Source organism: Pempheris klunzingeri, chromosome 9, assembly GCF_042242105.1.
Source record: "Pempheris klunzingeri isolate RE-2024b chromosome 9, fPemKlu1.hap1, whole genome shotgun sequence".
Classification (NCBI taxonomy): domain Eukaryota; kingdom Metazoa; phylum Chordata; class Actinopteri; order Acropomatiformes; family Pempheridae; genus Pempheris; species Pempheris klunzingeri.
The window spans coordinates 7,026,341-7,148,236 of NC_092020.1; the positions used below are offsets into that span (position 1 = coordinate 7,026,341).

The 121,896-nt window shown below is 42.2% G+C and overlaps 6 protein-coding genes across 9 annotated transcripts; all 6 read right to left on the reverse strand.

Moving 5' to 3' along the window:
- Positions 1 to 59,492: 59,492 nt before the first annotated feature.
- LOC139207085 (centrosome and spindle pole-associated protein 1-like) lies at positions 59,493 to 75,933 on the reverse strand. 3 transcript variants are annotated; one of them, XM_070836719.1, is made up of 28 exons: positions 75,863 to 75,933; positions 74,923 to 75,068; positions 74,578 to 74,650; positions 74,286 to 74,389; positions 73,473 to 73,538; positions 72,807 to 73,135; positions 72,593 to 72,693; positions 72,290 to 72,386; positions 71,899 to 71,956; positions 71,294 to 71,559; positions 70,458 to 70,573; positions 70,200 to 70,341; positions 69,775 to 69,886; positions 68,360 to 68,507; positions 68,132 to 68,260; positions 67,649 to 67,761; positions 67,287 to 67,436; positions 66,929 to 67,072; positions 63,853 to 63,966; positions 63,627 to 63,693; positions 63,252 to 63,378; positions 61,725 to 61,864; positions 61,304 to 61,432; positions 61,096 to 61,136; positions 60,915 to 60,975; positions 60,554 to 60,663; positions 60,257 to 60,386; positions 59,493 to 59,917 (listed from the first exon to the last, which is right to left on the reverse strand). In XM_070836719.1, exons 2-28 carry the CDS (start codon positions 75,019 to 75,021, stop codon positions 59,748 to 59,750), a joined length of 3,336 nt encoding a protein of 1,111 aa, XP_070692820.1. In that variant the 5' UTR covers positions 75,022 to 75,068; positions 75,863 to 75,933; the 3' UTR covers positions 59,493 to 59,747. The 3 variants fall into 3 exon arrangements, with proteins under 3 accessions (XP_070692820.1, XP_070692818.1, XP_070692819.1); XM_070836717.1 differs by having other exon boundaries at positions 68,084 to 68,260; XM_070836718.1 differs by having other exon boundaries at positions 68,084 to 68,260; positions 74,923 to 75,065; positions 75,863 to 75,923.
- Positions 75,934 to 76,641: 708 nt separating this feature from the next.
- snx25 (sorting nexin 25) lies at positions 76,642 to 90,123 on the reverse strand. Its single transcript, XM_070837108.1, has 21 exons — positions 89,394 to 90,123; positions 88,623 to 88,707; positions 86,236 to 86,452; positions 85,428 to 85,600; positions 83,974 to 84,160; positions 83,398 to 83,468; positions 82,278 to 82,468; positions 81,892 to 82,023; positions 81,486 to 81,635; positions 81,211 to 81,336; positions 80,929 to 81,093; positions 80,637 to 80,768; positions 80,155 to 80,295; positions 79,568 to 79,681; positions 79,280 to 79,357; positions 78,863 to 78,946; positions 78,658 to 78,775; positions 78,414 to 78,480; positions 77,903 to 78,084; positions 77,689 to 77,789; positions 76,642 to 77,565 (listed from the first exon to the last, which is right to left on the reverse strand). Exons 1-21 carry the CDS (start codon positions 89,742 to 89,744, stop codon positions 77,500 to 77,502), a joined length of 2,931 nt encoding a protein of 976 aa, XP_070693209.1. The 5' UTR covers positions 89,745 to 90,123; the 3' UTR covers positions 76,642 to 77,499.
- Positions 90,124 to 91,875: 1,752 nt separating this feature from the next.
- fgl1 (fibrinogen-like 1) lies at positions 91,876 to 94,988 on the reverse strand. The gene is made up of 7 exons (XM_070837076.1): positions 94,917 to 94,988; positions 93,742 to 93,910; positions 93,438 to 93,597; positions 93,171 to 93,268; positions 92,596 to 92,684; positions 92,257 to 92,444; positions 91,876 to 92,131 (listed from the first exon to the last, which is right to left on the reverse strand). Exons 1-7 carry the CDS (start codon positions 94,977 to 94,979, stop codon positions 91,936 to 91,938), a joined length of 963 nt encoding a protein of 320 aa, XP_070693177.1. The 5' UTR covers positions 94,980 to 94,988; the 3' UTR covers positions 91,876 to 91,935.
- A 972-nt stretch (positions 94,989 to 95,960) lies between these two features.
- On the reverse strand, positions 95,961 to 98,857 carry LOC139207492 (calnexin-like). Its single transcript, XM_070837226.1, has 6 exons — positions 98,809 to 98,857; positions 98,437 to 98,523; positions 97,396 to 97,515; positions 97,162 to 97,264; positions 97,012 to 97,085; positions 95,961 to 96,419 (listed from the first exon to the last, which is right to left on the reverse strand). Exons 2-6 carry the CDS (start codon positions 98,506 to 98,508, stop codon positions 96,411 to 96,413), a joined length of 378 nt encoding a protein of 125 aa, XP_070693327.1. The 5' UTR covers positions 98,509 to 98,523; positions 98,809 to 98,857; the 3' UTR covers positions 95,961 to 96,410.
- A 1,033-nt stretch (positions 98,858 to 99,890) lies between these two features.
- Positions 99,891 to 104,928, reverse strand: LOC139207207 (cyclic nucleotide-gated cation channel-like). The gene is made up of 10 exons (XM_070836859.1): positions 104,840 to 104,928; positions 103,697 to 103,807; positions 103,365 to 103,550; positions 103,158 to 103,268; positions 102,145 to 102,251; positions 101,532 to 102,019; positions 101,147 to 101,425; positions 100,918 to 101,016; positions 100,172 to 100,549; positions 99,891 to 100,076 (listed from the first exon to the last, which is right to left on the reverse strand). Exons 1-10 carry the CDS (start codon positions 104,926 to 104,928, stop codon positions 99,891 to 99,893), a joined length of 2,034 nt encoding a protein of 677 aa, XP_070692960.1.
- Positions 104,929 to 110,440: 5,512 nt separating this feature from the next.
- Positions 110,441 to 121,682, reverse strand: LOC139206768 (plastin-3-like). 2 transcript variants are annotated; one of them, XM_070836354.1, is made up of 16 exons: positions 121,612 to 121,682; positions 118,101 to 118,169; positions 116,814 to 116,965; positions 115,925 to 116,054; positions 115,690 to 115,822; positions 115,465 to 115,546; positions 115,007 to 115,172; positions 114,673 to 114,812; positions 114,004 to 114,099; positions 113,112 to 113,298; positions 112,896 to 112,974; positions 112,663 to 112,783; positions 112,351 to 112,484; positions 111,572 to 111,695; positions 111,297 to 111,421; positions 110,441 to 110,794 (listed from the first exon to the last, which is right to left on the reverse strand). In XM_070836354.1, the coding sequence occupies exons 2-16, from the start codon at positions 118,159 to 118,161 to the stop codon at positions 110,662 to 110,664; spliced, it is 1,863 nt and encodes a 620-aa protein (XP_070692455.1). In that variant the 5' UTR covers positions 118,162 to 118,169; positions 121,612 to 121,682; the 3' UTR covers positions 110,441 to 110,661. The 2 variants fall into 2 exon arrangements, with proteins under 2 accessions (XP_070692455.1, XP_070692456.1); XM_070836355.1 differs by lacking the exons at positions 118,101 to 118,169; positions 121,612 to 121,682 and having other exon boundaries at positions 116,810 to 116,879.
- Positions 121,683 to 121,896: the final 214 nt, after the last annotated feature.

Genomic DNA, 121,896 nt, shown 5'->3' on the forward strand with positions numbered 1-121,896 from the left:
TTGTCTTTTCCTCCCCAACCTAACTCACTCAATGATAGGATCTTACTCTCATAGGTCTTATCCTCCTTAATCCGGTCAGTGATGTTATAACTTTAAGCTATCTTGATCTTTCTCTCTAACTCATATCTTGAGTTCCTGATTAATTAAATTGCCCTATTTTCATTTCAGTAGCTTCTAAAATCTCACTGGCTATCGTGGGGAACACTGAGGCGCATGAAGTGCATTAACAAGCCTGTTCATTCCAAGTCCAGTTTCCTCAGTCCTCCAGCACCACTGCAACCCCCGACCGCTCACCCCCACCCCTCTCCACCCTAATCAAAGAGAAAATTATAAATAGGCACAACTTCGAGGTTTTTAACACCTGTGACATTCATTCACAGCCTGGGTTATTTTTATTTTTTTATAGTTGTGAAGGTAGTTATGATTTCTGGCGTGTTCACTTATTGCTTTACCTGATATATATTTTGTGCCTTTTCATGCCTGCTGAGTCACTTCATCTGTTGTATCTGGGTTTGTAATGACCCTCCACCACTGTCTACCGAAGTAAACTGAAAGTCAACTGAAAGTCAACAAAGCGACACACTGGATTTATTTGTTTTGGCAAAATTTAATTGACTAATTAGCAAATAGTTTATTTTCAGATGACACAGAAAATGGCTTGTGCAGAGAGATCAAAACAAGCTTCAACAGAGCCGGAGAACTCCCCTAATGATGATTGACAGGTGGAAGAAAATCACTGCGAGACTATACAAGGTGCCTGTGTGAGTATCTGATGGAGTGGAGGCAAACAGCGACACAGTTTGAGGGGAACACTCCAGTTCTTTTTAGTAAAGACTGTAGAACAACGTGAGACAATGCTTTTCAAACGCTCAAATCCTGTCAATGAGTCATAATAGTGTTAGTATTTGAGAAAATAGAGCTGAATTAAAATTACTGTGCACTGAAAAATCTTACAAAAGCATTTCGCCCAGAGAAGTCCCAATAATCCATGACTGAATGAATGAAATTAATTACAACTTCCAGTCTTCTAGACTTAGAATAAGATGTGATCTAGCTGTTGTCTTTAACGGATGCATCTCATGCCGTCATATTGTGTCATTGTGTGTCCACAGATGTGATGCTGAAACTTGACCAAGAATATGCATCTTTCCACTTTTGGATGACTATGACTACATTTGGTACGCACATGGCCCCCCCCCACCCTCCCTCCCCAGTTAAATGAAAATAAAAAGCTTTGAAAGTATTTAGACCAATGCTCCTGTGTGCTGTCCCACCCCTGTATTAAATGTATTATAGGATCAGACATGATTTTTCAGGGTTGAAGGAGAAATAAATTAAGCGGAAACTTCAGGCCGCGACTAGAAGCCACAAACTTCTGTGAGACTGGGTTGCATAAGCAGTGAAGTCTCTCTCTGTTCTCAGGCTGTGAGTTATTCTAGAGACCCCCACAAAGCTCAGGTTATAATTCAAACCCTGTGCAGATGCATATTCCTGTTGCTCACGCATCAGGCATTTAAAGAAAAACTTTGTTCTGAGCAGATGCAAATACAGATAATCTATTGACAATACTGAGAGCATGTTTGCCTCTGCAATTTGCATTTATGAGTGAATAAACAAGGTGCTAAAGTGTGTTCATCATTATATAGACACATCGCAGGTGCTGAAGGAGTTTCTGACTCTGTCTATAGAGGCAATGGAGGATCACACAGCTCAGTAAACACAAAGAAGTCCAATAATTAGACCTAATATCACCTATTTACTGTAAGTCATCTCTGTCCCTCACACACACACGTGCACTAGCATCAGTAAAAGTCATGGAAACAGAATGGTGACATGGCCCGAGGACATTAGGATAGCTGATAGCTTGGAAAACCAGATACCTAAAGAACTTTTACTTAGTTAATAATTTAATACATCAGTTCTTTTACTTGAGTAAGACTTTGAATGCAGTGCAAATGGAGCAGGTAATGGAGTATTGTGAAAGTGTGGTATTGCTTTATTTATTCAAGTAACAGATCTGACACACCGACCACCCCACACAACATACATTTACATAAGCTACATCACTGCATTTTTACTGTGAACTTGCCAATTGCCAATTTGCACCCTGTAATTTAATGTTTATTCTCATTTGCACTATGTTCTTACTTTGTCAACATTTTAGTATTTAGAGCGTTAACCACAATTTAGTATGTTAACCTTTACTTTATTTAAGTTTGCCTTATTTCTATTTTATTTATTTATTTATTTAACCTTTATTTTATTCATTACCTTTATCTTTCATTTATATTCTTTTGTACTGCCTGTCTGCTGCTATAGTTTTTTTTGTTTCTATAGTTTTTGTGTCATTGTTGCACTGCCTGCTCTGTGTACCTTTTAATTGCCCTCTGGGGACAAATCAAGTTTTTCTAATTGAATTGAATAATTCTGCCACTATTGTAATCGAGTTTGATTTTCGGGCTAATATCTCAGTTATTTACACAGTTTGTTGTAACCCAGGGTGTGATGGAGACAGTGACGTCTTCTTAGAAACACACAGTTCACTCCAACCTGACAAGGTGCATCAGGCACGTGTCCGTTTTTTTGCACAGATGGTGGGAGACTTTCTGTTTGACTCTAGATATTCTCTTTTTTCCCCTCTCAGGCAGCTACGCTCCTCCCTTCCCTTCTCCTTACACTCCTCTTCACTCTCCTTGTGCTTTTCCTTACACTCCTTTTTCTCCGCCTTACCCCCCTCGTTTCACTCAGCATTTTGTTTCTTCTTACGGGTCTCCATATGCTTTTCCTTACGCTCCTCATTTAGTTTATCGCCCTGCTTTTCCTCCTGCTGCTCCTCATGCTCCACTCCCCTCTGATGACCAGGCAATGATACCTGTTGGTGTTGGTATGGATGATGAGGAAATGCTTGAGGTGGCTCAGCAGCACCTCACAGCAATAACGGAGGCAGTTATGGTCATGGTCGGTTTTGATGGGGCCAACGGCACGAGAGAGGAGGAAGAACTGAATCACAGTAATGATGAAAACCCTCAATTTCCCTCAACTTCTGGCCTCGGTAAGGAGAAGAGCGACGAAGAGCGGGCTGCCGCTGAGAGGCCGAGGTTGTCTGATGACAGCGACTCTGACTGAGACTGACAGATGGTTTCATGACGCTCTACATGGCTGACCACTAGCCTCTGCATCTGGTGGGACCAGGGATTTTGGGAATAACCCTTGCGACTGGTAGGACTGAAGACACCGCAGATAGCATCTCACACTGGGGCCTGATTGTGTACAATCTCTACGTTTTAGCAGGGTGGCGGGACCGACCTTTCTTTCATCCTGAGCGCTGGTCCTTGCGTCTGGCAGGGCTGTCAACACCACGTGCTTGTAGACTTTGTGTCTGGCAGTACAGGCGCCTCCCCCTCACAGTCTTCCTCATCACAGCACTAGTGACTCTTGCTGGTTTTGTCTGGGGTCTGCACAGTTGCTCCATGGTGGTAAACGGCTGTCTGCAGTCCTCCCCCAGGTCAACAGTAGGGTCAGCAGTGACTGGACGGCACCACACAGGTAGAGAGAGAAGAAAACAGAGGACGAGCTGCAAAAACAAGGAGAAAGCAAACATAAATCAGCACAATCTCTGCTTGTGTACTAACAGTTTGGACTTAAGTGTCATTTATGTCACCATGTACCATGTCCTAATAGCATGCAAGCATGCGACAGTCGCATCACATCACATAACATCGGACGCTCTCTGTCAAACACACGTTACATCATGTAAACAAACCAGATGGCGAGTACTTCCTCTCCTCCCATGTTTGAACTTTTTAAACTTAAAGCACAAGTTTTATATCATATTTAGGCATTTCTATACTGGAAATGACACAATCCAGCCAACAACAGCAGGTTGTTATTATCGATATCAGCTCTCTGGAAACCGCCCTTCAGCAAGCTGCCTCCTTATTCAGCTTTTTGTGGTGAATTGAAGCAGTATCATCGAGGTAACTCCTCATTTCAGCTTTGCAGCTGTTCCTCGTTCAGTACGGCTCTTTGAATACGACAGAAATAGAAACCGGGCATCCGACACAAAGTTCAGCTCAAAATGGCGCACTGCAACATGCCAGTTAGGTTAGGTCAAACTGATTTTGTCGGTGACGCTCACTCACATTGCTTGACAGTGTCATACATGCATTTAGGGTTAGGGTTAGAGTTAATGAAGCCTCATACTTGCAAGTTGTAAGGGTTAGAGTTAGGGTTGGCTTGAATGGTAAGAGGTTAACAGAGAACCATTAACGCTCATTTGCATCATATGGATAAAAAAGGTAAGTACAAATATCTGTTTATCCATTCAATATAAAGCAGCCAAAGATGACTTGTCTCACTTCTCGTTTTCTGTCTTACTTTACTCTCATCTTAATCCACCACCTGAGCTGCTGCTGTTCACTGTGGATTAAAACACGAGCATCAGCTGCTGACTAAGGAAGTAAGTAACCAAGGACAGACTTCAATAAAAAACAAAGAAAATAATATAATATATAATAATATCTCATTGTGTTGTTCTGTTTATCCATATGATATTACCAAGTTCCATAACTTCAATCATTTGTCTTTTCTCCATCTTTCTTTGATCCTCTGACAGATGTATGCCTTTTCTATTTTTAGATATAAAATAACTCATTAAATCATACAGAGATTATATGTATGTCTTCCCATTATTTGTTGTTTTCACAGAGTCAACATTCCTGAAGTACATCCAGAGTTTCCTTGACGACAAAGAACGATCAATCCTGACATGACGAGAACGAAGACCAAGCACAAGATGGGGTGAAATAGATCCCTGTCTTTCAGTCCACTTAGTAAGTAAACTGCACGTTAAAGACATAGTTAAATAACCTCTACTTGTGACAACATTGGTTCATGTAGATTTATTTAGACATGAATTAGCCTGCAGGCCAACACTTCATCGTCCATTATTATAAGTGAAGTTTGGAGGACACTGACAGCAGACCGAGAAAAGGATCCATATTCATGACTTTTTTTTTTTTTTAATGTATATAGATCGCAGGAAAGGACTCTTCCTGTGTCTTTGGTCCTCCAGGGGATCCTGAGAGTGGATGTCAACGAATTCTCACAAAGCCTGTATCACAACCAGCTGGATGTGAGGGGGCACCACAGCAGTCGACTGAACACAGCGAACCACCTTCAGCCACTGCTTTCTACACTTGACTGCTCTGACGTCCAAATCATTCAAATAAATGAGTCAGACAGGTCAAATGATCCTGTGTTCTGTGAGATTACAAGTAATCAAGCATCACGCTAGAGATCATGCTTCCTCCATCACACACACATACACTACTCACAAAAAGTTAGGGATATTCGACTTTCAGGTGAAATATATGGAAAATGTAAAAAGTGAATGCTACAGTGATATTATATCATGAAAGTAGGGCATTTAAGTAGAAGCATGCAATGGTCATTTTATTCATCTTAAACAATTTATTGAAGGAAAATCTAACAACAGTGGTAGGTATACCACAACAAAACATTTTCAGTGTCTCAATAAAATGGGATGTGGCCAAAGGACGTCCACTCCTCTCCTTTCTGTGACTCTTCCAGTCTCTGTATCACTGTTACAACCTCCTGATGACACTCTGTGACCCTCTAAGCTCAGTGAACACCTCCGTCTGAGGACTTCCTGTTTGAAGCCTCGCAATGGCGAGGTGCTGCTGATCAACTGTTAGGTGTCGTCTTGGTCTCATGATGTCAGAATGTGAACAGCAGGATGAGGAGGACTGTTTAAATACCAATTCTAACTGAAGCAGGAAATGTCTTGGTGGATTCATGGATCAAACCTGTTGTGAATGTTGCTGTTAAGCTTCTTGTTAGAGAACAGCAACTTGTGCAAAAAGTACTGAAACACTGAACAGTTGGACATGTGCATTCAGAGGTTTAGAGAAGGTCACATTAAGTTCACCTGGAAAGGTTAGAATGCATTTTAGGTTCATCCTGAAATTTCACCTGAAAGCTGAATATCCCTAACTTTTTGTGAGTAGTGTATAATAAAACAATGAATCTATAGCCCGTGTTTGTCAGTACACACCAGAAAAGATGTTGGATAGATGAAAAACAGAGAAAAACTTTGCTATTTTAAAAAACATGATCTGGCAAAGAAGGGGAAGTTTACCCTGAAGGTGGCACAGGAAGAACTTGTTACCAGCACCAGGCCTGGGGGAAACCTGGACCGGTAGTAAGGAGCGACACAGGCTGGGAAGCACCGTGTAGCCAGTATACTAACACTGTGGATCCATAGAGAGAGGAACAAAGTTAGCATGCTGCTATTTCTATTTCTGTGTACAACTGCATCCCACTCTCAGTCACAGTTATTGCTAACATTTCATTTAAGTGAATGTGAAATTAATACCAAAACATTTCACACATGAACAGATAATGTTACCCACTAACATCCTGACAAAAAGGCAAATAAGAGCACACACATTTCAGCATCATTAGGCTACCAACAGTAAGGCCAACTCTCGTTCAACACTAATATAATATGAGACACACTAAACCTTTTGACAGCTTTCTTTACTTTACACTCACTTGTGCACTCAACAGCAGCAATTTGGCGCGAGCTGAGATGTGAAGCTAGTTTGAACATGGCGTCTTTCCCGGCACAGCTGACTCACTGCTGGCTAGCTGGCTGGCTGGCTAACAAGCTTTACAGTCTTCGGAGCACATTTTCTTATGCTACAGAAAACTAAAGTCAATAATAAAAACTAATGTTTAAGACTGACGCTCGTGGAAAGAACGACTCAACACGGTGACGCGACTGTTAGCTACCAAAAATGAAGCTTGCTAGCTTAAAGTCCACCTCTCAAAACCTCTGTAGTTGGATACACACCTCTTCAAATCATCTTAAAACATTTCAAACAACTAAAACTACGTTAAATCAGACCCTGAGCCCAGCTAGACAGAGAAAAACAAGTGTTGCAGTACCTGTGGATCGATAGAGAGAGGAGCAGAATTAGCATGTTGCTCAAACCAGAGCCTGTTTATTTCTGAGCTTGTTTATTACGGCCGCCATATCCACAGTGGCACCACAGCGCCACCTACTGACCTACAAGGGTATTACCTTGATGTTAAGACTGGAGACTAGGTTAGAATAGTTCAGTGATTTACAAAAAATGAGGGGTCTGTTTTAGATAAAAACTGTAGCATTTCCAACTCACTACACCATGAAGGCATTTGCACACCTAGAGTGTACCTCTATCACCTGCCTAGCATCCCTCTCCATCAATAAATGTAATAACAATAGTTATTTATAGGACTAAAGACACTGGACACACCCCAATATCAATGTCATGTTTGATCGCATTAGCTGGAATCTTATTTTCACTGAACACGATATTATGACGCTCATAGATCTCCTGCTTTCCCTGCAGGACGCAGGACGAGCTTCTCGCACCGCTGTGTATGATCACACTGGAGCCCATTGCAGAAGCTATATGAATAAATGAATCAATCAATGAATCAATGAAGTTAGAGGGTGGTCTGGGAAACAAAATGTTAAAATGTTTTGCGGATCACATTCTGGCTCTGATGTTAAACCCACAAAACTTCAAATCAAAATGTAAAAAAATCCTAATTATTTGGGGATACTTCTGATCCCAGGAACTGAAAACATGATATCTGATAATATTGGCCCAGCCTTGAAGAAGATACAAGTCCTTCTCAAGGGCTGGGACAAACTGCAGATCTCATTATGGGGAAGAATCCAAGCTATAAAAACCATTCTAACTTTGAATTGAATTGAATCACCCTCTAAGCATGTGCATCAGTGAGCGTACCAGCGACCACATCCCAGACTATAGATGAAATGCCTGAGCCACTATGTTCGGGATGGGAAAAGGACTAGGATGAAGTCAAAAGAAAGACCACAGATTCAAACCTGGATTTGAACCTGGAACCTTGTTGCTATGAGGGAACAGTGCTAACCATGAAATGATTAGTACATGAAATATTTTAACAAAAAAAGGGAAACAATCCATTGCTTAATAAAATAACTGGAAAGCTGACCTGCGTGCCTGCTTATGTACCTGCCGACCTGCACACATGCTGCAAGTGCACTCATTGCTCATGAGTCTTCCACAAGTCTAAAGCTAGCGAGCTTGTCGCACAAGAAAGGCAGAGAAAGTGCGGCCTAAATTGAAATTACAGCTCAGTGACAGGCCGCTGTGGATTAACAGCGCTAAGCGCACACACCCACTGAGCCGTAGAACGACAGAGAACCTCTGCAGAACGCCACAGACCGTCGTTCAGTGAGCTAACAGCACAGAGCTCAGCCTCTGAGCCCACTGAGCAGTTTGCTATGAGCTAAAGGTACATGTATTTATAAGATTGTGGCATTTAACAGACTCAGTATGCTAAACAAAAAATTACTGTACTTCATCGCAGTGCACTTTGATTACAGTCATTTTTGAGTAAACAGATAGAATACATTAGGGTCCTCGCCGAGTGTTGCACACTCGGTGCTCAGGCCCTAATTATACTGTGATATAGCGTACTGTAAAGTCACTGTAAGAGCCACCTCTTACAGGTAAGCTGTGTTTTTTAAACACTGGCTTTTGTTGCATTTTTCCAGATTTCCAGACTTGGCCTTTTAAATAAAGCAACACAACAGAGCGCTAAGCTGTCAGATTTTATTAAGAACTACATGATGCCTAACAAAGACAGGTGGCACTGCTCTCTGGACCTCATCCAAAAAGCCAATGAAGCATTTATGACGACATGTCGATAAGCCTGCTCACCCTGCGGCCTTTCAGCCACGATCAAACTCCACCTCTGTTTTTGGAGAAACACAGGGGGGGCTGAGAATGATTTGATACCTTACCTTTATTTTCGAGGGCAAATTAACCCATAATCATTTATATGTTGACTCCACTTAACGCACACATCAATAACCACTGGATTTGTAATGCAGTGAAACTGTGATTATTCTGACAAACTGTCTTTATAATAGATTTTTAAATTCATACCCACAGTCCTTTATGTATTGTAATATGAGCTTGGTGGAAACAGTTACTCAACTGCTTTATTCATTCTGAATGAAGACATTCATCTGCTCTCAGTTTCACAGGCAGAGGTTTACAATGTGCGCTAACAGCATCTGACAGTTAAACATGAATTTTACATGTCTTTTGAGCCTATGCTAGTAATCCTTAAAGCACTGGAGAAAAACAGACCTACTTTTAGTATTTTGAGTTATGTGGGTTAAGAGTGGACCGCATAATTAGTCTTTTTTTGGGGGGGGGGGCGCGGTGCAGTAGTTTGGGACATGATTTCCTAAATTGTTCTAAATTAAATGTTATTTTTGTGATAGCGATTCTGAACAGGAAACTGGCTTTGTGCCAACTCAACAGAAGGGTGAGAAGTCAGTGTCCCAGAGATTCAGTGATTGTAATCATTCACCTGGTGACCCTTTGCAATAAGGCCCCAGAAATCCCTAGTGCTTTGTTAAGTTAATTAACCAGGAACTAACTGCTGATGATTTCTAGTAAAGTAACCAGCTATGTTTTATTTGTACAGCCTTTGTACTGTAAAAACTTTGAAAGTTATCCATCTGAACATTAGGAGCCTTCTCCTATGAACTGACCATCTGAAAGCCTGGTTTCCTCACTGTAGACCCAATGTTATCACCATATCCACTGCTTTGTTAAACAGTTGCATTTGAGATAAGGAAATCTAAACTGGGAGGATAGTTTGCTTAGAACAGATGAGGCGGCAGATGTGGAGGTGTGGCGACATGTGCATCTTCTGCACCGATGTCACGATGCTTTACAATGCTTTTCTCATTCGCTCACAATGGCAGTCAGCTAACATGCTAGGTCTGACCATCAGGAGCAATTCAGAGCTCAAATCCTTGGCTAAGGACACTTGGACATGCAGACAGGAGGAGCTGGGGATCTATCTGACCCTGCAATCAGTGGATGACCCACTCTGACTGCCCAGCAGTCGTATGTGCACAAATCATGTGGGAAGTCTGTCAGGCCTGTCGTGCCTAGTTACGGTTGCCAAGCTGTAATTGGACAATCGATGTTTGGGTTGATGTTTAGGGTTTAGGAGTTTTTTTCACAGAAAAAAGAAAGGTTTGAAAAGACAAGTTAATGATTACTTATTATTCTGAGATTTGAGTGGGAATCCACCATTCGATCAATCAGGATTCTACAAAAGATTTTAAGCACAGTGACATTAATATTAACATCCTCACACAGCAGCATTGTCCTGTTTGCAAACTTGTTCTTACCTGCTACATGATAGTTAAATCAGGATTACACCACTGGTTATCATTAGCTGGTCATTGATTCATTGATTATAATGACCTGTTTCTGAAATGTTCCTCACTCATTCCTCCGTGACTACGAAGGCTTTTAAATATTTTATTACTAATTATTATTAATTATTACCCGTTTCCTAAATATGATTTCATGCTGCCAGTACTGTTGTGTGTCCCAACACAATTTTACACCTAGAATCTCCCCAGTACACCCACTGTCTTATACACGTTGGCCACGGAGCACTTTTTCTCAGCCGGGGAAGAGCCTGCTCCTCTGGCCATTAAGAAGCCGTCGCTGCTGCAGTATGTTAGATGGCAAAAGATATTTTTGTAGACTGGGGGGTCATAGAGGGCTGAACTCTTAACCTTCCTGTTACAGGGCTGACACTCTAATCACTACAGGCCACCATGCTGCCTGTGGGCTTTCAGATGTAGGCCCACAGTATCGAGGCCATCCACAACCGTCTGAGAACTCAGCCTCTGAGAATATTTGAATAACAAGATTTCTACCGACTCTGTATGTGTATCTGAGTGAGTGGAGTGTGTGCGCATTTGTGTAAATAAAAGATTGCTACATAAAACCTATTTCTCCATCTGCTGTTTTTTAAAAGATGCCGTACGGAGAGGGGAACGCAGCAGGAGTAATAACTTGTTTGTTTCTGCCACAGTGGGACTCCAAATAGAAAACGACATGCACATGCATACATATCAAGAAGATTGCATAAAGCCGCATGCTACGAACAAACAAATACTTATGCTGTCATTCTATATTGAAATGGCATCATGATTAATTTGCAAATCAGGTTTGTAAATGGAAATCGACTATTCTCTCTATAACCATAGTGTATGATGTACAGATGTAAATGCATGATGTGTGCATGATCCCAACGCGATACATGTGCATGGTGCTTTCAAAGGATGAATGCAGACTCCTACATATAAATAAAAAACCTACTGCAAAAGCTGAAGTAAATTGGGCTGGGGCTGTTGGACACATGCTGCAGCACGCAGGCCTGCTCCCTTCTACAGTAAGTCATCAGAGGGCACTTTTCTTTTTGCTTTATTTGACTGTATTTTTTTTTACACTTTTCTCGTGTTTATCTAAAACACATTTTCTTCAAGTGATGATGACCCTCTATGACCTCCTGCGCCAAGGCAGAATCATCACCAATTATCCACGTGAGGGCCGGTTGTGTGTTATTGTGTGCCTGGCACAGTTGAAGCCGGAGAATAATGGTGGAAGCGTAAGGAGAAAAAAGTGACTCACTTTAAAGCAGTTTCATCCCCAGGAAGCTGCCATACCTTATAAACAAGTTAGTTAGTTTGTTTTTGAATAAAATAAAAAACTAGAAAACTAATTTTTGTTGTATTGCCTTAAAATGAATCATCTGTGCTCACCAAGTCTTACCCAGTTAAATAATTATCAATATTAATGATGTTATATATGTTTATATACAAGTAGGCCTGTGTAGCGTGTGTGTCTGTCACAGTGTCACCGCAGCGCATCATGTTTTGGCCTACAAAATCTAGCTAAGCTTACATCAAGAAATAAAGAGAACAAAAGATGAGATGAAGACAAATGTCAAATGATGGCTTTTTGACAAACCATAAGGAAGTATCTACACCTGAAGTGTCAGACAGGTGGGGTGGTGTTGTGTTGGTAAGCAGCAACTCCCAGTGTCCCCTCTTCAGTCTAAAACCAACCACCAACCAGCCAGTACCCCCCTGGAGAGAGGATTTTCCAAAATGATATATTATTCATTGTGTCAAATCTTCATCTAAAAAGTAACTGCCTAAAGCTGTCAGATACATGTAGTGGAGTAGAAAGCACAGTATTTCCCTCTGAAATGTAGTGGAGCGAAATTATAAAGTGTTTAAAATGGAAATGAAAGTTAAGCGCAGTACTTGATGTTGCTGATGACAGCGTTATGAACGTGAGAGGGAACTACGGTACATGTCCACCTACATAGCACAGCACGCCCCTCCGGCTGGTCAAACACTGAGTTGCCTTTTAAATTAAGTTTAAGGTAAGTTCACTTCAGATACAGTCATGAGTGATTATTTCTGTGATGTCACATCACTCTGCCACGCCTTAGCTTTTTGCTGAAATGCCCCCCTGCCAGTAGAGGAGAATGCTACTCAACAGTGATTAAAGCCTCCGTTACCATGTGCCGGTGTGAGAGCCTGGTCGTGTGCTCCTGTCACAGTGAAGATGGAAAAATGTCAAGTGTGTGTGTGTGTGTGTGTGTGTGTGTGTACACCCTCCCCCCTCCAACTATGTAGCAAATCCCAATTTAACTCCGGCTAACCAATACATTAAAGTACCATCAGCGGGCCGCAGGCCTCCCACCAACCTCAGTGGAACACCTTAACAGCACACGTTGCCATCGAAAATGCATTACAACTAGTACACATGAGCAGAGAAGTGGAAATAGATAGCTAATGGAGAAATGGAGAAATGTAATAGAGAGGTAATGGCGGAATGGTTGGAAATATTAAACTAAAAGCAATGGATAAATGGTTGAAACAGACAGTAGTTAGCAGCAGAAAATACTGAAAACAAGACAGGGATCAAGTCTACGTCTAGTATGTAGAAAACACAACAGCACGTGGACATTTAGAACACGAATGGGGGCTTCAGCTCGTCTGACAGGACTGTGGGGGTTACATCTGAGAAGACGGGTTGGGAGCCACTGCTCCAGATCATGATCCGCTGCTTGGCTCGGCCGTGGTGGAATGACATTTCAATGAGTCTGAGCTATTTCTATTTTTGATGTACTTTTTCAAAGAGGTGCAGTGCCTACATCACCTTCTCCTCTCTGAATAACACTCCCTCTGCTGCTCTCCGTCCAATTACCATGATCATACAGTCGCAGCAGTGCTGTCTGGGCACTGAGGTCCACACGACTGCACCCTTTATATCTGGTTACCTGTAATTTTGGTGATGTTGAACTTTGACGTTATACTGTGAGTTACTCTCCACAAAAAATGACTTAAGTATGTTTTACTTCTTCCTCACCTCTCCTGTTCTCACAATCTTTTTCTCTCCTCTGTGATTAATTATTGCTGCTCAGTGTCTCTTTTTATAACATTAGCAGTATCTTTTACCGCTCTCGTCGCTCTCTTTCCCTAACCTCTTGCCCTTCTTTCCTTTCCTCCTCTCGTGTCATTTCAACTTTTCCTCTCCTCATTTCCTCTCCTCTCTTGCCTTTTTCCATATCTCCCCCTCTGCAATCTCTTTTTTCTCTCCTTCCATCCCTCCATTCAAGGTGATTAATTATTTCTGAGCTATGTGCCGTCCCCTCTTCCTTCTTTAAAAATCATTATCCAATCTTTTATTAACACCGTTTGGGCTTATCTGTGCTAAGCCATTAATAGCTTGGCTTTTTCTTCACTGAGAGAAATTAGGGCAATTGCTCTCTAGGCTACACTTAAGAATCACTTAACTTGAATTTAAAAGTTGGAGAGTTGAATTTGTATTTCTTGTGACCATCTAATCTCACGACCATCTAATGTTCTAGGCGAATTTTAGCAGTAAATGCATGTGGATATAGATCAAAGTACTTTTGCTCAGGCCTCTGGGGCAATACCGTCCATATTAAAGAATAAATGAAGCAGACAAGAGTATTTATCCATCGCACCAACTCATTTTGTCTGTATGAACTCACCGTTATTTGTTTCTACGTGAAGAAATCTTCAAAGAGGTGACAATATTTCACTTGTTTCTCATGAAAATCAGTGTTATTTCTAAGGAGCCAGGTGTGGGTGTCATGCATGAAGGATATGTCAGACCCCACTGATTAGATTATGATGAAACCTGGAGAAATGATGCATTGCTACAGGATATTTTACCGTTTCACCGACTGAAACTCCCATTGCCTTGACAAAAGGCGCCATGTTGGGTGACCCTGAGGAAAACTGCGTTGCATGGAACATCATGTTTATTACTCCTTTGTTTTGATGATTTACATGTTATTCTGGTGGCACATTTTATCTGAAACATCTAAAAACTCCAAAGTCTGAGGTTCAGCTCAAGCCGGTTGAGAGAGAACCATTGGCAGTGTTGCTCATCATTACTTACTGGCACAAACAACCATGGTGGTAAGGGCTTCAGCATTGGAGCCGCTGTCTGACAGTCCTTCAGAAATGAAAGTTGTCTCCTTGGGCCAGCGTGTCTCATAGGCTGCAGGACCTGGAAGCAGATTTTTAATAGGATTTTTAAGCTGAGCTCCCACTGTGTCACTTCCCAAAATACACCACTGAGATTTGATTATCAGCTTCATCTCTTGGCAGCTGAATGTTGCAACATAGATGTAAACCACTTGAAAGTTCGTTGGAGAGACAGTTTTGTGTGTTTTTGCTGTCAAGATCTCAGTGTCGCCAACTTCATGACTTTGTCTGACCTTGTAAAACTAAATTTAGAAAAAACAATGATGGACAGAATAGTACACAGCCTGTAATAAAGACTGATCAGATTGGATTCATTAGCCACAGAGGTACAGCAGTGGAGGACAGTCACTCAACCACTTTGGTCCACACTGACATACATCTCAAACACTGGATGGATTGTCACTGACATTCATGGTGCCCAGAGGACTAATCCTACTGACTTTGATGGTCCTCTGTCTGTTCCTCTTCTGCTACGATGGTTTTTTGTTAAATGTCATGACACTATCATGATGGATTGACATTAAATTCAGTACTGATATTCATTGTCCCCATAGAATGAATCACACTGACTTTAGTGATGTCCTGACTTTTCATCTTGCCTCTTATCCAGGGAAAAATTTCCACATCTATGAGATGGCTTGGCACAAATTCTGATACAGATATTCATGTCCCCCAGTAGATGAGTCTTTTTTAGTGATTTTCTTCAAAGCACCACCAGGTGGATAAATTGATTATCTAAACTAATTAGAATTCCCACATTCCCATCAGACCCAGCTCTGCTTTGTGTTTAACGCCGATTAACTAGTGTGCACAGAAACTAACATGGTAAACATCATACCTGTTAAACATTAGCACGTTAGCATTGCCAGCTTGTTGACACTCGCTTTTAGCTCAAAGCACTCGAAACACAGCCTCACAGAGCCGCTGGGATGGCTGTACTCTTAAACCTGGATCATACTCACAATGGAGTTTGCTTGGAGGGACATGTTCCAGACCTGCGCGGTAGACCAACATCTACAGTAGTCTACCAAGTTCATAGATACCAGCACAGAGTCTAGACCCTCTGATGACGACATTCATGGCACACTGACCCTCGTGCACTTGTGGATGCCTAAAGTAAAATCCCAGACTCAGTCCTGTTGGATTATAATCCTGTTTTTTTTTGTATCTCTACCAGCTGTTATGATTCTCTGTGATTGACTTGTGACCAGTCCAGGGTGCACCCCATGTCTCAAACAGTGTCAGGTGGGATTGGCACCACCCCCCATCACCCTGAAGGACAAGTGGTGTAGACAATGGATGGATGGATGTTGTGATTTTCTGTTATAATTTTCTGTTTTTTTTCAAAGCACTTGTTCCATTTTTAGCTGTGCTATTGGTGTGTACTTGAACTGTGACACTCAGTGTTGAATTAAATGCATTATTGAGATGGATCTAGTTTCACATGTACTCATATTGGATCTATTGTTTATTTTGCTTTTACAGCTGGTAGCTTCGTATCACAATAAACTATATAGTCAAGATGGATTTTTATATCACTGAGCGATACATGTGCAAGTGGTGTGGTTTACTACTTTTCCAACTTTCCTTGTTTATTTCATTGATTGTGCACATTGAGTAAAATCATGTGTTGTGCTGTTTATGCTGGAGAAATCCAAGGATATGCTGACAGAAATCTATCTCACTTCAGTCCACTGCGATTTTAAGCTGCAGAACAACAAAGAGTGCAATAAATCAAAGCATTAAAGGCAGTGCGATAGATACAGGCTCATTATCTTCCTGTAATGGTTGGGAATCATTTAACTTGGACTTCCAGGGACTCTCCACTCTACAACAACATTAAGTCCATTTAGTAGAGCTGGAGGCTGTTGAACAGATGGTTTACTGTAACTGAACAGAGTATTCCCATAAAAACTAAATTTCACAACATTAGGACTTCAAGCATGGGTGATGCTATTATTATGCAGCCCACTTAACTTAGATGTAAAGCTTAAACATTTGCATTACAGTGCTTAATGCATTTGAGAACAGCTTTATGCGTGCGTTGGGCAGTGAAGGGGTATGTAATCACCCTCATAAACTCTCATAGTGCAGATGCATTCGATCCGTGCTGTATTAACATGTATATGCATTGACTGTGGGACATTACAGCTATTGATCGCGCTTCATGAAATGTTAAAACGCATTTACGGTGCAGACAGAGCTCGTGACGACATGGAAATGTTTGAACATTTCCAAATTTCAGTGAGTATGGAAAAAGATGAGTCAATAGGAATAGAAGGAGTGTGGTGTGTGTTCAGTGACCTTGATGCACTACATGTGTATAGATCACACTGACATTTCCAACTATTGCAGACAGAAAAAGTATATTTAACAGAAGCACCTCGAGCACTCTCACTCTGCGATTCTTTCTTTCTGTGTGTGTGTGTGTGTCCTAAGCGACCTCTGTGCGGGACTTCCTCCAGTGTCCACGGCATAATTAGATGGAGCTGAGACCATCTGCAATACATCCATCACTGACACACACGCGGATACACACACACATACACACACACACACACACACACACACACACACACACACACACCTCTGCACCTGCAATGAAGACAGAGTGAGCGAGAGAGGCCACAGTCCACCTCTAATCAAGTTAACTCAGACATATCCAGGTTAAAGGAAATTAATATTTGCTGTGTGCCGCATGCACAGATTCTAACTCAGCAGCTCTCGCCTGCCTGGAAACGGCATGCCTGGAGACTTTACTGAAATGTCAAGACATCAATCAATCTATAACTCATACCATGCATTAACACCACGAAAGTAGATGGTTTTTCATAGTTCAGTGGGTAGGGCAAGACACAAACACTGCCAGGGTCATGGCTTCATTTCCCTCGGGGGGCTCTTGTCCTGAAAATGAATGTAGTTACAGTAGGACTGGAAGGAAGCTAAATGGTAAATATCTCCCGAACTGCAATAAAACAAGTCTGATCTGTTATAAATGTAACGTGTGAGCAAGTTGTACCCATTAGTCTGGGGAATGTCCGGTCATTGCTGTCATGTGGTGCAGTATTTGGCCAGACACTGTGCAGGCATTTTTATTGGCTTGTCATAAACAGGACAGAAAGACAGTGACTCTGAGATTTCATGAGGTGTCTCTTAAGGGTTTTGGGTGTTAGACATGCACCTACATGCATGTGGGTGACACAATACACACTCTCACAATGGTTTCACACTACTCAATGGGATAGGGTAATTGGGATATAATAATGTAAGTAATGGGATAGAATCATTTCTTAATACATTCTAGACTTTTCAAATCTTATTGGAAATGGAAATGGATGTTGGCGTCGTTGTAATGGCCAAATTACAAGTGTATTCACAATCTTAGAACTGCTTCTTTTTTAATGATTATGTGTGGGATAGATACTCTGTGCCAGTGTGCATCACACAGTGCTGCCGGACATTGCAGTATCGAATCTGGCCATTACACCAATAGCACATCATACTCAGTACTGCATTTGTTGTAGACAAGGACCAGTAGAGTACATTTAACAAAAGTTGAGGACCTGGGGAGCAAGTTTGACAAGGTTTTTGCTTTACTGTTATATTTAGTGGTTAGACAAAATGAGGACATGCAATATCAAGGGTGCAGCCTCAAACACAGTCAGATGTTTACGAGTCTTAACATTGACCAGACTTGTGGGCTTAGTCCTTTTCAGGGTTCTCTTCATGTATAAGTCCCTAATTCTCACCATTTTACGCCTTGCTCAGAATGACTGCTAACACTGGTTTCCCCATGATGGCACAGAAAAGCATCCTCTGTAATGCAGTTGCACTGGTGTGTGTCATTTTGCCACAGATCAGCATATCAAAGAGTGGATTTCATTACAGCAACAGACCCAGAGAGGGGAGAAGATGGGGAGAGACCTAGACTTTAAGAGAGAGAGAGTAAAAAAGACAAAAAAATGAACAGTAGGGCAAGTTGGACGCTGAATAAAGGGAGCTTCAAATTTCAGCAGCAGACACGTAGTGAGAGAGGATAACGGGACAAACAAAGGCAGACGGACATCAGTGTGAGATAGGCGTGCTCAAAACAGGGTTGAAGAGACTGGATGACGGAGTACAATGAGAGACATGATCTGACATGACTGGCTGGGTACTGAGCTTCAGCAAAACTGGCACACAGACAGATAGCGACAGAAGATTTTTGATCAAGCAATGGAGAGAGATAAAGGTTTGGTGTATGCCAGATTCCCGTCAAAATACATGTCCTCAGTCATTCACTGATCTCACAATGTTACTGTCAAGGATATTTGTTTACGTGGGTGTAAATAAACACAATTTAAATTTATCTCACTGTTTTTTCTTTTTCTTTCTTTTTGGCGTAAAATGTGCTTCACAAATACATTTTGTCTTGCTTTGAAAAGTAACTAACCCTAGCCCTTATATTGTTTATCTTCTAACTCATCATAGACAAGATCAAGATTCCATCATGTTGATTTGACCATATAATATACACTGTTGCTCATAAAGTTGGAATAAAATGTTTTTTACCTCTTCTCATGAAATGATTGTGACAATGTGATTTATTCTTGATAAATAAAGTTTATATCTTCTCAACTTCATTGATCAAACTCTTCCAAACATATCACAGTGAAACTTAAACCACAATGAACCTTTGCAAACTGTGTATTCAGGCTTTAACAAAATTGGGGGTATTACAATTATTCCAACTTTATGGGGAACAGTGTATATAATTTTATATATATATATACATAATATCAAGCATTCCTTCAGTCCTTAGGGGAGGAGGTTTAGTCAAGACTGCTACTATTCTGTAAGTTTATCTGACAAGCATTTTAGCAATGCATTAAATGCTTTCTCAATTGCTTTGCTGTCTTCTAACGCAATTTACTGAAATTTCTGACAGAAGGAAACAGCCATAAAGATAGTAATCGAAAGACAGGGAGCAAAAGAGACATACTGTAAGCCAGGGACATATTTAACCATGTGAGACGGACACGACTACAAAGCAAGAGAGTAAGAGACACGGCTGAAGTGACTAGCCTGCAGATCCTGTATTAGGAAGTTATTTTGCAGCCTTCACTGACTTACACATGATTTTCAACTGACAGGATGGCTGACACAAGCGGACACACACAAATACACCCGCGCACATTCGCTCCAGTGCAGCTGGACACACACCCTGTCTCTTTAATCACACACATGCACACACAGGCCGTGACAGTAAGGCGAGGGGACACGTTTTGTTGGCTGAAGGGACGGTAAAGGACAGGATAGTGACAGGTGTCTAATGAAAGGGGAGAGTGTAAAGGAGAGGAAAGAGGACTGTAAATAGAAGTGCAGAGATCAGGACAACTATGGCACGGAGGAGAGAATGAATGAAAGAAGGAAAAAAAGAACAGAAACTGACAGGTGCCAAAGCAGTCAGGGAATCACCGCTGATTTACACGCCACGTCACATTTCCATCCCAACATCTCTACATTCAGTGTATGTGTCACCTCACATCTCTATCCCTGTGAATGACTGTGACAACACAAAGAAGACAGTTTGTATGTCCTGAACGCAGACAGAGACAGCTCTACTGAAACCGAACCTTTGTGCCGGCTTTTTAGGAAACAGAAAACAAATTGAAGTTGAATTTCCCACGTGGACTGTGCACTTGAGAGAGTTTACAATAAATTGTTGATAAATCCTCATTCCTCAGAGGCAAAATTATGTCAGAAATTATGTTATGCATATTCAAAGGCAACATGAGGTCACAAGATTTCACATATTGTTTTTCAAACTTATTGGAAAAGTTGTTGAAAATGAAACAGTACCGACACTGCTGCTGAAATACACATACTGTCTTTTTTTAGCCTTTACAAAAACACAAGCAAAGGTGTAGTTTAAGTAAGAAACTGTGTGGTTCTGTTATCACATTAGTTGCAAACACTAGCATTCATGAAAAATGTGTTGAGATATCCGGTGTAACACCTCTCACTTGTGGGGCACCTCAGGGGTCAAGTCTTGGACCCATTTTATTCTCATTGTATATGCTCTCCATACAGCACCTGATTCAATCAATCAATCAATCTGATTCTGGCTGTGTGTTTCATTAGTGCTATGCTGATGATGCAGTACATAGCCATTAGACCTCTCAAACTGAACTACTCTGCACAAGTGTCTAGTTGAGAGTAGAAACCGAATGTCTCAAAATTCTGTTCAGTTAAATCACAGTAAAACTGAAGTTCTGGTTTCACCTCAGATTAGGTCTCTACCAGTATTATGCAACACATCTGGCTACTGGCAGCAAATAGAAAATCTTTTTCTGAAAATGTTCTGACTACCAGGTGCTACATGTGAAGTCAGTTATTCAGTCTGGTTACTTCCACCTGAGCAATGAAATGCGCCCACTGTTATCTATCCAACAATTGAAAATGGTTATCCATGTTCTTGTGTCCTCATGCTTAGATTACAGTTATGCCCTTTATTCCTTCCTAAGCCAAGATGCTCTTACCCAATTATAGTTTGTACAAAATGCAGCAGAAAAATCATTCACTAAGACCTCATATTGCTTTCATATCCCCAAGGTTCTTATTACAATACAGTGGTTTTCGATTATATCTAGGATTCAATTTAAGATCCTCCTCCTCACCTATAAGACTTCGAATGGTTATGCTCCCGAGTATATTAGCAGACTAATGCCTTATACCTCTGAGAGGCCCCTCAGGTCCTCTTAGCAGGGCCTGTTAGTTGTAACTTGTTCCAGACTGAGAGCACAATGGGTCTGTGCATTTTCTGACCTGGGTCCCAGGCTGTGGAACAGTGTCCCCCTGGGAGTCAGGTCAGCTAATTCTCTTGAGGGTTTTAAGAAACAGCTGAAGACATTTTGTTTTTCTCTAAGTGCTTTTGTGCTTGAGTTATCTTGCACAGTAATTTGATTTGTGTTAATGCCTAACCAGGTGTCCATTTTCAGGAATTAATTGACGACAGGGAAGTCACGAGTCAGACAGTTGCCTCCATGGAGTCCATTGATTCCTGATTATAGTCGCCTAGGTCATACTTGGAATAATCTTTACCACTCCATAAGGTTCTTGTGCAATGGAAACTTGGTTCCCTATCCCAGTAAATAGGACAAGCCTTAGTTATGACTGCAACAGAAGATATTTCTATTCCGTTCAGCTTATTGAGCTCTTCGGCTCAGCTAAGAGCAAGAAAGCTAATGTCACCCAAGATTCAAAGTCAGTAGCATTATATGGATGACAAGCAGTTAATATAATTTGACAGTATGTTTAACGGCAATATTAGCTCGCTATCCAGCCACATCATCGTTCCCAAATCGATATCAAAATGTTCACGAACTAATGATAGGCCATGTGTACTTTCAGCAGCGAATAGGATGTCAGATGATCACTCACTAAAGTGTCAGTGAGTTCACAGGGGCAGTGTACTTCTTGCAGCTTGTGTGTTACAGCCACCATCCTGTGGTATTCAGAGGATGAGGCACCTCAGGATGACACTCACTGTCATAAATACATTTCAATTTGTTCACATGTTGCAATAAATTGTAAACAGAGGCTCTGACTGTGTCCAACCGGCGCATAATGCTGATTTAGAACAGTGAACAGACAGTTTGACACGAACTCCAACAAGCATGTGTTAGATAGAAAATGTTTGCCAAATTCCTCAGTTATCTGTCAGTCTCAAAGGGAGTCTTTTCTGAAAAGGAAGCTTTCATTTTCTCATTAGCATACGTTAGCTACCCACAGCAGATAAAATTTGTCAGCAACAATCCTCATTTTAGATAAGAAAATGGCGGCTGGAAATAAGAAGACTGCTTTTGTTTGTAAACTGATTCTACCAGCCCTGCACTGAGCTGAAAGACGCAGGTAGAAAGTCAATAGTGAACATAACAGATCTGTTATTATCCAAGCAGCCACTTATTTGGCAGAAATTCAAACCAGAGCTAAAAAAGTATTTGACCTGCATTCATCAGGTGGACATGAACACAACTCAGACACATGTACACATACAGTAATCAATGAGAGCTTGTACAGTGGCGGTTCCAAACACTCAGCTCTGTTTATATGCAGCACTCAAATTATATCTTGGACAAAAGTACTTGTTTCTGATTGGCTGGCATGGGGCCCATTAAAATTGTACACTGGGTCTCAACACAATACCACTCCAACCAAATCATTATCCAAGGTATATTAAAATGCAGGTAGCCATGGAAACAATTCTTGTTTTAGCCTCCCATGTTCTACGTCTGCCTTTGGTAAGTGGTACTAGCACAATACTGCATCCTATGGCCTGACACAGAATGCAGCATTGAAGCAATAAGGATGGCGAGTTTTCAGCACAGGCCCGTCTTTCTCAAAGGATTGGACATTGGATTCACTGTATGTTGAAACCTTAACCAATTATTTTGTGTATTACTGAAATACTGAATGGAAAACGCATTTAAACGGTAAAAATGTATCTGCAGTCGGAGGTTGATGGCTTTTCTTCAGTGCAAAACAGAGAGAAATGTACAAGAACATGGCCGTACTGCATGGCTCCATCATAATGTGTTCCACTGTGAAACACATTTATTATGAGATAGACTTTTATTATAGTTATTCTAATAAAACTGCAGCTCAGTGCATTTCAAAATGTATCCCCCTGTAGCCTACATTACAGTATTTCCCAGTATTTTATCCTCTAATCACCCTGGGGGATCGTTTCAGCCTGTTTCCAAACCACTGAGCTGTCTCCTCCTCACAGCAAGCAGAAATACTGGGACAGAGGAAGGAAACAAGGAAACATGACCGTTGCAAAGACATGAATATCTTAGGTAGCATCTGGAAGAGAGACTGACGCACTCCACGAGTGTATGTACACGAATGAATGTTGCACATTCTTCTGTGTAGTACATGTACCTGTGTGCATATTTAATAACTGTTTGTCATATGTTAGAAAAGCGACGCTAATTTATTTAAGCAAGTAGCTGAAGAATAAAGTACATTTCAGTAAGTCAAATGAGACCCGCATTTAAGGACACACAGTTGTCGCACTCGTACATATAGGCAATAAATCTGGGCCTCGAGTGTAAAATGACACTAAAACACTGCATGAAATCTGAGAAAAGCCAATGAAATCTTTACCTCATGTCACACTAAATGTGATAAATATTTCCCTCTCCATTAGAAGTCTCAGAGGCCAGTTTTTCCCTGATCTGTGAACTTGATAGAGATGCACGGCATTATGCCTTTATAGAGTAATTCCTGTTAACTGCAATTTGAGCTTAATCTGTAATTTTGTTGTTTTGTGAGCCGAACAGCGCTGCACAAATCCTTTGATGGCCTCATGGTCGTGGTTGCAGTAATGCCAACTTGACAATTTTGTTGCAGGAGTTGTTTCTCAACAGCACTTAACAACAAATCCAGCAACTTTTCTAAAATAGGGATCATAGTAGCTTCCTTGGAAGTGTGTTGGCTATCTGGGATCAGGGTGATTAACAGCCTCAAGTGGATGCTAAGGGCCTTTGAAAAACTGCACCACTTGGTTGAGATGAAAATCCTCTTTGAAATGATTAAACTCATATTGTTCCAGTGTGGCTGAAGCACTAAGGTAACAGATATTACTGCTAATTCAAATTGAACACATACCACATCAGTTGTACTGGAACACTGCAGGAAACCTCCGAGGGTCTGTGCACTGACATCAGTTAGGAGCATAATGACTTTCCTAATGACTTTAGGTGCACTTGATTGTTTTGCCCTGCGTGCCCTGTGTGATGTTCTACTGTAACTGCAATTTCCAAAGTGATGCATTCAGTTTCGACACTTTATTTCAGGCTTTATGTCTACATACCAGGGGTTCCATATATGCAAATTGCTAAATACAAACACAATCAAATAAAAATGCTTGTTTGCTATGCAAATAAATCTTATGGGAGTTGTATTAATCCACAGGAAAAGGTAAACTGCTTTATTGTAGTTGAAAAGTAAAGACCACATCAAGGATATTACAGTTCAGTTGTGTTGCAGTATTTGAATTCAAATGAACAAAATTGCAACAACACTTTGCAATAATTTACCTTCTTTTATGATCATTAATGCTCGATCATTTAATACTGCTCCACACATTCAGATTAATAGACTATTCCATCACGAGACAACACACAGCGACAGGACTGGACGTGCTAAGGACACTGCATCTCTAGTGTGTGAGACAATGAGTTATTCAACACATCAAACAGTGAAACAGAGTTATCACAAGGCGTCCCAAAATAAAAACCAAGAGGGAAAGTAAAGACTTCATCGAAAGACCCAGTGAGACGATCATTTTTAGGGGTTTAAGGATCGTGATCCGATTCGTCTGTTTGTCTTTGACTTTCTGGAGTGGAAGACCTTAGCAAAGGTGTTAAGGCCCCTAACAATAAGGTTAGTTTGAATGTTGACATCACCGCCCCCTCTTCCCCCGACTGACCCTCATGAAAACAGACAATGACGGTAACACAAAAGAAAACTGAGGGTAGGAGGGAGAGAGAGACGTGCAACCGCACACTCTTCCAGGTTAAAGTAGGCGAACAATAGTACAATCTCAAAATCTAATACGAGTAAATGTTCTGCATTCATTTTCACTTCAGTGAATTACAGAGATAAATGCACCCAAAAGTACTCTACTAACTGCTGAACAGGAAAACAGCAAGTCTTCAGATCTGAGAAACTGTAATCAGTGCATGAAAAATAACTGATGCTGTAATCAATAGATCAATTCATGAATTGAAAATCACTGTTTTATTTATTAGTGTGTTGTTTATTCAGGATCTTTCCTTACTGAAAGCAGTGGTGGACGTAGTATTCAGATATTTCACTTGAGTGTAAGTGGCAGTATTACACCGTGGACGAGTTTTGCATTTAAAATTAGTTCAAGTCCAAAAGTTTCAGCATCGAAATGTACTTTACGCACCAATAGTAAAAGTTCTCATTTTAAAGAATGGCCCATTTCAGAATAATGAATATTGTGGAACTGAAATATGATTTTTCCAACATTAATGTGTTTAACCCTTTCATGCGTGAATTATGATATGAAGTGTTTTTAGGCATGAATAACAAGATATGAACTTTTCTTTTTTTTCAACCCAAATTTTATATGTCCAGTAGTTGAAATATAGCTACTGATGCATGATGTACAATTCAGTGAACATTCATGGACTCCCAATATAAAATCAATACTCCTTAGATGTTACTTGATGTCCCCATATTTTTCTTACCTGCAAGGGTCTTTATAGAAGGTTTGAATAGAAAAAATTAGCAACTTGGTGTTTCTGGCTGAAAACATCTTTGTTTCACTCTTTTTTTTTTTTTTTTTTTTCACTTGCAATGACTTCCCACTGGGTAGCAGTCAGTGTATGAGATGATGCAGTAGCATCCATTGTAGTGGCTGATGTGCAACTATGCCATCAAAACTCATGCATATACAAGGGATTTATTGCAATTACTTAGTTAATGATCATAATTTCTTAGTTGATTATATTTTGTATTAACAATACAGAGTAAATCTACAGTATGTGGTAAAGTGTGGCTACCTTAAAATTGTATTTAAGTTTGCTACTTGATCAAATGCAAATTTCCTGTAAACTGTAGATTTTCTTCTGAAAGTGCAAGAAGCAGAAAGTTCAAATATAACATTAAAGAACTTCAGTAAAAAGTACTTGAGTAAATGTAGTTACATACAACCAGATTTCTGGATTAGGGTATGAATATAGCATGACAGGCTTTGTGCCTGAATTTGTCCAGGGCACTCAAATCACTGAATCCACCCCTGAAAGTGAATACATGAATTCCTAGTGATGGTGCGAGTCTTTCCAGCTGTGTCCTTTGAACTCCTCATCCTGTACATGTCTGAGGAGGACAAAGGCCCGACTCCTAAAAGGAGAGGAAGAGCTCTCATCACAAAACTTTGACCACTATTGCGCGCCCACATGATCAACGTGTAACATGAACCCGGCGACCTTTGGGGCCAATTAGTATCGCATCACTTCTGAAACCAAAGGTGTCCCTGAACTCAGCACGCACACACACACACACACACACACACACGAATGTAGACAGACATGAATGCACGTAGGTGAAGATAGACTCAAAAACACACACTTTTCATTCTCGTCTCCCGCCCCATCTGTTGCATGGCCTCTGTCAACTAAATGTCACCTGATGACATCATAAGCCTGTCAACCTTTCCCCTCGTCTCACACACACACACACACACACACACACACACACACACACACACACACAGGGCTCACACACAGCCTGACACAAGAAAAACACTGCGTGTGACACCTCCCGCCTTGTCCTTTTTATTTTGTCTCCACCACTCACCTTTCCTCCATCTTTCTTCCCTCCTCTTGTCCTCAATTCCTCTCCTGCCCCCCCCCTCCTCCTCCTCTCTGATTAACCCACTTCCTCCCCAATCCTCTCCTCAACCCGACCCTCTCTCCTCCTTTCACCTCTCAAATCCTCCCGACTGCCCCCTCACTTTACCCCCCCCCCCCCCCCCCCCCCTTCCTGTCCCCCCTCCTCCTCTCCTGTCCAACTTAACTTTGTTAGTCCGTGCAGAGTTTTTTGACTGTTCAGTTGAAGTGACACAGGGGGCTTATTCACACCGTTGCCTGTCCTCTCTCTCTTCCATCAACTCGCCCGCACACAGATGCGCATGCAGACGACCATGAGTGAACACTAGCACACAGACACACTGGCCCATACAAACTGACACCTGTGCGTACACAGACGTGCAAAAAAAAAAAAAAAAAAGGGTACAGGGTGATTGCATGTCGGCCCGCACAAGGGCGCACGCATGCATTCACACATGCAAATACACAAACACAGTTCATTTCATTCACAGAGAAAGAGTTGCTTGAAAGTGCACGTTCCACACAATTTGATTTCAAGGTCTGTGGATAGTTGTGGGTAATTAGGAAGCGAATCCCTGGATGGAAACATTAACGCTGTTATCCAATTTCTCAAGTAAAACTCTCGCAGAAAGGTTTTACTGCACGTCAGGATTTTCCTCATTAAAAACAGGTTGGGAAACGATTTGACACCACGTGTCGACATCCTGCGCCGTCTGCCACACCATCAAAGGAAACGCAGTGCGAGATGCATGAAATATACTCTGCCAGGACGGGGCTCGGACAGAAGAGACCAACAAAATCATAGTGTTCACTAATTACAGCGACAAAATTTATGATTCACGGAGATTATGAAATAAAATTTACGTGAGGAATGTCGATCCAGGAGGGCAGCGAACAACCCCAGGACCGGAGCCACAAGCCCTTCACTTCACCACCATGGAGACCTGAAAAAGGACAGGCCAAAGACAGAAAGAAAGAAAGATTCGCACAGCTTGGACACTTGTAGGAACAGAAACAAAAACAGAGGATTAGAAAAATGGAGCGGTTATCAGAAAGTTTACAGTTTTATTCTTGTCGGCAGGACAGACATGATCTATAAATGTCAGCTATAAGATATTATAAGATCAGACAGGTATGAAGGGGAAAGCCCATTAACAACTGTGTCAGGTTGTATCACGAATAGAGAGTGAAGCTAAAATTCAATCAACTAACATGCATGTAAATGGTTAAAAGGGCCCAATCAGTGAAGGGTTTTCCTACCTGGATCCACAATTCAAAAGGCAATCAATGGAAGTTTGAAGCTATTTTGGTTTGGTTTGTTTTGGATTCCCTTGAAACACAAGCGCCCCGCAGCGTGCAGGAAATAAAGATTGTGACATCTTTGCTATCAAATTGTATTAAATTAGTAATTATTTGTACAAATTGTTTGAGCTGAACAGAGACTCCTCTGTTCAACAAATGTCTGCTGTTAAATGTACGATTGTGAGCCTGTGCACAGTTGGCCAGAATTTATAAGTCCTCTAGTTTGTTCCCAGCTTTTTCAAAACTAGTAGCCTAGCAGCCAAGACTCTCAGGTGACTGTATAAAAGAGACGAATTCTGGAGCTGGCTCATTAATATTGAGTAGAGGACTGATTTACAGACACTGTGGCAGGTCCCAGTGTGATTTCACAGTGATATGAGCACATTTTTGTTGGACTGTCTTTAGAGGCACTGTGACACAAAGCTTGTTTGGGATGTAAAAAAAAAGTCCGTTATAGTGTCAGTGAAGCAAGTCCTTATACCATAGATCACATACAGTATTAATTTTATGAACACCACATCACTGACTTTAAAATACAGAATACAGAGCATAAAATATGAATAGACAAAAGTACAAAAGATGCATTTGTGAATTTTGTAGGTGTAAGTTAAATTAAAGCTGCGGTCATTCATAGTTCTATATCAATAATGGATCAAATTACTTTGTAATTTGAAAAGTATTTCTTCAAAAAGTGCTTTTAAGTGATGAATACACAAAGAATTATGTACTAATTCTGCAGCTTTAGGAAACCTTTTAGTATCTTTCAGCTCACTGTTTCAGTTTTTAAGGCCCTTACCTTTGGGCCAATGTTTTAGTTGTGCCTCATAGCTCTCATCTCTGCAGCAGGCGGCTGTTTTCAGTGAAAAGTCTCTGGTTTGGGCCAGGAAGCTTACAATGAGTTCATCAAACAGCAGACAGCAGCTGGTGAGCTTATTTAGCAGAGAGAATAGTTTTAAGTATAAAGAGTATTTTCCTAAGGAGTTGGTGGAAACTAAACCAGAGCTACAAAATAAAATACTGGACTTACATGAATGTTAATCTAACTATGTGTCTGCTAGGTAACTGTTTGCTAATTTGTGTACCATAACAGTGTGAGAACATGTTCATGCTGCCTTCACAGTTTATTCTGCTGCCCCCAAGTGGGCACAAAATTGAAATTATTGCTGCTTTAAAGTCTTTCCATACTTTCAAAGAATATGATTTAACTATATACTGAGATGTCCAGAATAACATCCTGACTTGTAAAATCATATCAGCCCAGCAGTAGAAAGTCTTGCATTTTTTATCTCTGCTGCCATAGCAACTACTATCCCCCCTCCTGTATCATTATGCTCAGATAAAATAATAGAATATTGATAGAAATGCAATCTTTACTCATCAAAAACCACATGCAACAAGTCCAGACAAGGAGATGAAATCTAAGAAGGAAAGAAGGGAGGTAATAGTATCATTCTCACATCCACCAGCCTACAGGGGAAGATTTCAGACAAAACAAGATTGAGATTTGACTTAAAAAGCTTCCCCCCTCCAGAGACGGCTCACTGAGCGCATAGCTCTTCTTCTTCTTCTTCACCGACGTCTTGCCCGACACTCACATGATTACACACATTCACAGCTGGAGCTGCCTGCTGCAATCACAGTCTGCTACCGTTGGCCCTTAAGCAGCTTTACAATCCCATAACCATCAATATACAAGTGCATTTCAAAATGAGCACCCTGCCTTTATGAAAAAGACATTATTTTTCAGACACTTGTGACATAAAATGTGTTCATCAGATTCCATAAAATGCCTCGTAATCATAGTTAAGCCATGTAGCATACCGCATGGTGTGCATACAGGAACACAGGAGAAGGATGGCACACTGCAGCTAAACTTTAATACTGTATGCTAAGTCTCTGCAGTAAATATACAGTAAAATAATAGCATGTAGCTTCAAGTTTAAATGAATGTCTTTAACGCAATCATTTGTTTTTTGGGCGTCGCCTACTCGCCCACTCAAAAGTTAAAAAACACATCTACCAACATTTCTAAAGCTCACTAATTAATATGCTGTATGTTGCGGCCTGCTGTAAAACCACTACTTTTAGTTTTAAACGTGCTGGTACGTGTTCTTTTGAACTTTAGGGAGGACCAAGCCAGCTGTTCCCCCCTGGTATTTATGCTAAGCTACAGTCAGCTAATCATCTCCAAGCTTATTGCGGACTTGAAACAATAGTATTAATCCGTCCAGCTACAACTCTCGACTGAGAGGGCTGTCAATACCAAGAACAATAGCTACACATTATGTGAGTAATATGTAACAATAGCTATAAATATGTTTTATATAGTTTTAATGACAACAGCGGCAAACAATATCCTTGGGATCCGTCCTAAATTACAGGGTATCATGTTAAACGCACATATAGCATAATATTAGGCAGCAACTTACACATAAAAAACAGGATTTTAGCTGAGGCACACCGCCAGACTCTGTGGCACTGATGCAGTCTCTTTAGTTCATTTGGTCTGAAATGATGTCCTCCTTAACGACGGCCTGGGTGCCATCACACATCAAACTGAGGTCCACTCTTAAAAAATACGAATAAAATCTGTCTTCAAAAGACGAAAACTCTCGTAACTGAGTGTTGGATTCTCCTTGATCCTCTCGTCTTTAAAGAATTTTGTGAACGCACACGTCTTCTGGTTCTCTTTTTCTGTCTCTGCACAACATAACAGGTCATCAGTATTGTCCTGAGCTGAGCTGCCGACACAGCTGGAGCAGCACAAAGAACTTTACTGCATAATAATAAGGTAAATAATAATAAGGTAACTAGTCTTACACCACTGATATTATGTGTAAACGTGTGAGGAGGATGTGGGATCGCAGCAGGGTGGTTCAGAGATGGCATGAGAGGCATTAAAAAGTTTTTTCATAGCTGGTTCAGAGCATATTTCAAAACTACAATATTGCTCTTAAGGTTCCACGTGAATCCACTAAGCCACAGTGACACCAGGAGATCCAGAAGTCTAAGTTCTGGAGAGAGAGGATATTGCAAACAGACTGTTTCATCATTATTGATGAAACTTTAAGCCAAAAGCATAATGAAACTGTCAACATTCTAAATTGCTGTAGTACTCCCACAACCTTCGTTCTTTACACTAGTGTGCCACCAGCATATTGATGTGACACCAACAATTTGGCTTTTATTGTTTACAGCCACTGATTTAATATTTTTAAACTTAAAATTTAATGGAACGAGGGTGAATATAATATTCCTTCTTTGTAACGGCTGTTGCAAGCAGGGCAATAGGAATGCAGGGAAAAGACCCAAGTGCAAGTGACGTCTACAGCAGTTTAATGATTTATCGGCAAAAAGTGGAGGTACCTGGGCTTGCAAAGTCACAAAGCAGGCAAGGGTCAAAACTGGGAGAGTAGTCCAAGCAAGCAAACAAATCCAACAAGGAGCAGGCAGAAAATCCAAAGTCATTGGGCAAAGTTCAAAACAGGAAGTAAATGGTATCAGGTGAACAGAATACTGATGAACAGAGTAGGAATGAAGCACAAGGCAACTTCAACAATACCAGTGGTACAGGCTCCCCAGCACTGAGCGTGTGCACGTGGGCAAGAATTTCCTCAAACCCAGCGCATGATAAATGACAACACGCAGAGAATATGCAAAAACATATACAATGGAATACGTATGTGTCAGCTGGAAATGAAAGAGAAGAATAGTTCCATTTTCATAGAGACTTAGTTAGAGAGTACTGTTAAGAGTAGACTGCCACTGTTGCCTAATATAATATCTGATGCTTGCTCATGTGGGGATTCTTGAATCCTTCATTTTGAATTCCTGAATCGTTGGGTCTCTCTTAAATTACTCTTAAACTAGACCTGCTCTTTATGGAAAGTGTCTCGAGATAACGCTGTTATGAATTGGCGCTATATAAATAAAGATTGATTGATAGATAGAAAAGCCCCCATAAACCACAGCTTTCTCAGAATGATCCCAAGTAGCTAATCACACACGTCTGAGATTTCAGCAAAATCCATTTTTGTATTTGGAGATGCTGTACTCAAAAACCAAACCTGCAATATCTGCTTGGATCCTGTTTTCAGTGGCTGACATAGTTTTGCCACAAGTACTGCTGGACAAGCACAAGCATTTCTGCACATCTAGTTCTAGTGCTATATAAATAACCAAACCTGCAATTTCTCCATGCAGTGCCCACTTCCTCACATTCCCCTCATTGGCTTCAGTACAGCACATCACAGCTCTCAGACCTTTTGCTCACACTACAAAACTCCTGTGCAGAGAAAATCAAACATGCTTGAAAGAAATTGGATTTCTGGAGCCACGTGTGGTCTCATGGAACAGCCTCCTAATTTATTGTACTGTAAGTCCAACAACAATGCTGTTGTCTCTGATGTCACCCACTTGTGTGGGATAGCTATATCCCGGCTTTAGTTGTACACTAGCCCTGGTTAGCACCCCCGGGGGCAGAGAATACATTTTTATTACATCCTCTTTACACCTGAATCTGCGCGTAAACAAACACGGCTGATTAAAGTTTCATCGCGGCTTCCAGGAAAGGACAAAGCGTACAGTTTCTCGTTCTCTCTAGCACTCTCAGTGGGGACATAGTTAAAGGAAGCCAGACACACAGGGAGACTGGCATGCGGTGGAAAATGGAGGGATGAAGGGGGGCGGGAAAAGAGAGACAAAGAAAAAAAAAAAAAACTTATGAGAGACAAAACAGGAAAGACAGGTTAAAGGATAGATCAACATTGTTAAGAGGATTGGCGAAAGAGCAGAAGTGAAAGGTAGAAAGTGAGCGGTTGGAGAGGGCGACATAATGATCGCATTGGAGGCAGATAAGACAAGATGAGATTTGCAGAGGCCAGCCGCATGCTGATTCACTATCTGTCGCTTTTCTGTCCTCTCAACTTTACTCATCCTTTACTTCTTCTCCCCCCCCCCCCCCACCTCATCTCTACTCTTACAGTCTGTTTCCTTGTTTTCTCCTCATCTCGTGTCCTCTTTTTTACCCCATCATTTTTCTCAGCATGGTAGACACCAATCTACGCACGTCTGATAGATAGAGGTAATTAGTTTGGAGAAGAGAAAGAGTAGAAGCTGGAGGCAAAATGAGAGGAAGGAGGAACAGTGTGGAGAGGACAAAAGGAGGAAAGAAAGCAATGGATATCACATTTTCTGACTATAATTGGAGGGAAAATCATCACTCTGTGACTTAAGGTTGCGTTGGAAGTGGGACAACCAACATGGAGAGCGAACACTTTTGGCAAACTCTACTTTTTCATTATGAAACGGAAAATCTATGAGATGCTCCATTTTTAGTCTGTCTTCATTTTTGGTTTACAGCGCTCATTGTTGTGGTGTTTCCGAGCTGCATCCTCATCAATCAAGCAGCATGGCCAGCGGTGTGTTGTCTCTTTCTGTTGAAGTTTGACTTTTCCGATTCCAAACACACTGCCGTTCGCTGCTATTAGAAACTTGAATTGCTTTTCTGTATTTTGTAGGACAGATTAAGTTAAATGGATGTTTTTTATTACATGAAAATATAACATCACGTGGGATATTCATATAAGCCTGCTGTTTAGTACAGAGCAGTAAGGTTAGACTAGACAAGATGGTGTTGATTCAAGTCCAAATAGTTGGTGCGTGCAAATCCTGTCTCAGGCGTCAAAGCCATGTGACTTTGTGGGCCCACCCAACGACCAGAAGCAAGGCAACAGATGGTAAAAACTGTGCAGTTTATTGTTGAACACGATCAACGAAGGCAAGACACAATCCAAAAAATACTTCCTGAACAGATACTAACCTGACTAGACTCTCTCAACGAGATTCTAACACTGACTGGGATGACATGAGGGCACAAGACGATCTGGCACAGAACAGGGGAGGACGCAGACAATATATACACCTGGGAAGGGAGCACACACAAGGAGAGGAAGTCAAGGGGCTGAAACGAGAGGGAAAAGTTGAACGCCACAGTAAAACAGGAAGTAGATAACACATGAACTCAACTTGATGAGACATAACACGACCTCCTCGTGACAAAGCCCTGTTCACGTCCCACAGATGCACAGTGAGGATCATCTGCACGTCCTTGCTGGTTCAGGTACCTACTGGACAAGGTTGACACAATTTATTCAAGGGACATATTTTTTACTACATACATACCACACAACTGTCTGCATGCCTCTTTAGGATTGTATTAAATAGCTAATAAGATATGTTCCTCTGTTTTGTGCTGTCTGATTCCATTACAGGTCCAAAAGGTCATCACGGTCAAAACCATTTGCTATCGATCAACAGCACGAGTTTGCATGTTGGAGTTCAAAGATATTCAACTATATTCAAAACATGTGCGCATATTTACATCAACCCTGCAAGAAGATCTGCTCATTGAAATAAGTGTCTTTTGCTACAAATGTTCACATTTTGATTGCTTATGTGACCAAGTACACTATTTCCTAGCAAAACACATTTAATGTAAGTATCATCTGGGCAACAAGTATGGTTCTTCCATAATGCATTAGCTAATGCAAAAGATTTGCATGTGGACATAACTTGTAAAAGACACAATGAAAGGACAGCGGTGCTTAACCAACTAAAGCAAAATATCCAAATTGGTCGATAATTTAAAATATCTGGAAACCTTTGGTCAAGATAAATGTAGGTTTAAGGTAAATGCTCATGTAGTCTTCATCAGTAATAGAGTGTTAAACTCACCAATCAAATGACCTCTATTCCTCTCCTTTAAAAGAACTGTGCTGTACAAGGACGCTCTGAAGAGTGCTCTTCCATCACCAAATTGACAGAGTGCTTATGCCAATTTTTTTTTTTTTTTGGTCCCAGGAAGAAACTGTGTTTCTTGTGCAGGAAGTGCAAAATCAGTAAGTGTTAATATATGGCAGTTGCTCTGGCCTCTCAAGAACCGTTGCCCAATGAAGAGTGAGAAGGAGAGCCAAACATAAGCTGGCAATAAAATGGAGACAGTTTGGCGACAGGAGGGGGGCCTCCATGAGCCAGAACCTCACTGAAGAAGATGCAGCTGGATCTGCTATCACATCACAGAGTAAGGAACATTTGGAGGGACAGACTTTAGCATTTATGCACATTGTTTTTCTAACTAGAAACAATTTAAAGTTAAAGTTCCATAACAAAAACCAGGCAACAGGTTTGTGCCATTTTTCAACTATTTCGGTACTATTTCCAATCTCTCAGTTTTAGTTTGCAAGGAGAGAAGAGGTTTCAGAGAGATCGTCTGCCTTTTGTAAATCTCCAGCGAGGTGGGTTTAGCAGGACAGGGAGTGAAATTACTTTCTCTAGAAAAGACTAAAACAACTGTCTTTTTATGGTTGGAGCAGTCAGCAGAGTCAAGACTGACCGCCATCAGTGGAAATGTAAGACAGCAGGCAAAAGACAAAGAAGCCACGAATGGATTCAGGCGATTGGATACAGTCCACTGCAGTGCCAGAAATATCACACGACCTCCAAGTTGAGGCTGTGGCCACTACAGTAAATTCACCACACATGCAGCTTGGCAGTCTTCCCGAAAGTTATTGTCATCCAGCTCCAATGCTCAGATGCCAGCCGCACCTTCCTAGTCCACTATTGTTCGGTCTAGCTAAAGGTAGTTCATGTGTAGCGTTCAACTTTTCAACCTCTTGTTTCAGGCCCCTTGACTTCCTGCTCCTGTGATTGCCTGCCCCACCCTGATACTTTCCACCTGTGCTCCCTTCCCTGGTCTATATATTGTCTGTGTTTTCCCTGTCCTGTGCCAGATTGTTTTGTGTCCTTGTGTTGAGTGGTATTTTGTTGAGATTGTTAGAATCTAGTCAGGTTTGTATTTGTTCACTAAGTATTTTTTTGGATTGTGTCTGTTTTTGGTGCCTTGTCTTTGTTGATTGTTTGACAATAAACTGCACCTTTTACCATCCGTTTGCCTCGCGTCGAGCAATCGAGTCCGTCTTCTGCACCCACACAACCAAGATGTCACCTTAAAAGAAGAGAAAGCCAAAGGTATTGATTTCACTAGCGCTATAAAATACATTTCTAAAAAGTGTTAATCTGAATGAAGTCAATGTAACTGATGTAACAAAAGTAGACAGTCTTAATGACACTTAATCTCATAAGATTTAGTGCCTCATTCCTTTTTTTTTTATATATACTTCATCTGTTTACTGTCATTCCTGCGTGCAAGTGAACCAAGCTGCGTGCAAACCCGAGCCTGAAAGGACTGAATTGCAAGTGTCTGAGAGTCATGCTCAGGGCGCCTTAAGGTTCATCAGAAATAGTCACGTAATCACAGATGAACTACATGTTTACATGTTGCTGTGGTGTGGCCATTCAAATGACACATTCAGACGCAGACCATCTGCATCCTCCTTCCGTTCCAAAAAGCAATTTGGTTGATGATCAGGCAAGCAGATCAAATAGTGCTATTTGCATCTTTGACCGGTTCAAAATTGTGGACATTAAGAAAATGCGGTGTAACAAAGTACTTGTGCAGGCAAGGTTTTCAGTGCATCTGCAGAGCAGAAATGTCAAGAGAGCAAATCAAAGGAATGCACACAGTGTTAGCAGACATGTAAATGGTCGCTCTTGCTCATTCTGTACACAACTGCAGACTGAAAACATCTCATATGTGTTGCTGTTAAAGTTTGGTATCTTAGCTGAGTCTGTCGCTGGGCAGCGGCTCTGACTCGTTTTACAGCGCTAAAGGTTCACTCACTGAATTATTTATGGGCTCACATGCGTAAGCATGCCCGGCACGGCCATCCCAACGACCAACAACAAAGGACTGAGCTTGGAATCTAATACACACAGAGGGAGTGTGACTTCATTCTCATATCTGCTTAATGTTGCATTAATTCTCTGAATATCTTACAGAGAACCTTTAAGGAAAGAAGAATCTTTTGGGAGAAAATAAGAAAAGTTTGAAATATGAGGATCCTAATATGTCTTTATTACATATCATGAATCTGAGATTCATCTCTACCATCTACACAGTAATTTACATTAATAACGGATGTTATTTACTGTCTGGTGTTAATTCTTTGGGTATAGTAGAAAAGCATCATCTCACCATCTCATTACTTCTGTGTGTGTGTGTGTGTGTGTGTGTGTCCTGACCTGCTTTGTTCCTCAGCATTACTTGTGTTATGATCAGCAGACTTACGTCACAGCATGACAAGTCTGGCTACATCTGTGGGCGAGTGTGTGTATGCTTGTGTGTCCTGACCTGTTTTGTTCCTCTGAATTAGGCATGTGATGACCAGCAAGATGACACCTTCAGCTACAGATCTGAGTGAGGGCAGGGAATAGAGGAGAGTGTAGAGGAGATCATAAATCATTCTTAACCTGAACTTCTTCTATCTACCCTCCTTTTTCTGCCTCTATTTCCTGTCACTCATTTATTCCTTTCTCCTTTCAGTCTTTTCTTTCTCTCTCCCCACACAGGTGGTCAAGCCTCACACACACGTTTCTTCTTCTTGTCTTCACACCTGGCTCAGAATATTTTAGTTGCATCAGAGAGAAACATGAGATGAGACAGGACTCCCCTCTGTCTTCCTCCCTGCTCCTCATGTTGCCCTGTAGGTGTCAAGCACTTTGTTAATCCACTGTTCTACTAATCGGGATGATTGCTACCCTTGTCCTCCTCCCGTATGCCCTGCACGCCATCGCGAATGAAATGCACCCGGGGCGGCGATGATTCAGGTTGATGTCAGTTTGGAGCCAAGAAGTATGGCTGTGTCTCTGTGGCTGTTGTTGGTGTGTGTGTGTGTGTGTGTGTGTGTGTGTGTGTGTGATGTGTGGGTGTATGCATGTGTGCTTTTGTCCACACTTGGGTGAATGCCAGAGTACAGTATCTATTTGTGCATGTGTGTGATTAAATGTTTTTTATGACTTGTGAGAGAAAAGCGGGGTGTGTAAGGCAAGTGGATCCGTGTGTGTGTGTGTGCCTGCGCATCATGTGTGTACTTCGGTGTGACATGTGGCAGCAACAATAGAAAGGATATTTATATCAGCCCAGTTATTCTACACACATAGCAGAAGCAACAGGAAACATTTAGGCTGAACTTGGACTACTATCTGTTTTTAGCATCAACAAACTAAGCTGAATCAGTGAATGTGTGATAGTTTGTGTGTGTGTGTGTGTGTGTCATGACTTTTGGAGTCAGTGGCTTAGAGGTTAGACAAACATTTCCAAATACCAATGAGTGCTCTTTTCAAACCTTACTATATACCAGCCAAAAATGACCTGAAGATATGTATCGTTTTTCTGTGAGTGGACAAGTTTTGATGACACACTTTTCCCTCATCTGCTCTCAGATGTCTGAATCACCACTCATATCTGACTTACTCCTAATTGATGAATGGCTATTTGATAGAGAAATTCGTCCCAATGCTGATGACAAATGTGTGTTGAAGGATCTAGAATTAAAACATGAAATCCAAAACAAATGCTTTGTCCCCCCCCCCCACAGACACCAACCAAATGTATGCTATTTGCTCCTGTGCTGCACAGTTATGCCATCATCCATCACATGGATAACAGCATGTTTAACTCTTACATGTGCCTTCAGCTTCTATTCAGCTTCTCATGGAGACGCAAAAGTATCAAAGATCATCATCTGACTCCTTGTCCTCCTCACTGACTGTTCAGTCCATAGAGTCCTTGCTTCCTCGCTGGATGGCGCTTTGTTATTGTGTAACAAGACACTGATTTGTTCTCTCTCTCTTTGTTGTTCACTATAGGCTGGTGATACAAAACTAAATTGGCATGTTGTTGCTACCTTCTGATGTTTTCCTCCCATGACTACTACCCGCTAATGACCCTGTTCTACAGCAAACTGAATTGCCAATGGTCAAACTGACTGCAGATTTTCCAACCCGGACGATTATTTCTAAACACCGACTCTCTTTTTGCCTGTGGTAAGCCGCCATAATTCAGTATAAGCGCGATAGCACGACTTGAAACATACCATTTCTTGTATTTCTCTTACATTTCTCGTATCACAACACCTTATCGCAGGTGCAGGGGCCACAGGAGCTTTAGCCTCATTGTTCGGTTGATTTCACCTGTGACATCCACTTCGAGCGCGTCTTCTTCCCACTGCACTACATCTGCAGCAGAGGGACCTAACTACCTCAGACTGCACACACAAACAGAGAGCCTCCTAACGTTAATGTGACTAATGGCACCAGGCAAACTTCACGGTGAATTATGATTCAACACATTAACTAATGTTAACTAATGAGCATTTTCCTGCTGTTGCTTAACTTCTGTCTGTTTAAAGTTAATTATAGTTAGCTGGTTTGCAAAGCTAAGCATTGTTGGAAAGTGGAGTACACACACTGTGTTCCTCGTGGGCGCCGGTCAGGCCAACAAATGTTTTGGCCTGTAGATAAAGAATAGTATCTTCACTAGTCAGCGGAGCTATATACTGACACTGATGGTCTTTTTTGTTGCATTAAATATTGGTGTCCACTGTGAGTCTACCTTCACCTCATTTCGGTACTTTCCTTAGTCGTTGCCATGTCAGCAAGGGAGCTCGCTGAAGGCAAAAATATGGGCCCAGCAAATAATTACAGCAGGTAAAATTAATTGCATTTTTTATAATGTTGTCACAACACCTACAGGTGGTCTGGTGGGTGGCTCTGTTTTGCTTTGCAGTACATTTTCATGTCTGCCAAAGCTGTCAAAGTAGCAGCATGGTTCAAACATTCAGGCTTTTCCCTAAGTTTGTCACACATCTGAAGTTGGCATATGACATGAATTTATAGCTGAATGTGCAAATGGGAACCACTGTAACTCGGCGACAGCCAGAGCGGGCGTAAGGGAGTTTGATCTCCCTCCTCTGGAGCTATCAGGCAGTTACTCAGCTCCCCTGGGACCTGATGGCTTATGCTTCATCCTGCAACTGTCGTGAACAGGACTTAACGAAAGTTTTCATGGGTCAGCAACTTTGCTTTCTGTGGTTGTGTGGTCACAGTTTGGGTTAAGGAAGTGGAAATTTAGGCAGTATGATATGAATGGGTTTGTGAGAGGTTTAGCAGCAACCATGTACTATTGTACTTTTTTTAGACAAGCATGTAGTTCCGCATTGTTTGTGTCTAGGTTGTAGGAGTCGGGATCTTAACTGTGTACATGTTAAATGCGCAACACAGTCAAATGAAATTGCTATATTCTGCGTTGTGTGTTGTTCACAGATTATAATAAATACGGACGAATGATTCCAGTGTTCAAATGACAAGACAATTCAGCCCCGAGTTGCTTTACTGTTTAAGTTTAGGTTTTGTCATTATTTGCATGCACCAGTGCAGTGCCCGTTGTGGGTGAGGCCGTTCAGAGAGTTGTCCCCCACCCGACATGCTGTTTGCAGCGTTCTCAAGAAGCACACATCCACTTGACACCATACTCCCTTCGGCCCTCAAGTGTGAAGTCAATTGGATGAACGGTTCTCAAGATATGCACATACATCTGAGGTGGAGGGGACATAGTAAATCCCCAAAGGAAGAAACAGGGATCGAGAGACTTAAGAGAAAAAGAACAAAAGGGTCCAAAAGAGTGAATGATTAAGGTGAGATTAATTATTCTTGTAGGAAAAGTGGGTCATTAAAACAACAGGGAACAGGTTGTAGTTAAGTATTTAAAGTCACTGCAGGAGATGCTGATGATGCTTTGATTAATGATTAGAAGTAAATGTATATTAAGCAAATGAAGATTGGATGTCTGACAACAGAAAAACGGGTTGAAATGTTGCGTGAGACCATGGACGGCCCTGAATGTCGACAACACCGTCCTTGGCCTTAAGATAGGGGAGTCATTATTAGTGTGGCGGCGAGGAAGTTCAACACTCACTGCTGAATCACAGGATGAAATGTAGAGGTTTCAGTAGCCGCTTTTTGATCGACAGCTGTTGTCAATCACAAATCAGTGTTTCCTACAAAAGACTGAGAAATGGGGCACCATTCACTTGAGAGTTTATGGTGCAAATTAGAGGTTAAACATGTAAGGAATGACGTGGTTGAGCCACCTGAATTTGACATTGTTCTCTCTAAATCCCCTGGTGTACATACATAAATACAAATATTCAATTATCTCAAAGCAAACGTCCAGGTCCCTATGGGAATTTTACCAACATCACATAAACTATGCTTTCACTAAAGTAGGACGAGACGGTGAAAACCACCCACCACATCCCCATGGGATCTTTACGTTGATAGTATATTAAAAGGAACATCATTAAATAGACACCACGAATCCCTGCAGAGATATTAGAAGGTCATGGTTGGACGTCTTAAGTTAAGCGCACAGGACCGAAAGCATCATATAAAGACTACAGCTACCGCACACAGTTCTCTTGCTAAACTTTCTGGTTATTCTGATGCTTTGCTCACAGACTTTTAAGCACAAGAAGCACCAGCACACATCCTCAGCACCAGCTGAAGGACAATCAACAATCAGTGCAGCTGCAGGCCAATCAGTAATCAGTATGACCTGTCACCGTGACGAAAAGAGGCCTGCTCTGTTCCTCTTTGGAATTCAGGCATTATTCCTGTTTTAAGTTACACCTGTGCTTGACGTGTCAAAGGGTCCATTTAGACCGTTAAAAAGTGAGGAGAGTTCTGCTTATTTGGACTGCAGTCGGAGAAAAAGTTGGAGAATGTGCCGTAACATTCAAAAACACAGCAACAGCCAAAATGTGCTCTTCGCAGCATGTCATCCCCAGTATTTGGCAGGACTAGAGGAGCTGGAAGACGGCTGGAGGGTCACCGAGCGTAGTAACAAGCCAGAAAAGACTGATCCACTGTTTGGAGCTTTGATAGAATCCTCTCCCCTGGCTCCACTCTATGTGCTGTGTTATTTTGTCAATACCGACCACCGTTCTTTGTGTTAGCCAGGCTCTTCCCTCAGTGTTTGTGAGTGAGGAAGAGCCTGAAATATTAGTCTCCATCTTCCATCGCTAGCAGTCTGGAAGAGGTCGTCTGTCAAAGAACTGAAGCATTCAGCAAGGATCCTGCCATGTTCAGCCTCAGCCTGCTCACACCCTCCTGCGGCGTGGACATTTTGTTTTGCAAGCAAGATTTGCCCTGCAAGCTAGTATAATTAAATGATGATTTATTTTTTTTAGAACGCCACAGAGATAATCAAATCATTGATCTGCACACAAAAACACCACATGATGTCGTGTCCTGCTATTGCCGTTTGTCGTCATCGTTTCCCAGTTGCTGGACACTTTTTGGTGGACCGGCGCTCTCTGAAGTGAAGACGGATTACAGTTTGCCAATTTTAACATAAGCACATAAGATCCTTTTTAATGCAAGATCAGTTCAATCATGTTAAAGGACTCACTTTTTAGCCAAACAGTAGTCATGAAGTAAATGATTTTCTGTGCTCCGTGCTGCTCCCTAAATGTTATTAATGCCGTAAAATGCATGAATACATGTATGTCACAGGATATTTTGCTCACTTTGTCGTACCCTCGAACATTTTGACTTATTCCTGAGTGGCCCAAATGGGTCCACAAGCTCATCGTGGAGTACCTCATATCCTCAAGATACATGATCTGTGGAAATGCATGTAACCCCCATACACCAGATTGTCTCATGGTTCGTCTAAAAAAAAAAACATTTAACATCAGACCACACCACCACACCACCTTGTTGAACACCTGTGATGAGCTTTGGTGCTCAATCTGATATTCATTTTGAGGTGGGTGCTTCATGTTGTATCCTTTGCCATGTAGCTATGCTTATGGTTGTAACTCTCTTGCGTCTGTTTAACTAGTCTTCTCACCCTTAGATTGCTCCTCAGGCTTGCTGGGTGGGGGAATTGGAGGTGGTTAAATGGCAGTGGTTGGGTGGTATATGTCATTGTGGCATGGTCGTATGGTCTAGTTAACATTTAGTCACATTTGTAATGGCTATATGTTTAAATTGAGGGAATGGCACCCATTTCTAGATTCCTTTTTTCTCCATTCTCTGAGGCAGTTTGTGACAATGACTGCATTGAAAAGGTAAAGGTTCCTCTCACCCTTCCTTAACCTTTTCCTCATCCCTGCCAGACTGAAGTCATACAGGAGTCTAATGACTGCACCTGGTTTCTCTCCCACTTTTGTAAGGCAGGCATTTTCCTCTTTCCTTTTGCAGACTTTCTCTTGGCCTCTTCTTTATACATTGTCCTTCAACCTCTGATTACTGAGTTTTGCTTTTGAGGTTTAAGATCGCCTTTGAGCTCCAGGTTGCTGACTTTGTCATTACCTGCCAAAAATCACAGAATGTAGATCAGAGATATAATACCTGACTCACATTTAAAGGAGGTGAATCAAAGTATCTTACCTGTACTCCTTAGCCACCAAACTGCAAACAATATGGGCTGTATTTTGGTGTCAGCTGTTTTTTGGAGCAAAGTCCAAACATGGTGGACGGCAGAAAATGGTCCCAACATTTGGGGTTATCAGTCACCAGTTTGTTCAGGGAGCTCAAAATATGGAATTCAAGTACGTGTAGGACGAGTCAGGAGAGAAGTTTGGGTTTGCAGCTATAAAGAAGCAAACTTTTCAGAAAGCTTCATCACTGATAACTGATGTTCTATTAGAGCTCAGGCTTCTTTTGACATCCAGCCTTAACAATGAAGCTGGATGCTCGCACATTGAAATGACCAGTTGTGCCAACCTGCTCATCAGGATCTAATCTAATGCTCATTCACACTACAGTGGCACAGCCTTTGGGAGCAATTCCATTCTGGGGGGCTGTTAATGCAGCATTGCTGCACCTTGTCGCAAAACTCTAAGCCCTGGCCTGTTAGCAGTGTTTTAGGAGCACCACATTTGTAAAAGAAATGAATTCAATTGGTCTCCTCGTCTGCTTTTTTACTCTTTAGTGGGAAGGCCTCTGTCCATTTGGTATGATAATCAAACATGTTTTGTATGTACAGGTTGTCACCATCTGTTTGAGTAAGTTTAGGCACCAGGTCCATCCCAGTAAGTTCCACAGGATCTGGAGAGGAAAAAAGACATGTTTGTACATCACTGTTAGATTGTATTCACCCTCGTGTTTACTGTTACTGTCTCATGGACCGGCGCTATGGACACTGAGCAACATAAAGAAATCAAGAAATTAATCCCCACATTGAAAACAGTAGGAGGCATTAAATCACCCAGGACAGCTGCAGAACACTGATGTTTCATTACACTCCTACTGAATCCGAATGTGTACTCCACCTCCATTATTTTGAAGATGCCAACTCACCCACTTGCAAATGTCATCCTCCGTGCCAGGTTAATAGTAGCTGTTTGTAATTGGATTATTCCACTCCAGCGTCCACCAAAATGGCTGGAATGAAACTCCTCAAAGATTGCGTTGGTGTCTTCTGCCCTGGACAAGACATTGGCAAGCTCACAGGTCCATATCTGGTGTTTTAAATGCCATAATATTAGATTAATTGGGCGTTTTAGCATGGTGCATGATCATTGTCTTCTAAAGTCCATACGGCATGCCTTCTTTCCCATTATCCTATTAAACCATTTTCCCATATTTGCTGGTTGACCCCCTTGGCATACTGGTTAGAGAGTGTCAGATCCAGCACCCATTGGGGATACATTGTTAACCACCCTGTAATGTCCGCAGCTGGCACCCACCCGACTAATTCATTGTTTCAGTGTTTCATATGTATACCAAATCGGATGAGTGCCCTCCTGAGTGAGCCTGGTCCCCGATGCCAAGGCACTGCCCACCCCACTTTCTGAGTGGCTTTTAGCTCCGTCTTTGGTCTCTACCAACTAGCGAAACATCTAGCTCTTTAGCTGCCAAATGCTCCACTATGTTTACCAGCTGGTCATTATCTTTGTCTCTCTGCCACTGGGTCCTGGGCAGGTAGTGTACAATGGGATTAACGGAGCTTGTTATCTTAACAGCAGCTGCCGGGAGACAAGACAGATGAGACTGATGAGGGTCAACCAAAACAGTGAAGTGAGGCAGTGAAACAATGAGCTGCTAAAACACCTCAGAGAACAGAGGGCAGCTGCAGAACTGGGTGATAATTCTCTTTGGGTTTATCAGTATCAGTACTAACACCATGCCTGGATCCAACGTTGACATGAAATAGTGATTATCACAGCATTAAAGCTACTAACAATCTGTAATACAACACCATCTTAAAGTGACAGGCTCACTCTGTAGCACACACCCCATTCAAAGTTAAGTAGATCAATCAATCAATCAATCAATCAATTTACTTTTATAGCACCAATCCATAACAGTGTTATCTCAAGACACTTTCCATAAAGAGCAGGTTGAGACCAAACTCTTTAATTAAGAGAGAAACCCAACGATTCCCAACGACGACCCAATAACTAAAAATGAAGGATTCATATGTGAATATCTGAAACAAAAACATAGCTCACTCACTTTATCTCACTGACTAGATGTCCTCAGAACATATAACTCTCAGAAACTAAAGCAGAACCATGGGAATCTACTAGTATCAATATCAATGACATTTGATGGGGACACATAGGGTTGCACATCACAACTGTCCACTGACAGACGGTACCATAATGAAGTCAAAATGCCAAGCAAATGTCATAAAGCTGAACATCACAGAGATAGTTGAATTGGAGTTAAATATGAAAATGTGTGATCAAAGATGGAGTGTGATCTATTAGAGTGAGAGGAGGTATTGGTCCAAGGAGTGGGGCAAGAGACCTGCAGTTTATTAATATGGATGAGGCTTGATCTAGCTCTCTCTCTCTCTCTCTCTCTGAAGAGCTAATTCAGTCTCATTTACACACTTAAACACACACACACACACACACACACACACACACACACAAACAAGCTCTCTATTTCTTTGTCAGTTCAGTTCTTTTCAAAGATTATTTTCCTCCCTCTTCCTCTTTGTGTTTGTCCCATGACGAGCCTCAGAACAGCTGTACAACAGTTTATTATAGCAACGATGAAGACATTAATTTGCTCAAAGAGACAGAATGAGAGAGAGAGAAGGGGGGGGGGTAACAGAAAGTGGGGTTTTGTTAATGATTATCTCATTCATCATCTCTTCGTCCCCCCATCCTTAGTTTTTTTTTCAGCTTCTGCTCTGCTTCTCTCTTTGTCTTCTCTAATTTTTCTCTAAAAACAAATGTAGTTGAAGTTGATCATTTTAAAGGTTCCATATTATGAACATTTTTAATTATTTCCCACCATAAATATCCCTAGTGTGCCTACAGGCCACCAAACTCTGAGTAAAGACCATCCTCTCTCTCTTCCTCCTGTTCCATCTGTCAGTAAATTTGTCTGAAAACGCTCCGTTTAGATTTGGAAACCCTTATGATGTCAGAAGTTTTTTTTCCCTCTCTAACAGCAGCTCCTGGTAGGAAAAATCTGACATGAGTGAGGCGGCAGATTGTTCTGTTCCTCTGAAACTGAGCTTTCAGACGGAGGCTGAAAACAGCAACACCTTTAAGGAGTTGGTTTGAAATTGCAAAATGTTCATTTAGAATATTTAAAACATTAAAATGTGCCCCCAAAGAATCTTAACTCAAGGTCTGCTTTCTAGCTTTTTCCTAAAGAATACGTACAATGCACAAGTACCTTTTCCTGAAAGAGTGGAGTAGTTTTATGTATAACTATTTTAAAAAAAAATAACAACCATTTTCACATTAAATTATTATAAAATCACAGGTGTTACTAATAACATTAAGAATGGCTCTGCTTTATTCAAGTGTTCCCATAAGTCAAGACAGTGTGTCAGTGAGCAGCATGCACAGCACCAGCACCTTGAAAACGAAGCAGCTAAATGGAAATTTTACTATTTACTTTTTCTGTGCTTTGTCAAAAGCCTTGACTTATTTTGCCACTTGGGGACAGTCAGAAGGAGATTTCAGGGGGGACAAATGCATCACGCTGTCTGTAGTGCTGATTTGTAACCGCGCCCTTTTCTCTCAGTCAGTTTCATCTTGGATTTATAATATTCACTAAAGTACAAACTATAACACTACTACTATACTACATTGTAGCCTATATACTCCATAGACTTGTGTCACAAGTCTCAGAGTAACCACTTGCAACATGTAGTTGTGAAAGATGAAGAGGATCATAGAGGCACACTGCTATATTATAATATAGAAGGATTCCCACAACATGATTATCCATATAGAACGTAAGGAAAAGCAAGAATCGCCAAAGTCAGTAAGTGTCGTTCTTTATCCATCCATCCATCCATTATTATTAAATGGTGGACCAAAAGACCGACATAGCCGTCCGCCACTAGCATGGCTACAAACATCTGGCATTTTAACTGTTCAATGCTCCACTATTCAGCCGCTCTGCCCCCCCGCCTCTGGAACGAACTCCCTCCCACCGGACATCAGGAACATCAACACTTTGGCCATCTTCAAATCTCACCTCAAAACCCACCTGTTTAAACAAGCCTACTCACTGTAACATCACTCTGCAGATCTCCCACCCCTTGGTTTTTTTACATTTTTTGACTTTTTAACTTGTTTTTTCACTCTTTGTTTTTAACTGTGTGTTGTACGGTGTCCTTGAGTGCCTATAAATAAAATGTATTATTATTATTATTTACTATGTTCTGTTTGGTTTTTAGATTTTAGGAAACAATTTGCTTTATTGTTCAATTGCTCATTAAAGTGAGTTTACCTTGCATGTGCCCACGCGCACACACACACACACACACACACACACACACACACACAGTTTGTCACACAGCAGAGTTGAGGGAGACAAATCACCTCTCTGGCCCTTCACAGCAGGAGACAGCTCTTTAACAGAGGAACAGAAATTGTCACACAACAGCGCTCTGACACACACACACACACACACACACACACACACACACACACACACACACACACACACACACACACACACACACACACACACACACACACACACACACACACACACACACACAGGCAGATATACATACACAGGCCCCTCACGAGACTCCTGGCTAGGGAGACAAGCGACAAGCTGTCACTGTGTGCATGTGTGTTTGTCAGCGTATGAGAAGCTCTTCTTAATTAGCAAGCTATCCTGATGACAACAGACTAGGGTCAAACTGTGCTGGGCTGGGAGAGCGTGTGTGTGGGTGTTAAGGAGCATCGTTTGACTTCTCTCCTTCATGACATGTCTGAGAGCTGAAAACACTCCCTAATCACTTCGGAGACACACACCCCGCCACCACCGTCACCAGGAAATAGATGCGCACGCACACACACACACACACACACACATACACACACACACAGTTCATGGTGCGTGTTGATGGATTGAACCCAGGCCAGGCAGAGTATAGCTGCTCTCCCCTTTTTGTTTCCTGTTTGTTGAACAGATGCCTCATAATGACACACACAGACAAAACCTGGAGCTGCTCCATTTAAAATCAACAGGAAAGACCCTTTGTGGATTCAGTGCATGTTCCCTTAAATGATGACTCGTTGCGACAAGGCTTTTAATTGCAGGAAAATTAGAGCAATCAAACAAATGATGGAACAGTTTTCACAGCAGAAATAACCCGTCTAACCTTGAACACATTAGCTCTGTCCTATCAGTCGTCTAGCTCTCTGCTCTCTTTTCATCCCATTGAGTGAGGCTCCTACATTTGGCCATAAAAAGCTGCGGGGCTGTGGAGTGGCCTGGAGGTAGATCCTTTAATTAATAATCATAAGGTTGTGGACTGCAGGGGAGGCCATTTTTCAGCTGTGTATCACGTTTTAAGTGGTTAAGTGCATATGATATAATGATGTCGTAGTGTGCCTTCAGTGGTGGTGACTGGAGAAGAGGTCAGCTCACCGAGTGGATCATCCTGATAAAGGACTGCAGCTGGGCTTTAAGCCAACTACTAGAAGTGGCTTCATGCAATAGTTAAATCTGATGAGCAAGTAGAGTTTTAGGGTGTTGCCATACAGAGAGGCTGTGGCTCAGGTGGAGTGGGTCGTCGTGGTTCGATCCCCCAGATAAAATTGGACTCATTCCTTCATTTTCATACTTGTTGCTATTCATTTGGGCAGGTGTGAGCACAGTAATCACCCTTGGGTGCAGACCAAAACAACCACACAGCGACCCTTTAGAGGGATCACAAGCAAGTTTGAGTTAGCAGGGCATGCTAACTGTTGCACCAAGGAGCCATGCTAACCTGCGTAACAATGACCCTCAGGACCTTCCTCCGGTATTTAATTCACACATCTCCCCAATAAGCGGAGCGAATGTTCCGCAAGTGGTTAGTGGCGATGCATTTTGGTTCTCTTGAATTTTCCCAGTGTGAAAAGAAACTAAAGCGAAGGGGAAAAACACTCCATAATCCAAGAATATAAACTCATCAACTGATTCAGACCAAAGCAAACAAACTCCAGGTGTGAAAAAAAACACCCTTGATGTCCAATAGGGGCCACGAATCTAACCAGAAACACTGTTCAAAATGTACTCAAACTACGCAGAAGCTTCTCATCAGCTCGTCTATAAAAACAACCAGCCATTAATATGATCACGCAGAAATGCTTCTTAATGAGACGCTTGTTGTCTCCACATAAATCCAGAGCTCTGCAGAAATAACACATTTGCAACTTCTTGGCAAAGCATTTGACTGACAGTACAGCGATGTGGTAAAGACAGTAATGGGGGGCTGTAATGACTCTTTTTAACCTCTATAAACTGCTTTTGTTGTTAAATGGTGAAAATTAAATCCCAAAACAGTAAAGAGTTATTTCTCATTTTTTAGGTTCACAAATTGATACAGATAGAAATTTCAGTGTTGGAATTTTTGTGGTTTATATTCCCCAATAAGTCTTCAGTACGCAGTTACTTTGATTCAATTAATTATCTTAAGATTATTTTTGGCTCTGCTTGGTTTCCATATTCCAGACTCTGTGGGTGGGAAACGGTCCTTGTGCTGGTTCTCCAGGTTTCCATCACGCATGCATGGCCAGTATAAAAGTGATTTCCTTTCCCCATCTTTAGTCGGCATGAAATATGACCAACACTAGCTGTCACTAAGGAATGAAAACAACCTGACCAATATTAATCAATACCCCCCCCCAAAAAAAAAAAACTTTTCCATTTTCTGTTAGACGTACCATATATCAGACAGCTTATTTATCTGCGTGAAGCAAATGTGTGGAAACAAACCCAATTCAGACATTTCAAAAGTTTGGTGTTGTGCAGCTTGGCAGTCGCAGCTCGAGTGCCGTTGGCCGTCTCTCCTGCCAACTGCCGCCCGCCTGTGTCTTTGAGTACGCAGCAGCCCCGCTCGCGCTGACGCCCCTTCTGCTGTCATTATTTAGCTACTTAACACCATAAAGAGATACAGAATAAAAAAAAAAGAGAATGGGGCCGTGAGGCTGCAGTAATGGGCTTGTAATGGACTATAAAACAGCAGTAAAATCCACACACTTACCCTCACAGGCCAAATAACACGCGCACACACACACCAGCCGTTTCTCTGTCTGCCACAAACCTCCTAAGACTATCGTAGAGCTATTCATAATGATAACAAAGGTGCAGCTGGACAATTCCACTTAAATATATTACAGAGCGAACAATTCGTGTTTGTGTTCTGTAACGTCTACCATGTGTGTGTGAAGGTGTTCTTTCAAGAGTGGTTTTCAGCCTGCGGGAAAAAGTCAATAACAATAATACAGGAAAATAGAATAGAAGAATACAAATAGGAGTAGATACTGAAGCAGACAACAATCACACACACACACACACACACACACACACACAGGGCGCTCTAGCCTTGATAAAAGACTCTTTGAGACTCTAGCCTGGGGATTAGTTTTGAGGATCGCCCCAGGTTGTTTCTTCCCCTGTGCTCCTCACTACCCTGCACAGCCTTCTCTAACACATTTATATGGCGGAGCACACGGTGAGGACGGTCATTTAACTGGTCTGGTAGTTTTTCTAGGTCCAAGCCATAACACGCTCCAAGATTACATTATTCAAGGTTATTAGGTTTTGGGAAAAAAAAAAAAAAGACGTGGATTTTAGACTGAATATCAAAGCAATGAGAGACAAATGGACTTTTCCTGCAGTTTCTATTTGCTTCACAGCAGAGCGTTGCCAGTGTTTCTAATCTTTTCTGATTAAAAATCAATCAACTCCTTAACACTTCCAGTAGGAGAGAAGAGGCTAAACAGAGAGCAATGGGACCAAAATGCTGGTCATTTAATTAAGACTTCCTTCTTCTCACGACCTGGAAATCCAACATCGTAATGGGTTTCTACAGTGTACCGAGACAAATTTGGTTCCTTATTCGAATCTAGTCTGCAGCCCCAAACCTGCCGGGCTCAAATACGTATATTTACATTTTTGCACAGATAGAGGACTGTTAATTTCATCCCCCATTGCTTACATTGAAAACGTGTCAGGAAGGGATCGTCCTGAACATCCTGTATGGGCACCTATCTATTGTTCTAAGGCAGACTGGAAAAACGGTGAACCTGTCCTTTAAGGATGCACTTAGATTGTGAGTATTGGCGCAGATATTGGATCATTTCCTGTCGGTATAAAATGGCTACGTTTGAGGGATTCTGTATGCTGACTGGTAGCTTGTGTTCTCATGAATGTGATGTTAAACCTGAGATTGAGTCATGGAGGGGGGGGGGGACCAGATCACTACTGCACAGACTGTGGCTCCAAATGGCATTGCCCGTGCAACATGGCAGCGCCCGTATCCATGATATTTTGTCCTTACTGTTGCACAGTTGGAAGAAGCAGAGACACGTCGTCCATCTTTATAACATCAAATGCGACCGCCAATCGGGAGGAACGGTTAGGGGCGACGTAACAAACAGCTTAATGTCTCACAGCTCACGGGGGGGGGGGGCGCAAAAGCAGGAAAAGCTCTGAATTTCTGTCACTTCACCTCCTGTCTGCGGAGCTACGGGCTCAGCAGACTAAAACCTGTCGCATATCATCCTGTCTAATAACTGTCTCATAACTCTTTTTTTTTTTTTTTTCCCCCCTCGCTTAAATAATCTTAGAGCAACCCTTGCAGTGAAGTAGAAAGAGAAAAGAAAATCTCTTTGGTGATTCAGGCCGCAGGCAAGACATCAGAGACGAGACACTCAATTTTAGTTCCACAGTAATCTCTGTGCTTCTACCTGTAATCTGTACAGTAAGACACAGGCTTGAAACTAAAGCTCTCTTGTTTCTGGAGGGCAGAATGCAATTTGTATGCCTTCGAACAACATGTTTGTTCGAAGGCATACAAATTGAATTTGCCGTGTGTGCGTTGTGTTTTGAGCTAATAAAGCTGACGGCACTTTGAGCTACAGGATTGATTAAGAGAGTTACTCCGTCTCCCTCATTCCGAGTCTCCCTCTCTCGTTTCCCCCCCGTCCCTTCCCTTTCTTCCCGAGTGGGAAGGGAGACGAGGCGAAGAGAGGAAGGCCGGCAGTTGTTAACCTTTATGGAGATGCCACTTTGTTGATTTTCCTCCGTGTTTCATTTTGCACGACTCAACTAATTAAAACCATCAAACACGCACTCGTGCACACACACAGCTCTGGGCGTTTCTCAGTCTGCTAATTAAAGCATCTGTTTCTTCCTGATCTCTGCTGCTTTGGCCTCACCGCTCTCCTCTTCCACTCCACCCCTCCACCCCCCCCACGGTCCTTCCTTTAGACAGGAGCTGGTATATCACTTGTACATCTTGATCATTTAGCCCACAGCACTTTTGCTTCTTTTCTATGAAGATGCATCGATTCAGGTTCGTAGAGGATTTACTCCTTCACCTCTCCCTCCCACCCTCGGCCGCCTCTCCTCTCCTCTCCTCCCCCGACCTGCCCTCTCGTCCCGTTTGTAAGGAGGCTCAGCCAACACTAGGGGTGACCCCCCAGCGCCACCCCGCCACAGTTTAGCGCACACATCTTGGGAGTTTGGACTCCTCGCTTCCTGAGAAGCAGGATTTGCCGTTACGGTGAATCACAGTTCAGCAGAGAAAGAAATCTCTTCTTTGATGGCGGAGGCCTTTTAGTGGCATTTCAGCAGTTTTTCTAATGAGGCATTAATATGTAATGAGTGGCAAGCACAACAGGCAGAGCTGCTAAATACACTCATGGGTAAATTGTCAGCAATTAAACAAGTTGTTTCTTAGTATTCAAAACAATACACTAGTGAGTTGAAAGCCAACTGCTAAGATGCATCCACCAGGGGTTTAGGAGCGTTTTTCTGTGTTTAATCAAAGGAGAAATATGATGAAAGAGGTTGTCAAATTGTAATGCTGACATCTATAAAAACACTAGAAATGTTCCACGTGGACAAAACTGGAATGTGACATTCCTCATGTAGCATGTGGAATTATTCTCCTGCCAGAATAAACCAAAATGTCTCTACGGACCTTGGAGCGAAGGGTAGTTGTGGGTAGCTGTGGGTCACCAAAGCTCGCTGATGAGCCAACGTGGGCACCTCCCAAATGTCAGTGACAGTGCAGGTTAAGCAAACCGACTGGTGGATCCAAATCCTGTCAGGAGAGGAGAGAGAGAGAGAAGAGAAGAGAGACCAAAGTAAACATGCTGCAGTACTTTTCTAACGTAGAACTTTTATGTTCCAGTCTTTAAAGCTGGAGCTAATGAACTTCCACTGCTGTGACTGTGATGTTCAACAAGAGTTCACACCTGTATGTAAGACGGAGGAGACCGCAGAAAAGGGTGGGCCTAAGGGTCCCGTATGTCGCCGGCACGGTGAGGAGGGAAGTGAGCCTGAAGGGGGAAGCGTGTGATTTACCTGTGAACACTTCCCCGCTGTCACAAGAGAGAGAAAGAGAGAGATTGTGGCCAAAATGAATTTCCTTTGCCGGGTTTCCGGGCCGTCCCCTTAAGATACAGATCTTACACATCCAGAGGGAGGTTAGAGAAGAGCCACTGCTCCCTCGCACTGAAAGGAAGCAGCTGAGGTGGTTTAAGCGTCTGATCTGGATGCCTCCCCGTGGAGGCGTTTCAGGCACTTACATATTCCATCTGGCCTGGGAACACCTTGGGATTCTTCTCGGATGAACTGGGACCCAGGGGCTACTTTACTTTACTTACCAGGTAGCGGGCTGCCTGGGAGGACTGATATTTGCAGGTGAAGGTCTTGCCTTTAGCAGTTTTAGCCTCCCTTCTTCTTGGCTGCACCTCCTCCTCCTCCTCCTCCTCCTCTTCTTCTTCTCCTGCCATGTGCTGTTGATTCCCTCTGTTCCTGTACCCCACTAGGAGAAATCCATAAATGGGCAAATAACAGATTTTACCAGCACAAACACTTGATTTGTACTTGGATAGAAAGAAAATCTGCTGTTTTTCATAGTCTGCTGAGCAACATGGTCGAAGCAAACTATCTTTTCTGTCAAAAATCCATAACTCTGCAGGACGCTCACTTCAACCAATCAGAGAGCCAGAATCTTGCCAATGCTCCCCTCCATCTCCCTGTGTCCCTCAATGATTTTTTTTTTTTTTCTCCAGCAACACACAAATATGCACACACTCTCACACACACACACACACACAAACACAGACACACACACACACACACACACACACCCTGCCGAGCAAGAGGCTCAGGGTTGGCAGACGACTGGCGCTGTCATTTGTCAGCTCCATCCCAGAGGTAACATAAGGGATAGGCCGCACAAGTGTGTGTGTGTGTGTGTGTGTGTGTGTGTGTGTGTGTGTGTGTGTGTGTGTGTGTGTGTGTGTGTGTGTGTGTGTGTGTGTGTGTGTGTGTGTGTGTGTGTGCGTGCGTGCGTGTGTGTGTGCGTGTGTGAGTGAGCTAAATTGGGCGTAGCCGTGATGCTGTATGGAATGATCAAGCAATTGATCCAAAATTTAGTTTGATGCCTTCTGGCTTGAACTTGAGGAGGAGGGAGGAGGAAAGGAGGAAGGGAGGAAGGGAGGGGTGAAGATGAGAAAATGGAGGGGGAAAAAGGGGGCGAGGAGAGGAGAGGCAAAGAAACAAATAAGAAGCGAGTTTTGGAAATTTTGAAGGAGACACAGAGTGTGTGATGCACTGCAAGCGGAGTTCACAGGCTTAATCTGAATACATTTAAATACATTGTTCATCTTCTCTGTAATCGCGCTCACTGTGGCCACTGAAACGAGCCCAGTTCTGCCTCATGTGTGCGCATATGTTATCTCACAGTCTGAACTTTATTGTCTGGAGAGAGACTTTTGAATCGTGCCACTCCAGGTACTCCTGTGTAATACACTACTGCCATCCAGTGGTCAGTGGACGGCGCCGCTCGCCTTCAGTGGCGTCCTGACACACTGGATCTGAGAATGAAAACCAACTTCTCAGTGACACAGAACATATTTTAAAGGATGTAATATTTTCAGTTTCTATGAACTTTGGAGGAATTTGTTATGCTTCATTAGCGCCGATATTCTCTCAACACACACTCAGCTGCACAAAGGCACTTAACCCATTAAACAAAATTTAAAAAAAAAAAACTCTTGAATACACAAACTCACTCATGCACACACACACACACACACACACACATACACTCACACACAAACTGTAGTGGGCAGTGCAGCCATAATACCATCCATTACGCTGTGATCTCCACTAATAGGCCTCTCCAGTGGCAGGCTAATTCAAGAGACTGATTAGCATAAGTGAGCTATGGCATTCATTAGCCTTATCAAGGATTCATAACGCTGACCAGAATGAATGGGATCCTCTGCACGCCGTCCAAGACGAGCACTGAAGCCATTTACACAGGCTGTGTTTTCTCTCCGCTGATACTGATGCACACACACAAACACAAACACTCAGACACGACACAGCACAGCGGCTGGATGTATTCTGTGGTATGTTTTGAGGCAGTGGGGGGCATTATTGCCTTCAGTAGGTAAATGGTGAGGAAAGTGGACCAAAATGAATCAGATGTTGACAAAAACGCTTGGCTGAAGGATGAAATTCAACCAGCGGAGTGGGCTGCGAAGAGCTAATGTCTGTCTCTTTCTGCTGACACGGAGGTTTATTAGGAAGTGGAACGTAGAAGAGGGCATAGCAGGCTTAAAGAAGCTCCATTAAGCATTTTGTTGCATACAGTAGTGGTAAATTAAAGAGATATAGTGTACATTGGCGCCTAAGTGGGCTGTAAGTGAAAGCTATATATATTCTTGATGACTCAAAACACTTGTGGACCTGAAAATGAGCTTGATTTGTGTGTTACAGCTGTAAATTCAGTATTATTTCTAACAATATGCATCTGTGATGTGAAAGGCATCAAACCCCTGAGATGGATGCATGAGATGGTCCCCTTCAGCTCCACTGAGCACTTCAGCATCTTTAAGTTTTGGTTTTACAGCCCACGACCGCCTTTGGTTCCCCGTCACCGGCCTCATCAGCGCAGCTCCCAGCATGCAGGACCTGTTTTTAAAGAGGAAAAGTTCTGCTAAACCCTCTGCGCACAACCTGCAAGCAAGCAGCACACAGCAGGCGCACAGAGTTAGCAGCTATCTGTTCTAACACTGTGGTGCGTTTAGCAGCATGGAGCAGCCGGGAGCTGGAGCTGGTGGAGACCAAAATGAGCCGAACGGAGAGCGAAATGTGGCCAGAAACAAGACAAATGAATACCGACGACGCAGCTGAATGCGTAATAAGAAATGTGTCATGGCTAACAAAGCTACAAAGCGCCTTACATATGTAGTATCTGATGGATGCATTTAAGAGTGGTATCTATGATTGTGTCCACTTGGTGTTTTATGGCTGTGCCTGTTGGTGTCTGTCTATCTAAATGAAGGATGAACTCGACAGGAGCGATTGATTTTACCTCCTTATTTGGGTACATTCCTGTACCTTTTTAACAAAGACATCAGCTGTTGAGCTAGGAAGTCAAGAAGAAGTATAAAAGATGACCAGAGAATGGGCTCAGGAGAAGAGAGGGGACAGAGGCAGCAGATTCGGCCGGGGGTTACGCTGTCTGTTCCTACAATTGGCTGAACGTCTTCCCAGGCTTCCGTGGTGCCTGTTAGACAACTGACCTTGTTGCAATAAACCTATTTTATTCACTAAGTCGTTGTCAGCGGAAGTTTCCTTTCATCAACTGCACATCACCGGCATCAGAAGAGATACAACAAATTGAAATACATAATAAGAGTAAATAAGATCCAGGGCTTAAGATACAAACGAGATAAAATACGAGCCAGTGATCTGGCTCACAGGGAGTTAGCAGATCCCAGATATAAGCAGGAGCCAGATCATTCCAGGCTTGAAAAACAAGCAGTAAAATCTCAGTCAGTTCTAAAAACGCGCAGGAAGCCAGCGAAGGCGGCCAGGACTGGTGTTATGTGCTCTCTTCTCTTAGTGTGTGCTGAAATCCTGGCAGCAGCATTCTGTGCCAGCTTCAGTCTTTGGACGTTCCACCTGCTGATACCAGAGTAAAACGCACCGCAATAGTCGAGTCTGGGAGAGATAAAAGCACGGGTGACCTTGATAACATGTCGGCGCTTTCAGAGGTTGCTCCGCTGCTTCCCAGAGGCCGAGAAATAGCGTTCCATTAAGAAACCTGTTCTTTCGTGGGTATTGCACTTCCATAACGCAAAGGGAACTGATATTTATGAGTAAAATAGGTGCAATTCCTCTTAAATAATAGCTACAATTTGTCTAGGTGCCTTTTCACATGATAAAAGCTACAAGCGTGAAAAGTGGCCACTTAACATGGCTGGCTCCAGGATAGACAGCGACAGGGAAGGTGCAGCAAAAGTTTTCCCGGTCCCCTCTTGTGTTTGGAGTTGGGCTGCTGGAAAGTTAAAGACCATAAAATTAGTTTGGAGCAATAAATCCAACCAGATGAGGGTTTTTTTGCCCGGATAATCAGTTTTTGGATGAAGTTGCTATCCATGCTATGCTGCTGTGGCCTTCCTGAGTCAGTGTAATGCTGAGTGGGATGCAGTGTGTGTGTGTGTGTGTAGGTATATTGACACTGGGGTGTCTGGTTGAGTAATGGGGGCGTAGCAGAGTTTAGATGGCTTCTATCCTCCTTCCTATCCAATGCTGGAGAAGGCCATCACTCATACAGACAGGGAGAAAGAGAGAGAGGGAGGGAGCAGAGCGAGCGACAGTGTTCATCCAGGCAGGAAAGAGAGTGTGTGAACAAGTGATAGTGTGTGTGTGTGTGTGTGTGTGTGCGCGCACACAAGCAAGAGAGCATGAACAAGACAGAACAGAGAACAGAGCGATGGGACAAAGACGATGGAAGGAGAATAAGAAACGACTGGAAGACAGGAAGAGCTGAAAATCATATATGTGTGTGTGTGTGTAGTGAAGCCGACCATAACCTCCAACCTTCTGTCATCCATGTTTTCTCACATTTTACGGCACAATCTTAACACCGACCTGCTTCCAGGCACCGTGACAAATGTTTTCTACGCGAGGCCTGTCGTCAGCCGCACCAATGCGAAGCTCTGAAGCCTCATTAAGCACAGCAAACACTCCAGTCTGTGCCGTCAGTGCATCTAATCCAAACTCAGTCACCTGACCGTGCAGCAGCCACACTTTGCCGTCTAAATAAAGATTCTGGGTTGGATTTGATCGACAGCTCATCAGAAATTTTTTTTTTTGGGTGCTAATCCACATCTTGGATTTGTGCCACTGCTCTAGTTTTTTTTTTTTTTTTTTTTTTTGCTTGTAGCCTTACTAAATATGCTGCGTTTACGTCCCAGTGGGAGAATCCAGCATCAGAGGTTTGATGGCAAACAGCTTTGTTTTCATGTAGTATATTGTCAGAAACACAGACGCAGAAGACAAATGATAAACAACCACAGACTCTGCAGGTTTTCACTCGGTGGATGTTGCAGAACACTGGCTCCTACTGTCTTTCTATTTTGTTGGCATTTTTCCGCTTTAGTGATGCTAATAGTGGAGACGAACTAGAAAGACGAGCGAGAGAGAAAGAGAGAGAGAGAGAAGAGGACATGCAGCAAAGGGCTCAGGCCGGATTCAGACCCCATAATGTGCAATTTCCTGCACAATATTTGTGTAACGCACAACAACACAAACTAACTAACCGATCAAGGCAGCAGTAGAAAAACAAGTCCTGTGCTCTGTGACATAAAATGCTGTTTTTGTCAGTGGAGTCTGGTAGCTTTGAAGAGATATAAGCGATAGGACTGCTGTTTCTGGTCTAAACAAAAAGGATCTTTGTTTGTAGGGATCCTGTCTGCAATGCTGTCAGACACTTTAAGTAACAGTCTGAGCCTGAACGTACTTCATTAAAAAGGATGCAAACAAGCAAACCAAACTATTTATATAATTATAATTTATTTAAGACATAATTTAGTCATTAATAAAACAGTAAATGCCCATAAAACAAGAACATGCGAGTTCTCACTCTGATATCAGACACTAACCTCAGTGTCTGATGTAAACAATGATTTAACAACAAGTACATACCCAAGTACCATCTGTCATTACTGACACATTCATCCGTCTCAAAAGCCACAAGTTAAAACCATCCACAGCCTCATGATTCAAAGATGGAGGGGCGTCTGGGTCGGGCTGTCAGAGTTAGAAGGAACCCCCCAGTCTCGGGGGGCACGGTACTACGACATTAGCCGCTCCCTCCTTGAGGGTCGGTCCAGACATTTCAGTGTGTCTGATGTTCCTGGTCGCATCCAGGGATCAGAGGCGACAGTTTCTACAGAGCTTTGATTGAGATTGTGAGGAGAAAACCGGGGAGGGGAGGAGTTGTCGTCAGACAGGTCCACTGGTCCTGAAGAGCGGGAGACAGTGAAAAGAGTCAAATACCAAACTTATTAAACACAGGGTGACGGTATGATGCAAACACCTGTTTTAAGAATAAGTAATACGCAGGATTTGCTGCAAAAAATGACCACGTTATTCTCTGTCTAACTAGAATCAACAGCCTCCATTGTTTGTTTGAATACTGGCTGAGTTTAATGACCTCTGGGCTCTGGAAGCCCATTAAAGCCCTAATGTCGAGTTTTCTCTCAGACACTGTGAGAAATAGTCTTTGCTTATATTTGCATTTGTTCAACAAAACAGAAGTAATTACATTAAGCATAACAAGCAGAACTTTTTCAAGTCGTACCGGCTGTGTTGCCACGGCGACTTGTCCTGTCCAGGCCCCTCCCGACACTGCTGCGCTCCGCTTCCTGCTGCAGTCTGTGATCTGTGCACTCGCCGTGTTGACCAAAGGGCTGGCTGGAAGCAGCTCGATCCTGAGCCGAGAAGATAACACTTCGGTTGAAACAATAGTTTACTTCCTTTGTTGCAGCTGTTTGAGCTCACAGACCGAGTGGTTGTTGTTTAAGCTACGCGACACACGTCAGGAACCTGTGAGCTGTGTGTGTGTGTGTGTGTGTGCTGTGTAAAGTCGAGAAAGAACCTGAGGGTGCTGTGACTGTTTGGCCAGCCTCCTCCTCTCCCTGGCTGACAGCAGAGGGGTCTTTTCATGCTCTGGGGTGTGCGGCACTGGAAAAGCATCGCCTAGGGGGTCTCAACACACACACACACAGACATAAAAGCAAAATTAGCCTGAGGCATCTGAAGTATACAAGCACAGAGAGCACACTGTGCTGTGGTAGCACCTGGAGCTTTGGCTGACTGCGCGTTGTGAAAACCTGAGATCCTCACTCATCGTCAAACGTCTCCATTCTTGTGATGCAAGACGAGAAACGCTGCACGTCTTGCTTGAAATAACACCAAAAATGACATCCTTTACGATATCTGCATCGTGGCGGCCTTACCAATGAAAGCACTCTCCGACTCCAGCAGGGAGCCTCTTGCAGACCGCCCCATCACACTCCTCTGCAACATGAAGACAACTCTTTTCATTCCAGTAGTTACAAGTTAGTTGTTACACTGCATAATAACCATGTAGAGAAGTTTTGTAGCTGAAGCATGAACCAATATTTCTTTTCAACTCACCAGATAATCATTTTGCTGCGGTTGGGACAAGTCAAAATAATCTGCAACACAAAACCAACATTATTGAAGTAATGAAAAGCCACAGAGAGCTTTAACAGCTGGCATTAATGTGATCTGCATCTGGAGAGAGAGAGAGATATCTATATCTATATAAATAAATGAGAGAAACAAAGGGGTAAACAGGGCTTTAAAGAGAGTGGGCTCTAACCGTCCTGGGCTGTGGACCTCTGGCTGCTGAGCTGGTTATATGGATCACTGTAGCCCCGCCTCCTCCTGCTGGACACACCCACTTCCTCCAGCTTGGGAGTCTCACTGAAGCCCAGCCTGGACTCGCTGTCTGACTCACAAACACACAGGTTTGAGGTTTCACATCGGATCAGGGTGTATCTAGTTTTCAGTTGTTTACTACGTCATCCTCCCCTGTGTGTTTATTGGTTTGATCAGTCTTTATATATGTTGACTTCAGGTCTCATTCTGTACAGTTAGGTTTTGCTGACCTCTTTTAGGAGCCGTGTATCTCTGTTAATTTATCTACTATTTGTTGATTTGGAAAATAAACCCAGTTTCAAACTCGAACCCTCAGCCGTGACTGAAGCGTGTATTGTATTGCAGCGTATTGTGTGCACTACCTGTGTATTTGAGCTGAAGGGAGTCGTGGATCCGCAGCAGGTTTGGGGGCTCCATGTTTCTGGAGTTCGGCCTGCGGACCGGAGCCTGGAGCCGCAGCCTGGCCATATCAAACACGTCCACCAGGGGCCGCGCCCGATGTCTGGACAAACCAAGACAAGAACACTTAAATGCTTGCAGACAAAAACTGATAACAGGTTACTCATGTAGCACAGCGGTATCCTTACACTCATTAGTAACTATAAAGTGTGAGAGGAAAGGGCACATCAGGGCTTTCTGCAGTCTTTGAACCAACGGTATTAATTTGGGCAGAAATGAATGATGGGTCATAGGTTAGATCAAGTCAAGTAGCTCTTCATCGACACCAACATTTATTTTCTTTTCATGACAGAATCAGATATTATATTATTGATGTTATATGGAGAGTAAATGAGTCACTGCTTGTCCGATAGATGAGATGTGAAAGCGATGCATCATTTCATCAGGAGAATCCTGGCAGCCTGAGCAGCACAGACGCACAGACAGACAGGTGAGCTGTCTGACTGCAAGTTCCTGAGTTGTATAGGTACACATTGAAGTTTTTGAGATGATGATTCAAAGATAAGTTCAGTTAGCACAGATGTTCTCAACCTTTTTTTGGGCACCACTCCCCTATCCATTATCCAGGTCCCTTACCCACCACCCAATCAAAAAACACTGTAGGCCAATAGTCTACCCCAATATTACTGTTGATTGATTTGATTTAATTGGACAGCTGGAATGTCATCATTACTTTCCCAAGGAGCAAAAAGCCGTGTCTGTAGAAATTATACTTATGAGTGTTTTACAGATGCGGTTAGAAATTTTGCATTCAAACTTTAATTAGTTTTCATTATTGATCACAAACAGCAGCCAATCAGAAATGCCAAACAAGAAGTCTTCTTATTAAATGTTCCACCAGAAAACAGAGCAACCTACCAAGGAAAAGTCTGACGCTAAGTCTGAAGGAGGGGTGTGTGTGTGTGTGTGTAGGGCTGAGTGAGCATTAAGTGTCGATGAATACCAAATTTGACATTAATCACTAGTGAATACTTTTGTTAAAGTTTAAGTACCACTGAATATTTCACTGAAACGTTTGACTTTGAACATCATCTTTCTGAATTTTTACTTTAAGACGATCCTTAAAATAAAGTTTTTGGAATTGCACAACCAAAAAGTGTCTCTTGAGAATTTCTCAGACTTCTGAAATTCAGATTCAGAATACGTGTACCATCCGTCTCTTATGTTCACACCCCACTTAGTATCAGATTTGATCAAGCATACTTGTGTGACCAGTTTTTGACTCAATTAGAATTTCTTGGTCTGATTTGAGCTAATTGAGCAACTTGAATATAGTTTTTGAATATTAGGGAGGCAAATGTTCTGAAACCCTAAAATATACAGTATAGTGGAAACACGGTAAAGTTTGTAAATTTGAGCAATGTGAAACATTTCCACCTAATGCCACATTTTATGTGATAAGAAGAGCGCTGCAGCTGCCTGGGTCTGACCTGTCACTCAGAGGAGAGTCTAAGTCCTCCCAGTCTCCCTGCTGCAAACGACCCTCCAGCCGTTTCTGCTCACTGCGAAGCTGCCGACGCAGCGCTGACAGCTCACTGAACACATCGCGATGGTCACCTGAGATCACACACACACACAGAGTCCACATCTCATACAGTGTCTTCACTGCCAATTCTCCAATTAGCTTTAACACCTCGATGGTATCACAGATGTGAACCTATAAGTCAATGGTCCAGGAACTGTGGAACGAGTTGTGGATGGACTGAACCAAACACCAAAAGCCTGCAGATTTGTCAAACAACTGCAGAGTCAATTTCAACCTGTTATCTCAAATGACCTTTTTGACTGCCTAGTTTATACGGTACCTGCAGCTCTGAGCTGATTCCTACAAGCAGGTACAGGAGGGGACTGGAGACCAGACAGAGAGCGCTCCTGAAAGGTAGAAGAGTGAGAAGGTATGAAAACAGAGATATCCAGAGGGGTACAGACAAATTACTATGCTTTATTTATCCAGGGAAGAGGCTGCTTAGAGGACATGCTCTTTTATACAGAGACTTTGTGTATCTGTGTGTGTGTGTGTGAGAGACTCACAGACAGGGGGGCAGTAGAATGCTGGCTGTCCACTGTGGGGGGCCTGGGGGTGTACTGGTGTAGCCCATGCTTCTTCTGCAGAGTGGGGATTGGAGGCGAGGGCTCCCTGTGGATCTATAAACACAGCACCACAAATTCACCACTTTTTAATTTTAAAAAACCATGGTCTCATAGCATTTAAAAAGCATACCGTCATCTAATGCAGGAAAACTCAATATGCTTCTGTTTGTTCTTTGTTTGGTTGGTTTTTCTATTCAAAGCACTGTCAGTTTTTCTATTGGGTCCACCACTCCCTCCATTTCAGACACATAACAGTGAGATGAATGATGCAGTGTAGCAAGTTGACTGTCTGGTGTTCTGCTGTGAGTCGTGATGCAGAGCCCCCCCCCCCCCTCCCCCTCCTCATATCAAAAGATGGCTGACTGTCAGTAACAAGGAAGCTGATATTAACCAGCTCCAGAGAATTCTTTTCAAAGAAACCTTTGACAGCAGTACACATGGTCTCACCTGTTGTGTTGGTCTTCAGTGGCTAAAAGCACAGCAAGTGCTCTTTGCACTTGTGAGATACTTCAACAGAGAAATGTTCAGACAGCTGCACATTATCAGTTGCACCTGTTGACTCATGTGATCCACAGATTTCAGTTGAGAAGATGAAAAGCTGCCCTTGTACACATTTCGCAGCCTCTGTGCTGCTGTTGAATCCAATAATTGAACTGGTTTCACACTGTTGTCATCTTTGTTCTCGTCTCCCGCAAAAAACTTCTCCACAATTCCCAACGTGCTCATTCTCACAAGTTCAGCATCCACAAATGGCTTTCCCTTTTTGGCTAGTTCCCCAAGTTACATGAAGCGAAGTAGCTGAGGCTTTCTCGGCAGCAGTTGTCGCAGCTGTCAGGATCATTCATGTGGCAGAACAAGACTTCAAAGTCGTAATCGTCTCTTTTCTTATGCTGCTACCGGGCAGCAAACCTGCACTGAAGCTGACATGTTTTGACTCAAATTAAACACAGTAACATAGTATTGGTGTGAGATGGCAAAATAAATCAACTTTGTTTGACCATTTTTCATTAAATTGTCCGTTTTCATCGTCAATCTTTTGGCTTTTGATGTCCTCACTCATCTTTGGCAAGAGAAAAATTCAGTAATAGCAACAGAAAATAACTAATTCACTGCCCAACAATGTGCCGATGACGGTGTTCTTAAAAGCTGCTTGTATTTTGGGTCCACATACAAATTCATTTGCTGATGGAGGAGCTGTAAAGGAGTGAGTGCGGGAGCTGAAACCTTGAGGGAAAACAAGAGTTCTGCAAATAAATAAAAGGAAATACCTTCATCAGCATCAATGGCCACAAAGAAAATTGAAATATTAACTCAGGATGAGCTAGCACAGCGAGTGCGCTGAAATTCTCGCCTCTTAGTTTATGAACAATTCATCAACGAGGAAAGGAAAGGAAAGAGTTCAGTGAAGACCTGTTTGGTGTAACATCCTTTCAGACCAGTAGAGGACATTAACCTGGCCATAAAGGAGATGTTAACAGAGAAAGGCCATCAATCAATTAATCAATCAATCCTGTGCTTCACCCTGTCAGAGTATGCCGAGATGATGAACACAATGATGAGAATGATTAACGCATGCTGAGGGAATTCTTCCGGGAGGCTGATGCAAATGCTGATGACCTTCTGCTGCACAACAATGTGAGAAGGCTCAGTGAAGGCTGGGTGTTTCAGTGCTTTCGGTCCATACGAGGGGAAATCACAGCTTTCTGGCACAGGAGAACAGCCGGGAGACGACAACAACATTTTGGATGACGTCACTCACGTCTGAATGAACTGAATTTAAAGCTTCCGTTTGTGACCAGATGACAGCTGTCCGCTCTTTCCATTGGGAACATGAGGTGTTCGTCCTGCAGCAGGAACAGGTTCAGTTTGAGAGAGAGAGAGACGCATCTTCTTTTGTAGACAGCAGCTCTTCCCTGTTCATTCAGAATCCATTTCTCATCACAGATGTCAAGGGGGATCTCAACAGCACAGAGCACTTCAAGCAGGCAAATGGCGGGCCTCTCCAGATGCAACTGGTCGATCTCCAAGCAGATGTGGCCCTGGATGAGCATTTTGGACAAACTGACCATAGTACTTTCTGGCTCCAAATGGTCTCGGAGACAGCTTGCCCAGGTCTCAGGAAAGTAGCCTGATGATTCCTGCCAATGTCCAGCTCCACATACAGCTGTGAGGCAGCTTTCTACATTATTAAAAACATATCATTCCAGGCTAACCAAACAAACAGAAACAAGCTACACTTAATTTACATTTTTTAAGAAGTTCTGTTTTTTTTTTGTTTTTGTTTTTTATACGCTGCATTTATTCTACTTGACATAAGATACAGTGTTTCCCCTACCATTATATAAGGGGGGGCACCCCGCCCTGCCCCGGAGTAGCTCTCCTGCTCCGGGTCCAAGTACAGAAAACAGCCCAAGTGCTGCACACAACATATTGTGTTAACTTATATGCATCACAGAGGTTTTGTGAGGCGACTGAAATTCTCCAATTCAGGCACAGAGGCTCTCAGGCTCACCAATTTAAACCCCCCCTTCACACAGAAATAACACCACAGCATTCAGAAACATGCGATTAAGTGACATTATTCCAACCTTAAGTGTCACATTAATTTGTATTATAAAAAAAACAAAAGAATGAAATCAGGAGCATATTTGCTAGTCGGTCAGTCTTGGAAGTGACGGTCAGTGAAAGAGCTGTGTGGCTGGTCAGATAGAGCCATCATAAGCTGTGATTTCGCCTATTTATTTTCCCCTTTCTTCCTCCACAAGCAAAAGACCACAGGTTGACAATGCCAGCATGAAGCAAAGCTACAACATTTTAATCCCTCTACTTAGGCAGATCCACGCCATCATGAAAATGGTAGGCTCGTTGTTTTACAAATTATTAATAGACAACTAACCAGGTCAGCCCTAAACAATTTTAAACGAACTGTGAGACCTGCGGCGATATCTTAATATCACTAAATTGCAGTGTGATGGTGTTTGTTGCAGAGTGGTTGTGGAACTGTCAGTGAACTAACCTCCTCCACCCGAGCCTGCCTCTCCCTCTCATACTGCCTCCTCAGTAGCGCGTTCTCATTCTCTTCTGCTTCTTTCTTCTTTCTCTCAGCTTCCATCTTCCTCTGTTCGGCAAGCTGAATCAGCTCTTCATTCTTGGTCTTTTGCTGAGAGACAGAGAGGAAAGACAAACGGGTGGATACAGGCGGTCATAAGACAGGAGGATGGAGGCAGTCATTTCCAACTTCTTCCCAGATGTAATGAAATGTAAATGTTACCACATCTCCTGTAGTCTAGTATTTTCAAATGATTAACATTTTATTTGATCCTTTAAACACTAATGAAAACCCTGCCTATGGCTTAGTATTTTTAGCTCCTCACTTCCATCTCCTTCCGTTTCTTCCTGTCTTGTTCTTCCTGGTACTCCCTTTGGATGTGAGCCCTCTGCTCCGCCAGCCTCCTCTCCTCCTTTTCCTCTTCCAGTCTTGTCCGCTCTCTCTCCTCCGCCTTTTTACGCATCTTCTCCTCAATCTGCGGAAAAAACCCCATTAACTTCACCAAAAAATCCGAACAACTCTTATTTGAGGGCTGCAGCAAATTTCTAGCAAGGCACAGAACAAACCTTGAGTTCATAAACAACTTGTACATTTCTCTTCAATGGAATGTGGACTGCAGAAGTGATCGAGACAAAACAGCCGACGATAAAAAACACTGTAAAAAAACAAAACAAAGTAAAGCGGTACCTGTTGTTTGAGGTAAGCTTTGTACTTGTCCTGCTCCTGGAGCTGTTGTTGGGTGGGCTGGTTGGCAAACACATTGCCTCTGCCAAACTGGGGGGATTGAACATGGGTGAAACCTATAGAAGACAAATGAATAAACACTGTTGCCAGTTGGACCAAAGAAACCTTCCTTTCTAAATATATGTTCCTCCAAGTCTAGAAGTAATCCCACTGAGCAGTAGCCAAGGCTCTGACTATTTCAGGAGATGTAGCACAGAGCTTTGCTGCCGTGCCGTCATGGCGATGTTAATTTCTCAGTTGAGAAGCAAATATTACCCTTTCGTCTGTACTCAATGAACTCTAGATATTCGTGGATTCTTGGTGTTCTGATGTGATGCTGAACATGTTATGAAGGCAAAAAGCTGATTAATACATTGAAAGGACAGATGGTCACTGTACCAGAGAGCCTGTCACTAGTGTCATGGATACTGCGCTCTGCTACAGTACCAGAGACCCTCTCGTTGGGGTCAGGGGGCTCAGGCTGGCGGGCCGTCATGGTGGCCGTGGCTCTCCTCTGCCACTGCTCTGGGTTGCTATAAGCCTCCTCATTCAGCTTGTGCATCTGGTTGAGGTCAGCTGGGCAACAGGGAGAGACATTTAGAAGAAGTCTTTTGAATATTAACGGTGTATTGTGTTAAAATAATAAATAAATAAGTACTACAGCCTGGGACCTACCAATGAGATTTCCAGTGCTGTCCCTGAGTGGGGCTCCTCCTCCCCCTCGACCCCAGGGCTGGTGGTTCCTCATGTCAGCCTCCAGCTGGGCCTCATAACGCTCCATCTCCACCCTCTCCAGGCACCTCCGTTCCTGTTGCTCCTGGATCTACAGTAAAGTAGTTTCTAGGTTGCATCAAAATCCTCAGATGACATCCGTTATTCTCTAACCACTAACAAGTATTCATCAGCCACTTCTTCTTCACGAGATCCTCTCAATGCTTTATACAAGTACAGTTCTCTCTGGCTGACCCAGTGATGCACCCAGTGAGCCTTTGTGATCAAAATATATATTTGTGTCTTAGTGCACCAAACAGATTTAATCAGATGCCTATTGTGTAAAGCCAAAAACAAAACAAAAACTCCAGCCAACAGTCAGAACTACTCAAACATAAAGATGTGATACATTTCAGTAATATGATGTAATCATGAATTCAGATTTAATGAGCAAGAAGTTCACGCTTTAGTTCAACTGAACACCACAATTCCTCAATATGGACCAGGAATTGGTACCCAATGTTAAGTTAGACGGCATGTGTATAGATATAATCAGTGATAACACTCTGAAGTGTCCCAATATTAGGACAAATGGTACTTTGAACAGTGACAAACAACCAAAGTACATCAGTGATGGGCCACCAGGTGAAGCTTTGTGTGAATCTGCAGACATCAAGTGGCTAAAAAAAGGAAGCTATTGGGAGAAGCGGAGCAGCTTTAGTATCGTAGAGCGACTAGAGGAGAAAGATGAAGGACTGCGGAGGGACTGAGGTGGCACAGGGATATGGAACACCTAAACAAGGGAGGAGCTCACATACACTTCTACTGCCAGCTCTATCTACAACTTCATTAGGGTCAAAGGGCTTAACTTAACTTACTTAACATTATATCTTTAAGTCTTAACTTGATCACTTTTACCTTGTTGCAAAGCTCGCTGTTCCCTCTCCTGGAAGCTTCCTGCCAACATATTGCAAACCAGGATGCAGTCAAGGGTAAAAGTTACCTTTATTTCGTGCTCCCTACTAATGTTGTTTTTCCAACCACACAGGACCTGAGCCAGGGTGCTATTGTTCATACCCAGCCATCAGCGTGTGTTGATAGTAATTACGGTAATAATGGGTAAAAGGTGTACAACAACATAAATGGACGAATCCTTTGACTTCTCAACATCTTTAACTATCCAAAAACCTTTTCTGTGCTTCCATCTGAAATCCCAGTCTGCTAATAACTGTTTGTGTTAAGATCTAATGACTATTATAATAACATGTAGTAAATGGGTGAAATTAGTGCTTTTATTAGAATGATTCCAAACACTAGAGCTCCTTGTTCTTTAGGAGAAGACGGCCCTTTTAAATGCAGAGTCAGTCAATTTCACCTACCTGTTGTTTTAAAGCCTCCCTGTAGCTCGTAATCCTCTCCCTGGTAGATCTGGATTTGTCTGATGGGAAAAGCCTGACTTGTGAGTCCACAGTAACAACCTGACCGCCGGGCCTGCCAGAAGAGTTGCAGAATGACACCGTTACTGTGTCTTATTATAGCTCACTAAAGTGGCATTCAATTTTACTAATCACAAGTAATTCCATTACAGCCACTAATCAATTCTTTCCTTTCGTGCTACATTAAAGTTCAGAACACAAGCAGATGCTAATGCCGTGTCCATGCTGTTAAGTTAGACATTCTAAGGCAGTTTACAGGAGGTTACACCATTGTTTTATCATTTTGCCCATAAGGGAGATTAATTCACTGCCACTTTGATGCTGGCTGCTAAAAGCCAAAGCAGTAAAAGTGAAGAGGGAATATTTACTGTGTTGGAGGCTCGGGAAAGCTGCTTCCACTGTGCTGGCTGTGGGGGCTGTGGTTACCAAACTGACTGGTCACAGCTCCCCCGGGTGGTACGTTCCAGTAGGACATGGGAAGGCCGGCACCAGGAACGGACAAATGACCGTCTGGATAAAAAAACAAATGTAACCACATTAAAATTAAGACGATAATGCTTAATGTAGTCAGTTTGACGTAGACAAAGAAGTTGTTTAATTCCCATTAAACAGAGACCAATACTTACAGTAGGCCATGTTTGGGTCGAGCAGGTTTCTGTTGCTGTAGTAGTGATGGGGCTCTCCATACGGGCTCCTGTAGGCTTCATTGACAGTTGGAGGAGGATGAGGAGGGAAAGGGATTCTGGAGAAACAATAAAACACTGTCTCACTTGTAGATTCAAGACTTTCTGCAGGTCTTACTTTTTTGGCTGTATCTGAAGATTTAGGTGTTCAATATTATGCGTTATGATAAGAGCCAGTTAGTTTGGCTGACTTTCTTACAATAATAAAAAATTACATCATATCAAATGACTTGCCAGCAACTTGGCAAAAACAGCCTGTGACCACAGAGTTTAAATTTATAATACTAGAGATTCTCATTAAGCACCGTTTTAAGTGTATTTCAGTGTTAGTGGCAGGGTCCGCCATTTCCCGTCCTGGAGATCCACAGTATTTAATGCATGCATGCAATCCATTATAACCATGTCTATTTTTATCTCATTGATAAACATCAGCGTTATGTACTCACTCTCCCACAGTTACATCAGAGCTGTTACTGCTAAAACAAACATACATTTCCTGATGCTTCACATTAAAACTGCTAAAGGGGCAAAACACATAACTGCTTGCAGTGTATGCAGCAAAAAGTCAAAACAGACCTCTTTATCGGAACTATGAAAGTTTGTTTGGCTGCACTGTAAACAGACACACCAAATGCTCTCCTGTGGTATTTCTGATTAAATGAGGGTTTATGAAGCATTTAACTGCACTTGCTGGTTACCATAGTGACCATGTATGTTGCAAAATTAACCAGGACTGAAATCTTGAGGATTATAATTTATGTGAGGTTTAAGGTCAGTACCTTGGCGTGTCCATGGCTCTGGGGAACGGGGGGGCAGCAGGCTGGCTGTTTGGAGACAGACCACCCAGGCCAGAGCTGTACTCCAGCAGAGGGGACTGGAAGGCTACGTGGGGCTGCTCAGGAGGAGGCGTCTCTCTGGGTCTAACACCAATCTTCTCATTATTAGGTCCACTTCTGAATGGTGTTTCGCTGTCTCCTGTTGCTAAAGACTCCAAAACCTGATGATCCTTCCTCCTGCTCAGTCCAAACTGTCTGATTCGGTCCGGCTGGTTTGTGGATAGCGACAAAATTGAAAGACAAAGAAATGGGCTGCATACAGCATATACTGAAAAACCCTTTCACATCTTCCCTTAATACATTTCATAGTTCTGTTTTATTCATCATTCTATTCTTTTGGTTAAGGATTTTATAGTTACATTATCAGGGCACTGACTAGGACTATACTTGTACTGTGTTGGCTGAGACACAAACATCACTGACAGATTATGTTCTACAAACGTGGCTGGAAGGTACAATATTCAAAGTGCTCAGTGAATTTGACCTTAAAAATAACCAACAATAATTTTTAATCTCAACTAAATGAATATAGTGAGATGCCAGCTGACCGGTTTCTCAGGATCATTTGCCCCCGTCGCAGCAACTCTCAGCTCCAGATCTTTCTCCCTGCAACAGGGGCACACAAGTAGAGTTAAACACACTGAGCATTTAATGACACTCATCCACAGGGATGTTCACTAAGTAAACAAGTACAGGTTCAGGGTTTTGCTCATTAACACTTAAAGAAGACACAACACCCTTGACAGACACATTAAGTGCTGCCAGAACGGTAACTGTCCATATAATATAACGGGAAAGATAATTGTTTGTAGTACTAGAAAGTAGTATTTTATCTACTGTTGTTGCAACTGAAAGTCTCTGTCTGAATAATATGAGTCCAAAACATTAATATCATCAGTGTTACATGGTACATGGGAAGACAAGGATGACTGACTGTACCTCTTCTTGTTTCTGTGCTGCTCAGCTATCTGCTCCTGCAGCTCCTGCCTGTAGCGCTCCTTCCTCCTCTGTAAGGCATCTTCTGTATCGGCTGCTCCTGAAAAGATGGGACACCAATTAAAAACTTTTGTAGTCGCTTAGTTTTCTGAACTTGTCACGCTGAAAAGGCTCCATCCTTTAAGAAGTAACACTACAGGGTCAAATCAATGTCGTGCAGTCATTTCTTGTAGGAGTTCGTTAAATACTGGACCTTTGATTTTTAAAAACAAACTGTTCAGTTGCAGCTGGAAAATGTCCTCTAACCTATTATAAGGCCAGTGGCAAACTCAGCATCCTCATTTTTGGTCAGTGCTCTTGATCTCCAGCCTTCTCTGGCAACATCTACTAGATCCTCCCTCTTCTCTCTGGGAAAAGCCAAATAAAAACAGATTGAAAGAAAAGAATAAATAAGGACAAACAACAAAAGTTGCCTATTTCACACATAAAGAAAGCAAAAACGACAATATTCTCTCTGTACCTGCCATCAGTCTTATTGAATCGTCTCCTCTCATAACTGGCGTCCACCCCGGTATGCCTGTGCCCTCTGCCCTCCAGCTGCTCCAGCTCCTCCTTGAAGTGCTCCTCCTCCTCCTCCGACTCCTGGTCCACTGGCTTTCCCAGCCTGCCACGATACTTGAAAAGTACAGAGGACTGCTCCTCATCGTCCTTAGGGTAGAAGGCCTCAGCATCGGTGACACGGAAAGCCCTGTGCAACTCCCTAGTGTCCTCTGTTAGAGTGGCTGCATCCCTCCGTGAGGGGGGTCGCTGTTTAGGGAGAAGACCTCCCTGGTCTCCAGACTGGCGTAGCTAAAGGAAACCAGATTGTAAAGTTTGTTTGTATATATTTTGCTTCACAAATAGGCCATTTGGATCCTCTCTTTATCCAGAGAGAGTGAATGAAAAAGTTAGCACTACGTTTCTGTGTTACTTATTCCTTTCCAGGTAGTCTGCTCTTGGCAGCCACCCAGCACTATGGAGGAGGATCAGTTATTTTCTTTCATTAAAAAGGTGGCTAGTAAAACAGTGTAGTATCATAATCCAATGTGATGTGCCAGAGTCTGCTTTTTGTGCAAACATAATTTCCTGCCCAGACATCATTTTCAAATCCATTGACACAATTAATACATTAAATAGAGACACTTACCTTGACATACCTCCTGTTATCCAGGTGAATTAATGGTCCCGGCTCTGCAGGGTCAAAGTGTTTTTTCTGTAACATAAAATGTTACTATCATGATTCCAACATTGTGACTTTCCCTCTTCCTACAACACAGGTTGAACAGTAAAACCTGAAGCTGAAATGAGCAAACAGCAGGGCCCCAAAACAAAGACTCCTTAAATGTACCCATCTCTATGATTTTAGTGTAAGAACTCTGTATACAGTGCAATTTGGGATATTTAACTGAAACCCTTTTAGTAAACCAGATTAACTTTATCTACTGTATTTTTTGATAACATTTTGTCATTAACAACAACAACACAAAGCACTGGGATTTACGTTGGGTTTCCAGATCAAATACATCATGCAGCAGCTTCTTCATTATTGACACCCACGTGAAGTCAATTGCCTGATAAACACAACTTGGTCATATGATCTCTCCAGGCTGCACATGTTGCTGAGGATACCTGAACATTATATAGATCATGGGATGCTAAGAGCTGCTATGGATACACCAATTGTGCCCTAAAATACTGACAAAAGGCTGCTGCGTTTAAAGACCACATTTGGAGGGATCCTTGAAAGGGGTCCAGCACTGTTAGCCAGATACAATACAGTATATTCCAAACAGAAATGCTGGCTTTAAAAAGGATCCAGCCCTGTAGTACAGCTTTTGTCTGCGTGTCAGTAATAGACTGGCAAAGACCACACACACACACGCGGCTCTGAGGAAGTCACAGTTGAGCTTCGAGCTTGACTGTTAGAGCCAAACACATGAGTAAAGTGTGGGACATTCACCTGAGCCATGTAGCGCCTGTAGTCCATACGGAGCTCATGCTGCAGCCGCTGTTTCTTCCTCTCATACTCCACACCGAGGGGTAGACCCACGCTGCAACTCTCCTCTGACAAAACACACCCATGCATTTTTAATGAGAACACGAGGTGAAGAGTTTAATGCCAAAGCAAGACTTTAAAGACACGCCCTGCCCTGGCAAACATTGCAAATGACAAAAAGGGCAAATTATGAGATGCCATCATCTAAATAAAAACCATATGAATTGAAGGAGAGAAATGTGGTCATGTACTACACCTTTTCCCTGTGCAATAGACTTGGGGGGGATGTTCTCCTTTACTGTGGACTCATAGGCTCTGTGGGATTTTGCCTGTCACAAATAGAGGAACATCATGCACTGAAAGACTTACACACACACACACTAGAGGATCACTGCAAAACAGCCATCCCAGCGTTCTGTTTATAACTTTAAATTTCACAACAAACCCTAAATGAGCCCAGATACTTATTACTCTATATGAGTTACAATAAAACTCAGGATATGATCCCCAGAAAATGATGTGGAGCATGTTTAGCGTTAATCATTACTCATACAGAGCTCTAACTTGGTTCTGAAACCCAACAACAATCATCCCAACACACCTTAATTTCCATGTACGGAGGGTCTTGCTCTAAACTGGCTTTATCCTCAGCCACTCTGGCCTTCCGCTCCCTGATGAAGTTCTCCAGCTCATCATCCATCTCCTCTTGACCAAGTTACACACACCAACTAGGAACATTCATCTCTACTGTAGACAGCACATTATAGAACAGTGTATAATTACTAAAGATGCTAATTTAAACTTTAGATTTGAGAAGAACTAATGACCCGATTGTTGTTTTTTTTTTTTTTTTTAACTGTGGGCCAACTGTATGCAAGTTTAATCGCGACCACAAAATACTGATGAATTCAATCACATGTAAGCTTGAAGAGAAAACGCATTCTCTGTTCAACTCTGCTGTGAGACAGGTGTATTATCAGAGGAGCTGATTAGTCAAATGAAGAGTGTGGGCCTCTCAATACTGGCGTCTGGGAAGCCGTCAAGTGTCCATGTCTCCATCATATAAAGGGTTGGCGTTAGCTTCATACAAGTCGACTCCACAAGTGATAATAATACAGCGCTTCTCTTGGCGCACGCTGATGAACGATGATCCAACGCGATACCGCGACTGTCTCTTTAATTTTCCGTTGTCAGGCAACCACAACGAACAAGATAGCGTCACATTCCTCACCGATAGCGTTAGCCCGCTTAATTCTATTAGCTTAGCGGCTTTATGATTATTAGTAGTATGATAAACAATAATGCCTTTAAAATATTGAGTGGTACAATGATTGTTTAGTTAGTTTACGGCAACCAATAGCTTACGTTAGCCAGCTTGTTAGCTTTAACCAAAGGAAAGGCAAAACCTCGATAAAGCCAACAAGAAACACACACAAACAAGACATGCTAATCTTAGCTAATGATTTGTTACTGACCCTGCTAGCGTTAGCTTGCTAAGGTAACTCTCAGAATTATTGCCGTCGGCATTAAACAAAACTTACCATTGAGTAGAGTTTGAATATGACGTTACCGGATAAGGTAATGTTTGCTAGCCTGCAAGTGTTGGCGGTGCTGTGGTCTCCTTCTTTAAGCCCAAAATCGTTAGCAAGTTTATCCCACTACTGCACTGCTTCCGGTGTCAATTGTCAAAATAAAACCACGTGTGAGAAGAGCAGCTGTAACCGTTGTCTTAAAGGCGACCATGACTTCGTTGTTTTACGTCAGTTGCTTTTGCAATTCTGCCATTTCTGCAGTGCTTAAACAATTTGATGTGTTTGAGAGCGTTAAAAGGGTCGGTCCATTAGGCACAAGAAAAGTGGAATCTCCCTCCTGCTGGAATAAACACTCCAAGCAGATGACAGGAACCAAATGTGGGGGCCTCTCAATTAGAATGTAACACTAATACTTAAAAATTAAAAATGTATTAAGCACAGGTCTGTACGTCTTTATTCAAATCCCACTTTGTGCTCTTATTTTGAAGGCACAGTGCTACACTTCCTGTATTTTGACCTACTCTCTCTACCTTGGCACATCACATCTCAGCTGTGGAAGCAACAGCCCGCTCCCCCCGGACACTCAGCCCACCCTTTAGGAACACATGTTGCCTTCATTTCCAAGAAGAAAAACTGTTAAGGCCTAAAACCTTTTCCAATAAATTACACTACCTGTTTGGGAGGAAAGGAAATGGTACCTCATCCACTTTCTGATGTAGTTTCACAAATGGGCGATGGATAAAGCAGTTAATAACTTCAAAATGCCACATCAACTTTTTGTTTGCAATTTATTGCTTATATAAACGCTCTCTAAACAATTTTTGGTAAAAATAAAATCTATCAATAATAATCATAAATAAAATCATCACAATGACTTTTACATGACATTATATTGCACAATTATAAGCCTTAACAAGAATCACAGAACACAAGTGTTGTTGCTCAGGTTGTGTGTAGGAGGAATGTTCAGAGGTCCGTGGGCAATGACACGCGCTGTTTGCCTTTAGAGGCAACAGAATATCTGAATGTCAACTGTATTTGCTGCATTTAATCGATGTCTTTAGATTATCAGCTCTAGAAATTGACGGCCAATCAACTTGTTTACTTGTTCACAAATTCTTACCCTTCATTATACCCTATAGACCACCATGATACAAGGAACAACGCATCTTATGTCAGTTTGTTGTGGCACAGATCTGATATTTCAGTGCTATTGAAATAAAATAAAAAAAAAAAAACTGCACGTGTATCACATAATCTCAAAAATATGACTTGTTCTTGTGTGAATGTGGATTTTCAGGTACAAATGTGATCTGTCTAGTTCAACAGCTGCCTTAACAGGAAGAAGTCAGTCAGTTTCTCCCCGTTCAGACAGACAAGTTCAGATCTGCGCCACAACAAAGTCAAACGTCAGCCCCTTTTCTGTCTGGTGTCAGCCCGGCTTTTCATCAGTTCACAGCAAAGTTCTACCAGCAGAATCAGCGTGTGTGTGTGTGTGTCAGCACTGACCGACACAGCTGCTTTCTGTCTGAGGTTTAACCAGAGGGCCATCGCCCTGTCTAGCCTGGCAGTTCACGATTGGTCAGCTACGGAGAGGCCTGAAAGATCCAAAGACTCTGAGTGTGTCAAGTGATGTGTGTTTGTGTTCAGATGTTGTCCACCTCCGCGCTGAGTTCAGGGCACACTTCTTTGAGTAACATTTCCATCAACACCTAACGGAGACAATGAGAAAAGATAATTACGTTTGCAACTGTGGTTACATATATATCATTAATTCCATAAATAAATCTGTTTTTATGAAAGATATAGTTGGACATAACATGGATTATTCTTACATAAAGAAGATGTTTGTTGGCACTGGCCTCCTGCAGGGCATTGAAGATCTTGATGATTCCATAGCGGGCATTCTGCTGGCCAACTAGATTTGCTAGTGCATCTGATATTTAAAAAAAAAAAAACACATTGAACCAAAGTTAAGATGTCGGATGATCCACATTTCAGGTGCTCATAAAATCTACAGGTCATATTTATGTGCGTTTCAGTTGCTACCTGGGATGTTGTCAAGTAGTTTCTGTTGTGCACGTTCCTTGGTTTCACTGCGTTCGCTGTCAGTTCGGACCTTGACGTGTGGCGCCAACACCCCGTTGGGCCAGAAGGTGTCCCTGAACACGCTGATGTAACACACCAACATCTGTTCACAGAAGATCCAGTTTACCGTGTCCCGGATCTGTCTGAAATAAAACATGGAGATGTTAGCCTTGTAGCTAATCTCTGAAAAGTAAGCATTGTAGCACGGTTAGAAGAGATTCACAAAACACATCTAAAATCTGTCAGTAAAATGATGTACTATAACTGGCAGGCTGTTTGTTAGCTGCAGTGACAACACATGTGAAGTCACCTGTTCAGAGGGCAGCAGAGACACCGTGAACAAATGGAACACGTCAACTCAACACTGTGTTTAACTTCTGATTAAGCTTCATGGGTTGTATTCGAACAATTTCAAACATTTCATGTGTTAGTTAATTAGTTTGTTCATTCAAATGCCAATCTGCTTACTTACTTGTTGATAGTTCGTCCAAATGTCACCTGGACTAGTGCAATTAGAGTCTTCCTCACCCACTTAAACACTGAGCAGACAGACAGAAGGACAGACAGACATGAAAACTGATGAGATAAATTCATCCAGATTTGGGACAGGTTTCTTCACACTGACCTCAGATTCTCTTACATCAAACTTTATCAATATATTGATGTAGAAATGGAAAATGTAACAATGATCAAAAAGACTACAGAGCATGACTCACTTCCTCTGAGTTCAAAGATCTCTCCTATGAGCATGAAGCAGGGTTCAGCCAGGGCGTCTTTCCTCCCATCTGCCTCATCACCGTAATCTGATAAGTCACTGTCATCGTCAGCCTCCTCCTGTAACCAGCGAGTGCACACACAACCCAAATGAGGACGCGGGGCAGCCAGAGTGAAGAAGGCCATAATTTGGAAATGGAGGTGTACCTCAGTATGGGAGAAGAAATCCCCAGGGAGCCTCTCCAGGAAGGAGGCCAGAGAGAAAGAAGATTTCTTCTGGATTGACATCACCTTCATACATCAAACAAGACTCCATCAATATACAATGTATTGTATAGAATCCTACCAATCCTCTTTTATTCTAACACAGCACAATATGTATTCATCAAGAGAGTTAGCAAGGGAACAAATAATCCGATTTCAAAGTGCCATCACATATTGAGTTTCCCTACATGGAAGTATTCATAATCATTTAGTCTACTGGAAGGAATTTTAACCACTAAAAGTGACCTGAATGAAGCTGAATCTTGATATTGCAGCTCTTAATGTAATAAATATAAGATAAATCAAGCACAAAAGCACAGCCCCGTCTTACTTGACATACAAGTATGAGAAACTGGTTACCTTGAGGTGCTCTGGGGACGGGCTGAGGAACGCATAGAGAGCCTCTGACTGGCACAGTCGCTCATCTGTCAGCAGACGCTGCAAACATACCAAAACACGGCTGAGGTCATCATCAGCATTATTGTGAGAGGTCCATAGCATAGAGCACAGAGCTCACTGGTTACCACCCTTTGTCACACCCATTTCAAACACATTACTTTGGGTTATTTCATCCCTGTATGCAGTAAGTTTAGCTAACCACTTCACCCTCTCTGTGTGCTTTCCAGTGTGTACTTCTGGCATGTTTACCTGGAGAAAGGCATTGAGCTGAGTTTTGCTCTTGTCTAAGAATTTCTGGTCGATGGATTTGAAGGGAAGTTTACTGAGTGATGGTAGCTGGAGTTTCTTCAGTGACGGAAAACACTGAGAGAGACAGACACACAGAGATAGAAATGTGATGCGACAGCAATGAGAGACAAGCCACACACTGCATTTTATATTGCATTTCTTTCATTCTAGATAATATAGTATAGTGTATTAACAAAAAATCCAGATCTCACTGCCATCAGATTTGATCTAAACCAATTTATGTTGACACAGTGAACTCATAGTGGGAAAATGCATACTTTGTATGATGTGCAATCTGCAATAAATCCATAATCAAACCAACAGAGACTTTGAGATTTCTCTTTCTGCTGCAGCAGCTTATAGAGAGTTTCTTCCCCAATGCTGCAGTGACATACTGATGGTGAGGAAGGGTGAAGCATTATAACAGCATGGCAGCAGTTGGACATTTCTGAACTTGTGGTGATGCAGTATAACCATACAGCACAGGGACAACTGCTCACTAATGCTCAGAGAGACAACACACCCGTGCAGGTGTGGTGTTGTGTTACCTCTGTGAGTTTGCGATGCAACATCTGGAATTCAGTGAGTTTCCTCTGAACGGTCCAGCGACTGTTTGCCGTTTCCTCTCCCTCCACCAGGCTAACACACACACTGTAACAAGCTACCGTCTCACCACCTTCCTCTGTAGACTGGAACACACACACACACAAAGATTTTCACACACAAACATGTCAATCAATACATAATCAACATTTATCTATACAATCTGGTGTAGCAAGGTTCATGTTTTTTGACAGCTCATACTGAGACTTTCCCGTTACATGACGGTCTATTCAGCTGTGTGTTTGTATGTGCTGGTTAGCAAGTCACATGATAGCTGATGTTGATGCCAAGTGGGAGAAAAGGTCATCAGAGCACCTCAGTGCCTCAGGTTCTCCACAACAAACGAGTTAGGGATGACTAGCTTGTTTCTTCAGCACCAACAGAATCCGTTTGGGATAAAAGAAAATCTGGCTAAACAATCCATTACCTCAGCCGTAGTAATAGTGGCCCTCCAGTGCCCCAGGTTTTCACACCACCAGTCCGTCCTCGTGATGTGTTGCTGGAGTTCACTGTGTTCTCTCTCCATGGCTCCTATTTCTTCCTTTAGTTTGCTCACAATCTACAAATGCACAACAGAAAAAGATTTTAACCAGCATGCAGTGTGAACACTCCCTCAGTTTTATGAATGTGTGTTTTACGTCGTCCTCCTGTAAAGATTTGGAGTGAATTCCGATTTGACCCCAAAGTGCGTTTTGTCACATTTGCTTGTGCTTTGCTACCTTTTTATCTGGTTTGGGTGCATTTTGGATAGAGCCCAGGGCCTGACGCTTGTACTCCAGTTTGTCGTACAGTTGCCGGAGTTTTGTAGCAGCATAGCTGGCCTGCTCATTGATTCCTTTACTTCCTTCATCGCACACCTCCTCTCCTGCGTCTAGACCCTGACACTGCAGAGTAAAAAAAACACAGATTTCTTAAAATATGTAGAGGCGTACAAATGTACAAATGACAAATCTGAGTATCTTTATAGATTTATATTAAATACAACATCATGCATGTCTGACCCCTTCCTCCTTTTCCTCTGTGCTACACTGTGATTGGCTATGCTGCTCATCTCGTCTGATCAGCCTGTCGTAGAGGTCAGAAACCAGGAAGGATGGGTAGTAACGCTCCCTCATCGTCTCAGCCACCTGGAGAATGTATGAGAGGAGGAATATTTAGACACATAAACATACTATTGTTACTTGTATCTCTGATGACTTTTAATAAGGTCCAAGCTCCTGTTCTACACTATAGCTGCAGTTATTTACTGTTCATGGAGAGCAAAAACAGCACTTACCTGCTCCTGTAGTCTAACAAAGACTTGTGTTCCTCTGTTGCCCACCAGACTCTGTTGGATCTCCTTAAGGAGAAACTTTTCCACTGGAATCTCTCTGCTCTCCACGAAGAACTTCTGGTAGATTTCCCCTACGATTTGGGGCACCTCGTTCTGTAACACACACAGACATTAACAAACAAATATCCAGTTATTCATGTACTGTTTGCATCGCATTGATGTGCGTTACTATACAGCCTTTGTCACAGAACAGACATCTCCACTTAGCATTGCACAGCCAGCACTGCCACATCACAATACCTCGTGTAGTACAAAACCATTGTCACTCATTACTACATCACAATTCGCCTAATACCACATAGTACTAGCAGTGTGGAGCTAAGCCCCCTGGAATGTGTGAGCACGTCACCTTGTTGGCAGTTTTCAGTGTTTCCACCAGCTCCCAGAAGCTAATCAGAGCTCTTTTATCAACTTTCTCCATGTAAACTCTGAAATGCTCCCTGTAACCTGGATTACACATGATGTCATCAAACTGGAGAATCTGGATGTGGGGGAGAGAGGAGAGAGAAAATGACAAAACGTCAGCCATGTGGAGCATGCTTTACTCCAAAGCACAAACCCTCATGCAAAATCACGTTAATGTCACGCTCCTCACAAGAAATCAACATTCAAAACTTCTAATATCAGGCATAATTAACCTTAATTATTCAGATTTCACACAGTGAAAGTTTCACAAGCTTCTTTTCAATCAAGACCACAGAAGCTGTATCGCAGTCCATGTTCTATAAGTCTTACCTTCTGACTTTGAGGCTCATCACTGTCATCAGCCCCTCCTTCCTCGTTATTTTCATAGTTTGGTCCACCGAGGAGGCGAATCCGTTTCTCACACTGCTTCTTTGCAACAGTCAGCTGATTAATATATCTTTTCATATCTCTGGCCCTGAGCAAGTCTGCTTTCATGGCTGCTGACTCTTTACCTTTTCGCTCTAGGAGACAGTGAAAGCAGTGGTTGAAAGAAAAGTGTGAGCCAGCTTTGGTCACACAATAATACCAAATAGAACAATGACCTGGTGTGGAGCCACAATCAATCACAGTCCATCAACAATATATAATCAGCTTAAAGTAATATTTTTGTAGAGAAATGTAATACTGATACCATACCGAAACATATAAGAACAACATATAACTGAACCAAATAACTACAGCATTTTGTAAAGCTCCTACCCCCAAAAAAGCAATACTGCAATTGCAAAACATAATTTGTGAACAAGAAGTAAGAAATGTGTGACCAATGGTGAAATTATGGATTAAATGATCCTCTGCCTCTCATTTTGAGTAATGGTTCCCACATAATGAATCCCTGACTTTTGCTTTGGCGCCGCCAACAGGTTGGCATTTGTGGCTCTGAGTGAAGTAAAAGTGAATATTAGCATGGTGATACACAAATGTAATAAGGTGAACACTGTAAACATTGTGCATGCTGAACATTAGCGTGTTATCACTGTCGTTGCACTTATCGTAAACCAAAGCTGTGCCTCACAGAGCCCCCAGCATGGCTGTGGAACCGTAATCTTGTCACTTGAACCTTAACTCTCAGCTTCAGTTTTCATTGTCAGTTCTCCGTCTTGAACCTAGTTTGACACGAGGCTGAGCTCAGTGCCTACAGGCCATCTTGAAAGCGACTGGCACAGTTAAAAGGTCACGTCAGACCTGACCGCCCAGCTCTCTGCAAGCCTACGAATTGATGCAGCAACAAGAAAAGTGGAGGTTCTACAACTGCTGTCGGGACTTCCCCGCACGGTGTTATAACAGCTGCAGTGGATTTGAAATAGTTTTGGCTAACACCACAAAACTCACACATTTCTTGTTTTGTGCAGTCATTTTGCTCATATTGTGAACTGTGCTGTCTCTGTACCTTTCTGCTTCTTTAGCTGAGGCAGGCTGCTGATGGTGGTGGCATGAATAATCTCTACCACTATCTGATACCTACAAAGAGAGATAGCAATGTTACATTTCAATCAGCTGTTGGATTCAATCAGTGAAATAAAAATGAGCTGTCTTAGGATGAATAAACTGAATGCCACTGAAGTAAACAAGATAAAAATGCAGTGTGGCACGGCACAATGGTAAAATTGTACATGAACAGTACTCCTAAGGAAAGTACAATGTATAGTGCAGTCTGTAAACATGGAGGTAACATGGAGGTCTTTTTATAGAATTGATCAAATATATCAGCAGCCGTTATTTCTCAAACTAACAAGACAATGTAGCAGTGTCATGTCTACCCTGCATTTAGATCTAGTATGTCGTCGCAGAGACACTGTATGTTCCCATGGTAACCCCACGGCAGCAAATAGACTGGTGGTTAACTCTGTCTGGTTACCATATTTGTGTGTATGTGTACAGTATGGTTCATTTCAGGAAGTCTGTGTAAGTAAAAAAACTGTCTCAGTGCAGGTATATGTGGCTGTGTGTGCTGGCGGTGTCCTGCCTGAGTTGTTTGAGGAAATCGACATCAGCAGAAGTTGATATCAGTTTGATGAAGTCTTCATAGGAGGCAGCGTAGGTGTAGGCTTTCTTCTGCTGCTCAGCCTGCTGCTCCCTCTGCTCCAGCTGAGACAACAGCATCCTGTTGATGGAGTCAGGATCACTGAGCACTTCTACCAAAGGCTTCAACACTGGAACACACACACACACACACACACAAATACACAGTTAGAAAGACATATAGAAAAACTGACTTTATGGTCAGTGATTCAGACTTAATTAATAGCACAGTTCAGTGAAATAGATCTGTATGCCACTGAAACAAATCCACCCAGCACTACCCCTGAGACCACCAACATTCCCAACCCCTTCAAAGCTCTTTCACATCATTGCTCCAATGTTGCTCTTTGATAAAATTATCTTAAATAAATATTTGATCAGGCCGTCATCCAGAATTCATAATGTAGTAACACATTAACATTGTTTTAATGTCTAGTGTCTTTAACTTCTTGTGTCGCAGTCTGTTCCCCCTTCAGATAGTGTTCCCCTCACATTAGGATGCTGCTTCCTCCTCCGTGGTTTAGGTTAGGGCGGAGGTTACGTTGCGGAAGTCCTTTCATTACATTTATTACTAATAATAACAGGAAAAGCACAGGTGTAATTAATAACAGTAATAATGGTGGCTGCTTTTGATTTAAGTTTTCTGTTCCAGAGCGCTGGTATGGTGCATGTTTTCTCCCAGGCCTGACTTATTGGGAAATATCAAAGAAACGGTGCCATGGTTGGAGTCATTAGTTCCACCTGTGCTCCCCCTGCTCTGACATGTCACACTGTCCGCTGTGAAAGAAGTATATCATTGACTGACGTGATACTACTACACAAGAAGACAGGACAGACAAGTCGAAAGATAGATAAAACATTCTAAAAACAGTAAACAGACACCCAGATAGCAAATATGTTTTTCTGATAAGTCTGATAAAATTATAAATTCCACAAATACACTTATTCCTATCTAGAAAACAGAGATGTTTCCTTTATAGCAAATAAGAAGATTAGCGATTGACTCAGTTGTCACAACAGACATTTACCTTTATCACAAAATACCCCAGGACACTTCACGTGTTATGGTGTTACCTATGCCCTCATTTACATCCCTCACTGTCAACGGTTAAATGCTAACAATACACCTTTTTCACAGCAGACATTTTAACTTGTCCTTGCAGGTGCAACTAATAAGAATAACAAAGGCTAGATTCAATTTCATATTCAGTACACACACACACACACACACACACACACACACACACACACACACACACACACACACACACACACACACACACACACACACACACACACACACACACACACACACACACACACACACACACACACACACACACACACACACACACACACACACACACACACACACACACACACACACACACACACTACCTTTAGTAGTGATGACTTCTGTGAGGCAGCAGCGTAGTGTATGTGACTTGGCATCCTTTTGTGGCAGCAGACATAGCAGCATTATTCTGGCTACACAGCGGAGGAAGGCCATCTCTGAGTCCGGGCTGACCAAACAGGGATGGAGAGGAAACGGCCGAGCACACTCCTCTGGTCTACATACAGAACAGAGACACAGATTGAGATGAAAACAGAAAGAGACACAGCACATGTGGAACATTATTCTAGCAGATCTGGAAGTCAGATGATGTTATGTTAGATATGAGAACTTGTTTGACATGGCTAATGCTGCCGTTGTTATCCAAATGTCAGCTAAGTCGCATCTTGCCTGAACAAGACACATTGTTACAACTGTACACTGTTCTGAGACTACTGAAGACAAGGGGGGTCAGACATCTCCATATTGTGATCAAATCACAATTTTCACCTTGTCTTGCTGGGATAATGAAACCAGATGATGTGTGAATCATCACTCTGTCTGTACAATTACCTGGCAGATGCCACCTGGAGACAGAGGAAGTGACTGTGGAGGATTTTAATGTCATTAATTCTGTACTGAACTGCTGGAATTTCACTCCAGCTGAGCACATAAAATAATGGTGCTGGGTATGGACATAGTTAGGAGGGGAAACCTTTCCATTAACAAATCAAAGCTGAAAGAGATTTTCTGTAAAACAACAGTGAGTCAGAACTCCATGCAATGGAAGCTGTAAGTGAACAACACATTATTATATAAGTTTAAATGTGTGCTTGTTTGTCTCTGTGTGTGCACGCGTGTGTGTGTGTGTACCTTGCAGATGCAGCCTTGAGGTCAGTGAAGTGTGTGTGTAGGATTCGGATGGTGTCATAACACACCACATTGACAAGGTCAATGTCAGCAAGCCGGGATCGAAGTTGGCCGATCATCTGCCACCAGTCCTCAGACAGCATGGAGTACAGCTGACCCTCATCACGACTCAAAGGGACGTACCAGGACAGGATGTAGTCTCTGTAGGCATAGTCAAACACTGGGGAGAGACAGAGAGTAAGCGAGAACTGGGATATCATTTTTGCCAGAAGATGAATGATTAAGAGACAGATAACCGCAGCAAACCAGTTGCAGACAGAGAAAATATAGTTCTAAGTGTTTAAAGACCCAATCAGTTAATTTTTCTGTTGCAAAAAAAGACCATCATTTTGTGCGCCAACAAGTGTTGCTGATCAGTGCCAGTGCTGTGTTGCCAAATGGTTGCTGAGGTTTCAAGCTCCCTCAACAGGGAGCGATGTCCCGGCTCAGTTTTCAATTGTCAATACTCTAATCTCCAAGGCCACCTGAACTACCCACAGTGCACGCCACGCTAGGTTTCATTTCCCCATAACCAAGTGAACACTGGTACAGAATTAGAAGGATGGAGGAAGCAGCATCATCCATCCATCCACTTTCTGTACGTGCCTTTCTTGTGCAGTGTCACAGGGGCTGGAGCCTATCACAGTACAAATTGTGCAGAAGGCGGAGTACACCCTAAACTGGGCTGACACTCAGACAGGCACACAGACAGACAGCCTCTCCACCACCGCCCACATTCAGAAAAGGTGACTGTAGGCAGTTTATAGTCACCAGAATTTCATCAGACATGAGAGCACCTGGAGAACGGTCTCTGTTTACACTGGATAGGACCACAATTTGTAGTCAGTGATCCCTGCAAAATTTGGTTAGGTTGTGTAACTCAGCATTGTTATAATATACAGCGTCAGGTTACATTTTTTTACCCTTTTGCGCCATCAGTGCAGGTGGTAAGTGCATTGTGCGACATGTTGCAGTCTTTCACAGCTGCAAGTAGCTGTTACTTATAAGCCATATCTTACTGACAGCAGCTTTAACGTACAGCAACTAGTGTATCAGAAGCAATGCTGAAAGTATTCCAAACAGCACTGTTCATACATTTAAGAGGAAATTCAATAGTGAAACTTTAGTTAGTTAACGTGAACATTGCCATAACTGTCTGCAGATGTTACTAATTCAGATTTGCTTTGAAGGAAAGAGTGTGGTACTTCCCCCTCTTTGAACCGTAACTAAAGTGAAACTCCATAAAAATTGTGAATCAAATCAAATTTGCCTTTTTTGATCAGTTAACTAGAGGGTGTACATACTTCAAGAGATCTTTACGTGTATAACCAAAGAGTGGACACTGGTATCGCATGTGACACCAGTGTTACAGTAAGTCTAGGGAGTTATAATGGCCTCATGGATAAGATGGATAGATGAGTGGATGAATTGAAAGGCTAGTGCTTTAATGGTTACAGCGCACATTTTACATTAGGTAGTTTCAATTTCTCAATTTTCAGTCCAAATAATTCAAGGAATCCAATTCTAAAAATATTACATTGGAAGCTAAAGAGGAAAAAGAAAATACTCATGAAAATACTTTTTAACAGGTGATTTTATGTATATTCTTATATATTCTTAGCAATAAAAATTAGCTGATGATGATAGGCCCCCCCGGGAGGCTAAACTCCTGAATTTTAGTGCTTGATTTAAATCCAAACAGATGCAGAAACACTGTCCATCATAATAATTACAATTAACAGGTCTTGATCATAAACTCGTACCACCACGATCAAAATCACACACACTGGAGCATGTGCAAATACACACCCTTGTAAATCCTGGAGCCATCTGCTACTTGGCAGCCAGACATGCATTTCCACTGTGTGTGTGTGTGTGTGTGTGAGAACTGGACGATATGAACAGGAGGTTCTACTGTTGTAATCCACTGTGAGTGGGAGAGATCTCTGACAGGTCACATTGAGTAACAGACAGAGCTCCATCAGTCAGCAGTTTTCTTAAAAACAGAAGTTGCATGTTTTTTTCTATCAGAAACATTCATGAAGGGTCTCCTAATGATGCAAACCAGTCAGTCAATGCACTCATTGAAATGAAGACTGGTTTTTGAGAGATTTGTGAATTTTTAAAGTGAATTCTGACATCTGACTGAGGAGACCAGTACCTGGAAGAGATGTATGTGTTTTCTATTGTTTTGATGTTTCATTGTTTCATTTGATGTTTCATGTTTCTTTTTGCTGCTAACTTTAACACACTGATCTGAAACCTGAGGAGCTGCCCAACGTGTCTTGCACCAAAACGGCTGTGGACACAAAATGGTCATCAACTCTCTTAGGGCACAGGTGGTCCATTACCTTCCTTGACAGCTTTGTCCACATTGTGTGACACCACCACCCTCCTGCTCTGGCTTGACTCCTGAATCGGCACCAAAAAACGGGCCTGAAAAACAAAGAGTACCAGATCAGTTCTCTCCAATTTACTTCACAGACAGGGAGGAAATATTGGGCAACAACAGGAAGAGCAGAAAGAGAAGATTGAGAGTTGTGTGTCTAAATACCCTAAAATTCTGACAAACACGGCAGCCCAAATTTGTCTGGGCTCGTACAACATGTCAACCAGATAAATGCTTATGACAGTATTCCTCCACTGTCAACATCAATAAATCATCAGACAAACACTGCTGAAAGGCAGATGCTGGGCTGTGGCTGTCTGTGAAGACAAGCCACCAGCAGTCTGCAAGGGCGCAATCATTTTCCTTGAAGAATAAATCACTGTGTGTGTGTGTGTGTGTGTGTGTGTGTGTGTGTGTGTGTCTAAATTCAGCAGCATGACTATTCTCATCTATTATAGAACAACACAGTGAGGATCCAGGGGCAGGGAGAGAAGATGAGAAAGGAGAGGAAGATAGGAAGGGGAGGGAGATAATTGAGTTGGTAAGAGCTGCAGCAGTTGAAAGGAGCAAAATAGGACAGTCAGGGATGCAAAGATGAGAAATATCATAGTTAGACATGTCTTTAAAGTTCTGGGTGTTATGTGCACTCTAGCCTGTTGGAGCATGTTGTGCGTTATAGAACATGTTCCATATGTGAGTAATCAATGCAAACTAGCGGAAATCAGTATCTTACCATAAGCTTGTTGAAGAACTCCAGCTGCACAGCTGACTGCCTCCTGTTTCTGTCAAAGCAGCTGACTTTGAGAGGACTCTTCCTGACCAGCAGAACAAAGCTCCCAGCCAGGAAACACAGGAGGGCGAATGACACATAGATGAACAGCTTCAAGAAGAAAGAGGTGAGACTCAGGCCTCCCCAGGCCAGCTGAAACCCTACTGCTGCCACCACGCCCAGGCAGAAAGCCGGGACGAAGCGGAAAGATGAGCCGACAGAAGAGGTGGAGGTGGCAGACATGGACCCCTCTTCTCCTTCGGTGCTGCTACTCCCTCCAGCCAGTGGTGTAGTGGTAGTTGAGGGGGTGAGCATGCTGCGACCCCACCATCCATATATGTGTCACTGCGAGTTAGGCTGAAAAGTTGGTCCGCTAGTCTATGCGCCGAGTCAGAGAGGCAGGTATACTGTTTACACTCGTGTATACCCTCGACTACAACACTGTCTCCAAGACGAGGCATCCCCGCTCTGACATCTCCTCACCGACCCACACCGCTATGTTCTCCACGCTCCTAGCATCGGCCCCCCCGGCGGCCACAGGCACGGAGCCCGGTCGGTCTAGTCATCCACAGCACGGTACTCCAGACAACAGGGCAGGGAACCGGGACGGTCTTGGAACGAGGGACAGGAGCTGCCAGTCGCCCAAAGAGCTGACGGAGAGAGGCCCGAGGTAATGGGATGGATGTAGCAACATCCACCGTCACCTTGGAGACAAATAGGTGGAGGGATAGCTTAGTGACTGTTGCTAACCAACTGGGCTAGCAGGAAGCTAAACTACAAAGCTAACATAAGTTACTGTTACTTGCTTAAAAGACTAAAAACTACATAAAATATAGTTAAGTGCCCGCAAATAGTCTCGAACTACTGTACGGTTTCGCCACTAAACCAACTGCAACAACGACAGCTAGCTAACTAGCTTGTCTGCTAAGTAACGTTAACCAATTCAACATCAGCTAATGTTAGCTTACTTACCTGTCGTTAAAAAAAAGGTGTGCGATAACAACGCTACATTCTCGCTTTCCTCTCTGTAAAAGAACGTCTCCGGTGGTTTGCAAGGGCGAATTAAAAGTATCATAAACTCAACGCCAAAATGTGTCCGGTTCAAAATCCCCGACAGATAAAAACAAGCAACTGTTATTTTCCTCGAGCTCCAGCTGACTGACTGAATCTCTGTGAGCGTGAAAGGGTGTCAGCCAATCAGCGCTCGTGTTAACCACGGGCGGTGCGCCTGTTTTACTATGCGGGACAGTCCGGGTGGGCGGGCAGGGTTTGTTTGAATGTCGCTGTGGATGACTGGGCAAAAGTGCCGACCATCTGGGCAGCTACGGCCTGTAATCAAGCACACAACGAGATAAAGGATCAAGCCTTATTTCTCTGACGATTGAGTTTTCTGGCGTTGGCAGTGACAAGTGTTGTCTGCTACTGTAATTGTACAGTGTGGTAATGATATTTGGTGCAAAGGCGTCATGATAATTAATAATGATACATACATAAAATAATAGATACACAAATACAGGCATTTTAAGGTATAAAACCTCTGCAAACTATCTTCTCAGAGGCTAATTGTAATTAATTATTAATTGCAATTATTAATCCTTAATGGCACTGAGACCCTTTCTTTGTGACATAAATCAACCCTTCGCAATACGTGAGAAATGAGACTTTTGTTTTTACAGATCAAAACAATGTATATTATATATTGCATTAATCATATATTATATGAGCATTTTATCCAGCTTCTATGAGCTTTCAGAAATGCCGACACATGATTAGCAGCACATAGTGTGCAAAAGGTTGTGGTGAATGATGAAGTATATATCACCTCTTGAATGTGCTCATGCAAGATATGAAATAATTCAATGGAGAAGTGTTTCCTTGTTTTATTTCGTGAATCATGGTTATAATGCGAATGGCAGAGACATAGAGCTGGATGTGTGTTCACAGGAAGAGTTGTTAATAATAACCTGTGAGTGTGAGATGAAGCACTGAGTATATTAAAACCATAACAGCAAGTCTTCTTTAACCATTCAGCTGTAACATTTCAAGCATTCGCTCTACTGCTGTTTACCGTCATTGAGTTCAGTTGTATTTGATACTTTTATGTTAATGTTCATAACATTCGAGCAAACTCTCAGTACTGAGCTCAGCTGCTCCTTTTCTAATATGGTATGGTTCTAGCGATTTCCAATGACATGATGATGGCTCCTTTCACTGTTTCTCGTCCAATGTTTCTGCCTGTGTCTGACACACACACTCTTATCAGATTCCCCTTTTGTCTACAGACAGCTGTGTGTGCAGCATATACTTCCTCTTGCAACAGTCATGTCTCTAAAACAGGCAAAAAATTGCACAAGTCCTCTGCCAAGTTATGCTGTGAGCTACTTAAATCTCTCACTTTCAATCTTTGGGTGATCTTGCCACATATTATTTGAGAGGATAATAAAAAAAAAGAGATTTATGGTGCTTGCCAAGCAGTTTCTGGCCACAACGGTCAAACCAAGAAGGTCTAAGGTCGCCTGAGAGGAACAGCGTTGGGATCTTCAATGGGATCAATTTTGAAGCCAACGGGTCGCAGCTTCATGATGCTGGTCTTCAGAGAGTACCACCATCCTCTCCAAGGGTACCAGACTACACCATCATCTGTCGACGCACTGTAGTGCCCATTGGGGTAGTACATGCCATTAAGATGTGCTGAGTGACACCTGGAGGAAGATGGCATGAGGAGGAAAGACATTTTCACTGTACTGAAACACTGTGAGTATCTTGTGTTTGCATCTGCACGGATCCTCTGGGGGAGGGGGAGAATCTCTCATCACATAACCTGTACCTGTTGAACCACCAGCCTCCTTTGTCTTCCTGGGCACAGTTTCCTTGATAGTTATCATTGTCCTGGTCATGCGTGCTGAACTTGATGCCCTGGTGGCTGGCCCACTCTGACACACCAACCTGGTAACTTCCAGACAGAGCATCTCCAGCTGTACCTACATAGGCTCCAAAGCTGAGGCGGTAGTGGTCCTGCAGAGAGAGGTACGGGGAGAGCTGGTTCACTTGCATGGGCTTAGGAATTAAAGGACAAGTTTGACATTTTGGAAAATAAATGTATTCGCTGTCTTGTGTTAGAAAAGAAAATGAACTCCACTCTTGTTAGATCAGTTAGCATCAACACCTTTTCATTGGCCACTTTGAAGTGCTTGTACTCGGCATAACGCTGTTTACCATCAAAGTCTTCCAGGTTGATCCTCAGAGAATAATTCCCTGTAATAGACAAACAATATAAGTCACGTGAAGAAAGCACAAGAGGAGTAATTGTTTCGTGTTTGGGAACAGACCAAGCTGAGCATGTTAGCAAACAGTTGACTGTTTAGATCTGCAGCAGAGCAACATTATCAGCCTCATGATAAATATAGGTTCATTATTCACTCTCTGTTAGCTCAGTTTTGGTTTCCACCAACTCCAGAGGGAAATACGTGGCTGTTTAGCTGCTAAATGCTCCCCGACATTTACCAGCTAACGTTGGTCGTAAAAAAGCATATAGCAGGTTAATCCGATATTTTTGGCTGAAAACAGCCTCCTTACTGGAAGTGGGGTTGGTAAGAGCGAACTCTTACCAACCCCACTTCCATTAAGAGAGTAACTTTGTGAGCAAAATGACGTGCTGAGATGCTCCGTAGAGCTGAGGAGAATGAATATAATATCGATTAGTGCGGCTTTAAATGACAAAATGTAGCAAAGGGTATTGACCTTGTGCAGTGATATAATGGAGGTTGTCATTTCCGAGCCAAAACTCTCCTAAATCTGCATCCATGTCTCCAAAACCATCCTTATACTCTGTCCACGACCTAATAGATAGATAGATAGATAGATAGATAGATAGATAGATAGATAGATAGATAGATAGATAGATAGATAGATAGATAGATAGATAGATAGATAGATAGATAGATAGGATGCATTGGTTTTCATATGATTTCATTGTTTTACAATAATGATAATCACGTCACGACACACCTGTTAAACCTCTCCATCCCATTGACCCGTCTCTGAATGACGATCCAACCGCCTCCATCGCTCATGTCACAGTACACTGTGACTGCAGAGGGGCTACCGTGGGGCTTGATTCTGTAGAGACCACTGGATTTGGAGCCAGAACTGAAGAGCTGGGAGCAATCTGACACACACACACACACACAAATATACATTGTGCTTGGTAAATCATCTGATACATCATCATCTTTTGTCTGCAGTATGATACCTGAATACAGATATTTTAAGCTTAATGTTGTTTATTCAGTCCCATGGTCGTGGCCCTGACCTGCGTACTCCGTGTCCTGGCTCTGGTCAGACATGGGTTTGTCGTGCTTTTCAGGTTGGTTCTGCAGTCGGAATCTGTGTAGGAGGAGCTCTTGTTTCTGAAGCTGACCCATCAGGAGCGTCTCCTGTTCCCGCAGACGAGCCACCTCCTCACGGCAACTGTCTGACGCCTACACACACACACATTTGGATTTGCTATATTTGTAAGGATCTTCACTTCAACTCGGCCCCTAACTCTGAGATAAAATATGCATAGAGTTAACAAACAATTGCATTACAGTGATCTGTGAAAAACTACAAACAAACAATATCTACATGTGTTAATTAGAGAGCTTTAGAGGTGCTGGCAGATTGAGTGAGCTTCAGGCTAGCAATTTCCCCCCGTTTCCAGTTTTTATGCTAAACTGAGCTGACCGGCTGCTAGCTCTAGCTCCATAGAGCGGTATCAGTCTCGTCTAACTCTCTGCAAGAAAAAAAATATTTCAAAGAACAAAGAAATCACACCTACATTGTCTGGACAAGATTAAAGCTGCAGCAAGCTATATTATTTTATTGTATGTCACCAACAATATGAAACTGAAGGGTTTTGTATTTAATTACTATTTTGTTTTTAACTGGACCTGGTCTAAATCAAATGACCAATCATGGTTAGATGGCACAACAAGCCAATCACAGCGTCAATGGCTTCCAAGCAGGGGGACCTTCCATCCTCTTTTTGTTATTTCAACCAAAATTAAACTGAAACAATATTACGTACTGCAGCTTTAACTATCCCTGTTACTTTAAATCAGGATGAAGCTTTAAGTAGAAACTGAGCTTGGACTTTTCCTGGCATTATTCCTGTAACTTTGAAAGGACTGAATTCATAAAGTTAATGAGTCATAGAGTCATTTCATGTATCTGACAATCACTCTTTCAAACTGTACGCAAAGTGGTTATTAGACCTTCCCGAATACATAAACACACTTAAACATGCATGTTGTCAACAAATGTGATAGCCGTACATGACAATAGTTTATGATAACACATTTTTAGCTGTAAAAATACGCACAAACACGTTCGCATAAGCACAAAAAATGAAGTCAAAGTAGAAAATCTGCAGCTTAGAACTGAAATACTTCTGAAGTGAGTGTGAAGCAGCAATGCAGCCCGACTGACTGTTTGCAGAGGACTTACAAAGAGAGATTGAGAGCAAGCTGTGATGACAATCAGTCCTGTGAGCAGCAGCTGGCACTCCATGCTCCTCTTGTTTAGAGAGCACAAAACTAAAATATCTGAAGTCAGAGGAGGAGACTTCTGCTTCTTCTGAGTTTAGTCAATTCTGAATGTTAGATCCCTAAAATGTTCCCCACAGCTGGACCCAAAGAAACGTGTGTCCAAGGAGAAACTGATGAAATACCTGATTCTCTCCAGTCATAAAACATTCAAAATATGCAGGGAGTGTCTAGAACGAATGTACACTCGGCAAAAGTAGCCACACTTTCGGGAAAAGCTCTTTTTTGTCTTGTGTAATAGATTAATCATGGAGAAAAAAAGAGTAGAGAATAGAACTTTGGCATTATTATATCAACAGAAGGAAATGTGAATAACTATAACCATATTATTCCACAAACATATGCAGCTGATTAGAGGAGACAGTGCTCCTTCATCATCCCCAAATCTCTCTCCCATAGTGTGCGATCTGCAATCTGTCCGCTGTTTTCCTCATCGCTCTTCTCTCCTCTCTGCTTGCCAGCTCTTTGATTTTCCCATTCTTTCATGGCCACTTATCCAGCCAGCGTTCTCTGTGAGTGTCATTAAAAAGGCTGGAGTACTCATTTGGCTGATGAGCGGTGTTGTGCCATTTCAAAGAAATGTTCCGAGCAGCTAAATGCCGCTGAAGGTCGGCTGTGAACAACGCAGGAAGAGGCAGAGCAGACGGAGACATTTTATCTCAAAGGAGCCTGAGTGAACAATGTGGCTGCTGCTGATTTCAAATGATTGATGATGACGTGTGACGGGTGTCAAGACATAATCACACACAGGAGCAGATTTCAAACCATGTCTAGCCATTCAACAGAATAACACACTCATATTGTTTCAGTATGCCAGGATAAAGACAATATCCTGTCACACATATTACATAAATAGTGCACAAATTTAGTAGATTGTGTATATGTAGAGCTCACATTCAGATCCTGGCCGTATTAATGAAAAACAAACAAAATCATTTCAAGTCAATTCATTTTTATTAGCCATAAATGCCTAAAGCTGATATTTCCATCTGCCTTCAATGGCCACCGTGTGGGGGGGAACCAGTTTCTACACAGTCCAAACAGATCGGACATGATGAGGCAAAGCTGTGGTCATTTAACCCCTGATGCTCTGCTTCGAGATTGGCTCCAAATTCTTTATTCCAACTCCAAATGCCAACAAAGTTCAAGGGGAACATGTAGAAATATGTGGAAAAACAAGAATGTTCTATGTGGGCTATAAATAATTAAAGTATGTCTATTCTCACGTTGCCAGTTAGGAACAACCATGACACAATAATACAGTCAGTGCTCAGACATCGCTGTGTCCACAGTGTACAGTTCTACCCAGTCATTAGTACGACTGGTCAGAGATCAGACTGCTCCGCATCCTCTGGTGTGCTGGTGGTGCTTTCCTCCCATAAGACCGCTGCACTCGTCAGTGATCCTGCACACACACACACACACACACACACACACACACACGTACGTTTTGTTACCCACAGTTTCGAGGACCTCCTCAGGGGCACTATGACAAGAATGGCCTGCGTAAAATTGCAATAATGTGGGGTTATCTGTCCTTGATACTCAAAAAATCCTTTCAAAGAGTTGTGAAACTGTCATAAAAGGGCTGTGCGGTTCAGAAAAATTCAATATGCCAATCTGGCAAAGTAATAAAATGGTTAAGGCCTCGGACAGAATATCTAGAAATTTAAAGGGATTATAATTAGCCAAACAATTTCTCTACCCAAATAGAGCAACTGTAAGATAATGTATGACCTCTTTTGGTTGGAGCTGAACTGCACCTGGATTCTGCTGTTTTTAAGCGCAGCGCTAGAACATTCCTCCAAATGTTGTCTTGGGTTATTTCTAAAATGAGCCGCTCCTCTCTAAACCCACTCACTTCAGTCGTCCATACTGCGTATTGTGGAGTATATTATGATCAGAGGCCATCACACAAATTCAATTTCACTGGATGGATATATAATAATATCACATTATCAGTCATTTTCAGCTCTGCATTGTCTGTCGACTCTCACCTTCAGGTCTAAGTCAGACTTCCTCTGGTTACCATGAGGGTCTCTCCTCCTCGGTACTGCTCGGTCAGCCTTTCCTAAACACAGAAGAGGAGAGTGACCACTAATGATGATGTAGCACCTACTTCTAATGATCTAAGAAGAAAACGTTACCTTTCATATCCACCGGTTCTGTCCGCTGTGAGGACTCTGGATCATCTGGTTGAGCATCATCAGACTTTTTATAGTAATACTGGTCATCAGGGGGACCGAACCTCTACATGCAAACACACACACACACTTAAATTTGACCTCTTGTACCATCACTGCATTAATTTTCAAAAGAATCAAAGCACACTCATGCTACTTATAGTCCTAATGCAGGACAATAACACAAGCATACTCTACCATGTCAGGCCACATGAAGCTAATGAAGAGGATGATGGGGAGTCCAACGGTGAAGACATAGACGCCCCAGAGCCAGGGACGCTGCTGGGTGGCCAGTAGAAGGCTCTCTATCACACCCCGCTAGGATACACATTTGTTTGTATTGTTATACAATAAGATCTATAGTATGTCCAACCAGCCGTGCGTGAGCATACATAAAGGTCAACAAGCAAGAGATGGTATGAAGATCAGAACCACGGTGCACACTGCAACAACAAAATAATTATGTGACAGAATAGAATATTTTGCATTTACACATCTCAGCACTAGGTGGTGTATGAGTATTGCTGGTGGAAGGAGTCTGATTATAACAGAAACAGGTGCTGCTGCTTAATGATGCATGCGGTCAGTGTCCGCAGTGGTGCTGCGGTGTGAGATGTGACCACATGCCAGACTGTGTAATGTGTGTGTGAATCATAGAGCAATAATTTAGAAAGTTAGACTTTGACATTGTTTGCCTTTAAGGTGCAAATTGTACTAAGTGAATGGATTAGGGGTTCATCCGACCCATGAGCTACAGGAATCGGCTGGAATTAGCAAGCAAACCATTATTTATTTGTTTCAAGACCATTCAAAATAACATTTTTGGTCTATTGATAAATTCCAGAGCCATAAAGCTTTAAAAAAGGAACCATTAAAAAATATACAATTTTCTATATGTTTTTAAAAATATATTGTTATTATAATTTTATTTTGTTGTTATTATTATTATTATTATTTATCATTATTTTCTCAAACAAGCAAATTACTTTTCTATAACATTTATATTGTATACTGTAACTATCTCATAAACATGATGTTTTTTACAATACTCTTGCCCAACGTCTATAAAGATTTTAATGATTCATTTTATAGACCTTGCATTGTTTGTTTATGTTTTATATGTGCTTGTATGTTGATGTATACCTGTGCTGACAACAATAAAGATAAAAAGGAACAAGAAACAGTGAATCATTGACTTTGTTCATTCAGAATGAAAACTGCTGTAGCAGCAGGTCTTACCTGTGCTGCAGCAGACACTGGAGTCACATTGGCTACCAGCATCACACACAGCCACACAAAGCTTATCTCCATGTCTGAAACACACACCTACATGCACACATGTTCACACACAAAGAGATCCATATGCACATGGTTAGAGTCAACAAAGACCAGACTGGAACGGTGAGGTAAAGGACAATAAGAGAGAGAAGTAAGAAGACGATAAAACCGCACAAAGACTTCTGTGAAAGGAAAATAAAACTAGATATAAGGAAGAAGTACAAGTGGAAGCAGAGTGGAATGAAAGCAAAGGTTGAAAAAAGAAAGAGAAAGGCGTGAGAGTAAAAGTAAGAGAAGCAGGAAGCTACAGAGGAGCAGGCAGTGTTTTTCTACCTTTTTAACGCAGTGATTCTTCAGCGTCCATGAAATGTTGCAGTTGGACTTTGGTCCCAAGTCACTTGCTGACATGGCTACAGGGCAGGCAGTGGCCACATTCTCTCTCTCTCTCTCTCGCACGCACACACACACGCACACACACACACAGCCTTTCATGGTTATGAAGTAGTTGTGTTCAATATATGTCAAATATAATGCTCAATTGAAATGGTCTGTGATACTGTAATTGTGATACAGCAACAGACTTAAAGTGAGGAGAGTTTTTTTAGGGGGAAAAAAATCCACTTTACTGAAGAAAAATATTACCTAGACAAAAAAAGAATTGCTTTAGTTGTTTCATCTGCATTCACAGAGGCTATAAGGCATATAATGATCTGATCCAAAAATGGTGAACTCTTCCTTTAAACTAAATAATGTCATATGCTCTTTGCTGAGCTTGAAAGCAGTGACATGAAATGACAAGTGTATGAACTTTACTTTACGACAGTAGCGACAATCCACTGGACTGGTTGTACAGTTAAAGATGCTTTGAACCACCTCAGTACCATTTTCTCCTCTGATAGCTGAGATGTATTCTATGGCAGGAATTTACTTGCATTCAGAAAGACTTTATGCCTCCTAGTGGAAAAAGGTATAATTGAAGATATAATTGTGTCTGTAACCTTAGAATTTTTTTTATTCTATGGAATTTTATAGGAATTTTATTTTTTAAGTACTTTGAGCTGTATTTAATCATGACAGGCACAATACACACACAGTACACACGTTTATTAGTATTGTCTTAAATTCAATTTACACCAGTAGAATCATATTGTCATTTTTTAAAAATGTGTAAAATTGTAAGAAGCCAACAGTTTTAAAATGTTAAGAAACAAACAAAGATACGTAGACAGCTTCAAAATAAAATACAAACACATTTTAACAGGTCAGTTAACATCAAACAACATATGAATAGTTTATAGTCTTTTCATGTGTATTTCATTTTTATGAATAAATAAAAGCAACACATTATTAAGTATTAAGTCATTTGTGACAGTAATGATGCTATTTTACACATATTTCCATAACTGGAACGTCTTTCAGAGCCGGATGTTGATCTCACTGCGCACGGTATCGCCACCAGAAACACTGTCATTGCCGTCTGCGTCTGACAGGAAGCCGCTGCCTGTGGCAACTGTGGTGACGCTGTGCTCGAGGGTTGTGATTCGTTGTTTCAGTCGAAGCTGGGAAGAGTTGAACTCGCTCTGCAGACGGGCGAAGCATGTCTGGAAAAAATGTTATCATTGGTTATTGTCATGATTGTTTAGAAACGCAGCAATAGAAACCAATTCAGTAGTAGAAGTGGACTAATGGTACGGACCTGGAGCCGATCCAGACTGGTTTCTAGCCTTTCCACCTTTTCCCCGAGGTCCTCCCCTGCAGACACATTTACTTCCTCCAGAAGCCCCTCCTTCTGCAGGATGTCCCGCCCCCTCTGCTCCAGCTGGGCCCTGGCGTGGGGGAACTCCTGAAGCGCGTCCATCAGGTCTTGTTTGGAAAGGCAGAACAGGTCGGAGTATCCCAGACTGCGGATGTTAGCCGTACGTCGGTTCCCCATCTTGCTGCCGCTGATGTTCAGGATGCTAATTTCACCAAAGCAGCTTCCTGAGGTCAGAACGGCGAATTGGGTGACTCCATCCTCCCCCACCACTGCCAGCTGGCCATCTTTAATTATGTACATCTCCTTACCCACATCTCCCTTTGAAAGAACAGACACAGAATATATCTTTAACTGGAAGTGAAAACTAACCTCGTAGCCGAGTGTTACTGCTAGTGCTATAGTGTTTACAAGAAAACTTCACAAGATGAAGAGTAAATCGTTAAAGGCTTGTATTTTATTTTATGCTTTTATCCAAAGCACAAAGTGTCCTGAGTCCCACAGTAATTTGGGGTTCAGGACACTTCAACATGTGGACAGGAGGAGGTGCATGTGCTGAGTGACCAGCTTTTGTTAGAACACATGGACTGCCATGTTTAGACCCCATTCATAGTTTAATTCATCTTGTACAGTGTTACAGTTGCATCAGTTGATAGTATGTCTCCCAACACTGCCAGGAAAGTACTAACCTTTCTGCAGATGTAGTCTCCAGGACTGAAGACCTGCGGTCGAAGTTTTAATACCAATTCAACAAGGAGGCCTGCCTCACAATCCTGGAATATACGCACCTATGCGCACACACAAACAGATAGACAAACTCAACAATTCATTTGGACCATTCGATGATAACCTCTACACAAATATATTGAATTAATCGAGTTAGGAGGTTTGGAGATGAAAATGTAGTTGTGTTTTTACCTTCTTCAGTGTGTCCAGGTGAACATTGATAGCAATTTCTGCTCTCAGTTTATTGGGCAGGCTCTTCAGCACTTCCTGTTCGTCTATTGTCTTCTGATTGGTCCACAGGTAGTCAAACCAGCGGATGACGCGCTGCTCCAGCACCTTGCTTACATGCCTGAAGTGCATGTAGTGTTTTAGGGTGTCTACGCGGCTCTGAAAGGCTGCTCTCGTGGCATTCATATTGGAGATCATGGAGCCAACATTACCCACAATGGAGGCAAAAATCAGAACACCAACCTCGGATAGAGACATTAGTATTAGCCATTCTGATAGACTGGAACAACTTGTACCCACACAATATAAGATAATGTTGGCTAAGGTTACGCCTTTGCTATGCACTTACCAGAAAGTCAAATATCAGGAACAAATATTCCTCATCTCTAACAGGAGGAGGTGTTTCTCCAATGGTGGTCAGTGTCAGGGTGGACCAGTACAGGCAGTATATGTAACTTCTGGTCAGGGAGCCGAACTCAGGATCTGATGCATTGGGATAAACCCAAGAATCTGAGCCCAGTCCCAGGACCTTGGAGAAGCTGTAGTATCCACAGGCGTTCCAGTGGATGATCACCAGGATGTACAGAACCAGTTTACAGATGCGGAAAGCGTTGGGGTAGCCCGTCCGTGTCTCTGTTCGCTCAAACAACTCAAACAGACGAGGCAGGCGCAGCAGCCGGTTGAATCGAAGAAGAGGAGTGTAGCTGGTTCCAACGATCAGGTACAGAAGGTCCGTTGGGAGGATGGAGCAAATGTCAAGTTTACACTGCAAGGTTCGAACGTAGGTTTCTCTCAGACGCCGCACATCTTTCACCATCAAGCCTTGATCCAAGAAACCTTTACATACATAGTAGACAGAAGTAAATGTAGGTGTCTCTCGCAATCATGATGTTTGATAAAAACAAACATTTTATGTAGTAATGGAAGTGTGAATTTTCACTTATCACTTATTTTGTCAGTACCTGTGTGGAGACGAACAGCTATATCCAGGATATAGACTCCATCACAGATGTAGTCCAGAACCAGCCACACCAACATATTCCTCATCTGGAGCTCATCAAAACAGGCCCTGCAGAAAGACATACACTGAAACACTCGCAAATGAAAAAAATAAATGTCTGTTTTTAGAGATTAGCTAAAATTGGACAAGCACTGGCCCTTGCCACAGAGGCTCAATCATCATCAGATGATGTCCAATGGGTTGCCTTGATTGGTTGGGTATCACATGAGAGAAAATGTAACATTAACATTAGCATTCATTTGAAATTTCCTTCTCGTCCTCCTGATGAATCAAAGTCTGAGTTTTACACTCCTATTAGCTCTGATTTTGGCCTCCACCAACTCCTGAGGGATCTATCTGGTTCTTTAACTGCTAAATGCTCCACTATGGCACCAAGTACTTTGCCTGACTGCTGTTTGGTGCTGGACAGGTATTGTAGAGTAGGTTTATCAAAGTTTCTTTGCTTAAAACAGCTACATGCTGAAAACAGAATGACTGAAATGAAATAGTAAAGCTACAGGTTATGAAAACAAAACAATGAGCTGAAAGACACTAAAACTCTGTTTAGAGCTGCAGAGTCCGTTGTCAATCCTGTGTGGGTTTATCATTATGGGCAACCCCTTCCACATACACACGGGTATTTTGGTAATATAGAAATAATGATAGCAGCTTTAAACATGAGCTTGTTTTAGGAGCATGTCTGTTTAACTGGCAGGTATCTAAGTTAGCCCATTTGTACCAGTTTGTTCTATATTAGTCTTGCCTATTGCTCATCCTTCCCTAAGCCCCCCAAAACACATCAGTAAACCCAAATTCAAATTTCTGAACATACATTCAGAAAACTATGGTTGATACCATAATCACCCACATTAGTAGCAGCTTTAGCCAGTGCCAGAGAAATAGGACTCATAATGGTGCAAGTACTACTACAAGTGTCACTAATATTGTTGTACAGACACAGTAAAAGTTCCCAACCTGACAACTAATAGAGTCCAGTTATAAAAAACAGCAGCACCAATAACCATCAGCCAGTGGTAGTATGCATCATCAGATGGTGACAAGACCAGGACAGTACACTTCCTCCGCCTGACAGAGAGAGGAAAAAACACAGAGATTTCTATGGAAGCGTCAGTTGATGTTTTAACTTGCAAACAGTTTGGTTTGGTTGTTTTGCTGTCTTACGTGCGTCTGGGGCGTCTCATTTCATTATCTGAACCGCTGTGGGTGTGGCTGAACCTGCTGGGTGGGGCTTGTATATCCATGTTGGCGGGGCCTCTGAAACGTTCCAAGAAGGAATCTGGCCGCTCCGTCTCCTCAGCCAAACTCTTCTGAGCCCATTCTCTCAGAGTCATCACCATGTTAACTATCCTGAAGACAGGCAGACAGACAGAGTGTAAAAAGTTTAACATACAGGGCACCAATAGTAATTAACATAGTCACAGACAGGAAATGAATCAGGTCTCAATACATACTGCTCAATATTTGAAAGTCAATTTGTGGATAAGTTGCCATACCTGGACAGAGCACCTCGCCCACGAAAGGAATTCTGGGAATTGATATCTCTTCTGTCAATGGCCGCCATTCTCTGAAGCTCTGAGGAAGTGTCATCACACATCGACTGTGCTCTACACACATAAACCCACAGACACACATCACAAATACGTAAAAAGAATAATTAATAATTCAGTGACTACGATGACAACACCTATGAGCTCCTTCACATTGGAAGGCAATAACATTCTTAATCAGATTGTATAGCCCAATGTCCACTCCTCTGTTGGCTTTATTTTGGTCTCCACCTACTCTTGAATAAAACACCACTCTATTGGCTATGTCTATTTGCTAGTGTCCAACTTTGTCTGTCTGCCATTTGGCGCTGCACAGGTAGTGCACAGAGGGTTATCTGAGTAGTTTTGGTGAGAACAGCTTCCTGCTAATGATTGATGAATGACTGAATCAAAACAATAAAGTTGCGGGTCATTAAACCAAAACACTGAGTTAAAAGAAGCTGAAATGTCCCGTGGAGCTGAGGGGATTTGCAGAGTCACATCATATTGTTAGGTTAGGTTAGGATAGGTCTGTCACTACTAGCAGCATAGTTATTTTTTTTCACTGGTAATATAAAAATATTGATAGGTGCAGCTTTAAATACATAGTGTGAATATTGTAAATGACACAGCAAAGATGTCTCTTAACAAAATGTGCAAAACATGTCAAATTTAACTATACAACACAATATAAAAAAGGTCATCCTGCTGCCAGCATCATGCAATACTGCATTACTTCAGTATCTTCACTCTACAACAGCTGAATAATTGACACTGCATTAATCATTTAAGCCCTCTCTGTCCAAAGCGGTGATTGGCTGGTCGGTTTGCAGAGCTTTCAGACAGATCAGTATGTAATTAATCAACGTTGTCTAATTGTTTAAACTAAATTGTCATCTCAAATATGGATGCTAAAGCTTTATTTCCCCTGTAGCATGATTGCACAGTTGCACGTATGTTCTAACAGTAGCAGTAACGTTATATTGCATGAAACCCATCGGTGATGTGAAGCTACGTCCATCCACAGTTCTCAACAAGTCAACAAGTCAATCCTTTCCATGCACAGATGGCAGCACCATACAATGCAATCATGAAAAGATGTGTGTGTACCTGCTGAGCGTGCTGTCGGCTCGGTCACTCTCCTCCTCTGTCCATGTTTTCACAGACAGCCTGTGGGAATCCTGCACTGGGCCTGTCATACTGCACACACACCACAGCAAGGCTCAATTCATGTTCACTTTGTGCATTATAGAAAGAACCAGTTACCTCATTATCAGCAGACACACAAACACACACATGCACACACACACACACACACCACACAGTCAGATGGACAAATGCCAAGAAAACTGACACACACTCACATTGAAGGGACATGTCAACACACAGCTCACTAACCAGCAAACACACATGTAATGATGGACCCACAGTGAGAAAAGGAAGGTCATCCAGTACGAGGTCACCCTGTATCACACATCGCCACGGAAACCAGATGGCAGAGCAACGAGCTGTATAGTAGTTATGACAACAGATCATAAGAGAGAGAGAGAGAGACAGAAAGATGTTCAACAAACCTGATAAATGTCCTGATATCCAAACGTTAGTCCATCAATTCAGTTCACGTCTTTAGTTGAGCTGCATCCCATTTCTATCATTTTCACCAAGGACAGACTAATACTCATGTGAAGGGTTGGATGGACAGATGGATGGATGGATGGAGTGAACAAATGTAACCCATCAAAGGAATGATCACATGGCTCTCGACAAAAGCAACGTTTAAATTGCAAATCGCGTGTGTGTGTTTGTGTGTGTGTGTGTGTGTGTGTGCGTGTTCCTTTTCATCACCAAGCTCATCTAAATTCAAGAACCTTGTTTGAAGTGGCCTCTAAGCTAAGTGTGTCTTTGTGTGGTATATCCTACTGATTACTGACAGAAGTGTTTTTATGCACACCTGCACGCATGAATTAAGACATATCTTTATTTCAGAAACTGGATATTAATTCAAAATCTCATTCCAATTGAGCAGAGGATTAGGTTGCTTAGATGAAATGTGTTGTTTTTAGCCAAAAAATGTGCTTGTCGTGTATTCTGAATTTACTGAAATTAAGCACAATTCACCCCAAAGTGCGCACGCACACACACACACACACACACACACACACACACACACACACACACACACACACACACACACACACACACACGAAACATGGACGCATGTGCAGGGTAATAGCAAGTAATTTCTTTAGGACTGGATGACATACATGATTGGTTGAACTAGACCCCGGACACATCCACCAAGCTCATCAGCTGCCTCTCAGCACTGATAATAACTATTCACACAACTACCATGATGTCATATCAACCACACAGTTGATATAGTGACAGCCTGGCGACAGCAGTGCATTAACTTGGACCTCTCCCAACAATTTTAATGTGTTGTGCTGTTTTGTCCTTGATTAACTACAAAACTGTGACTGTTTTAATGCCTTTCTTTGTTTTGGTTTCACGGCTCTCGTCAACTTCATTTTCAACGGCAGTAGGCAGCTGTTTTTACTTAAATAAGACCTCTCATATATGACCCTCCACTTTGTGCCACTTGCTTAGCAGCAAATGGGCAACAATGTTAGAAACTACCCGGTGAACATGCATTTAGCACCTAAAGAGCCAGGAGTTGGTGGAGACAAAAACAGAGCTAAAAGAAAGCGAATGTTGGACTTAGACACAAAAATTCCATATAAATTCTTATATTACTCTGCTAGATGTGTAAATAAGCAACTGTTCGCTACCATGTTCGCTGACATTGTAAGATAAGAATACTGTATGTTAGTGTTGTGCTTACAACTTGTTGCTCTGCTCCCATGTGGCTAAAACCACTTAACATAGGTTTAAGGATTTTAATCATGCTGGTCCAAAATTTGTGAGAGGCTGGATTTTAAAAATGTTCTCAGAACTGTACCGATGAGGAATAAAGTGCCGCAGGAATGAGTCCTAAAATTTGGAAATGTTAAGGTTGCGTTTGTCCTGGACACAGGTCATTATGTGGCAGAGGAGAGGATGATGATGATGATGAGCAGCAGGTGGGCCTCGTTGATCAGCCATGAGAAGACACACATCAGAACACACACACACAGGCAGAGAGCGGGGGAAGGGAGTGAAGGCAGGGAAAGACACAGACAAGGAAAGTGCACAAAAACATAACATACACTACTCACAAAAAGTTAGGGATATTCGACTTTCAGGTGAAATATATGGAAAATGTAAAAAGTGAATGCTACAGTGATATTATATCATGAAAGTAGAGCATTCAAGTAGAAGCATGCAATGTTAATTTTATTCATCTTAAACAATTTATTGAAAGAAAATCTAACAACAGTGGTAGGTATACCACAACAAAACATTTTCAGTGTCTCAATAAATTGGGATGTGGCCAAAGGACGTCCACTCCTCTCCTTTCTGTGACTCTTCCAGTCTCTGTATCACTGTTACAACCTCCTGATGACACTCTGTGACCCTCTAAGCTCAGTGAACACCTCCGTCTGAGGACTTCCTGTTTGAAGCCTCCAGTGTTGAGGTGCTGCTGATCAATTGTTAGGTGTCGTCTTGGTCTCATGATGTCAGAATGTGAACAGCATGATGAGGAGGACTGTTTAAATACCAATTCTAACTGAAGCAGGAAATGTATTGGTGGATTCATGGATCAAACCTGTTGTAAATTTTGCTGTTAAGCTTCTTGTTAGAGAACAGCAACTTGTGCAAAAAGTATTGAAACACTGAACAGTTGGACATGTGCATTCAAAAGTTTAGAGAAGGTCACATTAAGTTCACCTGGAAAGGTTAGAATGCATTTTAGGTTCATCCTGAAATTTCACCTGAAAGATGAATATCCCTAACTTTTTGTGAGTAGTGGATATGACAGTCACAGTAATGAGTCTGCATTTTGCACTTCTGGTTCCCTCGCCTCAAAGTCAGTGTTCTATGGCATGAAGTTCATCTGTAAATAGCCAACTCTCATCTTTAAAAAGGCAAACGGGAGGTTAAACGAGACTACAGAGGTTGTCGGAGACATGAAGTGTCATCAAGCTGAACATACGATTCATTTGAATTCATTAGACTCAATCTATTCGCTAGACTTCACAGCCTCTAGTTGTGTTGAACTCGTTCTATTTGAACTCAAACTCATTCAATTTATAATGTTTTTCAATCACAACTTTTTAAAATGGTTTTTAGTTCAGTGGTGGTGATTCCATTTATAATTAAAAAAAAGTGGTGTTCATTGGTGAAGATTAAAACATTACGTGTACCAAGAACTCCAAAGCTCATAAAACGTTGTACTTCATTTGTTTAATACAGTGCAAAAACAGAAAATAACATAATTCTAGTAAAGAAATGGAGAATGTGTACTCTCATGTTCGTTCTGTTTTCCAATTACATAATTCAATTCCACTTTAATTCAAGTCCATTAATTGATTTGAATTAAATATTGACCAAATCTTGATCCCGGTTGCAAACTCATGATTTCAAACAAGACAGAAACAAACGACTGAAAGCAGAAATCAAACAGCGTGTGGAAAAAAAGCTTTTATTTAACACCAATGTTCTGATTGTACACACTGAATTTTGGAAGTATTGCTATAAGATAAACCAGTATTTACCCACAGTGGCGTTCCAAAGGGCCAGTAAAGATATTGTGAAAGTGTTTACTGGGAAACATTTGGGATGAATAAAAAAAAAAAAAACCAAAACATGATAGCAGTGGAATGTTAAGATCAGCAGCAGCATACCTGGATAGCTATTAAACACGTTCATGTATTTTAAATACATATCCGCATATTCAACCGCAGCATTATTTGCTTTTTAAATTAATAATATTTTAGGCTCGTACGGGACAAGAAACTTAGGATGTGTTTGACTAGTTTTAACAGTAAAATCAACAGTATTCATGTTCGTTTGACATTGTTTACATGGATCAGCTGTGCATCACTTACTGATCGAATTCAGATGTTCAGGGGAATCATCTACGGGCAGCATTGTGATGGCACAAGGGGGAAGCAGGTCACATAAATCAGATTCATAATAGATATGATGCTGTAGAGCTTTTCTTAAGCAGTAGCAGCTTTGACATCTTAAGTTTGAGACATAGTACAGAATTTAGAAGAAAAACAAACTCTCTATTTTTCCAAACATTGGAGTTGTGGCTGCGTATACATTTATGGTATTTTTAAGATCAGGTTTTGATTTTCAGGTTCACATAAATGACATTTTAGGGATGTTAAAGGATTGTTATGCAGTATTCAGGCATTTAATGCCCCACATTTATAGTTTCATAATGGATACATTAATGAATTGTAATATATGCGGGGATTTCAATGGATTTCTGCATAAATTAAAGGGTTAAAAATCCTTAAAATTTACGGTACAACGTCAATGGGGTCAATTTATGGATACATTTCCTGATATATTATACATACTAATGGGTTTTAATGGATCATATGCAATGGTAACATGAAATGTTTGAGACAAAAACTTATATACCACCAAAAGACCCCTTTTAAAATTGAAATGTAGGTGATTGCATTTATGTTATTTGATCAGTTTTAAGGGTTTTAACCCCTAAAAAGCTGTTAAAAATAATCCATTAAAATACCTAAATATATTACATCCATTAATATATAAACCCCTTTAAAATCCCACCAAACACACCTTGATTACATCAGTAATAATGGGCAAGTTAATGGGCTTTAAAAGGTACAAAAAATCAGTTTGAAAGTTTCTAGTGTGAAGACATAAACTGCCTATACTCTAGCACAGCTTTGGTCATATATAAAAAAGGCCAAAAGGTATTCAGTAAAGAATAATATATTATGGCTTCAGTTCAATAAATGCTCTAAATGACTACATTGGCTGGCACATTGGAAGATACAGCAGAACTTAGCCAGTATGTTCTGAGGCAGTGACACATGGGAAACTTTGAGGCAATGCAGCTGGAAAAATGTGAAGTGGGCGGAAAAAACACGCATGAATCCAGAGGTAAGAAGTCTCATTAGAGATAAATGCTGAGTAAAACGAGACAACTCACCACCCTGAAGTGCTGCTTTCCACAGGACTGAGGGATGTTGTCTGTAGAGGTTTCCCATGTATCACGGCCTTCATGTATTCTCTCAACAGGCTTACACCTCATCAGGGTCACAAGCAGGCAGGAGTCTATCCCAGCATGCACTGGGCAAAGCCAGTCTAGATAAACACACCCATCCTTATATTCATATCTCCTGTTTGGGCAGTATGGGAGGTTGAGTCTTTCTTAAAAGAGACATTTTCTGCTCATTTTCAGGTTCATACTTGTATTTGGGGGCCCTACTAGAATAAGTTTACATGCTGTGTAATGTTAAAAATTTAATGTTTCTCATACTGCTTACTGCTCTTTTCACCCTCTTTCTGAACACACAGTTTTTAGCTCCTGTCTTTTCAAGCATGTTTATACATATTTTCTGAAAGATGGAGCACTCTAAATAGTCTTTTCTCATAGTTTGAGGGCTTGTAGACACAACAGGGACACCATTTATGTTGAAAAGACATTAGAAAGTGCATTTTGCCTCATATGTCCCCTTTAATGTGACACTGCTGATCACTCAACCACCCTTTTCTCCTCCCAAAAAATGATTATTTACCATGTAGCCTTTATAGATGTGTACTTCAACTTCCTTTTGAGCCCAAAAGATCACCAATGTTTGTGTCAATATGCACAAATAATTTATTTTGTTTCTAACAGCTGAAACAGACCAGATTGATAAAAAGAAACTTCTGTTTATGGTAATAACTGCATATAGGAACCAGACAATACAGCGACCTTCACTTTCTCCATGTCTCATCCAATCAAACAGGGTCAGCCAGTGTGTGTGTGTGTGTGTGTGTGTGTGAGAGAGGGTGTGTATTTAAGCCCTCTTCATGCCTCTCCCCATCAGGCAGGCGAAGATGGTCATCACCATTTTGGGGTTGACCTCCACCAAGTCGTCAGGCAGGGCGTAGACTTTCGCCCCGATCTTCCTCGCCATGGAAACGGCATACCTGGTGCAGGAAAGGGTCACAGTTAGCATCACTATGGCAACACAGCATACCTTGAATGCTCATTGTATATTACAGCTGCTTTTTTTTTTTTTTTTTTTTAAACACAGTACATTTTTCATCCTACATCACTGAGGACTGTGAACTTTTTTTTAAACCAGCTAAAGAAGGAATCTATACATCTGTGTCAAAATCCTACGTTCACTGTGGGACATTTAGAAAGCAGAAAAATGTGTGTACATGCATATTATAATTATACTTTGTAGAAAAATTGTTGTCATGCAAAGAATAATTTCATTTGAGCAAACACAAATCCCTTTTTGCTCAATAGATTAATTTCCAGGTTTGCTACAATACACATTCAGTGCACAAAAAAAAAACATCCATAATAATAAGTTTACAATATTCCTAGTGCTTCCCCCCCGTCCTGTCTCTCATGGCTGATAATCCTACGAGCAATCGGACTGGAAAACAAAAGAAACTATCCACTATAATACTATATTACTTGGCATTGTCCAGTTTGTCTTCATCTGTCAGACTTCCTGTTTTCACCAGCTCAAAGTTCACACTCTGCGGCTGAATGGCATCAATCACCTCCAGAACAGGAAGACTGGTACTGATCGATTTGTCCTGAACAGAGGGACACACACACACACACACACACACATATACATAACTTACTATGTGTGCTACATACAGTGTGAACCAAGTCCAGAACTGGCCTTCTTTGATAGGGAAGAGCCAAACTATACTATAAAGCTAGACTAAAATGTAACTCACCTTAAAGCTTTTGATAGAGGAACTCTTGCCAGCCTCAGCCAAAGTCTTGTTGACCCATGAAATTATCAAATCATCTCCTGCTACTTCCCCATGTCCAAGGTCTTCAAGAACATTCAAAGTGTACCTGCAGACAGATTAGCAGACCAGATGTAAGACTGTCAGCTATTAAATCATGTCCTGTTATAGACACCACGTGCACTGACTGGTAGCCTCTGTCTTCTAAAACGCCTTAATGTTCCAAAAAGTTGATACTACAATACTACATATCCCATAAACCCAGTGTTTAGTAATCCTTCTCTCAGTGCCTTCCCTGCTGTCATTCTGGATGTGTTTGTTTTCTTCACTACTTAAGGGACAAACATGTTGGAAGTGCCCTTTAGGTCTACCTTTCACTCCTTCCACTATGTGACAGTGACAGAAACTGCGTGTGTGTGTGTGTGTGGGGGGGTGGGGGGGTGGGGGGGTGGGGGGGTTGACTCTGTGCTGAGGGAACAGCGCCCTCTCCTTGTTTTGGGCTGTAAAACACCTTTCCATGACCTCCATGGAAAACACTGTGATGTCATGGATAGATGTGAAGGGAAGTACATGACTACACTTATGTGACAGCAGATGTGGGTCCACTGGATGATGAACTGATTAAAATAGTGCTGCTGCAAGGAATTGTGGGACGGCATCATCTCTCTGGCTCTTTTTCACTCATTTAGGAAATGTCCTGAGCTGGATGCTTTTAGGGTTGACTTCCTTAGCTGTGGTATCGCTTGTTTAAGTAAGTAAATCACCTCCTCATCAGCTGCCACACCAGTGCCAGAGTTAGAGTCTCATTTCCATCATAGAGGTCCTGTCCGCCGATTCCCACCAAGGAAAAGCCAGCTTTTTCCTTCCCCAGCTCCACGGCATAGTTACAGTTTTCTATCTGTCGTACACACACACACAAACACACAAATACAAATTAGAATATTTCACAATAAACTCATACTATTTAGTTTACACAGTTTTTGAAGAATCTCAGCAGGTAGGTTGTTCCAAACATCTCGGAGAACTAACCACAGATTATTATAAGGAACAATCATAAAGGACTCGCGTACACTCACCTTTTTTAAATGCCCTCCTCCTACTTTCTTGAATGGAGGGTGGTTGACTCTGTTGTTCCAGTCCACTGGCACCTTGATCCTCTCATAAAGCTGGAGAATCACCATGGCATCCTGCAGATCACTGCATTAACACACACGCACATATTCATCAAGCAGTTCATCGTGCACCGACGTGGCAATAAACAGCAAAAACAATAACTGCAGCCAGTCGTTGCAGGCAGAGAGACACCGACCCATAGATGTGGTGAACATGTGGACTGACTCCAAGAGAGTTCATCCAGTTCCTGAAAGTCTTCTCCTCCCTGCTCTCACCTTGACATAAGACATGAGACAGTCAGAGGCAGAGCTGAGCCTCACACACACACACACACACACACACAGGACTTCATAAAGCTGCTTCCTATATCTAAGGATATTGGTGAAAAGAGGGACCATTCATCCAAGCTTACCCTCCAGATCCCAGTCCTGGTTCTCTGGTTTGGTGAGAGCCGGGTGTTTGTTGAAGAGCGTGGCTACGAAGGCCATGTTGAGCTTCGCGTTTCCAGACACGACATCAGTGGCAGTCACGAACTGTCGGCAGCCGAGTCGGTCGGCCTGTTTGAGCATACACTCCGCTCTATTCATGAGATCCTTCTCCTGGTGACACACAAACGAACAATGATTTATATTGGTGTGCTCATGGAGTTTTGTGTGTTTAAAGGGGTAGTTTGGTTTATTTGAAGTAGGACTGTAAGAGATCCATAGTTACTGTAGCTACACTAGATTGCAGGCAGGAGTCTGTTAAGCAGTGTGCTTTAGTGGACGGGGTCAACAGAAGAAAATCTTCAACTGTACGCTACATTTAGAATATTTTCACCACAAACAAACTGATCGAGGCCGTGGTAGACTAGCGACTCCCATGTTCTATTAAGTAAAATCAGTGTTTTTGGCAGTGGAGTCTGATGGCTTTGAAGAGAAAGAGATAATGGCTGCAGAAAGGGCTGAAGCCATTAAAACAATGTAAAGCAGTGAAAATAATAAATATAACGTACACTTAAACTGATATGTGTCTAAAACACACTTTTCTGCTGCCCCCATCCACAGCACTTCATCGCTTGCTGTGACTCCTGCTTGCCTCTCCAAACTGGGAGCATGCTGACCACCATAATTATGCCTTTAAAACTTTAACTCTCAGGTTGATCCCCTGTTGGTCCAGTGAGGCCAAAATTCATTACTGATTTAAGTTGTAATCTCTGAAGAAATGCATAATGAATAGAATATTAAAAGCAAGTGCTGTACATTTTGCAGACTAACAATAAAAAGTTGCATGTTCTCGCTGTAAGTGTCGTTTCACCCGCTTACATAAAGACCAGTCATGTCGATCTCAACCCGTGGGACGTCTTCTTTGCTGCCGTCCGGAGCGATCTGCTGCAGCAGGTGGAAGTAGGCCTTGGAGTCCTGCACAGAAGCAGGTGGACACATAGGGGTTAAAGAGTGAGATGGCGGTCTGAGCGATAATACAGTTCAAGCAGCATTGTCACAATCTGCTATACTGGTCTGCTGCTCCTGGTATTTTTCCACACTCTCTGACCTACTCACCTGGCCATGCCTCCCTATCAGTGGCAATCACCCTCACCTGGTTCCACAGCTACAGTCAATTTGGACTTTTGGACACTTTGGACTGATTTCCTGGTTTCGACCCTGTTTGCCCCTGACTACTGCTCCTCGTCTCTGCCCTGGTAATAACCTCAGCCTTCTGTTCCTGACCACGAGCTACGCCTGTGTCCTTCCTGTCTTCTGTCTGCCTGCTGACTACCTCACCTCCTGCCTGTCACCGATTCTCCGCCTGTTTGCTCCATTTGGGTTTGTTTGCTTCGCTGTCTGCCTGCCTGTTGCTGACCCCGGTTCCGGATTTAACTACGAGTCTAGCCTGTCCCTCTCTGGTCCAGTTGCCTCCCATCTACCCAGCCAGCAGATTATCATCCTGCTTGCAAACTCCCCGTTACAAGCATCACACTGCCACTTCTTTACCTTAATGTCTCCAGAGAGGTTTGATATGGACATGTCGACTTTCTTTAGGTGGAAATTGGCCCAGCGCAGCAGCAGCTCCTCCGGACTGAGCTTCATCAGCTCTTCTAGACTCTCCCCTTCCTCTAGCAACGCTGCTATAGCTGCACACACAAACACAAGCAGGGCCGACGTGTGTCTTTGTTCTATTCTACTTTCATGCTGCCAAGGTTTGGTGCTGAAAGCCTGATATATATATATATATATATATATATTACTTTTGTCATGTGAGGTTTGTCTGTGTGCACATGTGGTTTTCTATCTGCAGATTAGTCTGACTGTGTGTGCTTGTACACACCTTCGTTGCGACTCAGCTCTATATCGGCGAAGAGTCCGATCTTGATGATCTGCCAGAGGAGTCCAAGCACCAGGTGAGGTTTTCCCTCCTTCAGATCTTGAGCTCCGATGTTGACGACTTGGCAGCCGATGGCCGAGGCTGAATTGAGAGCCAAGTTCAGATTCTCCTGTTGGGGCAAAAGATAAGTTGGGAGGAAACTGATCAACTATTGAGCTTCACAGCAAAGCCAAAATAAAGTTCAGCTTCCTGCAATTTAATGTTTGTATGTATAATCAATGAAGTAGTTTTGGATATGAATCACTTCAAATAATGTTACCTGATTTATCATTTTCAAAAGTCCCTAAATAGAACTGCCACTGCAATCCATTTGATATTGTTTTGTACAATTTATGCAGTGAAGTTGAATCCCGCTAAACTTGTTGCATACAACTGGTTGACTTGTTAAGCAACCGACAAACCTGTGTGGTGAAAGCCGTGAGTTTCTTTTTATTGATGGTCCTTTCATCGATGGTGTCAGGAACAGAGAGGTTGATGAGTTTACTGCAAAAACACATTCAAAAAAACAAACAAACATATAAGCACACAAAGACATGTTGAAAGCTGGTTAACAGATGAGGACAACGGTACAAATTAAAGTCAGGAGTAGAAAAGTACAGTTTGATTTCTGCCAGATTTGTCTTTACCAAAGTATGATGCCATCTGCCACTGCTTTAAACAGAGCGTCGGTGTTGGGGTTGATGGGCATGGCGTGTTTGCAGTCTGGGTCCTTCTCCAAAGAAGAGTTGATATAGTTGGCGAAGGCGAAGCGCTCCTGCTCTGAAATACAGTTGAGTCAAGTGTCACACACCCCCTCTGCCACCCTGGCTTCACCGTGTTAGAGTTACTCAGTGATTGCAGAAGTTATGTAGCTTCACCAACCAGAGATCGAATGCTGAGTTCCTTCACTAGAGATCTCGCTGGTGCCCCCGATGGCTACGATGCCCTCTTTCTTGTTGAGAGCTTTCCTGAAGCCCTGAGCCATGCTGTCTTCCTTCATGTCCTGGAAAATCTGAACGTGCACACAAAAACACACGGCATGACTTACAGCCAATCAAAATGTGGCTACATTTGTGAGGATACTGATGAAGGTTGTTTACCACCGGTTAGGCGGCTTGTTAGTCTTTTTCTCAGTTAGACATTCAACTATTTAGTTTAAAAATCATCCATCATATTCCTGATGGACTGAGCAAAAATGACATTTACCTGTTAAAGATTTTGCTGGCTGCAAGTAAAAAGGCCATTACAAAATGCTGGCTCCAAAAAAAACAGTCCTACTGCTGGCCTTTTTGTTAATATTGTTAAACATCTACAGCTCTTAGAACAGATGACCCACTCCATACGACTCCAAAAAGAACTGGGAAAATAACGGTGGGAAAAATGGTGTATTTATTTAGCTAATGAGACGGATATTTAACTTTACTGTGTGTGACAGTACATCGTAAAGATGCTAAACTTGCCTTGACTCATTTTCATCCCATGACCTCATATGTTCGTTCTGTATTGTGTTTGTTTACTCTTGCCAATGTAAAAATTCTCATAAATAAAAAGTTAATAAAAAATAATAATAATAATAAAAAATAATAAATAAAAATCAGCAAATTAGTCATAAATTTATTTTCATAAAATCTAGTCAGTCAATCAACGGGCTAATTCATCAGTCGGATGTCAGTCAGCCAACAAGTTAGGACTTTATCTAGTCAGCAATAGTTAGTTTAACTGTTAGTAAAGCTGCCAGTTGTCAGTTAGTTAGTTTGTTAGTGTTACCTACAGCCGTGAACTCTTCAAGGTCGATATGGCTGTCGCTGTCTCTGTCCAGCTTCTGTAGGAGTTCTCTGATCTGGTACCCAGGCAGAGGACTGCCCACCTCGCGGAAGAGATTGCCCAGTTCAGAGGCGCAGATGTACCCATTACCATCCACATCTGGAGCAGTGGGGAGGAGGCAGGAGTGCCGGGGTAGGAGGGAGGGAAAATAGCAAAGTTGAAGCAACATTTGAAGCCCTTGCTTTTTCTATTTTTTATTAATATAACCCTGTCGGCATCGTTTTACACTCGCTAACCTAAACACAGGGAGTCTGGTAGGACTAGACTGATCAGTTCTTTACAAAAAAATGCAACTCTCAGTGAGAAATCCCATGATGTGAGCATTAACCAGGAGGATATAACTCATGAGTTGCACTGAGGGAAGTGTAGGGTCCAGGATTTTCAAAGGATTCAGGATTCAAAATATCTGAGCCTCTGCTGTCTTTCATTTGTGTAACACTGAGTAGCTGCAGTATCGCTTTAATAGCACATAGAGCAAAATGAAGCAAGGAAATCTGACAAGACGTGGAAATCTATAAGAGAAGAGGATATTGAATTACATCATACTGTGTTGGATGACAAGATCGACATCACTGAGTCTCTGTACCATATTATTCCTCACGTTGTGTCCTAGCTTGTCACTGTTTCCCCCTTGTGCCTGCTTTACCTTACCCCTTATCACCGGTGCCTGTGTGCTACACATAGATCCAACCGGTAACACTGTACCAGAACCATCTGGCCACACATGGACCCAGCAGGCACAAACCAGACATCCCTTTATGACATCATGATACAGATCGGCACCCAGGGAGACCTCATGTCTACACACGAGTGGGGGGGGACATCTAAAACATCTAGCCCAGCTATGGTAACAAAATCCATCTCCCAGTAATAGTTACTTCTCACTTTAAACTGCACTAAAACTGGTGTGGACAAAAATGTCAATTTGCAGTTTTACAGACAAATAGGTGGATTTTGTTTTTTTTAAACCTTTGGACAGAGCCAGGATCGCCATGAGTGGGATCAGTCTTGTCATATATATCGATAAGTGTATTTTCCAAAATGTTAAACTATACCTTTAAATCGATAAATGAAATGTGGATGTACCAGAGGTTTGATTTCATTCCTTAAATGCCAAAAAGGACATCTGTTCGTCAGATGGTGCGGCCACAATGTACAAGAACATGTGTTTGTCAGGTGCTTCACTCCGTTCACACACACACACACACACACACACAGACACATTTCTACTCACCCACTTTCTGGAAGCCCTCCCTGATCTCCTCCATCTCCTCAGCACTGACCTGCGTTGACATATTAACACCTACAAAAAGCAGAGCACAAGGAAATGCAGCGTTTAGTTACTATGATACAACTTTAGCAATGAGAGATATGACGGACTGATGAACTCTTTACCTCAGTTGTCATGCACATAGTCAGAAATAATTCTCTGTTTCTGCAGGTACTGCATGCACCACTGCCTGAAATGGTAGCATCTACCTGAAATGTCCATGCATCAAAGTGGCCCTGTGTATTTTTTGCTGAAGAGCAGCCATAAGCGTCAACTAAAAAGCATTAAAATCATTAAAAATGCTGAAACTTAGTCCAGAGCAAGTAAAAAAAGGAGGTTTGACTGTTAAATGTGCGAACACTGGCCACCGTAAGCTACCGGTCATGACCCGATGATTTCTTGGGTGTCTCCTATTGGGGGTCCAGCACCCAGCTGAACATAGTGATGCTGAGCATATTGATTTATATTCATAACTTGGGCGTTTTAGAGTCACACAGACACAGATTTGTTAAATGGGATGGCTGGAGGCTCGATTAGCTCGGTCTACGAGATGTGATACAGTATTCCTCTCATAATTGGTAAATGCTTGTGTCAGCCTGGAGCCAGACTCCGGTTCTCAAACAGCACAGCTCTGTTAACTCGGCCAGGAAAATAGATAGTAGTTTGATCTATTATACAAAGAGCCATTTAGCATAGCAGTTACATCAGCCTAGAAACCCTCATATGACATCTAATAGATTCATGTAGATTGCCTTTAGTGTAATATGATGCTGTAATGGAGGCTACAGAGAGTTTGTATTATAGCTTATGTGGAGACTTATTTATATTGCAGCCGCTCTATATAGATATTTAATAGCTGATCCACATGTTTACGTCTACACTGGCTGAAAGATTAAAGGATCAGTTCACCAAAATGACAGAAAAATACTTTTTCCACTTATGAATGACAATCACAGTGATTTTATCTGTTATAACTGACTATGGATATACTTACAGTGGCGTCTAGTTATGACAGCTTTTTGCTTATTTTTTGAGACCCTCTCTACCACCCAAATACAATGGAGGTGAACGGCACTTAGCTACTTACAGCATCAGAACATCAAAAGCAATGTCTCTTTCTGGGAACAACATCCCGAGTACTCAGATAATCCACAGACTTTATGGTGAATTATTTTCTGCCAAAGCATAAAAACTTACTTTACTTATACTTTGGTCGCCTCATTTGTAGCACGCTGAAATCTCAAACTTCCCCAAAACAAACCAAAGGTGGTATCTCTCGAGGGTTACTGGCTGTGTTTTATGAGAAAATCAATTGCAATTTGGGCACCTGACCGTTTAATATGACCAAATATGCCACTAAATTTAGGTAGCCAAACATATTGCATGCACATCCCTTCAGTAACAGATAATCCCAACAGATCTGGATGACGATTTCAGCAGCAAAAAGCAGAGCTCTGCGGTAGCTTGGCAGCTTAATGCATCACACAATGCATCAGCGTTATGTAGTATTCAAGAAAATATTGGCCTAGATATGCAGTCCCAGCAGTGAGACATAACTAGATTAGACTGTACTGTATACGGTTTAGTCTGAGAGAGCAGAGGCCTGCTTGCTGAGAAAAGACAATATGGCAACTTGATGTATTACATCCACACACGATCGATACGAGCCTAAGAAGCCGGGACCATCCAGACATATCAAGCATTACGAGGCTGAGGTTTGGCATCTAGTCCTGTTTGTCCCTAGTTTCTGATTTGGGACTTTAAATAGACAAAAAAAACTAAAAAAAGCTTTGGGCTTTTGATGGTGGGCTTTAACTAAAATCACCTTTCAACATCCACTCCACTCCAATCAGAGGTGAAGTGGCTCCTGACAAATCACCTCTGAAATGTGCCATGACCGTATAACTGCATCACACATTAAACAAATAGGCTGTGCTTCAGAGCAAACATGCAAACACAGCGGTTGCAGCGTCAGACAGACACAGCAATGATTTACCAAACTGGATATAATAGTGTGGAGGCTTGATAGAAGCATTTTTGAGTGTATTTCTGCTCCGCGGGGGAATGCATTGAACTCAAGCTATGTTTATAATCCACACAGCCATGACTGTGTTTAGTGGTTTTGCAAATGTCATTATTCTAAATTCAACTTTCAGTGTGAAACCTCTCATACAAAAGACAGTATGTTGTTACTGCCACCAGATGTCACTGCCTCAGGGAGAACAGAGCTTCATGTTAAGGTTTGCCCTTCTTGTGTTTTCTGGCCACGTTTCTTAAAGTGGAGGTCTGTTAATGCCAACATTAATCAAAATATCCCAGAAATAAAATGACAGGGTCATGCATGGCATGTTTGGAGAAAAAGATCAAATATCTGTATCAATTTTGGTGGGAAAAATATGTGAAGTTAGTCTTTATCAGACACCAAACTGTAAATGGTAAATATAAATATACATATACACACACACATATATATATATATACACACACACACACATATATATATATATATATATATATATATATATGTGTGTGTGTGTGTGTGTGTATGTATATATATATATATATATAAATAAATAAATCAGTCAACAATCAGCCTGTAGTTCAAATCCAATAAATCTTCATTAGTCAAACATTGACTCTATGACGTGATATTTGTATTTAGGATGTGAGCACCCATTTATCCAGAGATGCACATGACTGAAGGAGTGTGTTTATGACCTACAGGAGTCCTGATGGACACACACCCCACACCCCACCACACACACACACACACACACACACACACACACACACACACACACTTGTCTGTGTTTAGAATGACGGTGCACTTATGTCACCATTGCTCTGTCACACTCCAGTAATATTCATTTTGAGTTGAGTGTTCATTGAGAAAAAAAAAACAACCTTCAGCTACATGTATTTGGAAGCTGCCATAAAAGATGTTATTCAAATGGTGGCCATCAAGTACTTTATCATACAGGCTGCAGGCACTTTTAAAGCATGAACCTATTGCATGCACAATAAATCTTCTTCTTACTTTTATCAGGCTAACTAACAGGCTAGATGGGGGTAATAAATCAGCAGGCACCCTGCAAATACCAAAAAAATAAAATAGTACTCATAATATATTCACATAAATGGTAGAAATTGCATTTGTAAACGTGCCTGACATTGAAACATATTTGATGAACATTTCTGCACTGTATTTCCAGAGCCCAAACTAGCCTTTAAATGCATTTAATGCTACATAACCCACGAATCCTGCTGATTTCCAGTCCCTGCCAGCGTTGGTTAGTCCCACAGGTCTCAGCACACCCTGAGGTGAGCTGTGAAGCGTCTGTCTGGCTCAGTGGAAGAACACCAGATGTGCCGCAGTGAGGAATAAATCCTGTTTTCTGCTCCCTGTCAGCCGGACAGCACGCTTCCCCCCGCTGAGTGATGGGAAAACGCCCTTAAAAACGCTGCTTCCTCTTACCTGAAGTCTGCTGGTGCTGTTCAGTGAAGCCACCCGGGGCAGTGAATCCCTGTGTCGGCCTCTCACCGCTCCTCAGCCCCGTTTTCTGAGCTGACACCGCCCGGTGAGCAGCCCCGCTCCGCCCCTCCGCGCCGCCCCCTTCCACTCAGCAGCCCTCCTCCGCCGTCCTTTCATCCTCCTCAGCGGCCATGTCGGACCGCTCTGCGGGGAAGACGGTGGCGGCTTCTCTGAGCGCTGCTTCGGCCTGGAGAGCCGAGACTGTCTAAAACACATGTATTATTGACA

Excerpts from the sequence above, each read along its gene's own strand:
- snx25 (XM_070837108.1), bottom strand. The coding sequence starts at position 89,744 with ATGCTCACCCCCTCAACTACCACTACACCACTGGCTGGAGGGAGTAGC. Across the intron at positions 86,453-88,622 it reads GGACAAAGCTGTCAAGGAAG|TGTTTGACTATGCCTACAGA; the intron begins GTAATGGACCAC and ends GTCTCTCCCCAG. Across the intron at positions 80,296-80,636 it reads CCACTATTACTACGGCTGAG|TCTACAGAGGAAGGTGGTGA; the intron begins GTAATGGATTGT and ends TGTGTGTTCCAG.
- LOC139207085 (XM_070836717.1), bottom strand. The coding sequence starts at position 75,021 with ATGGATGATGAGCTGGAGAACTTCATCAGGGAGCGGAAGGCCAGAGTG. Across the intron at positions 73,136-73,472 it reads ATAACAGGAGGTATGTCAAG|CTACGCCAGTCTGGAGACCA; the intron begins GTAAGTGTCTCT and ends GGTTTCCTTTAG. Across the intron at positions 61,433-61,724 it reads CCTTCAGCTCAAATACACAG|ACAGCGAGTCCAGGCTGGGC; the intron begins GTAGTGCACACA and ends TTTGTGAGTCAG.
- LOC139207207 (XM_070836859.1), bottom strand. The coding sequence starts at position 104,928 with ATGACAGGCCCAGTGCAGGATTCCCACAGGCTGTCTGTGAAAACATGG. Across the intron at positions 103,808-104,839 it reads GCCGACAGCACGCTCAGCAG|AGCACAGTCGATGTGTGATG; the intron begins GTACACACACAT and ends TTATGTGTGTAG. Across the intron at positions 103,551-103,696 it reads GGGCGAGGTGCTCTGTCCAG|GATAGTTAACATGGTGATGA; the intron begins GTATGGCAACTT and ends GCCTGTCTTCAG.
- LOC139207492 (XM_070837226.1), bottom strand. The coding sequence starts at position 98,508 with ATGGAGATAAGCTTTGTGTGGCTGTGTGTGATGCTGGTAGCCAATGTG. Across the intron at positions 97,265-97,395 it reads GCTTCATGTGGCCTGACATG|AGGTTCGGTCCCCCTGATGA; the intron begins GTAGAGTATGCT and ends GTTTGCATGTAG. Across the intron at positions 97,086-97,161 it reads AGAACCGGTGGATATGAAAG|GAAAGGCTGACCGAGCAGTA; the intron begins GTAACGTTTTCT and ends TTCTGTGTTTAG.
- LOC139206768 (XM_070836354.1), bottom strand. The coding sequence starts at position 118,161 with ATGTCAACGCAGGTCAGTGCTGAGGAGATGGAGGAGATCAGGGAGGGC. Across the intron at positions 116,055-116,813 it reads ACCTTGAAGAGTTCACGGCT|ATTTTCCAGGACATGAAGGA; the intron begins GTAGGTAACACT and ends GTGCACGTTCAG. Across the intron at positions 113,299-114,003 it reads TCGACATGACTGGTCTTTAT|GAGAAGGATCTCATGAATAG; the intron begins GTAAGCGGGTGA and ends GTGTGTCACCAG.
- fgl1 (XM_070837076.1), bottom strand. The coding sequence starts at position 94,979 with ATGGAGTGCCAGCTGCTGCTCACAGGACTGATTGTCATCACAGCTTGC. Across the intron at positions 93,598-93,741 it reads CCAGGACACGGAGTACGCAG|ATTGCTCCCAGCTCTTCAGT; the intron begins GTCAGGGCCACG and ends TGTGTGTGTCAG. Across the intron at positions 92,132-92,256 it reads GGAGGCTGGTGGTTCAACAG|GTGTCACTCAGCACATCTTA; the intron begins GTACAGGTTATG and ends ATCTTCCTCCAG.